Here is a 122,706-nt window from a genome sequence, read left to right on the forward strand (position 1 = left end):
TATTTATTTTTCAGATATTCTTTGAAAACCTCCCATTTAGAAACAAATTCCTGTTTTGATTTATTCTTTATTTTTTCTGATAAACCATCTAATTCAGCATATTCTGTCAGCTTTTCGATCCAATCTTGTATAGAGGGGATTTCATTACTCTTCCATTTTGCTGCGATCAAAACTCTTGCTGCCACCGTCGCATATAAAAAGATACCCTTCCTCTTTTGTGGAATATCCAAATCTGTTATTCCCAGGAGGTAGGCCTCTGGTTTTTTATTGAAAGAGATCTTTAGCATTTTTTGCAGTTCTGCATGTATAGTAAAGGTAAAGGTACCCCTGCCCGTACGGGCCAGTCTTGACAGACTCTGGGGTTGGTGCGCCCATCTCACTCTATAGGCCGGGGGCCAGCGCTGTCCGGAGACACTTCCGGGTCACGTGGCCAGCGTGACAAAGCTGCATCTGGCGAGCCAGAGCCGCACACGGAAACGCCGTTTACCTTCCCGCTAGAAGGCGGTCCCTATTTATCTACTTGCACCCGGGGGTGCTTTCGAACTGCTAGGTTGGCAGGCGCTGGGAGCGAACGACGGGAGCGCACCCCGCCGCGGGGATTCGAACCGCCGACCTTTCGATCGGCAAGCCCTAGGAGCTGAGGCTTTTACCCACAGCGCCACCCGCGTCCCTTCTGCATGTATACTCTCCTAGAATACCTGTATTTTCCTACATGTCCACCACATATGGTAGAATGTTCCTGAGTCTCTGCATCTCCAACAATTACTTGACACATTTTTATACATTTTTGAAAGTTTCCATGGTGTTAGATACCATCGATGTTGCATTTTTTGAAAGTTCTCTCTAATCGTGTAACAGTTTGTGAATTTCCAATTGATCTTCCATAAATGTTCCCATTGGGCCATGGTTATTGAATGGCCAAAATCCTGGGACCACCTCACCATTGCCACTGTTACCTCCTCCTCCTTGACTGTCCAGTCAAGGAGGAGTCGGTAAGTTTTGGAAAGAGTTTTTCTTTTAGAATTTACAAGATCAGATTCGAATCGGGAAATTTCTACTGAGAACCCCTTTTGTTTGTCAAATTTAAATCTTTCAAATAACTGATGGTATTGGAACCAGTCTGAAATGTGTTCTCTTATTTCCTCAAATTTTTTAAATTTTATTTGGTTATCTTCATTTTTTAGAAGTTTTATATGTTGGCCAGCTTTCCTGGGTATTTTTCCATTTTACTGCTATGGCTTCTACTGGGGAAGTCCACCACGGGACTTTAGGCTCCATCAGGTCTTTATATTTTTCCCATACAGCAAAGAGTGACTTTCTTGTTATATGGTTAGTAAAATTTTTATGAATTTTCGCTTTTCCATATATTAGGTAGGCGTGCCATCCCCAACGGTTGTCAAAACCTTTCAGGTCCAGGAGGTCCGGATCCTGCAACGTGCACCAATCTTTTAGCCAGGTGAAACAGGCTGCCTCGTAGTAAAGTTTTAGGTCGAGTAGGGAAAAGCCTCCTCTCTCTTTTATGTCTATTAAGATCAGGTGTTTAATCCTAGGTTAATTTCCCTTCCCACAGAAATTTAGAAATTTCTCTTTGCCATATCTTGAGACAACCTGCTTCACCCAGTATAGGAATCATTTGAAATAAAAATATTAATTTTGGAAGCACATTCATCTTTATAATGGAAATCCTACCCAGAAATGTTAATTTTAGTTTACTCCAGGTTACCAAGTTTTTTCTAATCTCTAGCCAAGTTTTGGTGTAATTATCCTGAAATAAGTTTATGTTCTTGGGGGTGATCCAAATACCCAAGTATTTCACTTTTGAAGAGATTTTCAGGCCCAATATTTTTTTCTAAGTCGTCCTTTTCTTCTGTGGATACATTTTTAACAAGCATTTTTGTTTTTGTTATATTCAGCTTAAAGCCTGCCACTTCTCCAAATTCTTTAATCAATTCCAGCACTCTTTTCAGACTTTCTTTAGGGTTTTCAGTCATAACAAGTAGATCGTCCGCGAAAGCTTTAATTTTATATGTTTTGTTTCCCAGAGTGATGCCTTTAACAAGCTGATCCCTTCTTATCTGATTGTTCAAGACTTCCATCACCAAGATAAATATCAGTGGTGACAGTGGGCAGCCCTGTCTGGTTCCCTTGTTTATTTTGCACTCCTCAGTAATTCTTCCATTGATGATCAATTTTGCATATTGTTCCGAATAGATGGCATTTATTCCTTTACAAATATTTTCTCCCAGTCCGATTTCTTCCATTAATTTTTTCATAAACTTCCAGGACACGTTATCAAAAGCTTTTTCAGCGTCTACCAACATAATAGCTGCTGGTTTATCAATTTTAATATCCAAATATTCTAATACATTAATCACACATCTAATATTGGATTGCATAAATCGTTCGGGAAGAAATCCGGTTTGATCTTTATGAATTATCTCTTTAAGCACCATTTTTAATCTATTTGCAAGAATGTCTGCAAATATCTTGTAATCGTTATTTAGCAGTGCAATGGGTCTGTAATTGGCCATGTTTGAGGCATCTGTTCCCTGTTTATGGATAAGAGTAATAAAGCTCTCCTTCCAAGTTTTCGGAAGTTTTCCATTTGCCAGAATATTATTCATTAGGTCTTTCATGGGAAGAAATAATGCTTGTTCTAACTTTTTATAATAATAATAAGAATAATAAGAATAATAAGAATAATAAGAATAATAAGAATAGAGGATTATAAAAGGTTGCTGATGAATTACTATCATTAGACATGGGTAGGACATGGGAGAATGTAGGAGATGTTGAAATAGGAGAAGGTGCTAATGGCGGTTGATGTGTCCTTTTTTTCCTGTGTTCTCTTTCTTGAAACCCAAACAGGATTTCCTTTCTGCCCACTCTGAAAACGGTGATGGAGAAGACAGAATTGCAGGGGACAGGACACCTTTCGTTTCATTAGGAATAGCCATTAAAATGTGTGAAATGTGGAATATGCTTCACTGAATGAGCACACATAGTTCACATCAACAAACACAAAAAGGAAAGAACCCATTTAAAGGTATGGAGTGCGGAAAGAGCTTCTCTTTCAATGCAAAACTTAGAACACACCAGAGGACTCACACAGAGAGAAAATCTTTTAAGTGCAGGGAGTGTGGGAAGAATTTCAGTCAGAGTGGAAACCTTAAATTGCACAAAGGGACTCACACAGGGGGAAAACCATATAAATGCATTGAGTGTGGAAAGAGCTTCAGTGATAATGGAAATCTTAGACGACATCAACGGACTCACACAGGAGAGAAACCATTTAAATGCATGGAGTGTGGAAAGAGCTTCAGTCAGAGTGGAGACCTTAGATCACATCAACGGACTCACACAGGGGAGAAACCATTTAAATGCATGGAGTGTGGAAAAGACTTTAGTACGAGTTCACAACTTAGATCACATCAACGGACTCACACAGGGGAGAAACCATTTAAATGTATGGAGTGTGCAAAGAGTTTTAGTGATCGTGGAAGCCTTAGGAAACATCAACGGACTCACACAGGGGAGAAACCATTTGAATGCTTGGAGTGTGGAAAGGACTTCAGTCAGAGTGCACACCTTAGAAATCATCAACGGACTCACACAGGGGAGAAACCATATAAATGTATCGAGTGTGGAAAGAGTTTTAGTGATCGTGGAAGCCTTAGATCACATCAACAAATTCACAGAGGGGAGAAACCATTTGAATGCATGGAGTGTGGAAAGGACTTCAGTCAGAGTGCACACCTTAGAAATCATCAACGGACTCACACAGGGGAGAAACCATATAAATGTTTCGAGTGTGGAAAGAGTTTCCTTTTTAATACAAGCCTTAAATCACATCAATGGACTCACACAGGCGAGAAACCATTTACATGTCTGGAGTGTGGAAAGAGATTCCGTCAGAGTACACACCATAGAAGACATCAACAGACACACACAGGGGAGAAACCATTTAAATGTATTGAGTGTGGAAAGAGTTTTCGTTGTAATACAAGCCTTAGATCACATCAACAGACTCATACAGGGGAGAAACCCTATGAATGTATGGAGTGTGGAAAGAGCTTCACTCAGAGTGCAAAACTTAGATCACATCAACGGACTCACACAGGGGAGAAACCATTTAAATGCATGGAGTGTGGAAAGGACGTCAGTCAGAGTGGAACACTTAAAAAACATCAACAGACTCACACAGGGGAGAAACCATTTAAATGTATCGAGTGTGGAAAGAGCTTCATTCAGAATGGAGACCTTAGAAGACATCAACGGACTCATACAGGAGAGAAACCATTTAAATGCATGGAGTGTGGAAAGAGCTTCAGTTATAGTGGAAACCTGAGAATACATCAACAGACTCACATAGGTAAGAAACTATTTAAATGTATGTAGTGCGGAAAGACCTTTGGTGATAATGGGAAGCTTAGAACACATCAACGGACACACACACAGGAGAAACCACTTCAATGTATGGAGTGTGAAAAGAGTTTTAGTAATAGTGGATGTCTTAGGAAACATCAACAGACTCACACAGGGGAGAAACCATTTTAATGTATGGAGTACAGTAAATACTTCACTCAGAGTGGAAATCTTAGAAAACATCAGCAGATACACAGGGGAGAAACCATTTAATGGTATGGACTGTGGAAGGAGCTTCAGTCAGAGTGGAACCCTTGATTTATGTCAACAAACTCACACAAAAGACAAACCGTAGAAATATCAGGAAAGTAGATAGAGGTTCACTCTTAGTGGAAGTTCAAAATCAACAGACTCATGGACAGGAAGAACTTTAAGAGTTGAAACCCTTCAAACCATCAACAAACTCAGAGGGGAGAAGCAGTTTAAATGAAAAGACTGCAAAAAGTGCTTTATTTATAATAGAGTGATCAAGGAACATCTAGGGACTCTCACATGGGAGAACCCATTTAGATGTATGGAGTGTGGGACGTCTTCCTCTCAGAGTCCACTCTGAGCAATGAACTCAGCAGGAAATCATTCCTAAAAGCATGAGGTATATGTGAAGTTCTGGTGTTTATATGTAAAACTGTATAATAATGAAAGAAGGAAGGCAACATCTCACAAAATGGTGAGTATAATTTTAGATGAAAGCACCTTTGGTTTTTGCACCAAACTCTGTCATTCTGCCACTGCATGATCTCCCAGCACTGCTTCTTCACCAGAACTTCATCACTGCCTCCTGCGCGTTCTGAAGAAAACTTGAAATACTTGGAATGGGAGATTTCCCCCAAGCCTAATTTCAAGAGGGGAAAAGAGGAGCTGCAGGTACCAGGGAAGTCTCCTGGGGGGTTCATCTTCACTCATGAACCTCATGGGGCAACCCCAGAGCTCCTCCTCATTCTGGGGTTTCAGGAAGATAGTACTTTTCCATAGTCCCAGAATTTTTGATCCAGTCATGTACTCAGGAGTTTTCCCACCAGAGTACCACAGTGCTGTAGCTGCTGCTGTTGTCATGGACTGGCTGGTGAGGGGGTGGGAGGCACCAGTTGGGGGACCCACAAGGGAAGAAGGCTCAGAGCCTGGGGACTGGTGGGGGGATGAGCCGAAAGAGGGAGAAAGGGGAGCAGACCGGAAGGGGAGATGTTGCAAGCTGAGGAGGAAACAGGGTTTGGTGAACTGGAAGAGTCTGTGGCAGAGAGCAGTTCAGGCTCAGAGGGAGGAGAGGAGGGGGCCAGGAGACCCAGAGGAGGCCGGCTGCTGAAGCATCCATAGAGATTCCCCCTCCTGCTGCGACCAGCTCCCCTCTCCCCTGGTCTAGAGCACACAGGGAAATCCAGTTCAGACCCCATGAGCCTGCACATATGTCAGGGGTTCAGGAGCAGAGGTGAGGGCAAGGGAGGAAACAGAGAGCGAGGGGGAGGAGTCCGAAGAAAAGATGAGTGATGACGACGACCCGAGATCTCTGAGTCTTTCCAGTGAATCAGAAGATTCACAGAAAGGAGCGCCAGTGACCAGAGCAAGGGGGGAGCTTAGGGGGACACCCCAGGAAGAAGGGACCAGAGGGGGTTCAGAGAGCAGCAGTTGGAAATCGGGGCCAGCGTCCCCAACAGAGCGCAGTGGAGAGGAAGGGCGCCAGGTATCGAGATCCGGCGGCTCGCCGCAGGGGGGAGGGTATGAGTCAGGAGTGGCCACACCTCCATCGGGGAGCGAAGAAACGGTCAAGCGGAAAGTGGAAGGTTGGGCGCGCGCGCCAAGTTCAAATGCACAGGAAGGCGGCGCAGTAAGCAGCCCGGAAAGGGAGCCAGGTCCTAAAGCCAGACGCAAGGAGACAGAAGGGTCCGGGGGGTCAGCGTCAGAAGAGTCCAGGAAGGAAGAGACCACGGGGGGCAGAGGGACCCAGAGAAGAACGGTCAGGCGGAAAAGGTGGAGTAAGGCGAGGGTATTAAGTTGGTGTACAGGAGGCGGAGACTCAGACGGAGCTTCGCCGGTCTAGCTTATAAGACGTAGAGCTGCACGCGGCAGCTTGGAAATGGAAACTGTAACTCAATAAAGACTTTTATAAAGTGAACGCTGGCTAGCGTGATCCTCTGTGAGCTAGGATCTGGAAGCAGCTCTGACAACATGATATTAACAGGTGTTTGGTTTTTTGTCCCAACATGCATCCGTTTAATCTTATTGATAATGAACTGTATTTTCTGCCCATTCACCCCGTATGGAGAAGTCCCTTTGGAGCTCCTTGCAATCTCTCTTTGCTTGAACAACCCTGGACAATTTGCTGCCATCAGCAAACTGCCCCCTCCCTGCTCCCTCCTAAGTCTAGATCATTTATGAACAAGTTGAAAAGCCACAGGTCCCAATACTGATCTTGAGGGGACTCTGCTTTCTGCTCCTCTCCATTCAGAGAACTGTCCGTTTACTCTCTTGGTGTTTCAGAAGGAGGGCTGCCTTCCTGGTGGTCGGATGGCGATGAGCAGAAAGAGGGAGAAAAGGGAGCAGACCGGAAGGGGAGATGTTGCAAGCTGACGCTGAAACAGGGTTTGGTGAGCCAGAAGAGTCTGGGGCAGAGAGCAGTTCAGGCTTGGAGGGAGGAGAGGAGGGGGGCAGGAGACCCAGAGGAGGCCGGATGCTGAAGCATCCAGGGAGACCCCCCCCTCCTGCTGCGACCAGCATATGCCTCTGAGTGTTGCAGTTATAACTCTTAGAATGTGGGGATCCCATTTTTCAACCAAAGCCAAAACCCGCTAGCCTTTTCCCAGGTCTTTCCTTACCTGACAGTCGTTCGTCTTCTCTACGAAGGATGCTACAAAGTCCTTCTCCCTCCCTTTATTTACCATGGGGTCCCAGCAACCTTTTCTGCCTCTAGGGAAAAGAGTCCCTTTCCATTGGACGCCTGGCAGCCCAGTGCCAAATCCGGCTGCTCCAGAGAGAACGGAAAGGAACTTTAAACGCCCTTGCGCTCTGACGCGCACCAGTCACTTCCTCCCGGATCTTGGTGCTGCCGGTGCAGCTGCATTTAGGAGAAAAAGAGAAATCGGAAACCGAGCCCAAGTCCCTTGCTATCCAAACTGGCCACTTGGACCAGCCTTGGGGCATCTTCCTTGGCAAAAAGTTTCAGATCTCAGGTTCCCCGACAGGGAATGAGAGTTTTGATTGGCATTCTCCCCTTGCAGTTCATTGCCTCTCTAATTGCAGAACCCCAATTCTCCTGTTCTCCCCTCCCCCTCCTATCTACCTCTTGCCAGGAAGGCTGGGAATGAAGACCGTCAGCAAAAGATACAGCAAAGGATGAGAATCTGGGTTGTGGGTGTTTCAGAGAATCCCGCCCACAATCTTCTCCATTCCTAGACTCACGTCCGCATGCGCTGCTCCTGGCCATCCCGGGGTCTTTGCTAGATTAATTTATGGCCGGCCTGGGGCTGAAAATAAACTTCCAAAAAACTAAATTACTGACAAAAGACCTCACAATGGAAGAAAAAAAAAAGAACTTCAAGAAAAAACAGGCCTGGAAATTTAAAATAAGGTTAAATACCTAGGGATCTGGATTTCAAATAAAAGTTTAAATGTATATGAGGATGATTCTAGTAAAGTATGGAAAGAATTTTAAAAAAAATATATATGGAAACCTAGACCAAACTCCATCTCTCACTCTGGGCAAGTGTCTTGGTTGTGAAAATGAATATCCTCCCCAAAATGATTTTCTTATTCCAAACAATACCCATTTTAGGAGAAATGAATTGTTTTAAGGAGTGGAAAAGGGAAATATCTAGATTTATATGGAGTGGAAAGAAACCAAGAATTAAACACCAGTCATTAACAGATCAAAAGGAGAGAGGAGGTTTTGCATTGCCAGATTTGCAATTCTACCATGCGGCGGCAGGATTGGTTTGGATAAAAGACTGAATTACACTAAAAGATACGGACCTATTAGACTTGGAAGGCCACGAGAATCGGTCTGGATGGCATGCTTCTTTAATGTATGGAAAAGTGAAGGTCCACAGGGGATTTTTGAGCCATGTGATAAGAAAATCGTGATATAAAATCTGGAATAAATGTAAAGGACTACTTGAGCCAAAAAACCCTTGTGGACATCACCAAGCGAAGCCATATACTCATGTTAGAATATTTACAACTAGCAAAACTGACAGGAAGAGTTAGAGGAGTACTGAACCAGAAAATACTTGGAGAAGGGAGAATAATTAAGGATTATAAAACAACATATTGTACCAACCACACCATATTAGCAGAACTTGAGCAATAGTTGTAAACACAACAAATACTAGATAGGTAGCCGTGTTGGTCTGCCATAGTCAAAATAAAAAAATTCCTTCCAGTAGCACCTTAAAGACCAACTAAGTTAGTTCTTGGTATGAGCTTTCGTGTGCATGCACATTTCTTCAGAAGAAGAAGTGTATCTGAAGAAGTGTGCATGCACACGAAAGCTCATACCAAGAACTAACTTAGTTGGTCTTTAAGGTGCTACTGGAAGGAATTTTTTTATTTTGACAACAAATACTGTTTGTGGAGTAGACCGGAACAATATTAAAGAATATAAAACTGGGGGGGGGGGACAACGACAGTATGAACAGTACAATGAGAATGAACGGAAGCCTCGTTTTGTCACAAGTCTTTTTTATTTAATTAGGAAGATTAAGTTTTTTTATGCACTTAAATCTGCTTTTTCTTCTTTGTTTTTCTGTATTTTCTTCTTTCCTTTTTTCTTCATTGTTTTTTCTTTAATTTTCTTTTTTTTGCAATATGAGATTCCAAATTCTTTGTATATGTGTGTAGTTTAAATCAATAAAGATTATTTTAAAAATAAATCATTTTGTGGCCGGCCTGATCAAGCGTTGCTTCCTCTGGTTAGCCCCGCTGGAACTCCAGTTCTTTCCAGACCCTGGGGTCACTAGAGGACTGGTGGCTCCTCCTGGCAAATGGCCTGGTGCGCGCTGGATCACCAGTCCTTCCTTGCCCCCCTTGAATCCTGGCAACCGAGGGTCCCATCTGGGGTGCCATCTGTTGTAAACAAAAGCTGCCCTTCTTCCCTTATGGGGGACACAAGAGCCCTTTACAGAGTCCCTTGTAGGTTCTCCATCGGTAGGAGAAAAGAACAGAGGCCAACCAGAGACTATTGAGAAGCAAAGCAGCTAGTAAGCCTGATCTTTATTGATCTGTTGCAACAGGGTGCTCCCCTGAGGAGGACCCCCAACCAAGGCGTGCCTGCCATTTTAAATTCCCTGCCCTGGAGCTCCAGACCACCCCTCCATACATCACAGAAGGGACATAACCCAAGACCACCTACTACAAACATCATATCTGCATCACAGAAAAGGTGGTCTACGACAGAAATTTGAATGTTGTTGTTTTTCCTGCCTGCCAGGTTATCTGATAATGCCTTATCTGATTCCCTTTCCTGGTAGTCTGGCCATTCCTTTGAGATGGTGATTTCCCAATTCCTGAGACAATGGGAAGGTTCCCTCACCCCCTCCCTCCTTGCAGAGAAAACATTTGGTCAGTTTGGGAGTCAAAATGGTTTCAGGACGGTCTTCCTGAGCTGCTCCAGACATGTGGTCGACATATCTATGTATGCGCTTGGTTGGTAAATTTATGAATATTTATTATATATACAAGACATTGTTACGGAAAATCTAGGTGCGAGGCTGCTCTGCCACCCAGCTCATCAGACTGAGTCCGTGGGTCCCTGCGGAACAAAAGGAGCGCAGCCAGAGACTGGAGCAAGTTGGAGAAGATCCACGTTTATTGCGCAACAGGTTCAAGGCAAGATTGAACCGCCAGGATGGGGTGACATGAACTTTTAAAACTTCCCACCATTACCCCAGATACAGTTAAAAAGCATCATCACTACATCATTGCTACATCACGATTACATCAGAACAGGGGAGGGTTCTACAGGATTAACATATGGAGGAGGGAGGGGGAAACATGCAGAGTTGGAACACGTATTGAAAGGCACGTTCTGAGTACCGGTGATAAGAGAACAATGGGGTCTTAGTCTGCACAGTCTGTCACCCGGCCGAGCCTGGAGGAAGGGCTAAACTGGGTGATTTGGCATCAATGAGGTCTTTCCTGGGTGTACGTGACCTCCCGCTTGAGGGATTATGGAAGGTACTGGGCAGTCTTGAAGTCCTGAGGAAATTGAGCAGTTTGGCATTGAAAGCAAGAGAATCGGTGGTACGGGTGATTTTCTATGAATTTTTATAATTTTTTAGCCCTTTGCAACAGTGGCAGCTCATTTGGGAAACGAATTGCTACATTGTATCAATTTTGATGGGCTTAGCAAGGATACGAGGTGTCAGTCCATTGTTCTCCCATCAGGGAGCTGTCAACAGCTTGTCAGAAGGTGAATGAGGCCTGCAGGAGCTGACACTGCAGACCAAATGCATTGTCTTGATTGGCTGGAGGCTGCGTTGGGTGCAGGCTGATTGGTCAGGAGGCTCCCGTAGGCAGATAGTCTGTTCATTCATAAAATAAGCTACTCGCTCCTCCGGTCTACCCAGGGAAAGGGAAAGGGCACTTTATTTTGGGGCTTGGGTTTCACGTGGTGCTTAGTGCAAAAGAGTGAGGGGGCTGAGGGGTCCTTGAAGGGCCGGGCGCCCTTGAGGTCATCGCCTCAAACCCTCTGAAGGCTTCTGGGAAGGGGGTTGACAAACATGCCCCCCTTCCGTATCAACCTTAATTTTTTTATTACAGGATTCATCCAGTCCAGCCTTTCGCATGATGAATTCTGCATCTACGTTAAATAAGCAGGGAGACAATATACAGCCTTGCCGTACTCCTTTCCCAATTTTGAACCAATCAGTTGTTCCATATCCAGTTCTAACTGTAGCTTCTTGTCCCACATAGAGATTTCTTGTCCCACATAGGGATAGACAGATGAGGTGATCAGGCACTCCCATTTCTTTAAGAACTTTCCATCGTTTGCTGTGGTCGACACAGTCAAAGGCTTTGGCATAGTCAATGAAGCAGAAGTAAATGTTTCCTAGCTTTCTCCGTAATCCAGCGCATGTTTGCAATTTGGTCTCTGCTTCCTCTGTCCCTTCGAAATCCAGCTTGCACTTCTGGGAGTTCTCGGTCCACATACTGCTTAAGCCTGCCTTGTAGCATTTTAAGCATAACCTTGCTTGCGTGTGAAATGAGTGCAATTGTACGGTAGTTGGAGCATTCTTTGGCACTGCCCTTCTTTGGGATTGGGATTCGTGTGTTGCAGGAAACACATGAACTCCTCTTTGTCCTCAGGAATATAATCATGGGGAGAGGAAAGGAGCAACCAGGCAGGTGACAAGAAGAAGAAGAGTTTGGATTTGATGTCCCGCTTTATCACTATCCGAAGGAGTCTCAAAGCGGCTAACATTCTCCTTTCCCTTCCTCCCCCACAACAAACACTCTGTGAAGTGAGTGGGGCTGAGAGACTTCAGAGAAGTGTGACTGGCCCAAGGTCACCCAGCAGCTGCATGTGGAGGAGCGAGGAAGCAAACCCGGTCCCCCAGATTATGAGACTACCGCTCTTAACCACTACACCCCACTGGCTCTCAACAAGACACTCAGGTTACCACCACAACTCCTCCCTCAACCCCTCCTCTTTGTGATGTGTCAATGATGTAGTCATGATGTAGTCTTGGGGGTGTAGCATGGGGGATTAGCAGCTAATAAAAGTCGGGGTCTTCTTTTGTTCGGGGCTTCCATCTTGTTCCACCTGGGGGCAGGTGGGAGTCCTGTGGCGACAGTCTTCAATCAAGACCTCCTGGCTGCTCTTTTGCTCTGCTATTTGTTAAGGAAAAATCTAGGTGTGAGGCTGCTCAGTCCCCCAGCTGGTCGGGCAGAGCCCACGGGTCCCTGCGGAATAAAGGGAGGAGTCCAGCCAACCAGAGCAAATAGCTGTAGACCAAAGTTTATTGCGCAATAGGTTCAAAAGCAAATTTGAACCCCGAGGTTGGGGTGACAAAGACTTTTAAAACTTTCCCACCACATCCCAGAATACAGTTCGAAGGGGAGGGGTTAACCTTCGCAAACATGTCCAGACAAGTCCTTGGTACAAGATTAGCATAAGCAGACATGGGAGGGAAGACTCAGGTATAAGATTAGCATAGACAAATATGTCTTAAGTACCCACCACCCAAAAGTACAATAGAACTTCCTTTGCATGTCTGGAGCCTGAGGCGAGTCAGGTGATGAGATTTGGCTTCCCTTGGCTAACAATGAGCCCAGCAATTGTCACCTCTGAGAACTTCCTGGAGTCCTTTTTCAAGGGGAAAATAGCTTTGGAATGGGGGGAACTGGGAAAGGAGATGATTTGATATTATTTTTAAAGCTAGGTGACTTCCCTGAGCTGTCAAGTTGGAAGGATATATTCAGGCATAATATTTGTAATATTTAACTTTAAAGATGTGCCCCCCCCCCGTAATTTCCGTAACATATTCCTGGCTGGTCTCCTTGTTTCTTGTCCAAGGGAGCCCTCAGATTTTGGAATCCGCTTCCAGCTACAATTGTATCGGCTGCTTTTCTGAGCCTCTTGAGAAGCGGAGAAGCGGGCCAGGGAAGGGTTAAGGGGTGCGGGAGGCGCCTGCATAGAGACCCCCCTGTCCCTCCCCGGCTCGTCTTGGGGGGCGCAGGGCGAGGGATGAGCCAAGGGGGCGTCTGGGTGAGGGGAGACCCCGGGATGGGAGGGGGGCCAGGGGCGGGGATAGGAGGGAGGGGAGCTACTTTGATGATGGACTACTTTGAACTGGCTGAAATGACTGGCAGAATCCGAGATTTGGGAGAAGAGACAATGTAAGAGGACTGGAAAAAATTTAAGGACTATTTGCAGAAACATTATAAATTGTATGAATGTTAAAAATATGCATGATTCGGAAATTATAGCTTCAGCAAACTGATTTAGTGAATTGGAAATTAAGTCATAAGAAAGACAAGGTGGAAACTTGAAACAATTTTATTATGTTTATTTTAAGGTACAAGTAATGGAAAAATAACATTTTGAACTTAGAAACATAATATTTGAAAGATACAGTAAGGTATGAAATAAGGTAACAAATTGCTGATGTTTTTATTGCAAAGAACGCTGGGTTCGGAGGATGTGGGGAAGTCCAGTTAGATTTACAAAAATCATTTGAAAAGTTGAATTTCTTTATTCTTTCTTTTTGATTTTTCTTTTTTTCTCTTCTGTATGTCTACAATGTTGAATATATATGTGAAAATCCAATAAAAATTTATTAAAAAAAAAAAAAGAGAAGCGGAGAAGCGGGCCAGGGAAGGGTTAAGGGGTGCGGGAGGCGCCTGCATAGAGACCCCCCTGTCCCTCCCCGGCTCGTCTTGGGGGGCGCAGGGCGAGGGGTGAGCCAAGGGGGCGTCTGGGTGAGGGGAGACCCCGGGATGGGAGGGGGGCCAGGGGCGGGGATAGGAGAGAGGGGAGCATCCCTGGGGCAAGGAAGGGCAGCATTGGTGGGGGGGGAGATAGGAAGACCAGTCTTTGGGGGGTCTCCATCGTGGCTAACCCCCCCTTCAAGGCGAGCAGAGAGGGATCCATGGAAAGTGGGGGTCCTGTCCCCCCACCCCTTCTTTCCTGCAAGCTCCATCCTCTTCCCACCCCATAAGCCCCTGCCCTGTCCAGACACAGCCATTCTGCCCAGTCCAACCATTGTTCCTCTGGAGAGGCGAGGAAATCCCGAGAGGAATGTTTGCAATTTGGTCTCTGGTTCCTCTGCCCCTTCGAAATCCAGCTTGCACTTCTGGGAGTTCTCGGTCCACATACTGCTCGTGTTGATACGGAAGGCGGGGCAGGTCTTCTTCACCTTCTTCTTAGCTACAATATATCCATTTATTTCCAATTGTCAATGTCAAAAGGGACTAAAATCTATAAAATTCATAGAAAATCAACGTGCCAATTTGCTCAATTTCTCTAGGACTCCATGACACCTCCCCTGTCCTCCATAATCCCTCAAGCAAGGTGTCAAGACCCTAATCCTGTCAAATCACTCTGCCAAGCCTTTCCTCCGGGCAATGCCAGGTGGCAGACCATGCATACATGGACCATTGTCTTCTCATCACCGGTACTCAGGAAGTGCTTATCTGCGCATATCTCCAGCTCTGCACATTCCCCCTCCCTCCTCCATATGTTAATCCTGTGTAACCCAACCTCTTCTTAATGTATTCATGATGTAACTGGGATGTATTTTGCACTGTATTCTGGGATATGGAGGGAAATTTCAAAAGTTCATGTCACCCCTTTCTCGGGGTTCAATCTCGCCTTGAACCTGTTGCGCAATAAACTTGGATCTTCTGCAGTTTTCTCCTGTATCTGGCTGAGCTCATTTTTCCTCCGCAGGGACCCGCGGACTTAATCTGACGAGCTGGGTGGCAGAGCAGCCTCGCACCCAGATTTTACCGTAACAGTGTGAAATGAGCGCAATTATGCGGTAGGTGGGGCATTCTTTGGCACTGCCCTTCTTTGGGATTCATGTGTTGCAGGAAACCCCCCCCCCCATCACTCAGTTTGTACAAACACAACACACACACACTCACAAACGACATAAGCGGCGCTTCTGTTATAAATTCATACAAAATCAGCCGTACATTGGATCTGCACCGTTCGACTTTTATTTTGCACCAGGAGGGAAAGACTATCAAAGGGGGGAGAGACTTGACACAAGGCAGCCAACCTGTCCGCAGTGAGCCCTACCCAGTTGGCATGCCAACCTTGTTGGTCCTAGACAGAAGATCATTCCACTCACAAAGGACCTGCATATGGAAGTGGATTCAGTATGGACTGAAACACAGGACAGCGACCAGCCCTTCCCTCTGGGGGAAGGAAACAGTGAACTCTTTGTCCTCAGGAATGTAATCCTGGGGAGGAGAAAGAAGGAACCGGACAGGTGACAAGACCCTCAGGTTACCACCATAACTCCTCCTCCTTCGGAGAAGTCACACTTCTCTGAGGTCTTTCAGCCCCACTCACCTCACAGAGTGTTTGTTGTGGGGGAGGAAGGGAAAGGAGAATGTTAGCCGCTTTGAGACTCCCTAGGGTAGTGATAAAGCGGGATACCAAATCCAAACTCTTCTTCTTCTTCTTGTCCCTGAACCCCTCCTCTTTGTGATGTCTCAATGGTGCAGACATGATGTAGTCATGATATAGTCTTGGGGGTGTAGCTTGGGGGATTAGCAGCTAATAAAAGTTGGGGTCTTCTTTTGTTGGGGGCTTCCATCTTGTTCCACCTGGGGGCAGGGGGGAGTCCTGTGGCGACAGTCTTCCATCAAGACCTACTGGCTGCTCTTTTGCTCTCCTCTTCCTGGCTGGTCTCCTTGTTTCTGGTCCAAGGGATCCCTCAGATTTTGGAATCCGCTTCTGGCTCCAATTGTATCGGCTGCTTTTCTGAGCCTCTTGGCTGTTGTGCAGGGACGGGGCCTGTGTCCACGGTCCTTGTCCTGGCCTGAGTCAGAGGCTGGGGTGGGGAGCTGGGATTTGGGGGGAGTCGTTTAGCTGCCCCCCATTCCTGGTTTGAACAGCACCAAGACCTAAAAAACGGAGGGATCTAAGCTCGTGGCTGGGGTGGGGGAGGGGAGGATGTTGCAATGCAAATCTTGTAGGAGGGACGGGACCCACTTTGCAGCCGGATCTCCGGGATCAGCTCCTCCCCCGCTCTGCTGATTCCAGAAGGAAGGGGGAGGGGAAAACATTCCTCTCCCCCCCTCAATTCTTTCCCTCCCCTCCCGGCACATCCTCCTCTCACCCCGCCCCACAACCACAGATCCCGCCCCCAAACATCCCACCCCTCCTTCCTCCTCCTCCAATCCGGCTTCTGTTCCAGGAATGGGGGGGGGGTGAGCCCCCCTCCCAACCTTTCTGCTTCTCCCGGAAGTGGAGCTTCCACTCCGGATTGCTGCTCTGCCCCAAAGCTGGGAGGGAGCGCTTTCTGAAAGGGGAGGGAGGAGGCAGGGGACCCCCCTCGTGGATGTTGCAGGAAAGGAGAATCGGGAGCGAGGAGAAAGAGGTAAAGGGGTCGCGGGGGGGGGGGGAGAGGGGAGAAGAGGACCCAGAGACCCCGCCAGCTCCCCAAAGCGCCTTCCGTGGGGCCTGGATCCCGGCACGCGTGCTGCGAAGGGGCGGAGATGGGGCGCCCACCCACGAGGACTCCCTGGCCCCGTTTCCCCCACGCAGGCATCCCTGGGGCGCGGAGAGAAGCGGGCTGGGAAAGGGTTAATGGGTGCGGGAGACGCCTGGATAGAGACCCCTCTGTCCCCTCCCCTGCTCCCGTTGGGGGGGGGCAATAGGGACGGAGAGATGGGGCGCCTGGCGAGGGGTGAGCCAAGGGGCCATCTGGGTGCAGAGGAAACTCCGGGATGGGAGGGGGAGGAGGGGGCACCCCCTGGGCAAGGAAGCTAAGAATAGGGGGGTGGGGAGGAGGAAGACCAGTCCTTGGGGGGGGGGACATCTCCATCGTGGCTTCCTTGGGGAATCTCCGGAGGGGCCGCCTAGGCTTCTCTCTCCCGCCCAGGAATCAACCCCCCCTTTCAAGACGACCAGAGAGGGATCCCTGGAAAGTGGGGGTCCTGTCCCCCCACCCCTTCCTTCCTGCAATCTCCATCCTCTTCCCACCCCATAAGTCCCTGCCCTGTCCAGACACAGCCATCCTGCCCAGTCCAACCATTGGTCCCCTGGAGAGGAGAGGAAATCCCGAGAGGAAGAGGGGAGGGGGGAGGCCTTCTCAGAAGCGGCTCTAGGTTTCCGCAATCCCATCCAGGAAGCAGCCAGAAACCTTTTCCTCTCTCTCAGGCTTCCATCTTTAATGTCTTTTCCGCTGAGGATGAGAATAATGTACACCTGTCATCAGAAACAGGGGTGCAGAGTCCATGGAATGGCTCTCAGGATTGATACAGAAGTTGCACCTCAAAAGCATTTCTGTTCCTCTCATTCTTTGTAGCCAATGTCAGAGTGACTGACAAGCTGAGATACAACCCATCATCATCCGATGACAGTGACTGCATGAATCTTCCCAGTCAAAGGACCCAATTTCATGATAGACAGTGCCTGGGGCTGGAGGCTCTACACACCGGGTTTGCCTGTGCAGGCCAAAGACTGCCAGTATTAGCACAGGTGAGGTGTGTGACCCCCCCCCCAAATTTACAGACTATATGTGAATGAGAGTTTGTGGGTGGGATTATAGTTTACGGCAACCCTGTGATTTTCTCCACCCATAACATTTCATAAGCAAATATTGCAGTACGAATTCCAAAATAACTACAAAAAATCACAAGATGATAATAATAGTACAGTGGTACCTCGGGTTAAGAACTGAATTCGTTCTACAGCTCCGTTCTTAATCTGAAAGTGTTCTTAACCTGAAGCACCACTTTAGCTAATGGGGCCTCCTGCTGCCACCGCGCCACCGGAACATGATTTCTGTCCTCATCCTGAAGCAAAGTAGTTAACAAAAGGTAGTATTTCTGAGTTATAAGAGTCTGTAACCTGAAGCGCCTGTAACCCGAGGCACCACTCTAGACGTTACAGTACATATAGGTAAAGGTAAAGGGACCCCTGACCATTAGGTCCAGTTGCGGCCAACTCTGGGGTTGCGGCGCTCATCTCGCTTTATTGGCCGAGGGAGCCGGTGTGCAGCTTCCGGGTCATGTGACCAGCATGACTAAGCTGCTTCTGGCGAACCAGAGCAGCGCACGGAAACGCCGTTTACCTTCCTGCCGGAGCCGTACCTATTTATCTACTTGCTCTTTGATCTGCTTTCGAACTGCTAGGTTGGCAGGAACAGGGACCGAGCAACGGGAGCTCACCCTGTCATTGCGGGGATTTGAACCGCCAACCTTCTGATCGGCAAGTCCTAGGCTGTGTCCCTACAGAACACCACCTGTGTCCCTACAGAACATATACAAGACTGTAAAACATCCAGAAATTAAAAACCTCCTGATACAGCTGTCTTCTAAATGACAGATGGTTGCCTACCTCCTTGCCCTCTGAAGGGAGGGCATTCCATGGGGCAGGAGGCCCTCTGCCTGGTTCCCTGAAACTTCACTTCTAACTGCAAGGGAACCAGCAGAAGACTCTCGGAGGTGGACCTCCCTGTCCAGACTGAGCAATGGGGATGAAGATGCTCCTTCAGGGCCGAGGCTGTTGAGGGCTTTAGGTTGCAGATCTTGCTCCTCCATAATGATCGATGTATAGTTAGCAGAGTAGGAGAAAACACTAAGAGGCAGGGAAAAAAATCAGCTGAGAAATTTATTACTGAAGAAAGATAAGCATGACAGGACCCAAAAATTAGCAAAAATGTAACTCGCAGTAAAACCCTGACTTAGCAAACCAAAACAGCACTCAAGTAAGAAACAGACAAGCAGAGTAGAGTAATAGCAGAATAGGAAGTGGGAGCAGGCACATTTCAATACTGTAATTCATATATAATTCAATGTCAGAGTAACCCTGGGACTAGATAACAAGCCTCCAGGTGGACGTGCCCCACCTGCCCTTCATTTTCCTCTTCATCACGGGCAGAGTCTGCCTTCTGGACTGTGGGATTCACGGTTGTTCTCCTCCACTCCATCCACCAGGGCTTGACTTCAGGTGCAGCAGAATTCCCCAGCCCCCCAAGGATTTGAGACCCATCAGCTTTCCTCACCTGGTTTAGCCGGCCGGTTGAAGCCGTTGCTTGAACCCATGTTGCATGCTGACAGCTTCTGGAAGCCACAGGTGAGAGCTGAGTGCAGGGTGGGGACCAAGGGTGGATAATTTACTGCAGAAGGTGCATGACAATGTCCCCCACTAAAGGAACTACTGCTCCCCAACACCCCATGACATCTCGATTCAGGTAGGTAGCCGTGTTGGTCTGACGCACTTGAAATAAAAAAATAAAAAAATAGCCCAGTAGGACCTTAGAGACCAAATAAGATTGTCCTGAGCATAAGCTTTCGTGTGCATGCACACTTCTTCAGATACACTGACACAGATGTCACCAGACCCATGTATGTCGTGGGAGGGTGGGGTGGGGTTTTTCTCAGAAGGGTACTCCTACTACCCTTCACTATATGAGGAAGTGTGCATGCACACGAAAGCTTATACCTAGAAGAAACTTAGTTGGTCCCTAAGGTGCTACTGGACTATTCTTTCTTACTTCAACTGTGTCAGACCAACACGGCTATCTACGATTAAGTACAGTTATGTCCTGCTTTTCAGTGTCACTTTAGGATAGTCAGAAGACGGGCTCGAGTTCAGGCAGCACATCATCATTATTAAGCACCATTGGGGTGGGTTCATGAAGATCTAGAGGTGGAAACGGGGGCAACCACTTGATTTGAAAGGCAGTCTTAGAGCAAAAATTCTTGCTAAATGTAGTTTTTATCACTCTCTTTATCTCTTCATAAATCATGTTCCAAAATCTTTGTATCTCTAGACAGGACCACCACATATGGTAGTATGTTCCTATCTGTTCCATACATCGCCAGCACTTGTTATTATTTGATTTATTTATTTTTGCAAGTTTTACAGGGGTCAGGTACCACCTATAGTAGATTTTCATAAGATTTTCCCTTATAAGGAAACAAGCCGTGAATTTTATATTTTTAGTCCATGATTCGTTCCAAATATTGGGTTTGATCGTATGTCCCAGGTCCCTCTCCCATTTTACTGTAATTTCTTGGATATCTTCCTCCTTTCTTTGCCAATTCAAAAGTACATATCCTTCTCCAGATAGGATATTTTTTTGTCAAATCTTTTGGTTCTTTTCTCCTTTTCAAGGGCGGCTTTTAATTGATAATACTCCAGCCAGGTTATTCCCTTCTGTTTCAATTCGTTTAGGCCCTTTATTTTCGGATCACTACTTGTTTCCTCTACTAAATCCTTATATGTTAGCCAATCGCTGTTCATATTGTTACGGTAAAGTCTGGGTGCGAGGCTGCTCAGCCACCCAGCTCGTCGGACTAAGTCCGCGGGTCCCTGCGGAGGAAAATGAGCTCAGCCGAAGACAGGAGCAACCTGCAGAAGATCCAAGTTTATTGCGCAACAGGTTCAAGGCGGTTTGATGTAAACAGCACTTCTTCTTTTCCTTGTTCCACATCAGAGAGACTTTGATACACAGGTCTGAGCTCATCTCTCTGCCTGAAACTGCTGTGTTAGCAGTACTGCCAGGCTGGACAGTGTGTTTGGGGGTCCTGGGCTGCCTAGACAACAAGACCCCCTTCTCAGCCTTGCTTATATGGTCCCAAGGAAAGCAGAGCAGTACGTTAGGCACCAGCTTGGCTGCAGGAGTGGCTGGAGGAGGTGTGCAGGACACCATCCAACCATCTTAGAGACTCCACTCTGGATTTGTGGAGGTTTTCCTCCATAGCCTTTTCTTCTCCTGAAGATAAGTCACGAGGCAGTGAAGGTTTAGGACCAGAGTTTTCCTTCTTGATGGGCTCCCTTCCCCGGTTGACGATCCCACCTGCCCTTCACTTTCCTCTGCAGAATGGGCAGAATCTGCCTTTTAGACTGTGGGATTCACTGTTCTTCTCCTCCTCTCCATCCACCAGGGCCTGCCATCACCGGCAGCAGAATTCCCCAACCCACCAAGGATTTGAGACCCGTCAACAATCCTCACCTGGTTTTGCCAGCCAGTTGAAGCCATTCCTGGGATCATGGCCCCTGACAGCTTCTGGAAGCCACAGGTGAGAGCTGAGTGCAGAGTGGGGACCAATGGTGGATAAATTACCCCATAAGGTGCATGACATGTCCCCCAGCAAAGGACCTACTGCTCCCCAACACCCCATGACATAATATAATTATGATATTTGAGACAGAACAGGAATAAATTCATGTCTCTGGAAATATCACAACTTCAGGCCATCAATAAATCAACACTACATATTCAAGGTTGAAGTTTTCACTAAGTACAGTTTTCCATTTGCCTTGAATATCCAGCTTTTTCAGTGTCATTTTAGGATAGTCAGAAGACAGGCACGAGATCAGGCAGCACATCATTATTATAAGGAACAATTGGGGTGGGTGTTTCCGTCTGGGATTCCCATTTGCCAGCTGCTTTCCTTCTGCTTCTCCTGCTCTCTCCATGCAATGCAAGGCATGAGGACAGAGGTCCATCTCCAAGAACAGGAGCTTCCCTGAGCACCCATTCAGCTGACCCCAAGCACCAAGCCTTGTCACTAGTTCTCTGACTGACCCAGACCACAGTCCCTGGAAAGGATGTAGACCTGGGTCTCACATAATGGTCCACATGGACCTCCTGAGGGCAGTGGGACTGTGCAGGTGATTCATGAAAATCTAGAGGTGGAAACAGGGCTGGATGAAGGATTATAATAATATAATCATAATAATTTATTATTTATACCCCGCCCATCTGACTGAGTTTCCCCAGCCACTCTGGGCAGCTCCCAATCAAATGTTTAAAACAGTACAGCATTAAATATTAAAAACCTCCCTTCAGATGTCTTTTAAAGATAAGATAGCTGCTTATTTCCTTCACATCTGAAGGGAGGGTGTTCCACAGGGCGGGCGCCACTACCGAGAAGGCCCTCTGTCTGGTTCCCTGTAACCTCATTTCTCACAATGAGGGAACCGCCAGAAGGCCCTCGGAGCTGGACCTCCGTGTCTTTATGATGCAGAGGATGGGGAATGTCCAAAGGAACGATGGACCAGAGAAAGAGAGGGCCTGTTCACGGACAGAGAGCAGCTGCCTTTCCTGTGAGGAAACAAGTGATTTGAAAAGGCTGTATTCCAAGATCATGCTGTGCTATTAATGATGTTTGAGGATTAGGAAAGGTTGCTGCTGCATTACTATCATTTGATGACATTGCTTTTTCATTTGCTGTGCGTAAGAGGAGTGGGGTGGTGTTTAGTTGGGTGCGGAAATTTATTTAATTTAATTATGGTGTGTTTGTAACATTCTCTTTTTTGTTTTTGTTTTATTGTTTTGTTAGTTTGTTTTTTGTATAGGTTTTAATTTGATTTTGAGGGGAGGGGTCAGGGCTGCCTGGGAGTGGGTCCCAACAAACAAAATGGCTGGGGCAGGTTCCACGGGGGGGATGTACTGGGACAACCAACCTCAGTGATCACGGGTAGGAGGAGGAGCTACGCTAAGACCAGACCACGTCATTACCGAGGAAGCGGGCTTAGTCATTGTTTGAGGACTATCCCTGCCTCCAGGTCTGGTCTTGACCAGACAGGATACTGGAATCAGCAAAGGGATACCCACACAACCTGAAGGTGCTGCTGTGCAATGCCAGGTCAATGATCCATAAAACCATTGTGATCCATGACTTGATCGTGGATGGAGGACTTGACCTGGCATGTGTAACAGAGGCTTGGTTGGATGAAGCAGATGGGCCTGTCCTTGCCGCTGCTTGTCCGCCAGGTTTCTCTTACACACAGCAACCCAGGTCATGTGGGCGGGGAGGGGGGGTTGCAGTGATTTTTAGGAAGTCATTAGTTTGCACCAGGCGTCCTATTGGGAAGACCCAGTTTTCTGAGTGCATGTTCTGGAAGTTGGGCAATAGGGGCAGTACAGGATTCCTTTTGGTGTACCAACCCCCCCCCCCCCTGCTTCACCAAGGATTCCCTGCCCGAGCTGCTTCAGGTCATGGCGGATGTTCTCCTGGAGACACCTAGTTTGGTTGTCCTAGGGGATTTTAACATCCATGCCGAGACGACCTTACAAGGGGCCGCTCGGGACTTTGTGGAAAGCATGGCCTCCATGCGGCTGTCCTTGAATAAGTCTGGCCCAACCCATAGCCGCGGACATGCCTTGGACCTGGTGCTTACCTCTATGGATGTTTGTGATCTGACACTAAGTAAAAGCAATACAAAAGAAGTGCCATGGTCAGATCACTTCCTGGTGCAACTGGACTTCTCCGCGATCCTTCCCCTCTGCAGGGAGGTGGGACCGATTTGGCTAGAGCACCGGTGGCGGATGACCCATTCTGAAGCTCACCGGACACGGGTTAGAGCCGAATGTTGAGCCTACCAAGTTGCGGTAGTGACGGCGAAAACTACTTTCTTCACCGCCTCTATTGCATCTGCAGAAAACAGCAGCAGGAGACTTTTTCAGGTGGTTCGCAATTTAGCAGAACCACCTGCTCCATCAGGGCTCAGTGCAGCCCACATGATCTCCTGCAATGATTTTGCAAAGTTTTTTTCAGATAAAGTCGCTCAGATTCACTCAGGTCACTCAAGTCGCTCAGGTAGACTCCACCGTGGCATCAGGGCCGGGGCGGGAGAGTGCTAGAGTCTGTCTAGTCAAGTTGTGTGGGATCAATTCCAACCTGTTACCCCCAATGATGTGGACAGACTGCTTGGACGAGTGAAACCAACCACTTGTCTCCTGGATCCTTGCCCATCCTGGCTTATAAAAGCTAGCCGGGAAGGGCTGGGCAATGGGCTTCATGGGGTGCTGAATGCTTCCCTCCGTGAGGGAGCCTTTCCAGACCCGCTGAAAGAGGCAGTTCTTAAACCGCTTCTTAAAAAACCATTTTTAGATGCGGCCACGATGCCCAACTATCGCTGAGTCTCAAATATTCCATTCTTGGGCAAGGTGATTGAGCGAGTAGTTGCTGAACAACTCCAGGCACGCCTGGAAGAAGCGGACCATTTGGATCCCTTCCAGTTGGGATTCAGGCCTCATCATGGGACTGAAACTGCCTTGGTCGCACTGGTTGATGATCTCTGGTGGGCTAGGGACAAAGGTTTCCTAGTTCTGCTGGATCTGTCAGCGGCCTTTGATACCATTGAGCATAACATCCTTCTGGACCGTCTTGAGGGGCTGGGAGCTGGGGGCACTGTCATACAGTGGTTCCGCTCCTTCCTCCTGGTCCGTGTTCAGAAAGTGGTGGTGGGGGATGAGTGTTCAGACCACTGGGCTCTCACTTGTGGGGTGCCTCAGGATTCTGTACTCTCCCCCATGCTTTTCAACATCTACATGAAGTCGCTGGGAGAGATCATCAGGGGGTTTGGGCTGGGTGTTCATCCATATGCGGGTGATACCCAGCTCTACCTCTCTTTCAAATCAGAACCAGTGAAGGCAGTGAAGGTCCTGTGTGAGTGTCTGGTGGCGGTTGGAGGATGGATGGTGGCTAACAGATTGAGGTTGAATCCTAACAAGATAGAAGTACTGCTTTTGGGGGACAGGAGGCGGGCAGGTGTGGAGGATTTCCTGGTCCTGAATGGGGTAACTGTGCCCCTGAAGGACCAGGTGTGCAGCCTGGGAGTCATTTTGGACTCACAGCTGTCCATGGAGGCGCAGGTCAATTCTGTGTCCAGGACAGCTGTCTACCAGCTCTATCTGGTACGCAGGCTGAGAGCCTATCTGCCTGTGGACTGCCTTGCCAGAGTGGTGCATGCTCTGGTTATCTCCCGCTTGGACTGCAATGCGCTATACGTGGGGCTACCTTTGAAGGTGACCCAGAAACTAAAACTAATCCAGAATGCAGCAGCTAGACTGGGGACTGGGAGCGGCCACCGAGACCACATAACACCGGTCTTGAAAGACCTACATTGGCTGCCAGTACGTTTCCGAGCACAATTCAAAGTGTTTGTGCTGACCTTTAAAGCCCTAAACGTCCTCGGTCCAGTATACCTGAAGGAGCGTCTCCACCCCTCATTGTTCTGCCTGGACACTGAGGTCCAGCTCTGAGGGCCTTCTGGCGGTTCCCTCACTGCGAGAAGCAAAGTTACAGGGAACCAGGCAGAGGGCCTTCTCGGTAGTGGCACCCTCCCTGTAGAACGCCCTCCCACCAGATGTCAAAGAGATAAACAACTACCAGACTTTTAGAAGACATCTGAAGGCAGCCCTTTTTAGGGAAGCTTTTAATGTTTGATGTATTACAGTATTTTAATGTTTTTCTGGAAGCTGCCCAGAGTGGCTGGGGAAGCCCAGCCAGATGGGCAGGGTATAAATAATAAATTATTATTATTATTATTATTATTATTATTATTATTATTATTATTATTATTATTTCATAAAAATTGGGAACATGGGTAGGAAGCGGGGGAATGTAGGAGATGTGTGAAATAAGAGAAGGGGCAAATGGTGTTTGATTTGTTCTTTTCCCTTTGTTCTCTTCCTTGGAATCCAAAAAGGACTTCCTCTCTGCCCACTCTGAAGAAGGTGTTACAGAAGAATGTCAGAATTCCAGGGGACGGGAATAGACATTGAAATGTGAGAAATGTGGAATATGCTTCACTGAATGAGCACACATAGCTCACATCAACAAACTCACAGGAGAGAAACCTTTTAAAGATTTGAAGTGTGGAAAGAGTTTCACTGATAGTGAAAAACCTAGAATACATCAGCGGACTGCCATGGGTAAGAAAGGATTCCAATGCAGGGAGTGTGGGAAGAGCTTCAGTCGGAGTGGAAACCTTAAATTACACCAAAGGACTCACACAGGGGAGAAACCATTTAAATGTATGGAGTGTGGAAAGAGCTTCAGTCAGAATGGAGACCTTAGAAATCATCAACGGACTCACACAGGGGAGAAACCATATAAGTGTATCGTGTGTGGAAAGAGCTTTAGGAACAGAGGATATCTTAGAAAACATCAACGGACTCACACAGGGGAGAAACCATATCAATGTATCGAGTGTGGAAAGAGCTTTAGTCATAGTGGAAGCCTTAGACTACATCAACGGACTCACACAGGGGAGAAACCATTTAAATGTATTGAATGTGGAAAGAGCTTTAGTAACAATGGAAGCCTTAGACTACATCAACGGATTCACACAGGGGAGAAACCATTTAAATGTATGGAGTGTGGAAAGAGCTTCAGTCAGAATGGAGACCTTAAAACACATCAACGGATTCACACAGGGGAGAAACCATTTAAATGTATGGAGTGTGGAAAGAGCTTCAGTCAGAATGGAACCCTTAGAAAACATCAACATTTTCACACAGGAGAGAAACCATTTAAATGTATGGAGTGTGGAAAGAGCTTCAGTTTCAGTTCAAACCTTAGACAACATCAACGGACTCACACTGGGGAGAAACCATTTAAATGCATGGAGTGTGGAAAGAGCTTTAGTCAAAATGCGCACCTAACTTTACACCATCAAACTCACACAGGTGAGAAACCATTTAGATGTATGGAGTGTGGAAAGAGCTTCATTCAGGTTGGAAACCTTAGAATGCATCAACGGACTCATACAGGGGAGAAACCATATACATGTATGGAGTGTGGAAAGAGCTTCAGTCAGAGTGGAGAGGTTAAATCACATCAACGGACTCACACAGGGGAGAAACCATTTAAATGCATGGAGTGTGGAAAGAGCTTTAGTTACGATGCAGGCCTTAGACAACATCAACGGACTCACACAGGAGAGAAACCATTTAAATGTATGGAGTGTGGAAAGAACTTCAGTCAGAGTGGACACCTTAGACAACATCAACGGACTCACACAGGAGAGAAACCATTTCATAGAATCATAGAATCATAGAGTTGGAAGAGACCACAAGGGACATCGAGTCCAACCCCCTGCCAAGCAGGAAACACCATCAGAGCACTCCTGACATATGGTTGGCAAGCCTCTGCTTAAAGACCTCCAAAGGAAGAGACTCCACCACACTCCTTGGCAGCAAATTCCACTGTTGAACAGCTCTTACTGTCAGGAAGTTCTTCCTAATGTTTAGGTGGAATCTTCTTTCTTGTAGTTTGGATCCATTGCTCCGTGTCCGCTTCTCTGGAGCAGCAGAAAACAACCTTTCTCCCTTCAACCTTTCTATGTGACATCCTTTTATATATTTGAACATGGCTATCATATCACCCCTTAACCTCCTCTTCTCCAGGCTAAACATGCCCAGCTCCCTTAGCCGTTCTTCATTTAAATTTAAATGTATTCATTTAAATGTATGGAGTGTGGAAAGAGCTTTAGTTACGATGCAGGCCTTAGACAACATCAACGGACTCACACAGGAGAGAAACCATTTAAATGTATGGAGTGTGGAAAGAGCTTTAGTTACGATGCAGGCCTTAGACAACATCAACGGACTCACACAGGGGAGAAACCATATAAATGTATGGAGTGTGGAAAGAGTTTTAGTGATAGTGGAAGCCTTAGAACACATCAACGAACTCACACAGGGATGAAACCGTTTCAGTGTATGGAGTGTGGAAAGAACTTCAGTCAGAGTGGACACCTTAGACAACATAAACGGACTCATACAGGGCATAAACCATATAAATGTGTCGATTGTGGAAAGAACTTCAGTCAGAGTGCATACCTTAGACAACATCAACGGACTCACACAGGAGAGAAACCTTTTAAATGTATGGAGTGTGGAAAGAGCTTCAGTTATAGTGGAAACCTGAGAGTACATCAACAGACTCACATCGGTAAGAAACGATTTAAATGTATGGAGTGTGGAAAGAGCTTCAGTCAGAATGGACACCTTAGAAGACATCAGCAGACACACAGGGCAGAAACTGTTTAAATGTATGGCCTGTGGAAGGAGCTTCAGTCAGAGTGGAAGCCTTGATTTATGTCAACAAACTCACACAAAAGACAAACCATATAAATATCAGGAAAGTATTTTGAGGCTCAGTCCTAGTGGAATCCTACATCTACAGACTCATGGACAGGAAGAACTTTAACAGTTGACACCCTACAAACCCATCAACCCTCAAAGAGGAGAAGCTGTTTAAAGGGAAAGATTGCAGAAAGTGCTTTAGTTATAATGGAGTGTTTAAGGAACATCTAAGAGCCAGTGTGGTGTAGTGGTTAAGAGTGGTTCGTAATCTGGGGAACCGTGTTTGCGTCTCCACTCCTCCACATGCAGCTGCTGGGTGACCTTGGGCCAGTCACACTTCTTTGAATTGTCTCAGCACCACTCACCTCACAGAGGAAGGGAAAGGAGAATGTTAGCCACTTTGAGACTCCTTCGAGTAGTGATAAAGCGGGATATCAAATCCAAACTCTTCTTCTTCTTCTCAGAGTGGAGAACCCATTAAAATGTATGGAGTGAGGAACGGGTTCCTTTCAGAGTTTACTCTTCTTCACAGCAATGAACTCAGCAGAAAATCCATCTTCAAAGCATGTCATGTATTTGTTCTGGTGTTTATATGTAAAACTGTATAGTAATGAAATAATGAAGGTAATATCCCACAATAATGAGTATAATTTTAGATGTAAGGTGCCTTTTGATAGTGAGGGGGAGAGGGTGAATCTGTATTTCTGGTGGTGAGTGAGGATTAGGGCTGGGCATATATTGATCTCATCCTATACCAGTTTCTGGACTACATTGTGATAACCTTTGGAAACCAATGGATATGGCAATACACCACGAATCACAGTGTGTGTTTCTGGGATGCACATTTGCCTCAAAGCAGCCGGCAGAAAGCTTTGCTTCATGAAGGGCTTCTGGTTGATCGCTCGCCATCACAGTTGGAGATCTCTTTATCGGAGGAGACCTCGGTATATCAAAGGCAGGGGAAACTGCTCCAGCGCAGCAGACCCCCGGGAAAACCTCAAATCGAGCATTTTGAGGACATGGAATCTGGCAGGTGTCAAAAGTGGGCTCCCCCCTCCCTGGAAAGTTCTGCTTTTGAGCTCCGAGAACGAGGGGATTGGAGCTGCAACACATCAGACAAAAAGCTTCCTGTGATTATACGAAGCTGCGAGACTGTGAGGCATTAGCGGTCAATTCTTCCAACATCAAAAGGACTGTATTGTGTGTACCTTTTACATTTGGATTATATATGGCTAATGTAGGGGTTGTGCTGACAAGCTAGCTGAGATAATGCTCCGGGCACACAGCCATCTCTGTACAAGAGATTTATTGCTAAGCTTCAAAGCAGTTACAAGAGTTCAAAGACACACTTCATCTCTCGGAGTCAGATGAATCGTCTGACTTTTTTTACGCCAGCCCCAGCAAGCCCATTTCCTGAGTCCACGCCTCTTGCTTCCTCTGCTCTGTGAGTGGCTGGTTCCCAGTACTGGCTCCCCCCTCCCAGCTTCCTCCTCTGACGTGGAAGAGAAACTGCTAATTACCGGTGTGGGCTCTCTGTACTTGCCTCTCTGCTTCCCCCTCAGCTCTTTCGCAGCCTCCAATTCCCTGACATCCACCCCCTCCTCAAAGGCCCCCTCCCCCTCGGGAGAATCGACCACCCCCAATTTACCCTTCTCCGGAGTGGCGGGGGTGAAGCCTGGAAAACTACCCTCCTCCTCATCCGTATCTTCAAAAACCGTCCTCCAGTCCTCCCTCAAACCCACAGTTCCTCGTGTTCCCCAGTAGACACTTTACTCCTCTTCTTCCTCTTCGTCAGATGGTGGGAATCCCTCGAAATCCTCTTCATCGTACGTCGGCCCAAACACCTCTTGGAAAAATCTACCCCGGGGTTTGGGTTTGTCGGGGAAGAAATTGTGGAACTCCTCCACTAGACCCTCGTCAGTGATACAACTCTCCGGGACCCAGGTATTCTCTGAACTAGGGGCCCCTTCCCACTCCACCAGATACTCTTGCCTCTCTGCTTCCCCCTCAGCTCTTTCGCAGCCTCCAATTCCCTGACAGCTAACTAAAGAGTCAAGAGTCACTAAATCAGAGATTTGCCCAAGGACTTGTTCTCATCGTAGTGCTGTGTTGACAGAGTTAAAATTGTCTCTACAGGGTACTTTTAGATGGCAGATGAATGGTGTTTTACTGAGAAATGAATTGATCGTAAATAAAGCTCAAAAGACCCTGGTAATGCCAGGCATTTTGATTCAACAGAATTCTATCAGAATGAGCAAAAGGAAAAAGTTCTGTCTCAAAGGAGAAAGAGAAAAAGCTAAGATGTAACCCAAAAAATCAACAGATTCAAAAGGAAATTAAAGCATTACAATCTTAGTCTTCACAAATAGTAAACCAAGAAATTGAATGGAAAATTATATTGATGAAACAAAAGACTTGCATCGGCAAATAAATGCAGAAAATTATTGGCTTGGGGACAGAAGGAGAGTACAATAATTAATATTATGGAGGATGGTAAGAATATTGAGAACCCAACAGAGATTAGAAAATGTTTTCAAAAGTACCATAAGCAGCTTTACAAAAAGGAAAAATGGATAAAATGGAACAGTTTTTGGACAAAAATGGATTGCAGAAAATTCCAGCGGACAAAACAAGCCTACTAAATGAACTGGTTACAAGACAAGAAGTTGAAGGGGCAATTAGAATCATAGAATCATAGAGTTGGAAGAGACCACAAGGGCCATCGAGTCCAACCCCCTGCCAAGCAGGAAACACCATCAGAGCACTCCTGACATATGGCTTTCAAGCCTCTGCTTAAAGACCTCCAAAGAAGGAGACTCCACCACACTCCTTGGCAGCAAATTCCACTGTCGAACAGCTCTTACTGTCAGGAAGTTCTTCCTAATGTTTAGGTGGAATCTTCTTTCTTGTAGTTTGGATCCATTGCTCCGTGTCCGCTTCTCTGGAGCAGCAGAAAACAACCTTTCTCCCTCCTCTATGTGACATCCTTTTATATATTTGAACATGGCTATCATATCACCCCTTAACCTCCTCTTCTCCAGGCTAAACATGCCCAGCTCCCTTAGCCGTTCCTCATAAGGCATCGTTTCCAGGCCTTGGACCATTTTGGTTGCCCTCCTCTGGACACGTTCGAGTTTGTCAGTGTCCTTCTTGAACTGTGGTGCCCAGAACTGGACACAGTACTCCAGGTGAGGTCTGACCAGAGCAGAAAACAGTGGCACTATTACTTCCCTTGATCTAGATGCTATACTCCTATTGCCCAAATGAAAATAGGCAAAGCACTGGGACCTGATGCTTTAACTTCCAAGTATTATAAAATATTTAAGGATTGGCTGATACAACCATTGATGGATGTTGTAACAAAATATTAAAGGGGGACAAAGCACCCGAGTCCTGGAAAGAGGCCTTCATCACTCTGATACCCAAACCAGATACAGATAGAGCTCAAGTAAGGAATCAGCGACCAATTTCCTTGTTGAATGTGGATTATAAAATATTTGCAAATATTTTGGCTACAAGATTGAAGAAGATTTTGAATAAGCACATATATAAAGATCAGTCAGGTTTTTTATCTGAGAGGCATATGAAAAATAATATTAGGAATGTGCTGGAAAGATTAGAGGCAAAAAAGAATCCTAAAGCAATGTTTATGTTTATTGATGCAGAGAAAGCCTTTGATAATGTTTCTTGGAGTTTTATGAAACAGAACTTGTGTAATATGGGGATCGGTCAAAAATTGTGGCATGGCATACGAGAGATGAACAAGTGAAATCTGTAATGATTGAATGGGCCAGGGATGTGGGGCACAATATCATGATGGTGGATTGGGAGAAATTGTGGAAAAAGGAATGGGAAGAAACAAGATTTACCAACTATCGAAGAATGGCAGATGAAGATGATGGACTATATGGAATTTGCCAAACTGACCGGGAGACTCTGAGACCAGAGAGAAGAGATGGTGGAAGAAGATTGGAAGAAGCTTAAGGAATATTTGAAAAAATATGTTAATATTTAAATCTTAGAATAGCTTTGGAAGTGGATATAGGCTGTAGGGTTAGAAGTAGAAGATAGTGTATTTTAAAATAATATTATTTGTAAGCGATAAAATGTGAAGTTAATTTAAGTGTGATAAAAAAAGATGGTTAGAAACTATGATATATGTAAACTGCTAAAGAAGTAAAATGAAAATCAGATAGGTGGGACTTGGGGAAGCCCACCTAACAATGTTTAGAAAAATAAGGATAAGAGAATAATCTGTTTGCATTGTTTGTTTTTCTGTTTGTGTTTTTTTTCTGTTTGTGTTTTTTTGGGGGGGAAAGAAGAAAGCTTTGCTTCGTGAAGCCCCTGCAGATGCCGAGTTCCTGACTTCCCTCCCAGGCGACAGGAAGCGAAAGTCGCACATCCATTGCCCTGTGTCCTTCCAGCCTCTTTCCTCCCTTGCTCCCTTCTGCCGGTTTGTGTGCCTGACTTAGATATCCTGTGTGCTCTATTTTTTTACTGCTGCATCTGGATTTGCTCTCAGGAGCAAAGTTTTGTGCCTCACTGGGGACCCAATGAGAACTGTATGCTTTGAAAGCTCCGTAAACTATTACTGAAGAAGTCCTGCTGCCCTGGAGTTGCTCTACTCAAGCATGCAAGACGGTTTTTGCACCAAACTCTGTCACCCCCACCACCGCACTGCTTCTTCACCAGAACTTCATCCCTGCCTCCTAAGCATTCTGAAAAAAACTTGAAATGCTGTAAGTTAATGGGAGATTTTCCCCCAAGCCGAATTGCAAGAGGGGAACGGAGGGGCTGCAGGGACCAGGGAAGTCTCCTGATGGGCCCATCTTCACTCTTGAACCCCATGGGGCAATCCCAGAGCTCCTGCTTATTCTGGGGTTTGGGGAAGATAGTACTTTCCCATAGTCCCAGAAGTTTTTATTCCGTCATGCTGCTAGGGAGTTTTCCTACCAGAGGCCCACAGTGCATATTACAATCATACTGATTGCACTGTTGTTGTTGTTGCTGCTGTTGTCATGGACTGGAGGGGTGCAGGAGGGGAGGCACCAGCTGGAGAACACAAAAGGGAAGAAGGCTCAGAGCCCAGGGACTGGTGGTGGGATGGCGATGAGCAGAAAGAGGGAGAAAAGGGAGCAGAATCGGAGGGGAGGTCTTGCATGCTGAGGAGGAAACAGTGTTTGGTGAGCAGGAAGAGGCTGGGACAGAGAACTGTTCAGACTCAGAGGGAGGAGAAGGGGGGCAGGAGACCATCAGAGGAGGCCATCAGCTGAAGCATCCAGGGAGACCCCCCTCCTGCTGTGACTAGCTCCCCTCTCCCCTGGTCTCCTAAAGCACACAGAGAGATCCATTTCAGACCCCATGATCCTGTATATGACATTAAGAGGTATTTTTTTGTCCCAACATACATCACTTTAATCTCATTGACAATGAACTGTATTTTCTGCCCATTCACCCCATTTGGAGAAGTCCTTTTCGAGCTCCTTGCAAATTCTCTTTCTTTGAACAACCCTGGGCAATTTACTGCCATCAGCAAACTTTGCCCCCTCCCTGCTCCCTCCTAAGTCTAGATCATTTGTGAACAAGTTGAAAAGCCGCAGGTCCCAATACTGATCTTGAGGGGACTCCGCTTTCTGCTCCTCTCCATTCAAAGAACTGTCCATTTACTCTCTTGGTGTTTCAGAAGGAGGGCAGCCTCCAACTGGGGAGGCACATTTCTTCTAGGGGCGCATTTCTGGGGTCCCCATGGTGCCCCCCAACCTGGCTCCACTCGGCCAGGGCAGCTGCATTTTGCTTCGCTGCAGGTGAACCTTCTCCCTGCAACTTGGGATCTTAAAGGAACTGTGACGGGGGGCAGAGGGGGCGCAGCATCCCCACACTTGTGAAGGTGCCATGGGAGGGGGAGGCAGGCGTAATTGGGGGGGGAGTAGTGTGCTTCTGGAGCTTCTGGAGCCTGTGCTGCCCCCTCCCTGCCTGCTCCCTGAAACTGGATGTGAATGAGATTTCCTGGGTGGGATTATAATTTACGGCAACCCTGTGATTTTCTCTGCCCATAACATTTCGTAAGCTAATATTGCAGTAAAAATTCCAAAATTAACTACAAAAAATCACAAGATAATAATAATAGTACAGTGGTACTTCGGGTTAAGAAGTGAATTCGTTCTGCAGGTCCATTCTTAATCTGAAACTGTTCTTAACCTGAAGCACCACTTTAGCTAATGGGGCCACCACGCTGCTAGAGCACGATTTCTGTCCTCATCCTGAAGCAAAGTTCTTAACTAAAGGTACTTGTCAGAGCTGCCCTAGGTCCCAGCTCACAAAGGACCAACGCCAGTTCGTTGTTATATAAAACAGTCTTTATTGAAGTTCAGTTTTGCTTTCACAGCCGCGGCGCGCAGCTCTACGTCTCAAACTCTAGACCGCCGAAGCTCCGTCTGAATCTCCTCCCCCCAGACACCAGTTTAAGACTCTAGCCTTGCTCCACCTCTTCCTTTGCTCTTTCCTCCTCTGGTTCCGCCTGTCCGCTGGGGTCTTGCCCTTCCTAGACTCTTCTGACGCTGAGTCCCCTGAGTCTTCCCCCTGCCTCCGGCGGGCTTTAGGACCTGGTTCCCAATCCGGGTTTTCTGCTGTCCCGCGCGCCTGTACATTCGAACTTGGCGCGCGCGCCCAGCCGGCCACCTTCCTCCTGACCGTTACACTGCTCCTGTCACTGCTTCCCCCTTCGGGGAGGCTAGCTGGACCTGACCTCCCCTCCATTCCCCCACTCTCCGATAGAGGCGTGGTCAGCCCTGACTCATCTTCTCTCCCTGCTGGAGGAGACGCTGACCCTGACACATAGGACTCTTCCCCCCCACTGTGCTCTGGTGGGGAAGCTGGTCCTGATCTCCCACTGCTGCTTTGGGAGTCCCCGCTGGCCCCTTGCTTCGGGTGCGTCCCCCCTGGGACCCCCATTGCCCTGACCATCGGCGCCCCCTTCTGGGAATCTTCTGATTCGCTGGAGAGGCTCATGGAATCTCTCGGGTCACTGTCATTCTCCCCTCCGCTGCCCTCAGATTCTTCCCCTTCGCTCTCCATTTCCCCTCTCCCCTGTGCCTCTGCTCCTGAGCCCCTGACAGTACTATTTCTGGGTTAGCAGAGTCTGTAACCTGAAGCTCCTGTAACCTGAGGTACCACTTATGTACACAGGCACAACTGGGGAAGAGACCACAATCAATGCTCCTATCATGCACTAAGGAAGAGGAAAATAAAAGTACCCAACTTTACACAGAAACCTTTTAGCAGATCTTGAAGCTAGTTTGAGTGAGAGTTTACTTCCTTAGACTAAAGAGTGCAAGTTCCTAGAGAAATGGTCTTAAAGGAAGAACAGTTTTCTTAAGATAAGATAGGAAGAGAATCTGGGAGAGAATGTTTTATAAGCATAGGGTTATTTCAGTTGATATAACCACTCACAAATAATAAAAACAGTCCTGGATTTGATTTAAAAGGGATACAAAAGTTAATAATGTTTCTGAATTTGCATAGGAATAGTACACCTAATTAAGATTTTTTAAATAACGATACATAGGAAAGTGAGATGTTGGGTACTTTTAGCAAAGAATGTGCCCCCCTCCCTTGTTAAAGGAAGCTTACTTGGGAGTGAAATTCACTTGGCACAGAAGTAAGAAGGGGGGGGACCTGAAAAAGACTGAAACGAGTGGGGGAGGCATTTTCCAATAAGAAGCCAGGAAACCCTGGCTGATCTTAGAGACAGATATCAGGACTGGACTCTATAGATAGACAATTGTTGTCTATCGAAGCTTCTACCTTTTATTAACAATTTTCTTAGAAGGAACACCTATTTTCATAGGCGTGTGCTTAATGAAATACAGACACTGCATTTTAGCTTGAGAGAACAGTTGTGCTCAACTACGCTTTTGCAGCAGAAACATTAGGTTATTGTCACATTCCAAAATAAGACTGTAGACTGACAAACTCAAAAGTTGCGGCAAAGCAAGAGGTGGGGTAAACATTTGCACACTTCATTCTCATTTTTGTCTTATTTTAGGATTGATAAGGTTCAGCATGGCTTCCTTAGATTTAAAATTTTGAAGCAAGCTTGTAGTTTAAACTATGCACACTTAAGAAACGCAGTCTGTCAGAGACAGAAGGAACAGACAACACACATAACAGACAACATGTAAACATACATATTCTCATATATGTATTAATAGACAACACACATAACAGACAACGTGTAAACATATATATTCTCTTTTTTTAAAAAATAAATTTTTATTAAGATTTTAAAGGTTACAGAAAAAAGAAAATATATAAGTAACAATCAGAAAAAACAACAACAGAACAATACATAAAAAACAAACATCATCAATAAAGAAAAAAGAAAACAAAAAACAAATCAAATCAAACCTTTACATAACTTACTTTCCTTTGCTTACTTCCTTGACCTCCTCACACCTCCCTTTTTTGTATTCTAATTCAGTTAGATATTTCAGCAAATCCTTTCCAGCTTTGTTTTTATCCTAATAATTTATCTTGGTATACTGTAATTTTACATTCTCTTCTTTCACCAATTCATTTTTACTTAATCCTTTATATCATTTCTGCTAAAACCACATAATTTTATTCCAACACTTTCTAACATTCCTTAATTTTACAATGTTTCTGAAGATAGACTTTAAATTTCTTCCAATCTTCTTCCACCATCTCTTCTCCTTGGTCTCGGATTCTGCCAGTCATTTCCGCCAGTTCCATATAATCCATCACCTTCATCTTCCATTCTTCCCAGGTGGGTAGATCTTGTGTCTTCTAGTACTTTGCGATGAGTATTCTTGCTGCTGTTGTGGCGTACATAAAGAAAGTTCTATCCTCCTTTAACACCAATTGGCCGACCATGCCCAGGAGAAAGGCCTCTGGTTTCTTCTGGAAGGTATATTTAAATACAGTGGTGCCCCACAAGACGAACGCCTCGCAAGACGGAAAACCCGCTAGACGAAAGGGTTTTCTGTTTTGGAGGCGCTTCGCAAAACGAATTTCCCTATGGGCTTCCTTCGCAAGACGAAAGCCCATAGGGAAATCTCCGGGACAGCGGGGAAGCGCAGCGCGTCTTCCCCATTGTCCTCGGACCTCCTCCGAAGGCTGGCGGCGGGGCGGAGAGACCTCCTCCCACCGCCAGCCTTCGTTTCTCCGCTATCCCGGATGGCTTTTGAAGGCAGGCGGGGGGGGGAGCAAAGACTTTCGCCCCCCGCCGGCCTTCAGAAGAGGTCCAGGACCTCTTCTGAAGGCCGGCAGGGGGCGAAAGTCTTTGCTCCCCCCTGCCTGCCTTCCCGGGGGCTTTTAAATCACCCCAGACAGCGGAGAAGTCTCCGCTGTCCTGGGGTTTTTTAAAATGCTGGGGGTGGGAAGAAAAGCCGGCCTTCAGAAGAGGTCCAGGACTGGCTTCATTACCTTCAGATAAACGAGGTATTTAAACAGGACAGGAAAATAGGCTTCCAGATGGAGAGATCAAAACTAGAAACAGAACTGTTAGAACCCAATACTAAGAATTCCCCACTGTCCCGGAGATTTCCCTATGGGCTTTCGTCTTGCGAAGGAAGCCCATAGGGAAATTCGTTTTGCGAAGCGCCTCCAAAACGGAAAACCCTTTCGTCTAGCGGGTTTTCTTTTTTTTTTAATAAATTTTTTATTAGTTTTCCAAACACATAATAAAAACAAACAATACACAATACACAAACATACAAACATATAAACATGTATAATTTCATAATTTTATTTTCATGCACCTTACTTCCCGGACTTCCCCATACCTCCCCTTTTCTGCATCCTTGTTTTACATTTCTTCAGCAACTCCTCCAATTAACTAATTATTCAATTCGCTTTCATTTAGGTTCTTTTTTAACTTGTTGATTACAGCTGCAATTCTCTATTTCTTAGTTCCTTAACATCTTAACACTCCTCAATTTTACAGCAATTTTTAAGATATACTTTAAATTTCTTCCAGTCCTCTTCCACTGTCTCTTTCCGCTGGTCACGGATTCTGCCAGTCATCTCCGCCAGTCCCATGTAGTCTATCACCTTCGTCTGCCATTCTTCCAAAGTGTGTAGTTCTTGTGTCTTCCAACACTTAGCTAAAAGAATCCTTGCTGCTGTTGTAGCATACATAAAAAACGTCCTATCCTTCCTTGACACCAGTTGGCCAACCATGCCCAGGAGAAAAGCCTCAGGTTTCTTAGGAAAGGTCCATTTAAGGACTTTCTTAATTTCATTATAGATCATTTCCCAAAAGGCTTTAATCTTCGGGCAGGTCCACCAAAGGTGATAAAAGGTACCTTCAGTCTCATTACATTTCCAACATTTGTTATTGGGCAAATGGTAAATTTTTGCAAGCTTGACTGGGGTCATGTACCACCTATAAATCATTTTCATAATGTTTTCTCTTAAGGCATTACATGCCGTAAACTTAACACCGGTGGTCCATAACTGTTCCCAGTCAGCAAACATAATGTTGTGTCCAACATCTTGTGCCCATTTAATCATAACAGATTTCACCGTTTCGTCCTGAGTATTCCATTTCAACAGCAAGTTATACATTCTTGACAAATTCTTAGTTTTAGGATCTAACAATTCTGTTTCCAATTTTGATTTTTCCACCTGAAAGCCAATTTTCTTATCCAAATTATAAGCCTCCATTATTTGGTAATAATGAAGCCAATCTCGTACTTCGTTTTTTAGTTTGTCAAAGCTCTGCAGTTTTAATCTGTCTCCTTCTTGTTCCAAAATTTCCCAATATTTCAGCCAATTTGCCTCCATATTGAGTTTTTTCTGAGCCTTTGCCTCCATTGGTGACACCCACCAATCTCAAATTCTTTCTGAGGCCCCTGTGCGTAAAGTTCTTTGAAATATCTGTGGAAACACTTCCTAATTTCTTCAGGTTTCTGAACCATTCTCCCTTCAATCTCTAGATTTGTAACTGTGTTTAACTTTTGTCTTTTTTTCAGCTGCCAAGCTAGCAGCTTTCCACATTTATTTGCTGATTCAAACGATCTTTGCTTCATCTGTTTAATTTTCCATTCGATTTCTTGATTTATCAATTTAGAATATTGTGCTTGATGGAATTTGATTTCTCTCAGCACTTCTTTTGACTTTGGGTTGGTTCTCAATTTTTTCTCTCCCTGATGTATCTTCTCCATTATTTTGTCCTTCTTTCCATTCCAGAGCTTTTTCTTGATTGTGTTTTGTTGTATGAGAAACCCTCTCATGACCGCTTTGCTAGCGTCCCAGATCACTCTTTTTTCTACTGTAGTGTTCAAATTTATCTCAAAGTAGTCCTTTAACGTTTTTTGGGCCTTTTTCACAATCTCTTGATCTCTTAAAAGGGTGTCATTCATCCTCCATCTGAAGGAACCGGTTTGAGTAAGTCTGAATTCTAATTTCAAAGCGTTGTGGTCGGAGCATGTTTTTGGGCAGATTTCCACCTTTCTGGTCTTGGGTGCCAGCCCTCTAGACGTCCAAATTTGGTCGATCCTTGTCCAGGACAGGTGGGCCTCAGAGAAGAAAGTTCCTTCTTTACCTAGGGGGTTCTTTGTCCTCCATATGTCAATCAGGACCAAATTGTCAATCAGTTCAAAAAAGGTTTTCGGCAGTCTGCCATCAGATGTTAGGTTTTGATTTTGAGACTTATCCATATGTGTAGACACCACTCCATTCATATCTCCCATCATTATGATGTTGTTGTAGTCCATATAGTCCAGCATAGTCTCATGCAGCTTCTTGAAAAACTCTGATTTCCCGTCGTTTGGCGCATATATTCCTAATATCAAAATTTTTTCTCCTTGTGTCTGAATTTCAATCGCCAGAATTCTTCCTTGTTCATCTTTAAATACAAATTTTGGTGCCAGGCTCTCCTTGGCATATATCACCACACCTCTTTTCTTAACCTTGTCTGATGAGATAAATTCTTGGCCTAGTCTTTTGTTGACTAAGACTTTCCTGTGGAGCCTGGTCACATGGGTTTCTTGTAAACAAATAATGTCCAATTGTTCTTTCTTCAATATATGAAATATTTTCCTTCTTTTTTCCGGGGAGTTTCCGCCGTTTATATTCCAACTAAGTAGCTGCAGAGACATCCTGTACTATTTTGTTGTGCCTAGAGTGGTGTATCTTCTTTATCCTCTGATCCCGAGGGTGTGGGGCCTGGTCCGCCTCCAGGCGGTATCCCAGATTGTGGTAGAGGCCAATGTGTTGCTGCTTCTTTTTGGAGATCTTCACCGTGGTCGTGCAGGAACTTTTGTAAGTCCTCTGGTGTTCTTATTTTTACCTTTTTCTGCTTATAAGTAAATGATAATCCTTGTGGGAACTCCCACCTGTAACGAATTGTGTTGAGTCTCAGCAGTCTTGCCAGTTCTGAGTAGGTGGCTCTCAAGTCCAGTAATTGTTTTGGTATATCTCTGTAAATTTCGACCCTTCTGTCCTGTATCTCCAGTGAGTTTGCAAAGTGTAGGCCTAATATTTTGTCTCTCTCTTCCCTTGATCTCAAAATTATCAAACAATCTCTGGATCTGTCCTTCCTTACCAATCTTCCCAGTCGAAAAGCTGAAACTATTTTAAAATCACTTTCTTCCTTTATGTCCCAGAATTTTGAAAATTCTGTTGTCAAAAATCCGATCAAATCTTCTTGTTCAATTTCTGGAACTGCCCTCAATCTGAGGTTATTCTGACGATTTTTCAGTTCCACCATAGAGAGATAGGCTTGCTGTTCACCAATTTGTTTGTGCAGAGGCTTGACTTCTCCTTTAACTTCCTCGACCTCTTTTTTAGCTGCCGTTGCTATTTGAATAGCTTCCCCAGCTAAATTACGGTTTTCTTCTGTTGCTCCTTGCAATTTTTCAATTGCTTGTGTATGCTGGGAAACCTGGTCAGTCAATTTCTGGATCGAAGATGTAGCTTGGTCAATTTTTAGTGATTGGTTGTCAGCCTTTTGATTTAAAGCTGCCAGTTGCTCCAAAATTTGTTTCAGAACTCCCTCAGATCCTCCTGCTGCCATATCTTCCTCTGCAGGATTTTTGGGCTTTTCGGCTTCTGCCTTTTGTACGCCCAGCACAGCTGGAACCGAAGATCTGCGTCCCTGAATCAAAGTTGTTTGTAGAAGCTGTGCCTGCTTTTTTTCTTTTTCCTTCTCCTTAGCTTCCTTTGCTTTGGCTACTCTTGTCTTTCCTGTACCACTCATCAGTCAATGTTCAAGGTCAAATTATTGTTGTTCCATGGGAAAGACAGATCCAGTTTAAAAACAATCCAATGAGAGAGAGTAAACATAAAGCAGTTCCCAGGCCTTTATATTTCCAAAATCCTCTAGGGGGAGTGCCACCAAAGTTCAGAAAGAAGAAGGTAACTTTTCCGCCATTAAAGTCCCTGTTATGTTAGAAAAAAAAACACAATAGTCCCAGAACAGTAATAAAAAAGTCCTGCAGAGTGTTTTTAACTTTTAACAAAGTTTCAGAAAGGTGCCTGTAACTTGTATCCAATCCGACTTGTTTAAGCTCAAAAGTATCACTTACATCTCTAAAAGTTTGTAACAGTTCCGCAGTTAAACAGTTTCCCCTCCGGCAGCCCGACGATTTGGAATTTAACTTTCAATAGCCCCCAACCGAGGGGGGTCACTCCAGTTTTTCTTTTAAAAGTTTACTCACAAGAAAGTCTGTCTTTGCTCTTTAGCAGTCACTTCTGAAAGTGCATGAAAGTCCCTCTTTAGCGCTTCCCTTTTCAGCTGCTTTCCGCTTCTCAGGTCCTTTGCTTTGATCTTATAAGCAGTACCGGAAGGCGGACTTCCTTTTTATCGTCTCCCGGTTTCAGCCAATTTAAAGAAAAATTTGTTCCCCGCATTTAGCGTCCTTACTCACGGGTTTGTTGTTTCAGCCAGATCTTTTAAGGAAGAAAGGTCGATGCTCATCTGTGACAGCCGCGCGGCTTCGCTTCCGCAGAAAGAGCGATGAACTCACAGCACCGCTACCCCTCCTTCACTCCGGAGCCCCTTACGGGGTTCCTTCCGTGATTTCGGGGTCGCTCCAGGTGCCCGCCGAGTCCCACGGCCACGGGCTCACTCTGCCCGTGGTTTTTCTTAGTGGGTCGTCGCTGTGCCGTAGCGAAACGACCCTTTCCTGCGGAGCCCCTCTTCAGAGATCGAAGAGGACCGCCGTCACAGTTTCGCGCCGCCTCCGGAAGTCCCAACCTGACCAAATTCTTGAATCAATTCCAATACTCTTTTAGTACTAGATTCTGGCTCCTGTAGTGTCAAAACTAAATCATCAGCGAATGCTTTCAGTTTATACTGTTTGGCTCCGACTTGTATTCCTTTAACCAATTGGTCCCTTCTAATCATATTGAGCAAAACCTCCAGGACAGATATAAAAAACAATGGAGAGATTGGGCAACCCTGTCGTGTTCCTTTCTCAATCTTAAACTCTTCTCTAACTACATTGTTCACGATTAATTTAGCTTTTCGTTCTGAATAAATTGCACCTATACCGTTTTCAAAACCTTGGCCTACCCCCATTCCCTGTAAATTTTTCTTCATAAAACTCCAAGAAATATTGTCAAAGGCTTTCTCCGTGTCCACAAATATCAAAACTGCTTTGGTATTAATATTCACTTGTAATTTTTCTAAAATATTAATTATATTCCTCGTATTATCTGACCAGTGTCTCCCCGGGAGAAAGCCCGCCTGATCTTTATGGATTTCTTCTACCAATACCTTTTAAAATCTTTTAGCCATAATTTCAGCAAAAATTTTGTAATCCACATTGAGCAAAGATATGGGGCGGTAGTTCTTAAGCTGTGTCTTCTCAGACTCTGTTTTTGGTATAAGTGTAATATAAGCTTCCTTCCACGACTCTGGTGCCTTTTTCCCCTCCAAAATTTCGTTACAAACTTCCTTCAAAGGCTGTACTAGCCATTCTTTCAAAGATCTATAATATCTTGAGGTCAAGCCATCTGGCCCTGGGGATTTGCCCAATTTCATATTCTGAATAGCTCCTTCCACCTCCTGGTCTGTTATTTTATAATTCAACATTGACTTATTCTCTTGAGAGATTTTTTGTAGTCCATTTATTTTCAAAAATCGGTCAATGTCCATTTCTTTCTGAGTCTCCTGTGTATATAACTGTTTAAAATACCTCTGAAAACACTTCCTAATCTCCACAGGATTCTGTATATTCTTTCCCTCCACTTCCAAGTTAGTAATAGTATTAAGTTTTTGTCTTTTTTTAATTTGCCAAGCCAGCAGTTTCCCACATTTCTTAGCCAATTCAAATGTCTTTTGTCTCATCTGTTTGATATTCCATTCTATTTCCTGATTCATCAGTTTCATATATTGTACTTGATATAACTTTATCTCTTTCAGGATCTCCTGTGATTTTGGTTTTGCTCTCAGTCTCTTTTCTCCTTCCTTTATTTTCTCCAAAATTTTATCCTTTTTTTCATTTTGAGTTCTCTTCTTAATTGCATTCTGTTGTATCAAAAACCCTCTCATGACTGCTTTGCTTGCATCCCAGATTACTCTTTTTTCAACAGTGGTATTCATATTTATCTCAAAATAGTCTTTCAAGGTTTTTTGTGCCTTTTTAGTCACTCCTTCATTCCTAAGCACGGTGTCATTCATCCTCCATCTAAAGGAACCAATTGGTGTTAGTTTCATTTCCATCTTCACCGCATTATGGTCGGAGCAAGTTTTAGGGCAAATTTCCGCTTTTTTAATCTTCGGGGCCAGCCCCCTAGTTACCCAAATTTGGTCAATTCTTGTCCATGTCATTTTGGCTTCAGAGAAGAAAGTTCCTTCCCTTCCCAAGGGGTTCTTAATTCTCCAAATATCAACTAAGTCCATATTGTCAGCCATATCAAAAAACATCTTTGGTAGTCTGCCATCTTTGGTAACTACCTGTCTCTGTGCCTTGTCCATATTTGTAGACACCACTCCATTCATATCTCCCATCAAGATCATGTTATAATCCAAATAGTCCATCAGAGTCTCATGCAGCTTCTTGAAAAATTCCGATTTCCCTTCATTTGGTGCATAAATGCCTACTATCAAGAATTTCTCTCCTTGTGATTGAATTTCAATTGCAACAAATCTTCCTTGGTCATCTTTAAATAAGAATTTCGGTGACAGGCTCTCCTTTGCATAAAGTACTACTCCTCTTTTCTTAACTTTATCTGATGAAATAAATTCATGTCCTAATCTTTTATTACTCAAAATCTGTTTCTTGTAGACAAATCAAATCCAATTGTACTTTTTTTAGTAAAGAAAAGACTCTCCGTCTCTTCTCCGCGGAGTTCAGTCCATTAACATTCCAGCTTAATACTTGCAGTGCAATGATGTAATTACTCTGCTTCTCCTCCAACAGCACCCAGTGCCTGTTCTAATTCCTTCAGTGGCGTTGTTTTCCCTCTTTTTGGTGAACTTTTGTCCAATTCTGGCTCTTTTCCCAATTCTTTCTGCAGGTCTTCGCCGTGATTTCCCAAGAACTTGTCTTTTTCCTCAACTGATCTTATTTTTATCTTTCTTCCTTTGTAACTAAAGGATAGGCCTTGGGGGAATTCCCACCTGAAGATGATTTTATTCCTTCTCAGAAGGGCAACCAAATCTCCAAAATTGGACCTAAGATCCAAAAGATGTTTTGGTATGTCTTTAAAAATTTCCACTCTTGACTGCAGAATTGTCAAAGGATTCTGAAAATGCAAACCCAAAATTTTGTCTCTCTCTTCTTTAGATCAGAGGGTAATCAGACAGTCCCTTATTTTGATCTTCTTTCCTCCTCTTCCTAGTCTGAAGGCCTTCACAATGTTAAATCCTTCTTGTTTCAAATCCAACTTCCAAAACTGCAAATTCCTGTGTCAAAAAGTCTGTCAAGGTGCCCTTCTCCAATTCAGGTACAGCTCTAATCCTTAAGTTCATCTGTTTTTCCTTAAGTTCAATCATAGACAGCGTCAGTTTATGGTCTTCAATTTGTTTCTGTAGATCTGGGACCTTCTCTGTTTCCAATTGTGTTATCTTGAATTCCGCAGCAGCAGCTTTTTCCTTAGCTTCATCTGCAGTCTGTCGGATCAAAGTAGATTCCTGCAACAGTTTCTGAATAGAACACTCTGTCACAAGAGACTAGGACCCTGCAGGACCTGACATCCTTCCGCAGGGCCTGCAAGACAGAGCTGTTCCACCAGGCCTTTGGTCAGGGCGCAGCCTGACCCCCTCCTCTGGCAATCGGCAATCTGCACAGAATTTGGCTTGATGGTTGCCATTAATTTGATTTTAATTTGATTTAATTAATTTTATAATGAATGTTTTAGAATGTCGGATTATTTTGATTGTTGTTAGCCGCCCTGAGCCCAGCTTCGGCTGGGGAGGGCGGGATATAAATAAAATTTATTATTATTATTATTATTATTATTATTATTATTATTATTATTCTGTATTAGTGTTGACCTTTTGTCCCAAGCTGTTAAACTTTCTGTATTTAAGTCAGTTTTAGTGGTTGCAGTGTCAACCTTCACTTTTGTCTCATCCACTGTCGTTTTTGTCTCTTCAACCCTCTTATTTGTCTCTTCAACCCTCCTATTAAGTTGCTCCAAAGATTCGTTAATCTTGGCCAGTGCAATCGCTAAAACATCTTTTGAAGACATTCCACTAGACTTATGTTGTATTGGTGCAGTCACAGACGAAGTAGTGAGACCAGCAGCTGATTGCCTTCGCGGCCAAATCTTCCCAGACCTTGTTATTTTGTCTGGGAATGACGGGTCTACTTTTTCTTTCCCATCTGCCATAACACTTAAACAATAGAAGAACCAAGGTCAATCCCAGTTACACAGTTTCTGTTTACAAGTGGAAAATTCCCCTTGTAACAATTTCTGAAGCTCCCTCTAGGGGGAAACAGTTGCAATAGTCCAAAAAAGAAAACACCTTTTAAAACTCCAACCAAGAAAAATTAACAGTTCCACTTTTTTGTTACTTTCCAATTACTTTCTCTCCTTTTTGCGAGCAGAAGAGGATAACTGATCACAATGGATCTCTCTTGCTGAGCTAACTGTCAGCAAGCCATCTATTGACAGTTAGAACGCAGTTCAAAGCACGGCAGTCTTTGTCTGTTGGCAGCCCGTTCCCAAGTTTGAGCGGTGGATTTTAAGTTCTTTCCCTCTCTCTTGCAGGTATAAACAGTCCAAAACTCCCCCCTCCTTCCCTGCTTCCTAGGAAGGGGGTTCGAAACTTTATCGTGTTAGAAATTCAGTCCTTTCCAAACGAATGCCCAAAGCTTTAACTTGTAGTCTCTTTGCTTTGATCTATTTACAAAAGCGGAAGGCGGACTTCCTGTTTGGACCTCCCCGCTTCGGTATCAAATTAAGTCCTCTTTCTCCTTTTTAAATATCTCCAATTTCCCCTACTCACGGGTAGACGCTTTTAAATCCGAATTTGTCACAGGAAGAAGTCAGCGCTCTTCGGTAACGGCTGTGCGGCTTCACTCTGAGGAAGAAGCAGACGATTCACAGCACCGCGCCACTCACCCTGCTTCGCTCCGGAACCCGTAGAAAGGATTCCCCGTGAATTGGGGGGCGCAAAAGGTGCCCGCCGAATCCCACGCTCACAGGCTTCACCCGCCTGTGATTTTTGGAGGGTCTCCGCTTTCGCCGCAGCGGTATGACCCGATTTCCTTGCAGCAAATCCCTCCAGATCAGAAGGATTCCGCCATTACTGATGGCGCTAACCCGGAAGTCCGTAAACATATATATTCTCATCCTTTAGTTATTGCAAGGAGTTAGACCGCTTCCTTTGGCTTCATTAAGTGAAATTAGTAGGAAGGTCCCACATGGTTTTATGAGCCTCCTTGCCTCTTCAAACACACCACCAGTTAATCAAACTGGCAGCGCTCACAACGCTTGGTTGACTGGGTACCCCTTTATATATGCATGCGTTGCTGTTGTTGCTTTTTTGTTGTTTTTTTCTTTTTGGGGTGTCTGGGATAGAGAAGGGAGAAAGAGAGGGGTTGATTAGGATTTGGGTAACTTGTACAGGGGGCTATTTAGGGTTTTCCTTTTCCTTGTTGCTTGGCAACTTCCTAGTGGTTTATTGAGCTCTAGCTATCTAGTTACCTCTCGTTCCTTTCCTTATTTACTATTCCAAATCTTGGGGTTCCTTTCCACTCTGCCAAATCCTGCCCAATTCCTCATGGGCTATGCCTCCTGGCAACCTCCTACCTATCGTCACAATCTCAGGAAAAGGGGCCCTACTGGACGCCCGTGCCGTGCGGTGCCAGATCGAGTGATCCCTGGATAGAGTTTTGAACCGAAAATCCCCCTTGCTTTTGGAAGCGGGCTCATGCACGAGACACGTGTTACGTGGCACCGACCAGTGCAGCTGGGATTGAGACAGAAAGCCAGACCCCTTCCTGCCCCCTTGCTGGGCGCTAGGGAAGTTCGGAAAGAGAACTCCAACCCCTTGCTTTCAAATGAGATGCCTGTTGCGGTGAGTCGGCTCTTTTTCAAGCCGGTTCTCTGTCTTACTTTTGGGCTCTCAGTTGGGGTGGCTGGCTGGAGATATTGAGATAAAGAGATAGAGCTCAGAACCCCCCTTTGGGTTGAGCAGCAGTCCATGGTCTCTCTCACTAACCGGACCAAGAGAAAGGTAAGAATGAGTGATAGAGAGGAGGGCAGAGAATTCAGTTGCCAGGAGACTACCACCCCCTTCCCACCAGTGCACTGGAATTTTCCTTATACTCACGCATCTTCAATTATGATCCCGGGATCGATGAATAAGCTGGCTGGATCCCTCTTTGCTCCCCGGCTGAACTCCTGGGGCTTTTCGATTACCACCCGGAAGATGGCCGGGGGTCCAAAGGATCTTCCCAGGCAAAATGGCCTGGTGCCGGCTGAAGATTTCAGGGCCCCCGGTCAGCAACACAGGAGAACCGCAAAGTCCCTGTTCGGGCGCCATCTGTTATGGTAAAATCTGGGTGCGAGGCTGCTCTGCCACCCAGCTCGTCAGACTAAGTCCGCGGGTCCCTGCGGAGGAAAATGAGCTCAGCCGGAGACAGGAGCAAGCTGCAGAAGATCCAAGTTTATTGCGCAACAGGTTCAAGGCGAGATTGAACAGCGAGAAAGGGGTGACATGAACTTTTGAAACTTCCCTCCATGTCCCAGAATACAGTGCAAAATACATCCCAGTTACATCATGAATACATTAAGAAGAGGTTGGGTTACACAGGATTAACATATGGAAGAGATTAACATATGGAGGAGGGAGGGGGAATATGCAGAGCTGGAGATATGCGCAGATAAGCACATCCTGAGTACCGGTGATGAGAAGACAATGGTCCATGTACTGGCATTGCCTGGAGGAAAGGCTTGGCAGAGTGATTTGACAGGATTAGGGTCTTGACACCTTGCTTGAGGGATTATGGAGGACAGGGGAGGTGTCATTGAGTCCTAGAGAAATTGAGCAAATTGGCACCGAAAGCAAGAAAATCGGTGTTACAGTTGATTTTCTATGAATTTCATAGATTTTATTCCCTTTTGACATTGACACTTGGACTCGGAAATAAATGGATATATTGTAGCGAAGAAGAAGGTGAAGAAGACATCCTCCCTCCATATCATACCCCCTTCCCCATAATAAATTTTCCATCAACTTCATCGATACATGACATGGGGTTTCCCCCCCTTTTCCCACAATACATTTTTCAACAGCATCATAGATGCATCACAAATATGTCACAAAGTAGGAGTCTTTGGCATTTAGAAACATGAGCCCGTCACCCACCCCGTCAATAACCCCAGTTTCCAAAACCTCTTCCCCAAAGAACGTAATAGTATTTACCCATCCCCCAGCTGCAAGGCTTTCCTGCCCTTCTCCCTTCAAAGTATCAGGATTCAACCCGCCATCCCGATGGATTTCTGCCTGGGGCATGTGCTGCCCTTGATCGCCTCCTGCCTGCTAAGGGATTATGGAGTCAGGGGGAGCCCTGGATCCCCTAATTGGAGAGGAGTCATTAGACTTTGGAAGCAAGGAAACCGGTCAAACCGTAGAATTTTGGCGATTATTTGACGTTTCTTCAGCTTTCTATAATGGATAGTCGAGGAAACAGTCCCGATTCATGGAATCCGCTTCTGGCTCCAATTCGATAGGCTGCTTTTCTGAGCCTCTTGGCTGTTGTGCCTGGACGGTGTCCATTGTCCTTGTCCTGGCCTGAGTCAGAGGCTGGGGTGGGGAGCTGGGGTTTGGGGGGAGTCGTTTAGCTGCCCCCCTCCATTCCTGGTTTGAACAGCGCCAAGACCTAAAACACGGAGGGATCTAAGCTCGTGGGGTGGGGTGGGGGAGGATGTTGCACTTGTGGGGGGGGGGACCCCTCTTTGCAGCTGGATCTCCGGGATCAGCCCCTTCCCCGCTCTCCTGATCCAGAAGGAAGACGGTAGAGGGGAAACCTTCCTGCCCCCCCTCAATTCTTTCCCCCCCTCCCGGCACCTCCTCCTCTCACCCCGCCCCCACAAGCCCGGATCCCGCCCCCAAACATCCCACCCCTTCCTCCTCCTCCTCCAATCCGGCTCTTCTGTCCCAGGAATGGGGGGGGGGGTGAGCCCCCTCCCACCCTGCCTTCTTCTCCAGGACGTGGAGCTTCCACTCCGGATTGCTGCTCTGTCCCGTATATCTAGGGGGGGGGGCGGCGGCTTTCGATGCTGCAGGAAAGGAAAGGAGAATCGGGAGCGAGGACAAAGAGGTAAAGGGGTCGCGGGGGGAGGGAGAGGGGAGAAAAGGACCTAGAGACCCCTCCAGCTCCCCCAAGCGCCTTCCGTGGGGCCTGGATCCCGGCACGCGTGCTGCGAAGGGGCGGAGATGGGGCGCCCACCCACGAGGACTCCCTGGCCCCGTTCCCCCCACGCAGGCATCCCTGGGGCGCGGAGAGAAGCCAGGATAGAGACCCCCTGTCTTTCCCCGGCTCGTCTTGGGGGGGGCAATAGAGGCGGAGAGATGGGTCGCGCCTGGCAAGGGGTGAGCCAAGGGGGCGTCTGGGTGCAGGGGAGTCTCCGGGAGAAAGGGAGGGGGTCGGGGAAGCAGGGAGAGAAGGGAGGGGCATCCTCGAGTCAGAGAAGCGCAGCATTGGTGGTGTGGGGGGGAGATAGGAAGACCAGTCTTTGGGGAGAAGTCTCCCTCGTGGCTTCCTTGGGGACTCTCCGGAGGGGCCGCCTTGGCTTCTCCCTCCCGCCCAGGGCGACCAGAGAGGGATCCCTGGAAAGTGGGGGGTCCAGTCCCCGTCCCTCGCCTTCCTGCAAGTTCCATCCTCTTCCCACCCCATAAGCCCTGCCCTGTCCGGACGCAGTGCTTCTGCCCAGTCCAACCATTGGTCCCCTGGAGAGGAGAGGAAATCCCCAGAGGAAGAGGGGAGGGGGGAGGCCTTCTCAGAAGCGGCTCTTGGTTTCCACAATCCCAGCCAGGAAGCAGCCAGAAACCTTTTCCTCTCTCTCAGGCTTCCATCTTTAAGTGTCCTTTCTTGAGGATGAGGATAATGTACACCTGTCCTCAGAAACGGGTGCAGAGTCCATGAAATGGAAGTTGCACCTCAAAAGCATTTCTGTTCCTCTTATTCTTTGTAGCCAATGTCAGAGTGACTGACAAGCTGAGATACAATCCATCATCATCCGATGACAGCGACTTCATGAATCTTCCCAGTCAAAGGACCCATTTTCATGATAGACAGTGCCTGGGGCTGGAGGCTCTACACAACGGGTGTGCCTGTGCAGGCCAAAGACTGCCAGTATTAGCACAGGTGAGGTGTATGACTTCCCCAAATTTACAGACTGTGTGTGAATGAGAGTTTGTGGGTGGGATTATAGTTTACGGGAACCCTGTGATTTTCTCCACCCATAACATTTCTTGAGCTAATATTGCAGTACAAATTCCAAAATAACTACAAAAAATCACACGATAATAAGAATAATAGTACAGTGGTACCTCAGGTTAAGAACTGAATTTGTTCTGCAGGTCCGTTCTTAACCTGAAACTGTTCTTAACCTGTGGTACCACTTTAGCTAATGGGGCCTCCTGCTGCCACCACACGATTTCTGTTCTCATCCTGAATCAAAGTTCTTAACCCAAGGTTCTATTTCTGGGTTAGCAGCATCTGTAACCTGAAGCATCTGTAACCTGAGGTACCACTCTAGAAGTTCTAGTATTAGTATTTCCCCCCCAGCCACTCTGGGCAGCTTACAGTACATATTAGTAAAGGTAAAGGGACCCCTGAGCATTAGGTCCAGTCGTGGCCGACTCTGGGGTTGCAGCACTCATCTCACTTTATTGGCTGAGGGAGCTGGCGTACAGCTTCCAGGTCATGTGGCCAGCATGACTAAGCCGCTTCTGGCGAACCAGAGCAGCGCACGGAAACGCCATTTACCTTCCCACCGGAGCAGTACCTATTTATCTACTTGCACTTTGATGTGCTTTCGAACTGCTAGGTTGGCAGGAGCAGGGACCAAGCAACGGGAGCCCACCCCATCATAGGGATTCGAACCCCCGACCTTCTGATCAGGAAGTCCTAGGCTCTATGGGTTTAACCCACAACGACACCCGCGTCCCTACAGTACATATACAAGACAGTAAAACATCAAACATTAAAAACCTCCTGATACAGCTGTCTTCTAAATGTCAGGTAGTTGCCTGTTTCCTTGCCCTCTGAAGGGAGGGCATTCCATGGGGCAGGAGGCCCTCTGCCTGGTTCCCTGGAACTTCACTTCTAACTGCAAGGGAACCAGCAGAAGACCCTCGGAGGAGGACCTCCCTGTCCTGACTGAGCGATGGGGATGAAGATGCTCCGTCAGGTTCACAGGGCCGAGGCTGAGGAGGGCTTTAGGTTGCAGATCTTGCTCCTCCATAATGATCGATGTAAAGATAGCAGAGTAGGAGAAAACACTCAGAGGCAGGGGGGGAAATCAGCTGAGAAATTTATTACTGAAGACAGAGAAGCATGACAGGACCCAAAAAATAGCAAAAATGTAACTCACAGTAAAACCCTGACTTAGCAAACCAAAACAGCACTCAAGTAAGAAACAGCCAAGCAGAGTAGAGTAATATCAGACTATGAAGTGGGAGCAGGCGCATTTCAATACTGTAATTTATATATAATTCAAAGTCAGAGTAATCCTGGGACTATAGATAACAAGCCTCCAGGTGGACGTGCCCCATCTGCCCTTCACGTTCCTCTTCCACACGGGCAGAATCTGCCTTCAGGACTGTGGGATTCACGGTTGTTCTCCTCCTCTCCATCCACCAGGGCTTGACTTCAGGTGCAGCAGAATTCCCCAGCCCCACAAGGATTTGAGACCCATCAGCTTTTCTTTTTTTTTAAAGATATTTATTAAGATTTTTAAGAATTAAAACAGACATCCCCAACCATACACAAGAAATAAGAAAAAACAGTGTCCCATTCAAACAAACACATAAAAATACAGTGCACATCTAAAGAGAAAAAAAGAAGAAGAAGAAAGACATATAAAACATACAAATCCAATTTCTTACTAAAGTTTTTTCATATCCCTCTTTCCAGACTCCCTCACATCTCCCTTTTCTGTGTTCCTTTTTACACGATCATATTCAGCAGTACCTTTCCTCTTTCAAATCTTATTCTATATTATACATTTCAATTATTATGTCTCCATTCCCCCCCCCCTTGTTTCCACTTATTTATATTTGACATAATATTATTCTAGCTTTTTTCACCCTTATTCTTATGGAACATTCCTTGCCTACTCCTTTCGACTAAGTCACTAATGCCATATTATCTCTATATCTTGCATCATTTTAACATTCATACAGTTTACAATGCTTTTGCAGGTAGTCTTTAAATTTCTTCCAGTCCTCTTCCACTAACTCTTCTCCCAGGTCTCGGATTCTGCCAGTCATTTCTGCCAATTCCATATAGTCTATCAGTTGCATCTGCCATTCTTCCAAAGTGGGCAAATCTTGTGTCTTTTGCGATGAGTATTCTTGCTGCTGTTGTTGCGTACATAAAGAAAGTTCTGTCCTTCTTTAACACCATTTGGCCGACAATGCCCAAGAGGAAGGCCTCTGGTTTCTTAGGGAAGGTATATTTAAATACCTTTTTCAATTCATTATAGATCATTTCCCAGAAAGCCTTGACCCTTGGGCACGTCCACCAAAGGTGAAAGAATGTTCCCTCAGCTTCTTTACATTTCCAACACTTATTATCCGGCAAATGGTATATTTTTGCAAGCTTGACTGGGGTCATGTACCACCTATAAATCATTTTCATAATATTTTCTTTTCAGACATTACATGCCGTGAATTTCACACCAGTGGTCCACAACCGTTCCCAGTCAGCAAAAATAATGTTATAACCAATATCTTGCGCCCACTTTATCATAGCTGATTTAACCGTTTCATCCTGAGTGTTCCATTTTAACAGCAAGTTATACATTCTTGAAAGTACCTTAGGTTTAGGTTCTAACAGTTCTGTTTCTAATTTCGATTTTTCCACCTGGAAACCTGTTTTTTTGTCCATATTAAAGACCTCTCTGATTTGACGGTAATGTAACCAATCTCACACTTCTCAAAACTCTGCAATCTCCATATGTCTCCAACTTTTTCTAATATCTCCCAATATTTTGGCCACTTGGCCTCCATATTGAGTCTTTTCAGAGCCTTAGCTTCCATGGGTGATAGCCACCTTGGGGTCTTATTTTCTAATAAGTCTTTGTATCTTGTCCAGACATTAAACACTGCTTTCCTGACAATATGGTTCTTAAATGCTTTGTGAGCTTTAACCTTGTCGTACCACAGATATGCATGCCATCCAAACGCATTGTTGAACCCTTCCAAATCCAAAATGTCAGTGTTCTCCAGAAGTAGCCAGTCTTTCAACCAGCAGAATGCTGCTGATTCATAGTACAACTTCATGTCTGGCAGGGCAAATCCCCCCCTTTCTTTAGCATCAGTTAATATCTTTTTTTTTTTTTATTCTTCATTTCCAGATTTTATTTGATCTAGCACACTTGCTCAACCCAGTCCACACTGATACTAAAAAAGAAGTTTATACATAATTCAAAAAGAATCTGCGCACATGTGACCACAGGCACGCTAAACTATTTTATCTCTTTAGAAAATGGATGTGTGCTTTACAGCCCCTTGTCTACTTAATTTTTTTTTTTTTTTTTAATATTTTATTAAGGATTTTCTTGTTTTACAGAAGTGTAGTGCCTCATATATATTTTTCCCCATGTAACATTTTTACAAATCCGTTTCATTTGTTGAGGCATTAGGGGGAGAAGAAAATAAAAATAAAAATAAAAAAAGGAGAGAAAAGAGAAAGGGGGGTGGAGAGAGGGAAGATGGATAAGGGTGGGATTGGGTGGCGGTGTTTCTATTATGTTTAATGTGTGTAGAGTTTGGTGTCAGCGTTGCTTGTGTTGTTCACTTGTGTTCCTTTGGTGGTGAGAGAGGTTGGGGTTGGCCTAGGGTGTGATTGTTTGCTTGTGATTGGCTGTGGTGATCTTTGTTTTCGTGTGTGAGTGAGGTGGGTGGGTGTTTTGGATCAGGTTAGCCATATTGATTTGTATGCTGTTGGTGGATTATTGTCATTGTCCTGTTGGGCTGTGTGTGTGATAAAGGGGAGCCATACCGGGGTGAAGGCATCTTCTTCTGTTTGTCCCCGTGTCAGTTTCAGTTTATTAGTTAATTTTTCTAGTAGGGCTGTTTCCCATACTATTTGATACCATTGGTCCATGCTTACTCCTGACAGGTCTCTCCAGTGTCTGGTTATGGTGTTTCTGGCTGCTGAGAGCAGGTGGGTTATGAGTTCTTTGTGGTGTAAATGGGCATTGTTGTCTTGGAAGATGTTTAGTAGGGCCAATTCTGGGGTGGTGTCTATTACTTGCTTAGTTATTTTACAAATTTCTTGTATGGCTGTTGTCCAGAATAGTTGGATTTTGGGACACTCCCACCACATGTGGAAGTATGTGCCTGTGGAGGTGCACCCTCTCCAGCATTTTGGTGAGGTTCCTGGGTGTATTAGCGCTAGTTTCCTTGGTGTTAGGTACCACCTGTAGGTGAGTTTCAGTGTGAGTTCTTTTCTTTTCGTTGATATGGATTTAAAGGGGGGTTTAGACCACATTCTGGTCCATTGAGTGGGGTTTATCTCATAGCCTATGTCATTCTCCCATTGATTTTTGATTGCGTCTAGGGGATTTGCGAGATTTTGGAGTAGTATTTTGTATATTGCGGATACCGTCCCTTTACCGTTTCCCTTTGTTGTTAGGAGGAGGTTTTCGAAGGTTGTCAGGGGCCTAGTTGCTGCTGATTTTACTGTTGGGTTGTTTAAGAGGGCATGTAGTTGGTGTTGTGTTAACCAGGGCATTTGGGTGTCTTCTAGTTTGTCTTGTATTTCTTGTGTTGACAAGGGTTTGTTATTTTTATAAAAGTCTATTAGGCGATACAAGCCTTTGGTTCGCCAGGTTTTTATCTTGAGGTTTTGTGCTGCATGGTGGAATAATGGGTGGTATGCCAGGGGTATTAGTGGGGATGGGGTTGGGGATAGTTTGCCTATTTGTGTTTTCCATGCTTTGAGCATGGTCTGTGTGTACCTGTTAAGTGTTGTGGGAATTTTCTTTAGTTTGTTTGGGAGGAGTGGGTATGTTGTGGTGCAGGTGTTTTCAATTGTGTCCTTCTCTAGGTGTACCCATTGTTTTGTCTCATCTTCTAGTATATATGGGATTATATGGCGTATTTGGTTGGCGTTGTAATATGCTTCTATGTTGGGGATTCCCCATCCTCCTTCTGAGGTGGGGAGGTGCAGGTATTTGGGGCTTATTCTTGGTTTTTTATGTGAGAAGATGAAAGAGTGTAGTTTTCTCTGCCAACTGTGAAGTTGGGTTGAGGGGATCCAGATTGGGAGGGTTTGGAATAGGTAGGTTAGTTTTGGGAGTGTGATCATTTTGATCATGGCTATTTTGTCTGAGAGAGTGAGGTTCATGTTATTCCATCTCTTTAGGTCTTTGTTAATTTGTCGCCACAGGGGCTTGTAGTTGTGGAGGTATAATTTATTGAGGTTTCTGGTTATTTGTACCCCTAGGTATCTGAACTTGGTGTGGCAAAGTTTTATTTTGGTGACCTTCGTGAGTTCTTTTTGGGTGTGAGGAGGGGTGTTGAAGCACATAGCTTCTGACTTTGTGAAATTTACCTGTAGGCCCGACACCATTGCAAATGTGTTGAGTTCTCTGATTAGGGAGGTTGCTGTGCTTATGGGGTCTGGTGTTGTGACCATTAGGTCATCTGCAAAGAGCCCTAATTTATAGGTCCTGCCTTTTATTTCCACTCCCTTGATGTCTGTGGCTGCTCGGATGCGGATTGCTAGGGGTTCCAGAGCCAGGATAAATAAGAAGGGAGACAGTGGGCATCCTTGCTTCGTGCCTCTTTGGATAGCTATAGTGTTAGAATCCATATTGTTAGTTCTGCATTTTGCTGAGGCTTGGGAGTATATTTGTTTGAGGATTTGTAGGAAGTTGGGGCCAAATTTCATGTTAGTTAGTACTGCTAATATGTATTTCCACTCCAAGCAATCAAAGGCTTTGAGTATGTCTAGGGACATAATTGTCAATGGGAGTTTGGTTGCCTTGCTGTGTTCGATCAGGTTCAGTAGTTTCCTGATGGGGTCTGTTATATTGCGGCCAGGGACAAAGCCAGTCTGGTCTGGGGCTATTAACTTGTGTAGGAAGATTTTTAGGCGGTTGGCCAAGATTGATGTGAATATCTTGTAGTCTTGGTTTATTAATGAGATTGGGCGGTATGATTCTACTTTGAGGCTGTCTTTTAGTGGTTTTGGGATGGAGACTATTTTGGAGTGGGTCCAGGTTTTGGGGATGGGGCCTCCTTTTATGATGTCGTTGAATAGGCGGGTCATGTAGGGCATCAAGGGTTCTTTGAATTTCTTATAGAATTCTGCTGTGAAGCCGTCTGGGCCTGGGGCTTTGTGTGGTTTCAAGTTTTTGAGGACCGCATCTATTTCCTCTGGGGTGATAGGGCTGTCCATGAATTCCCGCTCCTCATCAGTTAGGGTAGGCATGGTCAGTCCTGCTAGAAATTTTTTGATTTCCCTCTCTGGTGGGTTATGGGAGGTGTATAGGTTGGAGTAAAATTCTGCAAATTCTGAAATTATTTCTTTGGGGGAGAATGTTATGATGCCGTCTTTTTTGGTGATGCAGTGTATTCTTGTTTTGAGTGCTTTTTTCCTACATCTATTTGCTAGTATTCTGGAGTTTTTCCCTCCATATTCATAGAAACGTTGTTTAGAGTATAGAATGTTGATCATTGTTTTGTTGATTTCTAAGGAGTCTAGTTCTCTCCTTTTCTGTTCTATAAGTTTGAGGAGTTTTTTAGATCCTGTTTGTTTGTAGCGTGATGAGAGGGCTGTGATGTCTTGTTCTATTTTGCTAATTTTTGAGGAGGTTTGTTTTTTAAGGAATGTTTTCTCTTTTATGCAAGCTCCTCTGGTGACCGCTTTCATTGCGTCCCATAGGAGGGGGGTTGTTGTATTGTTTACATCGTTTTCTTTGAAGTAGTTTTGGAGGGTTTTTGTGAGACTCTCTCTAATTTGTTTGTTTATAGTTAGGATGGGACTGAAGGACCAGGATGGGGTGGTTTGTGTTCCTTCTCCTATTTTAACAGTGACTTCTACTGGGGCGTGATCTGTGATTTTAATGTTACCTATGTTTGTTGATTCTACTGAGGGAATCAGACCCTGTGTGAGTAGAATGCTGTCCAGTCTGGACACTGTATCATGGCGTCCCGATTGGAATGTATGGCTGATGTCTCCCGGGTTTTGCTCACCCCAAATGTCATAGAGACCCCTGTTTTTTAGCATTTTTAGTAACTTGTAAGAGTTCCTGGTTGTTGGGGGTTTCCTTCGGAGGAAGGTTGCCCATGGGGTTGTGGGGTGGATATCTTTCAGGGATATACCTTTCATATTTAGATTGAGGTCCCCTCCTAGGATTGCTTCCCCTTCAGAGAAGGAGAGGAATTTGTTTAGTGTTTTCTGGAAGAATTCTAGTTGTTTCGTGTTTGGGGCATATATGGAGCCGATTGTCAGTTTGATTTTGCCATCTAGTGTCCCTTTAGCGAAAATGAATCTGCCTTTTTTGTCCTTGAGGACTGTTGTGGCAGTGAAGTTCAGGTCCCTACTGAGTATTATGGCTACACCACGGGCTTTCCCTGAGCCTTGTGCGACCCACTGTTGACTAAAGCGGGGGTCGCTCAGGAGTTTGCTGCCTTTGGGTGGATTGTGTATTTCTTGTAGGAAGGTGATGTGTGGTTTCATGGTGTTTATGTATGAGGTGATGCGTTTTCTTTTGATGGGGTTTCCCAGCCCCCTCACGTTTAATGTAATTGCTTTTAGGTTAGCCATTTTGTTTATCTATTATGTGGGGCGATTCCATGCCAACCCGTTCGGGTTGTCTTGTGTCTCTCTCTTCGTGTTGTTTAAAGAACCAGTGGGGTTGCGCTGACCTAGGGTGTGGTGGATGGGGGGCTAGTAGGATTAGAGTGAGATTTGGGTTAAAGAGTAGGGGGTAAGTTGTAGGGAGTTTCCTATATGTAGTCATATAGGTGTTTGTTTGGGGTATTTTGGGCCATCTGGCATTTAGCCAGTTGGTCCTAGGTCTCAGCTGGTGTGGAAGGCCGTGTTCAAGGACAGGCCGTCCCCCCTGTTGTCTGCGATAGGGGGTGATCAGCGAGACAGTGTGAAGTGACTTTGTAACGTCGCTGTCAGGTATAAGGTTTGTAAGCAGTGTTGCCAGTATTATGAGCAACATTGTTGGTGTGTTGGGGTGGGGATGTGGGTGCTGGTACGCTCTGGTGCCACCATAGTGCTGGTTGGGTATCAGATTTTAGCCTGATTGTGGGTTGTGTTATTAAGGTTGGAGTTGTTTTTCCTTAGTATGGAGTATGAGGATGTTGAAGGTGTGGGTGATGGGGAATGTGGTTGAGGTCGTATGGACTGGTGTTGGGGTGGGGATTTCTGTGGGGGTGCGGGGCTGGGGGGGGTGTTGATGGTGTTAACTAAATCTATGTTTTGGGGGGGGAGGGGAAAAAAAGGGGGGGGGAATCACCAGTCCTTCAGTTTGTGGTTTTTTCCTGGTTGCTTCTTTCAGCCGGGGTTGTTGTTGTTGTAGGGTTGTCCATCTGCGATGAGTTGGTTTGGTTGATCTTGGTCTGGTTTCTTGTGTCGTATGGCCGGCGGGACGGTTCTGAGCATGATGCTTGCCTGTATTGGTTTGCGTTGTTGCGCCGCTTCTGTTGTATCTTTTTCTTCTGTACCATTGTCCAGTTGTTTGCTGTTGTTTCCTCGTGGTTGGGGCTGTCGCTTGGTGGGTTTGTCGGTTTCCATTCCGGCGGGAGGTCGAGTTCAAGGTTCTTTAGTAGTTGCAGGGCCTCGGGTATGTTGGTAGCCATGTGTTGTGTTGTGTTCGTTGTTACAATGAGGCGGAAGGGGAAGCCCCATCGGTATTTGATCCCTGCTTGTTGGAGACGCTGGGTGCATGGGCGCAGGCTTTTCCTCCGGTTTAGGGTATCCTGCGATAGGTCCTGTAAGGCCAGAATGGGGGTTTCTCCATATCGAAGGTTGCTTGAGTTTCTGAGTTGGTGCCATATTTCTTCCTTCTTTCGGTAGCGTGTGAAACATACAATGATGTCTCTTGGGGGGGCGCTGGGTTTTGGCATAGGTTTTAGGGCTCTGTGAGCCCTCTCCAAGTCCTCTGCCTCAAGTTTCAGGCTTGGGATTGTGTTTTTCAGCCAGCGTATAATTAGGTCCGCTGGGCTTTTCTCCTCTGTTTTTTCAGGAAAGTTGCGGAAGCGGATGTTACAACGTCTATTGCGGTCTTCAAGGTCGGCTTGCTTAATTTTCATCTCGTTGTGTTCTGCTTCCATTTGGTTTACCAGTTCGTCCAGTTTCTTGTTCACACGTGCGTTCTCCTCCCGGTATTGTTCTATTATTCTTTCTTGCATTTGGTTCTTGTTCTCTAGAGCTTCCACTTTGGAGGTTAGATTGTTGATTAGTACCTGCATGGGAGCCATTGTGGCCTTCAGTGCTTCTTCTAATCGTGCTTCCATTTCCCTCAGATCTCGTTTCGTTATTGGGTGGTCATCATCTTGAAGGGGAGCTACCATCTTAGCATTGTTTGCCATCTCCCTGGTTGGTGTCATCTCGGTCTCCCTGATGGTTTTGGTTTGAGGTTGGCTTGGCGTCCTCTTGGGGTTGGGCGTGTGATGGTTAGGAGTTGTGGCAGTGGTGATTCCTGGGTATTGTTGGGTTGCTGAGCTGATCAGGCTTTGTTGGCTGGTGGCTTTTACAGAGCGTTTCGATTAGGTGGTCATTTGTGTCACTTCTAGCCTGTGTTTTAAGAACTTCTCTAGGGCTTCTGTAGATGCCTCAGCGGTGCCGCCGAGGCGGGGGGGGGGCAGGTAAGCAGAGATGGGTAGACTAATGGACAGACAGTTCATATAAAGGGGAGGGGGTTAGCAGGTAGAGATGCAAGAGATTAGAGGGTATATGTTTAATTTTCCTCCATTTTTAATTACTTTCCCACAAGCAAAAAATAACAACAATAACCAGGGGGAAATATTATTCTTAAGAAAAACAAATCAAACAAAACCATGCAGTTATTTTTTGTTCTCCAAATGGGTATATGGAGGAAATTTTTGTTTTAAAAGAGAGTGGTGGTCGTAGCTGGGGGCGATAGATTCCCCCCTCAGGAGCAGGCGAACAAGAGCTTTAAAAAGAGAAAGAAAAGAAGAATAATTGTATGGCTCTGCTCTGTCTTTTAAAAAATAATAATAATATGTCCCCCCAACCACCGCCACCACTCTCCGTCTGCAGAAAAGCAACCAAAAATGTACGGGTAAAAGATAAAAATGAGAATTAAAGGTAAAAAAAAAAAAAAAGGGGGGGGGGTGTCTTTAAATAGAGCTTTTTATTTATTTTTTATTTTTTTTAATGAGTAAAGTATAGGTAAAAGAGGGTAGGTAAAAGAGAGTGGAAAGTCTGGGGCGGAGTGGCAGTCCCAGGAAATGGCCTGTGATGGTTCAGGGCTGTTTTCTGGGTACTGCCATTTTAAATCTTAAGAGGGGGGTTTGAGGTGGAAATAAAATGAGGTTTAAATTGAGGATGTGTGTGTGGAAAAGTGTGTCTTTAAATAGTGAGTAGAAAAGATAGAAATAAAAGTAAAGATTCAAATAAAGGGTGGCTGCAGCAGCAGTGGCCCCTCTTTTAAAAAGAAAAGTGGTAAAAGTAGGTATATGGGGGGGGAGGGATAAGAAAGATGTATATATATATTTTCTTTAAAGGGAGGGAGGGAGGGGGAGGAAGGGGTTAAAAAAAGGGGGGTGTTAAAAAAAAAAAAGGGGGGGGGGAGGTTGTTTTTTCTTTTCTGTGGTCTCCTTTGTTATGCAGCTTCTCTGTGTTCTCCTTGCCGCTGGAGCTCCCGGTAGGGCTCAGCCACGTGCGTTTTTGTTTTTTTTCCCTTCCTCCCCGAAGCCTATTTTGCCTTCACCGTGCTCACCTACCTCTCCTCTGCTTTCCCGTCGGCAGAGATGGGGGCAGCAACGGTAAATTTGGGGCTCCTTTTTCTTTCTTTCTTCTTCTTCCTCTCTCCCTTTCTTTCTCCCTCTTTGCGTTAGTTCCACTGTCCTCCGGGTTTTGGAGCTCCTCTTGGCTGTTGGGGGGGGGGGGTCGGGTGCCTTTCCGGCTCAATCAAGGTCGTGGGGGGGTGTTTTGGCTCCTTTGATAGATGCCCGGGCACCCCCAATTCCTCTCCGTTGGCAGTGCTGGCAGCAGCAGTTCTGGGGGGTCCGGGAATCGGTCACCAGAGCCTTTTACTCTGGCTGGCTTCAGGAGCTCTTTTCTTCTGCTGCTGCCGCCATGCTGCCTCGCCGGAAGTCCGCATCAGTTAATATCTTAAATTTTATTCTGGGCTTTTTGCCCTGCCAGACAAATTTAGAAATGTCTCTCTGCCACCTCTTGAAACAATCCATCCTGTCCACAATCTGCAAAGTCTGAAACAAAAACAGCATTTTTGGCAATACATTCATCTTTATAGCAGCAATTCGACCCAACAAGGAAAGCTTCAATTTGGACCAAATTTCTAAGTCTTTTTTAACCTCTGACCAGCATTTTTCATAATTATCTTTAAATAAATTCAAGTTTTTAGCCGTCATGTTAATCCCTAGGTATTTCACTTTTTTAACCACATTTAACTCTGTCTCCTTCTGAAACCTTTCTTTTCCCATAGTAGTTAAGTTTCCCCCCAAAACCTTAGTTTTTTGCTTATTTAGTTTAAATCCCGCTATCCGACCAAATTCTTGAATCAGTTCTAAAACTCTTTTAGTACTAGATTCTGGCTCCTGTAATGTCAAAACCAGGTCATCTGCAAAGGCCTTCAGTTTATATTGTTTAGCTCCGACCTGGATTCCTTTAATCAACCGGTCCCTCCTAATCATGTTCAAGAGCACCTCCAGGACCGAAATAAATAACAATGGAGAGATAGGGCAGCCCTGTCATGTTCCTTTCTCTATCTTAAACTCTTCTGACACCACATTATTAACTATCAATTTTGCTTTTTGTTCTGAATAGATTGCGTCTATACCATCTTCAAAACCCCGTCCCACTCCCATTCCCTTAAGATTCTTCTTCATAAAATTCCATGAAATATTGTCAAAGGCCTTCTCCGCATCAATAAAAATCAACACTGTTTTTGTATTTGTGTTCATTTGCAATAGCTCCAAAATGTCAATAATGTTTCTTGTGTTGTCGGACAGATGTCTACCTGGGAGAAAGCCTGCCTGGTCTTTATGAATCACTTCATTTAGCACTCTTTTTAATCTATTGGCTAGAATGTCTGCAAAAATTTTGTAATCCACATTTAAAAGGGAAATGGGACGGTAGTTCTTAAGTTGTGTCTTTTCAGATTCAGATTTGGGTATAAGTGTGATGAAAGCTTCTTTCCACGACTCCGGTGCCTTCTTCCCCTCCATAATCTCGTTACATACCTCCTTCAGTGGTTGAATTAAATAGTCTTTCAGAGTCTTATAATACTTGGAGGTTAGCCCATCCGGCCCTGGAGACTTGCCCAATTGCATGTTCTGAATGGCACCTTCAATCTCCTGTTCGGTTATTTTATAGTTCAATATTGTTTTATTTTCTTGAGATAGTTTTGGTAATCCGTTGGTTCTTAAAAATTGGTCTATGTCAATCTCTTTTTGCGGCCCTTGGGTATATAGTTGTTTAAAGTATCTCTGGAAGCATTTTCTAATCTCCACAGGGTTCTGAATGTTTCTTCCTTCAATCTCTAAGTTAGTAACCGTGTTCAACTTCTGTCTCTTTTTCAACTGCCATGCTAGCAGTTTTCCGCATTTATTAGCCGATTCAAAGGTCCTTTGTCTCATTTGTTTGATTTTCCACTCGACTTCCTGATTTATCAATTTCGTATATTGTGCTTGATAAAGTTTAATTTCTCTCAGAATCTCCTGTGACTTTGGTTTCGATCTTAGTTTTTTCTCTCCTTCTTTTATTTATTTTCTCCAAGATCTTATCCTTTTTCTCATTTTGAACTCTTTTTCTTATTGCATTCTGTTGTATCAGAAACCCCCTCATCACCGCTTTACTTGCGTCCCAGATTACTCTTTTTTCCACCGTTGTTTTCAAATTTACTTCAAAATAATCACTCAAGTTCTTTTGGGCCTTCTTGACTATCTCTTGATCTCTTAGTAAGGTGTCATTCATCTTCCATCTGAAGGAACCAGTTGAGGTTGATTTCATTTCCATCTTTACTGCATTATGGTCGGAGCAGGTTTTTGGGCAGATTTCCACCTTTTTGATCTTGGGTGCCAGTCCTCTAGTTATCCATATTTGGTCGTTTCTTGTCCATGTCATTTTGGCTTCAGAGAAGAATGTCCCTTCTCTTCCTAAGGGGTTCTTTGTTCTCCAAATGTCAATCAGATCCATATTGTCGGTTAATTCAAAGAAGGTTTTGGTAGCCTGCCCTCTTTTGTCACACTTTGACTTTGCGCTTTGTCCATATTCGTAGATACCACCCCATTCATGTCTCCCATCAAAATGATGTTATTATAGTCCATATAGTCCAACATTGTCTCCTGCAGCTTCTTGAAGAATTCCGATTTCCCCTCATTTGGTGCATAAATTCCCACAATCAAAAATTTTTCTCCTTGTATTTGAATTTCAATTGCCAAGATTCTTCCTTGCTCATCTTTGAAAAGAAATTTTGGTGATAGGCTTTCTTTTGCATAAATAACAACTCCTCTCTTCTTCACTTTAAAGTCTTTATCTTCTTCCAAAAGCCAAAATTCTGTAAATTCTTTTGTCAAATATCCAGTTAAGTCTCCTTTTTCAAGTTCTGGGACTGCCCTCAATCTCAAATTATTTTCCTTACTTCTTAATTCTATCATAGACAGGTATTCCTGATGTTCATCAATCTGCGCATAGGTTTGATTTCCTCTTGCACCGCCTCTGCTTTCTGTTTGGCCTCATCAGCTACTTTACGATTTTCTGTAGTGGCTTCCAATAGTTTCCCAATTGATTGTGCATTTAAGCTAACTTGTTGAGTCAAGTTATTAACACTAGCTGTGTTTTGGTCAATTTTAGATGATTGTTCAGTCACTTGTTTACTCAGGCCTTCTAATTTTTCAAAGATTTTTTTTTAATACCGAAGTAGAGTCCCCTCCTGTGGCCATTCCTTCCGGCCTAGCTTGCTCTGATTCTTCCTCTTGTGTTACAGAAACAATGGGAACGGATGATCTATGCAGCTGTGAGATTATATTAGGTTGTTGTGTCTTGGCTTTGGCTGATCTTGTTCTCCCAGTCCCACTCATTCCACTTCTGTCTATGCGTCAAGGTCAGTCTCACACTTTGCAATTCCCATGGGAATCCACAAGTTCACAGATGGGGAAAAACCACCCCCAGTAGTTGCAAATTTTCAAAGTTCCTCTAGAGGGAGATAGGTATATCCTAAGGGGGAAAACGGGACGCGGGTGGCGCTGTGGGTAAAAGCCTCAGCACCTAGGGCTTGCCGATCGAAAGGTTGGCGGTTCGAATCCCCGCGGCAGGGTGCGATTCCGGTGCTTGGTCCCAGCGCCTGCCAACCTAGCAGTTCGAAAGCACCCCCGGGTGCAAGTAGATAAATAGGGACCGCTTTCTAGCGGGAAGGTAAACGGCGTTTCCGTGTGCGGCTCTGGCTCGCCAGAGCAGCGATGTCATGCTGGCCACGTGACCCAGAAGTGTCTCCAGACAGCGCTGGCCCCCGGCCTCTTGAGTGAGATGGGCGCACAACCCTAGAGTCTGTCAAGACTGGCCCGTACGGGCAGGGGTACCTTTTTAAGGGGGAAAAAGTTGTTGTTCACACATTCCAGGTTGCTCCAAATCCCTTAAAATTTGATGGTAATATCAAACAGCATCAAAGTCTCAAAAGTCCTCCAGATCCTTTATCCTTAGCAGAGTTAACCTTAAAGTACTTACAATGTCTCTAAAAAGTGCCAGCTTCAATGTAGCAATTCAGTGTAATGATCCAATGTATCAGTCCAATGTAACAAATCACACAGTCCCACAGTCCCGCAGCTCTAAAGATCTGGCAGCCCGACTACCGGGATTTCAGTAGTTTTGTAAATCCACAAAAGAAGAGGTAAAAAAAATTGTCCAATAATAAGAAGGTAAAGTTGATAAAATAACGGGGTAAAATTGCAGCTTTCTCCCTGCGCCTCAGTTCAATTGATGCTCAGATTAATTCCTTTTTAAGTCACAATTCCAAAGGCATTAGAAAGTTTAAATCCTTGCTTTTGATCTTTAAACAGTGCCGGGAGACGGACTTCCTGGTTGCATCTCCCGCTTGAGTGCCGAATTTTAAATAAATTTAGTCCCGAATATCAAACTTCACCTGCTCACGGGAAGTTGTTTTGTAGCCGAATAGTCCCAGGAAAAGGGTCAGCGCTCACCGACAGCAGCTTTGCGGCTTCACTCCACAGAAAGAGTGATCGACTCACAGCACCGCGTCAGCCCTTCCACGCTCCGGAGCCCCTTACGGGGTCCCTTCAACGTTTCAGGGGGCGCTCAGGATGCCCGCCGAGTCCCACGGCCACAGGCTATCACTGCCTGTGGTTTTCCGGTCTGGGTCTCCGCTTCGCCGTAGCGGACGACCCGTTTCTGCGGAGCTCCCCCTTCACAGACAGAAGGAGACCGCCATTGCCGTTCGTGCCGCCCCCGGAAGTCGAGACCCATCAGCTTTTCTCACCTGGTTTAGCCGGCCGGTGGAAGCCGTTGCTTGAACCCCTGTTGCAGGGTGGAGACCAAGGGTGGAAAAATAGCCCCAGAAGGTGCAGGACATGTCCCCCACCAAAGGAACTACTGCTCCCCAACACCCCATGACATCTAGATGCAGGTAGGTAGCCGTGTTGGTCTGACGCAGTTGAAATAAAAAAATTAAAAATAGTCCAGTAGCACCTTAGAGACCAACTAAGATTGTTCTAGGTATAAGCTTTGGTGTGCATGCGCACTTCTTCAGATACACTGACACAGATGTCACCAGAGCCTTGTATATCGTGGGAGGGTGGGGGTGGGGTTTTTCTCAGAAGGGTTCTCCTATTACCATCTTCTACTATCCTTCACTATATGAAGAAGTGTGCATGCACACGAAAGCTTATACCTAGAACAAACTTACCGTATTTTTCGCACCATTGGACGCACCGGAGCAAAGGACGCACCTAGTTTTTAGAGGAGGAAAACAAGTAAAAAATATTCTGAATCAAATGTTGTATAAACTACTGTATTTAATAAATAACCAGTATATCAGAATCATATTACAGCCATGTAAAGTGAACAGCAGTCAACAATGGCATTAAGAACCATCATCACTGTCATTAACAAATGAAGGGAGACTTTAAAGTTTGAGTACTCTTCTAGTCTTCTGTGAACCCCAAGAACTCATCACTGCTAGAGTCAGAATTTGTGGAGTTCAGTTGCTCACAATCACTGACATCACTTTCTTCGCTAGTTTCATGTAAAATACCATCTTCGTTACCATCCAAAGCATTGCTAATGCCACATTTTTTGAATGACCGGACAACGATTTCCTCCTTCACCGAGTGCCATGATGTTTTCACCCATTCACAAACTTGAGTGATAGTGGGCCTCTTCATTCGTCCAGTGGGTGTTAGATCATGATTACCAGCAGCCATCCATTTGTTCCACTCTTCTCGCATAAAGATTTTAAATGGCTTGTTGATGGAAACATCGAGAGGTTGCAACTGGCTGGTAAGACCTCCAGGAATTACAGCTAAATGAGTCTTCACTTCTTTAAAGCGCTTTTTTGTAGTTTCGCTAATATGTGCTCTAAACTGGTCCAGTACTAATAAGGCAGGTTTTTTCAAAAGCCCTCCAGGACGTTTGGACCACACTTTTTCAACCCATACTCTCATTCCATTTTCGTCCATCCACCCTTTCTCATGAACATGTACAACAACTCCTCGTGGAATCACTTCTTTTGGAAATGTTTTCCTTTTGAAAATTAACATGGGTGGCAATTTGGTGCCATCTGCACAGCAAGACAACACAACAGTGTAATGGGTTTTCTCATGCCCAGAGGTTTTCACGGCGATGGTTTTGGCACCTTTCAGATCAACAGTCCTATTAGATGGCACATCAAAGGTTAGCGGGACTTCATCCATATTCCCAATCTGGCCAATTTCAAATCCATTTCTCTTCCTAGCATCAATTACAAATTTATGAAAAGACAGAATCTTAGATTCATATTCTTCTGGCATTTTTTGTGCAGTTCTAGTTTTAGTGCGCATAGCAAGGCCACATCGCTTCATAAATCTGTAGCACCATGATGGTGAGCCAGTAAAATCGTGAATGCCTTTCTCTAAAGCAATGCGTTTGGCTTCATATATTATCATTTTTGTAGAGACTGCGAAGCCTTTATTCCGCTGTTTTGTGATCCATTCTTTCATGGCAATGTCCATCTGTGGCCACTTTGCAGCATGTCCACGAAAAGTGTGCTTGCTTTTATCTGCTTTTTGCAGCTGATCCTCCTGTTTCCTCCACTGTCTTATCATTTTTTCAGTTGGAGGTGGTCCAAAATGTCTCTCTGCTGCTCTGTTTCCATGCTCCTTAGCATATTTTACTACCTCTAGTTTAAAAGGAATCTTATATGCTAGTCTTTTCTGGCTTATCATCCTTATCAGAATGGGGGAGGTTTTCTGCAAGAAAATACAGTGGTAAGGAACTGTCAGTAATGTACAGTACAGTATCTCCAATGTTTACTATTGGGCACTTAACTGCCCCCCCCCCAATATTTTTAAGTTGGAAGAGGGAGGGAGGGAGGGAGGGAAGGAGGGAAGGAAGGAAGGAAGGAAGGAAGGGAGAGGGAGAGGGAGAGCTCAGCCTGTGGGTCCCCAGATGTTGTTGGACTACAACTCCTATCATCCTCCAACTCCCATCTTCCCTGAGCGCTGGCCTTGCTACCTAGAGGTGTTCACATCTGGGGACCCACAGGTTGAGAAGGGCTGAATTGTTGTATGCGAGGTGGGGCTTTACTGCCCCCCCCCCCAATATTTTATTTAAGGTGGAAGAGGGAGGGAGAGAGGGAAAGAAGGAAGAGAGAGGGAGATCTCACATTTCTGGATGTCTGTGGAGTGCAGCTGCCTTGCCTCGTGGAACCGGAGCAAAAGGAGGAAATGCTGGGAATTACCGGCACAATAACCTGGGAGGAGGGGCGGAAGGGTATGTCCAAATCTTCCGGCTCATTGTAAAGGGCTTCCCCAGCCAGCCCCCTAGAGCGGCTCACGTTGGACTCCATGTAGAAGCCAAGGGCTTCTGCACCCAGCTCCCTAGAGCGGCTCCCGTTGGACTCAATGGAGAAGCCGAGGGCTTCTCCAGCCAGCCCCCTAGAGCGGCTCAGGGATGGAGGGCAAGTTACAGGCAGCGTCTCCGCTGAGCGCCCTGAGCTCCTCCGACTCAATGAGGAAACCCAGGGCTTCTCCAGCCAGCCCCCTAGAGCGGCTCAGGGACAGAGGGCAAGTTGCAAGCAGCGTCTCCACTGCGCGCTAAGCGCCCTGAGCTGGTAGCACTGAATGGGGAATCCCAGGGCTTCCCCCAGCCGCCCACACAGCCTCTCAGCTGCTTGTTGGTCTGAATGGGGAAATTACAGGCAGCGTCTCCGCTGCCTGCTGAGCGCCCTGAGCTCCTCCGACTCAATGAGGAAACCCAGGGCTTCCCCAGCCAGCCTCCTAGAGCGGCTCAGGGATGGAGGGCAAGTTACAGGCAGCGTCTCCGCTGAGCGCTGAGCGCCCTGAGCTCCTCCGACTCAATGAGGAAACCCAGGGCTTCTCCAGCCAGCCCCCTAGAGCGGCTCAGGGACAGAGGGCAAGTTGCAAGCAGCGTCTCCGCTGAGCGCTGAGCGCCCTGAGCTGGTAGCACTGAATGGGGAATCCCAGGGCTTCCCCCAGCCGCCCACACAGCCTCTCAGCTGCTTGTTGGTCTGAATGGGGAAATTACAGGCAGCGTCTCCGCTGCCTGCTGAGCGCCCTGAGCTCCTCCGACTCAATGAGGAAACCCAGGGCTTCTCCAGCCAGCCCCCTAGAGCGGCTCAGGGACAGAGGGCAAGTTGCAAGCAGCATCTCCACTGCGCACTAAGCGCCCTGAGCTGGTAGCACTGAATGGGGAATCCCAGGGCTTCCCCCAGCCGCCCACGCAGCCTCTCAGCTGCTTGTCGGTCTGAATGGGGAAGCCCGGGGTTTCCCCAGCCGCCCACGCAGCCTCTCCGCTGCAACCTGAGCTTGGAGTGGCTGGAGGGGGAAGTCCCAGGACCACACATTCGCTCCATAGGACGCACAGACTTTTCCCCTTAGTTTTTAAAGGAAAAAATGTGCGTCCAATGGTGCGAAAAATACGGTAGTTGGTCCCTAATGGGCTACTGGACTATTTTTAATAATAATAATAATAAATTTTATCTATATCCCGCCCTCCCCAGCCGAAGCCAGGCTCAGGGCGGCTAACAACAATCAAATAATCAAACGGTCAAATAATCACACATTCTAAAAATATTTCATTATAAAAATTAATTAAAGTCAAATTGATGGCAACCGATTAAGCAAAATTCTGCGTAGGTTGCCAGAGGAGGGAGTCAGGCTGCGCCCTGACCAAAGGCCTGGTCTGGTTTTTTACTTTTATACTTCAACTGTGTCAGACCAACACGGCTACCTATGATTAAGTACAGTTGTCAGAGCTGGCTCCAGGTCCCAGCTCACAGAGGACCAACGCTAGCCGGTAGTAATGTACAAAAGTCTTTATTGAAGTACAGTTTCCATTTTCAAGCCGCAGCGCCCCAGCTCTACGTCTTAGAGGCTAGACCGGCGAAGCTCCATCTGAGTCTCCACCCCCTGTACACCAGCTTAAGACTCTAACCTTACTCCACCTCTTACGTCTCTCCTTTCTCCTCTGGGTCCTTCTGCCCCCCGGGGTCTCCTGCTTTCTGGACTCTTCTGACGCTGACCCCCCTGACTCCTCCCCCTCCTTTCGGCGGGCTTTGGGACCTGGCTCCCTATCCGGGCTGCCAACTGCGCCACCCTCCTGTACATTTGAACTTGGCGCGCGCGCCCAGCCTCCAACCTTCCTCTTGACCGTTTCCTCGCTCTCCGATGGAGGCGTGGCCAATCCTGACTCCTCTCCTCCCGCTGGTGGTGAGCTTCCTGATCCCGATACCTGGGACTCCTCCCCCCTACTGCGCTCTGGTGGGGAAGCTGGTCCTGATTTCCAACTGCTGCTCTCTGAGTCCCCTCTGGCCTCTTCTTCCTGGGGTGTCCCCCTAGGCACCCCCCTTGCTCTGACCATGGGAGCCCCTTTCTGTGAATCTTCCGATTCGCTGGAAAGACTCAGAGACCTCGGACCGCTGTCATCGCTAACATTTCCTTCGGATTCCTCCCCCTCGCTCTCTATTTCCTCCCTTTCCTGTGCCTCTGCTCCTGAGCCCCTGACAACAGTTATCTCCTCGCCTTGAACATCCTGCTTTTCAGTGCCAGATTAGGATAGTCCTGTGTCAGAAGACAAGCACAGGATCAGGCAGCACATCATCATTATAAAGAACCATTGGGATGGAGTGTTTCCCATTTGCCATTTTCTTTCCTTCTGCTTTTCCTGCTCTCTCCATGCAATGTGAGGCATGTAGACAGAGATCCATCTCCAAGAACAGGAGCTTCCCTGAGCACCCATTCAGCTGACCCCAAGCACCAAGCCTTGGTCACTAGTTCTGACCCAGACCACAGTCCCTGGAAAAGATGTAGATCTGGGTCTCCCAAAATAGTCCATATGGACCTCCTGAGGTCAGCGGAAATGTGAAGGTGATTCATGAAGATCTAGAGGTAGAAACGGGGGCAACCACTTGATTTGAAAGGAAGTCCCACAGGACAACGGTATTCCAAGATCATGCTGTGTTATTAAAGCTGATTGAGGATTATGAAAGTTTGCTGATGCATTACTACCATTAGACATCATAGGCACCTTACCATTTTCATTTCCTAAAAATTGGGAACATGGGGAGGACATGGGAGAATATAGGAGATGTTGAAATAAGAGAAGGAGCTAATGGCAGTTGATGAGTCCTTTTTTTCTGTGTTCTCTTTCCTGAAACCCAAACAGGATTTGCTTTTTGCCCACTCTGGAAAAGGTGATGGAGAAAACAGAATTGCGGGGGACAGGGCACCTTTCGTTTCATTAGGAATAGCCATTAAAATGTGTGAAATGTGGAATATGCTTCACTGAACGAGCACACATAGTTCACATCAACGAACACAAAAAGGAAAGAACCCATTTAAAGGTATGGAGTGCGGAAAAAGCTTCTGTTTCAATGCAAAACTTAGAACACACCAGCGGACTCACACAGAGAGAAAACGTTTTAAGTGCAGGGAGTGTGGGAAGAACTTCAGTCAGAGTGGAAACCTTAAATTGCATCAACGGACTCACACAGGGGAGAAACCATTTAAATGTATCGAGTGTGGAAAGAGCTTTAGTGATAATGGAAAACTTAGAAGACATCAACGGATTCACACAGGGGAGAAACCATTTCAGTGTATGGAGTGTGAAAAGAGTTTTAGTGATAATGGAATACTTAGAAGACATCAACAGACTCACACAGGGGAGAAACCATTTAAATGCATTGATTGTGGAAAGAGCTTCAGGGATAATGCAACACTTAGAAGACATCAACGGATTCACACAGGGGAGAAACCATATAAATGCATTGATTGCGGAAAGAGCTTTAGTGATAATGGTCAACTTAGAAATCATCAATGGACTCACACAGGGGAGAAACCATTTAAATGCATTGATTGTGGAAAGAGCTTTAGTGATAATGGTCAACTTAGAAATCATCAACGGACTCACACAGGGGAGAAGCCATATAAATGTATCGAGTGTGGAAAGAGATTCAGTCAGAGTGGACACCTTAGACAACATCAACGGACTCACACAGGGGAGAAACCGTTTCAGTGTATGGAGTGTGAAAAGAGTTTTAGTGATAATGGAAAACTTAGAACACATCAACGGACTCACACAGGGGAGAAACCATTTAAATGCATGGAGTGTGGAAACAGATTCAGTCAGAGTAGACACCTTAGACAACATCAATGGACTCACACAGGGGAGAAACCGTTTCAGTGTATGGAGTGTGAAAGGAGTTTTAGTGATAATGGAAACCTTAGAACACATCAACGGACTCACACAGGGGAGAAGCCATATAACTGTATCGAGTGTGGAAAGAGCTTTAGTGATAGTGGATGCCTTAGAAGACATCAATGGACTCACACAGGGGAGAACCCATTTGAATGCATAGAGTGTGGAAAGAGCTTTAATAATAGTGGATGCCTTAGAAGACATCAATGGACTCACACAGGGGAGAAACCATTTGAATGCATAGAGTGTGGAAAGAGCTTCAGTCAGAGTGGAGACCTTAGAAATCATCAACGGACTCACACAGGGGAGAAACCATTTCAATGTATGGAGTGTGGAAAGAGCTTCGGTCAGAGTGCACACCTTAGACAACATCAACGGACTCACACAGGGATGAAACCCTTTAAATGCATTGAGTGTGGAAAGAGCTTTAATAATAGTGGATGCCTTAGAAGACATCAACGGACTCACACAGGGGAGAAACCATTTGAATGCATAGAGTGTGGAAAGAGCTTCAGTCAGAGTGGAGACCTTAGAAATCATCAACGGACTCACACAGGGATGAAACCCTTTAAATGTATGGATTGTGGAAAGAGCTTCAGTCAGAGTGGAAGCCTTAGAAAACATCAACAGACTCACAGGGGAGAAACCATTTAAAGGTATGGAGTACAGTAAATGCTTTGCTCAGAGTGGAAATCTTAGAAAACATCAGCAGATACGTGGGGCAGAAACCATTTAAAGGTATGGACTGTAGAAGGAGCTTCAGTCAGAGTGGAAGCCTTGATTTATGTCAAAAAACTCACACAATGGAGAAACCATATAAATATCAGGAAAGTAGAAAGAGGTTCACTCTTAGTGGAAGTTCAGAATCAACAGACTCATGGACAGGAAGAACTTTAAAAGAGTTGAAACCCTTCAAACCATCAACAAACTCAGAGAGGAGAAGCAGTTTAAATGAAAAGACTGCAAAAAGTGCTTTCTTTATAATGGAGTATTTAAGGAACAGGGACGCGGGTGGCGCTGCGGGTTAAACCACAGAGCCTAGGACTTTGCCGATCCGAAGTTCGGCGGTTTGACTCCCCGCAATGGGGTAAGCTCCCGTTGCTTGGTCCCTGCTCCTGCCAACCTAGCAGTTCAAAGCACGTCCAAGTGCAAGTAGATAAATAGGTACCGCTCTGGGGGGAAGGTAAAAGGCGTTTCCGTGCGCTGCTCTGGTTTGCCAGAAGCGGCTTAGTCATGCTTGCCACACGACCCGGAAGCTGTACGCTGGCTCCCTCGGCCAATAAAGCGAGATGAGCGCCGCAACCCCAGAGTCAGTCACGACTGGACCTAATGGTCAGGGGTCCCTTTAACTTTACCTTTATTTAAGGAACTTATTTAAGGAAGGCAGCATCTCACAATGGTGAGAATAATTTTAGATGAAAGTAACTTTAGTTTTTGCACCACACCCTGTCACCCCCCCACCGCATGATCCAAGCACTGCTTCTTCACCAGAACTTCATCGCTGCCTCCTGCACGTTCTGAGGAAAACTTGAAATACTGAAATTGAATGGGGGATTCCCCCCATCCTAATTTCAAGAGGGGGAAGGAGGGGCTGCAGGTACCAGGGAAGTCTCCTGGGGGGTGCATCTTCCCTCACGAACCCCATGGGGCAACCCCAGAGCTCCTGCTCATTCTAGTGTTTGGGAAAGAGAGTATTTTTCCATAGTCCCAGAATTGTTGATTCAGTCATGTACTCAGGAGTTTTCCCACCAGAGGACCACAGTGCTGTAGCTGCTGCTGTTGTCATGGACTGGCTGATGAGGGGGGGGAGGCACCAGTTGGGGGACCCACAAGGGAAGAAGGCTCAGAGCCCAGGGACGGGTGGGGGGATGAGCCGAAAGAGGGAGAAAGGGGAGCAGACCGGAAGGGGAGATATTGCAAGCTGAGGAGGAAACAGGGTTAGGTGAGTGAGAAGAGTCTGGGGCAGAGAGCAGTTCAGGCTCAGAGGGAGGAGAGGAGGGGGCCAGGAGAGCCAGAGGAGGCCGGCTGCTGAAGCATCCAGGGAGACTCCCCCTCCTGCTGCGACCAGCACATGCCTCTGAGTGTGGCGGTTAGAACTCTTAGAATGTGGGGATCCCATTTTTCAACCAAAGCAAAAACCCGCTAGCCTTTTCCCAGGTCTTTCCTGATTTGACAGTCATTCGTCTCCTCTACGAAGCACTCTACAAAGTCCTTCTCCCTCCCTTTACTTACCATGGGGTCCCAGCAACCTTTTCTGCCTCTTACACTCTAGGGAAAAGAGCCCCTTTCCATTGGACGCCTGGCAGCCCAGTGCCAAATCCGGCTGCTCCAGAGAGAACGGAAAGGAACTGGAAACGCCCTTGCGCTCTGACGCGCACCAGTCACTTCCTCCCGGATCTTGGTGCTGCTGGTGCAGCTGCATTTAGGAGAAAAAGAGAAATTGGAAACCGAGCCCAAGTCCCTTGCTATCCAAACTGGCCATTGGACCAGCCTTGGGGCGTCTTCCTTGGGAAAAAGGAGAAGTTTCAGATCTCAGGTTCCCCGACAGGGAATGAGAGCTTTGATTGGCGTTCTCCCCTTGCAGTTAATTGCCTCTCTAATTGCAGAACCCCAATTCTCCCCTTCTCCCCTCCCCCTCCTCGCTACCTCTTGCCAGGAAGGCTGGGAGTGAAGACCGTCAGCAAAAGAGACAGCCAAGGATGAGAATCTGGGTTGCTGGGTGTTTCAGAGAATCCCGCCCACAATCTTCTCCATTCCTAGACTCATGTCCGCATGCGCTGCTCCTGGCCATCCCGGGGTCTTTTGCTAGGTTAATTTATGGCCGGCCTGGGGCTGAAAATAAACCACCTAAAAACTAAATTACTGACAAAAAGCCTCACAATGGAAGAAAAAAAAAAAAGAAAGGTCTGGAAATTAAAAATAAGGTTAAATACCTAGGGATCTGGATTTCAAATAAAAGTTTAAATGTATATGAGGATAATTATAGGAAGTATGGAAAGAATTTTTTTAAAAAATATGGAAACCTGAGCCAAACTCCATCTCTCACTCTGGGGAAGAGTCTCGGTTGTGAAAATGAATATCCTCCCCAGAATGATTTTCTTATTCCAAACAATGCCCATTTTAGGAGGAATGAATTGTTTTAAGGAGTGGAAAAGGGAAATATCTCGATTTATATGGAGTGGAAAGAAACCGAGAATTAAACACCAGTTATTAACAGATCAAAAGGAGAGAGGAGGTTTTGCATTGCCAGATTTGGAATTCTACCATGCGGCAGCAGGATTGGTTTGGATAAAAGACTGAATTACACTAAAAGATACGGACCTCTTAGACTTGGAAGGCCACGAGAATCGGTCTGGATGGCACGCTTCTTTAATGTATGAAAAAGTGAAGGTCCACAGGGGATTTTTGAGCCATGTGAAATAAAATCTGGAATAAATATAAAGGACTACTTGAGCCAAAAATACCCTTGTGGACATCACCAAGAGAAGCCATATACTTATGTTAGAATATTTACAACTAGCAAAACTGACGGGAAGACTTAGAGGAGTATTGAACCAGAAAATATTTGGAGAAGGGAGAATATTTGAGGATTATAGAAGATCATAATGAGTGTTAGAAAAAATGTTGGAATGAAACTATTTGGCTTTAGTAGAAATGCTATAAGGAATTGTGTACAAATTATGTACAAATAAGTTTTAAGCTTTAGGGCTTTTTTTGGTAAGATAAGGTTAAAATAAATTAAGGTAATTTAATGACAGAATATAGTGAAAGATGGAAAGGATTTGCTGAGATAATTAATAACTAGAATAAAAAAAAGAGGTGTGAGGAGGTCGATGAAACAAGTTAAAGATTTGGGAATATTGGATTTGTTTTTAAATTTTGTGTTTGCTTTCGTTTTTGGTTTTGATGTGTTGAGTGTTTTGTTTTTTCTTTCTTTTTTCTTCTTCTCTTTTTATTGACTTGTATAGTTTAAATTTTTTTGTCTTTTTTCCTTTTCCTTTTTTTCTTTGTAATTCTAAATTCTCAATAAATATCATATTTTTTTAAAAAAGAGGATTCTAGAAGATCATATTGTACCAACCACACCATATTAGCAGAACTTTTATCCATGGAACTTTGAAGTGTCAGGCATAGCCCTATTGGCTTTCGCCCAAACGTAGCAGAGTTTTCCTGCACAGCGAAGAAGCTAGTTCCGGCGGTAATGACTAGTCAGCTAGACTCAGAAGAACTATTTACAGGATTTATTAAAAGGAAAAATAAAACCAGCAGAGTTTCTGCATACAAGTAAAAGCAAAATAAATCCTTTCTCTCTCTCTCAAAACCATACACAGCACTTCTACTCCTAACACACCTCACATCAAACTGAGCTAGCAATCCCTTTATAACAGAGTTGAGTGCTGGTCGTTAACCAATCAGAGTGAGTAGTTTCTAGGTCAAGCAGACCTGGGCTTTCTGCCAAGAGTAAATTGACACTGCCTTGAGTTAATTGTGTGAAGCCAGAATCTGCAAGTTTTCCATGAGAATCAATTAACAGAAACTGAACACCCCCTCACAGATTCTGCTGAACAATTAACATCAAATACACCTATGTAGGAGATCATTTTTCCAGCAAACCTAAACCTTCGCTTGTTCTTTACCTTTGCCAATGGTTTAGTTAATACATCTGCTACATTTTCTTCACTTGATACATAAGTACAGGTGATTACATTGTCTTGTACACAGCAACGTACATTTTGGTATTTTACAGATATGTTTAGAACGCGATTTGAAACCCTCTGTTTTACTTAAGGTTATACAAGCTTGATTATCAATGTAAACTTGTACTGGTTCTACACAATTTACATTGAAATCTGTTAACAAATGCTTGAAATAAATCACCTCGTTGCACAATTCACTCAATGCGGCATACTCTGATTCCGTTGATGACACACTTACGTCTTGCTTACGTGACCGCCAGCTGATTAAAGCTCCACCGACCATTATGACTAGTCCTGTGACAGATTTTCTATCCGGCAAATTTCCCCAGTCACTATCACAGTAGCAACTCAACATTTCATCCTCTGAAGAATTTAATTGTAACATATAGCCAATTTTCTGTTTGAGATACCTCAGAACTTGTTTTACCCCTTTCCAGGCATTTAGTGTGGGTTTTGAGACCAATCTACTTAATATGCCTACTGCATAGCTAATATCAGGTCTGGACCACTGTGCTAGATACAATAAACTTCCAATTACAGAGTGATATACATCAGGATGTTCAAATTCATGACCCTCATCTATATGAAGTGTTTTTATGAAACCTGGATCCATAGGCACCACTGCCCCTTTGCAATCCTGCATTCTGTATGTAGTCAGTAGTTGTTTAATTTTGTTCTGCTGACTAATTAGACAGCTGCCATCTAGGGCCCAGCACACTTCAAACCCTAGATACCGTATTTTTCGCACGATTGGACGCACCGGACCATAGGACGCGCCTAGTTTTTTTGGGGGGAAATAAAGGAAAAAAAATTTCCCTTTATTTCCCCCCCAAAAGCAGGTCAGGGAAACCGAACCAGGTCGAGGAACAGCGGGATAGTGGCGCTGCGCCTCCCTGCTGTCCCCCGAGCTTGTGGGGCTGGCTGATGTCTGCCTGGTGCGAGGGGCGCTCTGCTTCAGGGCGCCCTACCCGCCGGGCGGCAGGCTGCTATCCGCAGCTTGGGGAGCCTTGCGGGGAACTGCTGCAGGGCTCCCCACGCTGCGGATGTATGCCTGGCGCAAGGGGCGCTCTGCTTCAGGGCGCCCTACCCGCCGGGCGGCAGGCTGCTATCCGCAGCGTGGGGAGCCTTGCGGGGAACTGCTGCAGGGCTCCCCACGCTGCGGATGTATGCCTGGCGTGAGGGGCGCTCTGCTTCAGGGCGCCCTACCCGCCGGGCAGCAGGCTGCTATCCGCAGCGTGGGGAGCCTTGCGGGGAACTCCTGCAAGGCTCTCCACGCAGTGGATGTGTTCCCGAAGTGCCGGGCGCTCTGCTTTCAGGGCGCCCGACGCTCCGGGAAGCAGGCTGCTATCCGCAGCGTGGGGAGCCCTGTGGGGAACTGCTGCAGGGCTCCCCACGCTGCGGATGTATGCCTGACGCGAGGGGCGCTCTGCTTCAGGGCGCCCCACCCGCCGGGCGGCAGGCTGCTATCCGCAGCGTGGGGAGCCTTGCGGGGAGCTCCTGCAAGGGTCCCCACGCTGCGGATGTGTTCCCAAAGCGCCGGGAGCTCTGCTTTCAGGGTGCCAGACGCTCCGGGAAGCAGGCTGCTATCCGCAGCCTAGACACGGCTAGCGGAGCGCTAATCCCGAAGCTTGGGGCGTGTGGAGCTCAGCGCGCCCCAAGCTTCTGGGCGCCGGCAAGGTCTCCGCTAGCCCTGGGAGAGCCGCGCGACGTCGCGGGGCTCTCCCAGGGCTAGCGGAGACCTTGCCGGCACCCAGAAGCTTGGGGCGCGCTGAGCTCCGCACGCCCCAAGCTTCGGGATTAGCGCAGTGGTCCGCTAGCCCTGGGAGAGCCATGCGACGTTGCGGGGCTCTCCCAGGGCTAGCGGAGACCTTGCCGGCACCCAGAAGCTTGGGGCGTGCTGAGCTCCGCACGCCCCAAGCTTCGGGATTAATGCAGCACTCCGCTAGCGGTGGGAGAGCTGGGTCTCCCACTGCTAGCGGATAGCTTCCTGAAGCCTGGAGAGCGAGAGGGGTCGGTGCGCACCGACCCCTCTCACTCTCCAGGCTTCAGCGAAAGCCTGCATTCGCTCCATAGGACGCACACACATTTTCCCTTGCTTTTTAGGAGGGAAAAAGTGCGTCCTATGGTGCAAAAAATACGGTATGTCCTAACCGGGCCTAAGTCTTTCACTCTGAACTTACTGGACAATTGCTTGGCAAACCTTTTAGTTTGTTTATCTGTTTTGCAGGCATACAATACATCATCTACATAAATCAGACAAAACTCTTGATCATTGCCTGTACCACATACATAAACACAATTGTCAGCTGTACTCTGCTTGAAACCAAATGACACTAAGGCCTCATGGAAACATTTGTTCCAAGATCTTGCAGCCTGTTTGAGACCATATAGAGCTTTGTTTAATTTCAACACTCTATTGGAACCTCTCTCATAACCAGGCGGTTCAGCTAGATACAGGTCTTCTGATATTGATGCATGTAAATATGCAGTCTGGATATCAAAATGGTTTAACAGGAGTTTTCTCTTTGCTCCAAGCGTTAAAATCAGCCTTACACTGTCTCCCTTAGCAGTAGGGGAAAAAGTCTCGTCATAATCTTTTCCAGGCCTCTGAGAGTATCCTTGAGCCGCTAAACGAGCTTTGTATTTGTACTCTCCTGTCACCAAAGGTTTAAGTTTGTACACCCACCTGCAGCCTACAATCTTTGCCCCCTCAGGCGCTGCTACTGGTGTAAAAACCTTGTGCTCATTCAGAGAGGACATCTGTTCCTCCATTGCCTGTTTCCAGCGCTCTGCCTCCTCTTTTGGTAACTTTAACACTTCCTGAAAACTCTTGGGTTCTGCAATCACACTAAAAACATTTGCAGTATCAGGAGAAAAACGCACCGGAGGCACTCCTTTGTTTTGTCTTTTAGATCTTCTGGGAGAAAATTTTTCTTCTGACCCACTTTCCTCCTCAGAACTTCGACCTCTCTTTTGTTGCTTAGCAACTGGTCTTTGGCTAACTCCACTTTCCTGAGAGCTCTTATCTGAACTTTCCTCCCCCTCAGACTCTGACTCCCTGTGTCTACCTTCAGAGTCATGAAGCTCCTGGGAAGGTTCAAACCAAACCTCAGTATTGGCATGTAGTCTCTCCCAGCCACTATGTTCACAAAAACTGGCATTCCTGGAGATCACAATGCCATTTGTCCCTTCAGCAAAACGGAAACCTTTTCCCAGCTCCTGGTAACCCACAAACACTAACTGTTTGGTCTTAGGATCTCCCTTCTTCCTCATTTGTTTCGGAATTAATACGCAGGCTTTTGATCCAAAAACAGGCAAATGGTCAATTTTGGGGTTTTTCTGAAACAATTTAAAGTACGGAGTTGTACCTACTGTTTGATGAAAGAGCCTATTTTGGAGATAACACGCGGTGAGCATGCTCTCCCCCCAATAAGACATGGGCAAATCAGCATCGTCAAGCATGGCAAACATCATATCTTGTAAAGATCTGTTTTTTCGCTCTGCAACGCCATTCTCCTCTGGGGAAAAAACGTTCGTTTTTCTATGCCCAATGCCACGCTTTTGTAACCAATCTTTAAAGGCATTTGACATAAATTCGCCACCTCTGTCCGTCTGAATCCTTTTAAGTTTAATGGACAGAAATCTTTCCACAGATGGCTCCCAGCCTTTAAACTTAGTGAACACGTCACCCTTATTCTTCATGGGGAAAACCCAAGAGTAACGCATGGCGTCATCCACAATTGTTAATGAAAAACACGATCCACCCCTGCTTACAGCAAATGGACCAATTACGTCTATGTGAACCAGCTGTAGCGGTGCCTCACTAACTCTGTCACTTCTGGGGTAAGAGACTCTGTGGGTTTTGACCTTTTTACACACATTACAATCAAGGTACTTGTTGCAACTCTTTAAATTACCCCCATCAGCCAATTCAGACTTTTTTAGTACACTTTTCCAGCAAGCATGCCCCATTTTCCTATGCAATAAGTGCACACAGTTGTCATGTATAGCTTTGTTATTCACTGCAGGCTGAGATTTACTGACTACTGCTGCAACTTGAGATCCTGCTTTAAGCCAAAACAAGCCTCCCTCTGACTTAGCAGTGCCTAAAATCTCACCAGCCTTCTTAATAATGCAACTGTCTCCTTCAAAATGCACTTTAAACCCAGCTTTTAGCAAACAATCTACAGACATCAGATTGCTCCTTAATGACGGCACACAAAGTACATTTTGCAGACTTTCACGAAGACAAGGAACAAAAACTGCACCCCCCGAAATCACTTCGGAAGTACTTCCGTCTGCTAGAGCCACCTGGCTGCGCTGTGCTGAGTTCTTGGAAACAAACAAGTCATCTGAATTTACGATGTGGCGAGATGCTCCCGAATCGATCACCCAGACCGCTTGTTTCTCATCAGCAATCTTGACCTCGCCGGTCACCAGCTGAGCTGACTGTTTTTGTTTGAAGAATTTCTTTTTACGCTGCTGCTGCTGCTGCTGATCTCGTCTCTGCTCCTGCACCGGCAACTGAGACTTGACCAACTCCGGACATTGTCGTTTTAGATGCGCTGAAGACCCACATCAGAAACAACGCCTAACAGCAAACGCTGACTCCTCACCGGTACGCTGCTTTTGCGTCACCTCTGGCACGGCATGAGAACTCCTTCCAAACCGCCCGCCTGTAGAAGCCTCTGCAGCCAACGACCTTTCTTGCCTCTTCTGCCATTCTTCAATCAAACGCCCAGTAACGTAACTGACGGATAAATCACGCTCCGGTATGCCTTCTAGAGACAAAACTAAATTATCCCAGCTTTCCGGGAGAGAACTCAAAATAATAGTCACCTTCTCCTGCTGGTCTAACGGACAGTCTCTTTCCTGTAGCGCAGTAAACTTTAACTGTAAACTGTGTTGGTGTTCCTGCATTGTAACCCCAGGCTGTAACACTGCCTTGTACAATGCCTTGCGAATGAACAGCTTGGAAACCGCTGTCTCACGCACATGGAGTTCTTTAAGTGCTTGCCACACACCTCTAGCTGTCTTGATTCCCCTCACATACGGCAACTGGGAATCTTCCAGCCCCAAGACAATTGTGGCCCTTGCTCTTTGGTCTTTATCGAGGTCTTCATCATCAGGCTTCGCAGGAAACTTACTCACCACTTGCCAGAGACGATCCCTCTGCAGCACTGCCTGCATGCGTTCCGACCACAGCAAGTAATTGGAGTCATTCAGACGCTCAAAAGCCATCTGAACTGGTTGTGAGGCCATCTTGAGAGCGATGTCCCTGGAACCCGGAACCAGCTACTCACGACCACCGAGAGAGAAAACAGGAACCACAGCACCCAGCACTAGCACGCTGCAGCTGTTGTCCTTGAGTCCACTGTGTCACCTGCTCACCACGGTCAGGAACCAGCCAGGAACAACAACCTCTGGACCTACTGGAACCAACGCCGTTGATGCTGACACCACCGCAACTCAGGCTGGCAGCACAATGCCCATAACCTCATGGAACTTTGAAGTGTCAGGCATAGCCCTATTGGCTTTAGCCCAAACGTAGCAGAGTTTTCCTGCACAGCAAAGAAGCTAGTTGAGGTGGAAATGACTAGTCAGCTAGACTCAGAATAACTATTTACAGGATTTATTAAAAGGAGAAAATAAAACCAGCAGAGTTTCTGCATACAAATAAAAGCAAAATAAATCCTCTCTTTCTCTCTCTCTCAAAACCATACACAGCACTTCTACTCCAACTCCTAGCACACCTCACATCAAACTGAGCTAGCAATCCCTAGATAACAGAGTTGAGTGCTGGCCGTTAACCAATCAGAGTAAGCAGTTTCTAGGTCAAGCTGACCTGGGCTTTCTGCCAAGAGTAAATTGACACTGCCTTGAGTTAATTGTGTGACGCCAGAATCTGCAAGTTTCCCATGAGAATCAATTAACAGAAACTGAACAATACTTGTAAACACAACAAATGCTGTTTGTGGAGTAGACCGGAACAATATTAAAGAATATAAAACTGGGGGGGGGGGGGGGGCAACGGCAGTATAAACAGTACCATGAGAATGATTGAAAGACTCATTTTGTCAGAAGTCTTTTTTATTTAATTAGGAAGATTAAGTTTTTTTCTGCACATAAATCTGCTTTTTCTTCTTTCCTTTTTTCTTAATTGTTTTTTCTTAATTGTCTTTTTTGCAGTATGAGATTGTAAATTCTTTGTATATGTGTGTAGTTTAAATCAATAAAGATTATGTTAAAAATGAATCCATTTGTGGCCGGCCTGATCAAGCGTTGCTTCCTCTGGTTAGCCCCGCTGGAACTCCAGTTCTTTCCAGACCCTGGGGTCACTAGAGGACTGGTGGCTCCTCCTGGCAAATGGCCTGGTGCGCGCTCGATCACCAGTCCTTCCTTGCCCCCCTTGAATCCGGCCAACCGAAGGTCCCATCTGGGGTGCCATCTGTTGTAAACAAAAGCTGCCCTTCTTCCCTTATGGGGGACACAAGAGCCCTTTATAGAGTCCCTTGTAGGTTCTCCATCAGTAGGAGGAAAGAGCAGAGGCAACCAGAGAATATTGAAAAGCAAAGTAGCTAGTAAGCCTGATCTTGATTGATCTGTTGCAACAGGGTGCTCCCCTCACTCGCAGGAAAGGAGGAGGACCCAGAACAAAGGTGTGCCTGCCTTTATATAGACATTTTAAATTCCCTGCCCTGGAGCTCAAGACCACCCCTCCATACATCATACATACATCACAGAAGGGGCGTAACCCAAGACCACCCCCCACATACATCATACCTACATCACAGAAAAGGCGGTCTACAACAGAAATTTGAATGTTGTCATTTTTCCTGTCTGCCAGGTTCTCTGATAATGCCTTATCTGATTCCCTTTACTGGTAGTCTGGCCATTCCTTTGAGATGGTGATTTCCCAATTCCTGAGACAATGGGAAGGTTCCCTCACCCGTTCCCTCCTTGCAGAGTAAACATTTGGTCAGTTTGGGAGTCAAAATGGTTTCAGGACAGTCTTCCTGGGCTACTCCAGACATGTGGTTGACATATCTATGTATGTGCTTGCTTGGTACATTTATGAGCATTTATTATATATATAAGACCTTAAATTTTTTATTACATGATTCATCCAGTCCAGCCTTTCACATGATGAATTCTGCATTTACTTTAAATAAGCAGGGAGACAATATACCGTCCTCCTTTCCCAATTTTGTTGTTCCATATCCAGTTCAAACTGTAGCTTCTTGTCCAACATGGAGATTTCTCAGGAGACAGATGAGGTGATCAGGCACTCCCATTTCTTTAAGAACTCACCATAGGTTGCTGTGGTCGACACAGTCAAAGGATTTTGTATAGTCAATGAAGCAGAAGTAAATGTTTTCTAGCTTTCTCTATAATCCAGCGCATGTTTCCAATTTGGTCTCTGCTTCCTCTGTCCCTTCGAAATCCAGCTTGCACTTCTGGAAGTTCTCGGTCCACATACTGCTTAAGCCTGCCTTGTAGCATTTTAAGCATAACCTTGCTAGCGTGTGAAATGAGCGCAATTGTGTGGTACGTGGTGTGGGATGTGAAACACAAGAGCAGTCAATTACAACATTCCTAGAGTGTACATGTTTAGACATGGGGAGGGATGTTTGTCTAGCCAGCAGGTAAACTTCCTGTTTCCCTCTGGGCTGGGACAGACTTCCTCTGCATGTGACTAGAGGTGGGTGTGGCCTCACCTGTGCAGGTCATCTCTCTCTTGCCTCTCTTCCTTCGAAGAAGCAACATCTACTAAGCTAAAGATGCCCTCTTGGCTCCCAGCCAAGAGAGGAGACAGGGACTGTCTTATTATAAGATAGACTCCAAATGTATATTACTTCATTAAGCCTAAGTCTGCCTTCTGGGATCTGATTGGGAACAGAATGTGAGTAAACTCTTTTTATACTTTTGTAAAAGGCTGTGTCGTCTCTTCTATTTTATGAGGGAATAAGGGGAAATTACCAGAATAGTTATTATAGAGGCTTAAGCGAGCCTGAGCAAACGCTGCCGTTGCAAACTTAAAATAAAGGGGAATGTTTTACTCTGCTGATATTGGAAACTTGTTAACACAAGTTGGATAAGGATATAATCAGATAATATATACTCTCCTGCATCCCTGAACATTCCCACAGGTGGAGCATTCTTGGGCACTGCCCTTCTTTGGGATGGGGATTCATGTGTGGCAGGAAACACCCCCCCCAATCATTCAGTTTGTACAAACACGACACACACACACACACACACACTGATACGGAAGGGGGGTGCCTTCCTTCACCCTTCCGCCAGTCACCAGAGGGTCCGAGGCGATGACCTCACAGGGCACCCAGCCCTACACTCACCCCTTAGCCCCCACACCGTTGCACAAGCACCACACCCTACCCAAGCCCCAAAATTAAAGTGCCTTTCCCCTTTTCCACACGGGCAAAATAAGCCCAAACTCTTAAGCCTCTTTCTCTTAAGCCTCTCTCTCGCTCCATCTTTATCGTGGGTAGACCGTATCAAACTGTATCCCCCATTCGTTTCAATGGGTGCGTTCTACCCAATCAGAACCATGCATTCGCCTTGCAGAGCTAGCTCAGCGAGCCCCTGCACGCCTCATTTAACCTCTTGACAAGCTGCTGACGGCTCCCCGCTGGGAGAACAAGGGAACCGAAACTCGTGAACCCATAAAAGTGTCAAATCTTGCAACAATGTATCTATTTTGTTTCCGACTTCAATTATCAATATAAGAATGGACTGAAACGGACTAAAAACTTCTAAAATTCGTATAAAATCAACCGCAGCTCCGATTTCCTTGGTTTTGGTGTCGATCGACTCAGTTTCTTCAGGACTCCATGACACTTCCTCTGCCTCCATAATCCCTCAAGCGAGGAGTCACGTACTCAGGAAGACCCTAATCCAGTCAAATCACTCTGCCAAGGCTTTCCTCCGGGCAATGCCAGGTGGCAGACTTTACATACTTGGACTATTGTCTTCTCATCACCGGTACTCAGGAAGCGCTTATCTGCGCATATCTCCAGCTCTGCATATTCCCCCTCCCTCCTCCATATGTTAATGTGTGTAACCCAACCTCTCCTTAAAATATTCATGATGTAATCTGTGCAATCCAACCTCTCTCTAATGTATTCATGATGTAACTATGATGTATTTTGCACTGTATTCTGGGACATGGAGGGAAGTTTCAAAAACTCATGTCGCCCCTTTCTCGGGGTTCAATCTCGTCTTGAACCTGTTGCGCAATAAACTTGGATCTTCTGCCGTTTGCTCCAGTCTCCAGCTGAGCTCATTTTCTTCTGCAGGGACCCGCGGACTTAGTCCGACGAGCTGGGTGGCAGAATAGCCCCGCACCCAGATTTTACCGTAACACACACAGGACATACATGACACTTCTGTTATAAATTCATACAAAATCAGCCGTACATTGGATCTGCACTGTTCCACTTTTATTTTACACCATGAGGGAAGGACTATCAAAGGGGGGAGACTTGACACAAGGCAGCCAACATGTCCGCAGTGAGCCCTACCCAGTTGGCATGCCAACCTTGATGGTCCCAGACTCACAAAGGACCTGCAAATGGAAGTGGATTCAGTACAGACTGAAACACAGGACAGTGACCAGCCCTTCCCTCTGGGGACAGGAAACAGTGAACTCCCCTTTGTCCTCAGGAATGTAATCATGGGGAGGGGAAAGGAGGAACCGGACAGGTGAGAAGACCCTCAGGTTACCACCACAACTCCTCCTCCTTCAGAGAAGTCACACTTCCCCGAGGTCTCTCAGCCCCACTCACCTCACAGAGTGTTTGTTGTGGGGGAGGAGGGGAAAGGAGAATGTTAGCCGCTTTGAGACTCCTTTGGGTAGTGATAAAGCCAGATATCAAATCCAAACTCTTCTTCTTCTTATCCCTGAACCCCTCCTCTTTGTAATGTGTCAATGATGTAGTCATGATGTAGTCTAGGGGGTGTAGCATGGGGGATTAGCAGCTAATAAAAGTTGGGGTCTTCTTTTGTTGGGGGCTTCCATCTTGTTCCACCTGGGGGCAGGTGGGAGTCCTGTGGCGACAGTCTTCAATCAAGACCAAGCGGACTGGCTCCTCTTTTGCTCTGCTCTTCCTGGCTGGTCTCCTTGTTTCTGGTCCAAGGGATCCCTCAGATTTTGGAATCCGCTTCTGGCTCCAATTGTATCGGCTGCTTTTCTGAGCCTCTTGGCTGTTGTGCAGGGACGGGGCCTGTGTCCACGGTCCTTGTCCTGGCCTGAGTCAGAGGCTGGGGTGGGGAGCTGGGATTTGGGGGGAGTCGTTTAGCTGCCCCCCTCCATTCCTGCTTTGAACAGCACCAAGACCTAAAACACGGAGGGATCTAAGCTCGTGGGGTGGGGTGAGGGAGGATGTTGCACTTGGGGGGGGGACCCCTCTTTGCAGCTGGATCTTCGGGATCAGCCCCTCCCCCGCTCTCCTGATCTAGAAGGAAGACGGTAGAGGGGAAACCTTCTTCTCACCCCCTCAATCCTTTCCCTCCCTTCCCGGCACCTCCTTCTCTCACCCCGCCCCCACAACCCCAGATCCCGCCCCCATAAGTCCCACCCCTCCTTCCTCCTCCTCCAATCCGGCTTCTGCTGAAGGAATGGGGGTGTGAGCCCCCCCACCTCCCTTCTTCTCCTGGAAGTGGAGCTTCCACTTCGGATTTCTTCTCTGCTCCTTAGCTCTGGGGCGGCGCGCTTTCGGAAAGGGGAGGAGGGGCGGCAGGTAAATCCCCACCCCACCCACGTGGATGTTGCAGGAAAGGAAGGGAGGATCGGGAGCGAGGACAAAGAGGTAAAGGAGTCACGGGGGGCGGGGGGAGGCTGGAGAAAAGGACCGAGAGTCCCCGCCAGCTCCCCCAAGCACCTTCCGTGGGGCCTGGATCCCTGCGTGCGTGCTGCCAAGGTTGCTTTCCTCGCAGGGGTGGACGTGGGGCGCCCACCCACGAGGACTCCCTGGCCCCGTTTCCCCCGCGCAGGCATCCCTGGGGCGCGGAGAGAAGCCAGGATTGCTCGTCTTGGGGGGGCAATAGGGACGGAGAGACGGGGGCGCCTGGCGAGGGGTGAGCCAAGGGGGCCTCTGGGTGCAGGGGAGACTCAGGGATGGGGGGGCAAGGGCGGGGGGAGGAGGGGGGAGGAGACGAGGACCCAGAGACCCCGCAAGCTCCCCCAAGCGCCTCCCGTGGGGCCTGGATCCCAGCGCGCGTGCTGCCAAGGGGGCTTTCCACGCAGGGCGGACCCCTCGCCCCGTTTCCCAGGCTCCGCGCGTCCCATGAAAGGGTTAAGGGGCGCGAGAGACGCCTTGATAGAGACCCCCCAGTCCCTCCCTTGCTCCTGTTCGGGGGGGCCCTAGGATGGAGAGATGGGGCGCGCAGGGCGACGCGCTAGAGTGCAGGGGAAACTGCGGGAGAGAGGGAGGGGGAAGGGAGGAGGAGCACTGGGGGGGGGAGAGATAGGAAGACCAGTTTTTTGGGGGGGGCGTCTCAATCGTGGCTTCCTTGGGCAATCTTCGAAGGGGCCGCCTTGGCTTCTCCCTCAAGCCCAGGAATGCCCCCCCATTCAAGGCGACCAGAGAGGGATCCCTGAAAAGTGGGGGGTCCTGTCCACCCACCTCTTCCTTCCTGCAACCTCCATCCTCCTTCCACCCCATAAGTCCCTGCCATGTCTGGACGCAGCGCTTCTGCCCAGTCCAACCACTGGTCCCCTGGAGAGGAGAGGAAATCCCGAGAGAAAGAGGGGAGGGGGGAGGCCTTCTCAGAAGCGGCTCTTGGTTTCCGAAATCCCACCCAGGAAGGAGCCAGAAACCTTTTCCTCTCTCTCAGGCTTCCATCTTTATTGTCTTTTCCACTGAGAATGAGGATAATGTACACCTGTCATCAGAAACAGGGGTGCAGAGTCCATGGAATGGCGCTCAGGATTGATACAGAAGTTGCACCTCAAAAGCATTTTTTTTTTTAAAAAAAAGATATTTATTAAGATTTTCAGAATATTACAGAATAAAGAAAAAGAAAAAAGAAAAATACAAAATAAAAATGGTTAAAAACAATTCATTCTTTCCATTACTTATCTTTCATTTGCTTGTTTCCTGGACCTCCTCACGCCTCCCTTTTTTGTATTCCGGTTCAAATTATTAGTTCAGCAAATCCCTCCCCTCTTTGTATATCCTAGTCTTTAATCATAAAGTATTGTAACATTAAATTTTTACCTATTAATAATCCATTTTTTCATATTCCCTTATAACATTACAGCTAAAGACCACTTAGTTTCTATCCAACATCATTCTAGCATTCATTAATTTTGCAATATTTCTGTAGATAGTCTTTAAACTTTTTCCAATCTTCTTCCATCAACTCTTCCCCCTGGTCTCGGATTCTGCCAGTCATTTCCGTAAAAAGCATTTCTGTTCCTCTTATTCTTTGTAGGCAATGTCAGAGTGACTGACAAGCTGAGATACAATCCTTCAGCATCCGCTGACAGCGACTGCATGAATCTTCCCAGTCAAAGGACCCATTTTCATGATAGACAGTGCCTGCGGCTGGAGGCTCTACACACCGGGTGTGCCTGTGGAGGCCAAAGACTGCCAGTATTAGCACAGGTGAGGTGTGTGACCTCCCCAAATTTACAGACTGTATGTGAATGAGCGTTCGTGGGTGGGATTATAGTTTACGGCAACCCTGTGATTTTCTCCACCCATAACATTTCATGAGCTGATATTGCAGTACGAATTCCAAATTAACTACAAAAAAAATCACATGATGATAATAATAATAGTACAGTGGTCCTTCAGGTTAAGAACTGAATTTGTTCTGCAGGTCCGTTCTTAACCTGAAACTGTTCTTAACCTGAAGCACCACTTTAGCTAATGGGGCCTCCTCCTGCCGCCGTGCGATTTCTGTTCGCATCCTGAAGCAAAGTTCTTAAGAGAAGGTACTATTTCTGGGTTAGCAGAGTCTGTAACCTGAAGCGTCTGTAACACGAAGTACCACTGTAAAAGTTATAGTATTTGTCTTTTCCCCCAGCCACTCTGGGCAGCTTACAGTACATATAGGTAAAGGTAAATGGACCCCTGACCATTAGGTCCAGTCGTAGCCGACTTTGGGGTTGTGGTGCTCATCTCGCTTTATTGGCTGAGGGAACCAGTGTACAGCTTCCGGGTCATGTGACCAGCATGACTAAGCCGCTTCTGGCGAACCAGAGCAGCGCACGGAAACCCTGTTTACCTTCCCACCGGAGCAGTACCTATAAATCTACTTGCACTTTGATGTGCTTTCGAACTGCTAGATTGGTAGAAGCAGGGACCGAGCAACGGGAGCTCACCCCGTCATTGCGGGGATTTGAACTGCCAACCTTCTGATCAGGAAGTCCTAGGCTCTATGGTTTAACCCAGAATGCCACCCGCGTCCCTACAGTAAACAAGACAGTATATACAAGACAGTAAAACATCCAACATTAAAAACCTCCTGATACAGCTGTCTTCTAAATGTCAGATGGTTGCCTACTTCCTTGCCCTCTGAAGGGAGGGCATTCAATGGGGCAGGAGGCCCTCTGCCTGGTTCCCTGGAACTTCACTTCTATCAGCAAGGGAACCAGCAGAAGACACTCGGAGGAGGACCTCCCTGTCCGGACTGAGCGAAGGGGGGTGAAGATCCTCCTTCAGGTCCACAGGGCCGAGGCTGTTGAGGGCTTGAAGTTGCAGATCTTGCTCCTCCATAATGATCGATGTATAGTTAGCAGAGTAGGAGAAAACACAGAGGCAGCAAAAAAACAATTCAGCTGAGAAATTTGTTACCGAAGACAGAGAAGCATAACAGGATCCAAAAAATAGCAAAAATGTAACTCGCAGTAAAACCCTGACTTAGCATTCCAAAACAGCACTCAAGAAAGAAACAGACAAACAGAGTAGAGTAATATCAGAATAGGAAGTGGGAGCAGGCGCATTTCAATACTGTAATTTATATATAATTCAAAGTCAGAGTAACCCTGGGACTAGATAACAAGCCTCCAGGTGGATGTGCCCCCTCTGCCCTTCACGTTCCTCTTCCACACGGGCAGAATCTGCCTTCTGGACTGTGGGATTGACTGTTGTTCTCCTCCTCTCCATCCACCAGGGCTTGACTTCAGGTGCAGCAGAATTCCCCAGCCCCCCAAGGATTTGGGACCCATCAGCTTTCCTCACCTGGTTTAGCCGGCTGGTAGAAGCCGTTGCTTGAACCCCTGTTGCATGCTGACAGCTTCTGGAAGCCACAGGTGAGAGCTGAGTGCAGGGTGGGCACCAAGGGTGGAAAAATGATCCCAGGAGGTGCAGGACATGTTCCCCACCAAAGGAACTACTGCTCCCCAACACCCCATGACATCTAGATGCAGGTAGGTAGCCGTGTTGGTCTGACGCACTTGAAATAAAAAAAATAAAAAAATAGCCCAGTAGGACCTTAGAGACCAAATAAGATTGTCCTGAGTGTAAGCTTTTGTGTGCATGCACACTTCTTCAGATACACTGACACAGATGTCACCAGACCCATGTATATCGTGGGAGGGTGGGGTGGGGTTTTTCTCAGAAGGTACTCCTACTACCATCTCCTACTACCCTCCACTATATGAAGAAGTGTGCAAGTACACGAAAGCTTATACCTAGAAGAAACTTAGTTGGTCCCTAAGGTGCTACTGGACTATTCTTTTTCACTTCAACTGTGTCAGACCAACACGGCTATCTACGATTAAGTACAGTTATGTCCTGCTTTTCAGTGTCACTTTAGGATATTCAGAAGACGGGCTCGAGATCAGGCAGCACATCATCATTATAAAGCACCATTGGGGTGGGTGTTTCCGCCTGGGATTCCCATCTGCCAGCTGCTTTCCTTCTGCTTCTCCTGCTCTCTCCATGCAATGCGAGGCATGAGGACAGAGGTCCATCTCCAAGAACAGGAGATTCCCTGAGCACCCATTCAGCTGACCCCAAGCACCAAGCCTTGGTCACTAGTTCTCTGACTGACCCAGACCACAGTCCCTGGAAAAGATGTAGATCTGGGTCTCCCAAAATAGTCCATATGGACCTCCTGAGGTCAGCGGGAATGTGATGGTGATTCATGAAGATCTAGAGGTGGAAACGGGGGCAACCACTTGATTTGAAATGCAGTCCCACAGGACAACGGTATTCCAAGATCATGCTGTGTTATTAAGGATGATTGAGGATTATGAAAGTTTGCTGATGCATTTCTACCATTAGACATCATACCATTTTCATTTCCTAAAAATTGGGAACATGGGGAGGACATGGGAGAATGTAGGAGATGTTGAAATAGGAGAAGGTGCTAATGGTGGTTGTTGTGTCCTTTTTTCCCTGTGTTCTCTTTCCTGAAGCCCAAACAGGATTTGCATTTTGCTCACTCTGAAAAAGGTGATGGAGAAGACAGAATTGCAGGGGACAATTGCATTTCATTAGGAATAGCCATTAAAATGTGTGAAATGTGGAATATGCTTCACTGAATGAGCACACAGTTCACATCAACGAACACAAAAAGGAAAGTACCCACTTAAAGGTATGGAGTGCGGAAAGAGCTTCTCTTTCAATGCAAAAGTTAGAACATACCAGAGGACTCACACAGAGAGAAAATCTTTTAAGTGCAGGGAGTGTGGGAAGAATTTCAGTCAGAGTGGAAACCTTAAATTGCACAAACAGACTCACACAGGGGAGAAACCATATAAATGCATTGAGTGTGGAAAGAGCTTCAGTGATAATGGAAATCTTAGACGACATCAACGGACTCACACAGGGGAAAAACCATTTAAATGCATGGAGTGTGGAAAGAGCTTCAGTCAGAGTGGAGACCTTAGATCACATCAACGGACTCACACAGGGGAGAAACCATTTAAATGCATGGAGTGTGGAAAGAGCTTTAGTGATAATGGAAAACTTAGAAGACATCAATGGACTCACACAGGGGAGAAACCATTTAAATGCATTGATTGTGGAAAGAGCTTTAGTGATAATGGAAAACTTAGAAATCATCAGCGGACTCACACAGGCGAGAAACCATTTCAATGTATGGAGTGTGGAAAGAGTTTTAGTGATAGTGGATGCCTTAGAATACATCAGCGGACTCACACAGGGGAGAAACCATTTAAATGCATGGAGTGTGGAAAGAGCTTTAATAATAGTGGATGCCTTAGAATACATCAACGGACTCACACAGGGGATAAACCGTTTCAGTGTATGGAGTGTGAAAAGGGTTTTAGTGATAATGGAAAACTTAGAACACATCAATGGACTCACACAGGGGAGAAACCATTTAAATGCATTGATTGTGGAAAGAGCTTTAGTGATAATGGAAAACTTAGAAATCATCAACGGACTCACACAGGGGAGAAACCATTTCAATGTATGGAGTGTGGAAAGAGATTCAGTCAGAGTGGACACCTTAGACAACATCAACGGACTCACACAGGGGAGAAACCGTTTCAGTGTATGGAGTGTGAAAAGCGTTTTAATAATAGTGGATGCCTTAGAAGACATCAACGGACTCACACAGGGGATAAACCATTTAAATGCATTGAGTGTGGAAAGAGCTTTCATAATAGTGGATGCCTTAGAATACACCAATGGACTCACACAGGGGATAAGCCATTTAAATGCATGGAGTGTGGAAAGAGCTTTAGTGATAGTGGAAGCCTTAGGAAACATCAACGGACTCACACAGGTATGAAACCGTTTCAGTGTATGGAGTGTGAAAAGAACTTCAGTCAGAGTGGACACCTTAGACGACATCAACGGACTCACACAGGGGATAAACCATTTAAATGCATTGAGTGTGAAAAGAGCTTTAGTGATAGTGGAAGCCTTAGGAAACATCAATGGACTCACACAGGGGATAAACCATTTAAATGCATGGAGTGTGGAAAGAGCTTTAGTGATAGTGGAAACCTTAGAATACATCAACGGACTCACACAGGGATGAAACCCTTTAAATGCATTGAGTGTGGAAAGAACTTCAGTCAGAGTGGACACCTTAGAAGACATCAATGGACTCACACAGGGGAGAAACCATTTAAATGTATGCAGTGTGGAAAGAGCTTCAGTCAGAGTGGATACCTTAGAAATCATCAACGGACTCACACAGGGGAGAAACCATTTGAATGCATGGAGTGTGGAAAGAGCTTCAGTCAGAGTGGATACCTTAGAAATCATCAACAGACTCACACAGGGGAGAAACCATTTAAAGGTATGGAGTACAGTAAATGCTTTGCTCAGAGTGGAAATCTTAGAAAACATCAGCAGATACGTGGGGCAGAAACCATTTAAAGGTATGGACTGTAGAAGGAGCTTCAATCAGAGTGGAAGCCTTGATTTATGTCAAAAAACTCACACAATGGAGAAACCATATAAATATCAGGAAAGTAGAAAGAGGTTCACTCTTAGTGGAAGTTCAGAATCAACAGACTCATGGACAGGAAGAACTTTAAGAGTTGAAACCCTTCAAACCATCAACAAACTCAGAGAGGAGAAGCAGTTTAAATGAAAAGACTGCAAAAAGTGCTTTCTTTATAATGGAGTATTTAAGGAACAGGGACGCGGGTGGCGCTGCGGGTTAAACCACAGAGCCTAGGACTTTGCCGATCCGAAGTTCGGCGGTTTGACTCCCCGCAATGGGGTAAGCTCCCGTTGCTTGGTCCCTGCTCCTGCCAACCTAGCAGTTTGAAAGCACGTCCAAGTGCAAGTAGATAAATAGGTACCGCTCTGGGGGGAAGGTAAAAGGCGTTTCCATGCGCTGCTCTGGTTCGCCAGAAGCGGCTTAGTCATGCTGGCCACACGACCCGGAAGCTGTACGCTGGCTCCCTCGGCCAACAAAGCAAGATGAATGCCACAACCCCAGAGTCGGCCACGACTGGACCTAATGGTCAGGGGTCCCTTTAACTTTACCTTTATTTAAGGAACTTATTTAAGGAAGGCAGCATCTCACAATGGTGAGAATAATTTTAGATGAAAGTAACTTTAGTTTTTGCACCACACCCTGTCACCCCCCACCGCATGATCCAAGCACTGCTTCTTCACCAGAACTTCATCGCTGCCTCCTGCACGTTCTGAAGAAAACTTGAATTCCCCCCCATCCTAATTTCAAGAGGGGGAAGGAGGGGCTGCAGGTACCAGGGAAATCTCCTGGGGGGGGCATCTTCCCTCACGAACCCCGTGGGGCAACCCCAGAGCTCCTGCCCATTCTAGTGTTTGGGAAAGAGAGTATTTTTCCATAGTCCCAGAATTTTTGATTCCCACCAGAGGACCACAGTGTTGTAGCTGCTGCTGTTGTCATGGACTGGCTGGTGATGGGGGGGAGGCACAAGCTGGGGGACCCACAAGGGAAGAAGGCTCAGAGCACAGAGACTGGTGGGGGGATGAACAGAAAGAGGGAGAAAGGGGAACAGACCAGAAAGGGAGATGTTGCAAGCTGAGGAGGAAACAGGGTTAGGTGAGCGGGAAGAGTCTGGGGCAGAGAGCAGTTCAGGCTCAGAGGGAGGAGAGGAGGGGGCCAGGAGACCCAGAGGAGGCCGGCTGCTGAAGCAACCAGAGAGACTCCCCCTCCTGCTGCGACCAGCACATGCCTTTGCGTCTGGCGGTTAGAACTCTTAGAATGTGGGGATCCCATTTTTCAACCAAAGCAAAAACCCGCTAGCCTTTTCCCAGGTCTTTCCTGATTTGACAGTCATTCGTCTTTTCTACGAAGGACTCTACAAAGTCCTTCTCCCTCCCTTTACTTACCATGGGGTCCCAGCAACCATTTCTGCCTCTTACACGCTAGGAAAAAGAGTCCTTTTCCATTGGACGCCTGGCAGCCCAGTGCCAAATCTGGCTGCTCCAGAGAGAACGGAAAGGAGCTGGAAACGCCCTTGCGCTCTGACGCGCACCAGTCACGTCCTCCCGGATCTTGGTGCTGCCGGTGCAGCTGCATTTAGGAGAAAAAGAGAAATTGGAAACCGAGCCGAAGTCCCTTGCTATCCAAAGTGGCCACTTGGACCAGCCTTGGGGCATCTTCCTTGGGAAAAAGGAAAAGTTTCAGATCTCAGGTTCCCCGACAGGGAATGAGAGCTTTGATTGGCGTTCTCCCCTTGCAGTTAATTGCCCCTCTAATTGCAGAACCCCAAGTCTCCCGTTCTCCCCTCCCCCTCCTAGCTACCTCTTGCCAGGAAGGCTGGGAATGAAGACCGTCAGCAAAAGATACAGCAAAGGATGAGAATCTGGGTTGTGGGTGTTTCAGAGAATCCCGTCCACAATCTTCTCCATTCCTAGACTCACGTCCGCATGCGCTGCTCCTGGCCACCCCGGGGTCTTTTGCTAGATTAATTTATGGCCGGCCTGGGGCTGAAAATAAACTTCCAAAAAACTAAATTACTGACAAAAAAACCTCACAATGGAAGAAAAAAAAGAACTTCAAGAAAAAACAGACCTGGAAATTAAAAATAAGGTTAAATACCTATGGATCTTGATTTTTTAAAAAAGTTTAAATGTATATGAGGATGATTATAGTAAAGTATGGAAATAAATTTTAAAAAACTATATGGAAACCTGGACCAAACTCCATCTCTCACTCTGGGGAAGAGTCTCAGTTGTGAAAATGAATATCCTCCCCAAAATGATTTTCTTATTCCAAACAAGGCCCATTTTAGGAGAAATGAATTGTTTTAAGCAGTGGAAAAGGGAAATATCTAGATTTATATGGAGTGGAAAGAAACCGAGAATTAAACACCAGTTATTAACAGATCAAAAGGAGAGAGGAGGTTTTGCATTGCCAGATTTGGAATTCTACCATGTGGCGGCAGGATTGGTTTGGATAAAAGACTGGATTACACTAAAAGATATGGACCTGTTAGACTTGGAAGGCCACGAGAATCGGTCTGGATGGCACGCTTCTTTAATGTATGAAAAAGTGAAGCTCCACAGGGGATTTTTGAGCCATGTGATAAGGAAATTGTGGTATAAAATCTGGAATAAATATAAAGGAATATTTGAGCCAAAAATACCCTTGTGGACATCACCAAGAGAAGCCATATACAGTGGTACCCCGCAAGACAAACGCCTCGCGAGACGAAAAACTCACAAAACGAAAGGTTTTTTCATTTTCGAGTTGCCTCGCAAGACGAATTTCCCTATGGGCTTGCTTCGCAAAACGAAGCTTGCCCCGGGGACAGCAGGTCTTCTCTTTTGAAGCAAGGGGCGGCGGGGAGAAGCGATCTTCTCCCCGCAGCCCCAGGTCCGGGGACAGCGGGAAGCGCTTCCCGCTGCCCCCGACCTCTTTTGAAGCAAGGGGCTGCAGGGAGATCGCTTCTCCCGGTGCTCCGAAGCTGGGCGGGGGGGAGGGAACACCTTCTGAAGGCAGGCGGGGGGCGAAAGTCTTTGCTCCCCTCTGCCTGCCTGTCCTGGAGGGCTTTTGAAGGCAGGCGGGGGGGAGCAAAGTCTTTTGCCCCCCGCCCGCCTTCAGAAGAGGTCCAGGACCTCTTCTGAAGGCTGGCGGGGGGCAAAAGTCTTTGTCCCCCCTGCCTGCCTTCCCAGGGGCTTTTAAATCGCCCCAGACAGCGGAGAAGTCCTCCGCTGTCCTGGGGCGATTTTAAAATGCAGCCCGCCAGCATTTTAAGATCGCCCGGACAGCGGAGAAGTTTTTTAAAATGCTGGGGGTGGGAAGAAAAGCCCTTGTCCCCCCCCCCCCCGCCTTCAGAAGAGGTCCGGGGACAGACTGTCCCCGGACCTGGTCTGAAGGCGGTTTCCCTAGGAACGCATTAATTGATTTTCAATGCATTCCTATGGGAAACCTTGCATCGCAAGATGAAAAAACCGCAAGACGAAGAGACTTGCGGAACGAATTAATTTCGTCTTGCGAGGCACCACTGTACTTATGTTAGAATAGTTACAACTAGCAAAACTGACGGGAAGAGTTAGAGGAGTACTGAACCAGAAAATATTTGGAGAATGGAGAATATTTGAGGATTATAGAAGATCATATTGTACCAACCACACCATATTAGCAGAACTTGAGTGATACTTGTAAACACAACAAATACTGTTGGTGGAGTAGATGGGAACAATATTAAAGAATATAAAACTGTGCGAAAAAAAGGCAGTATAAACAGTACAATGAGAATGATTGGAAGACTCGTTTTGTCAGAAGTCTTTTTTATTTAATTAGGAAGATTACATTTTTATGCACATAAATCTGCTTCTTTCTTTTTTCTGTATTTTCTTCTTTTTTCTTCATTGTTTTTTCTTTAATTTTCTTTTTTTGCAGTATGAGATTCCAAATTCTTTGTATATGTGTGTAATTTAAATCAATAACGATTATTTTTAAAAATAAATCAATTTGTGGCCGGCCTGATCAAGCGTTGCTTCCTCTGGTTAGCCCCGCTGGAACTCCAGTTCTTTCCAGACCCTGGGGTCACTAGAGGACTGGTGGCTCCTCCTGGCAAATGGCCTGGTGCGCGCTGGATCACCGGTCCTTCCTTCCCCCCTTGAATTGGGGCAACCAAAGGTCCCATCTGGGGTGCCATCTGTTGTAAACAAAAGCTGCCCTTCTTCCCTTATGGGGGACACAAGAGCCCTTTATAGAGTCCCTTGTATGTTCTCCATCGGTAGGAGAAAAGAGCAGAGGCAACCAGAGACTATTGAGAAGCAAAGCAGCTAGTAAGCCTGATCTTGATTGATCTGCTGCAACAGGGTGTTGCAGGAAACCCCCCCCCCCCAATCATTCAGTTTGTACAAACACGACACACACACACAATGCTTCTGTTATAAATTCATAAAAAATCAGCCATACATCGGATATGCACCGTTCAACTTTTATTTTACACCATGAGGGAAGGACTACCAAAGGAGAGAGACTTGACACAAGGCAGCCAACATGTCCGCAGTGAGCCCTACCCAGTTGGCATGCCAACCTTGATGGTCCTAGACAGAAGATGATTCCACTCACAAAGGACCTGCATATGGAAGTGGATTCAGTATGGACTGAAACACAGGACAGTGACCAGCCCTTCCCTCTGGGGCAGGAAACAGTGAACTCCTCTTTGTCCTCAGGAATGTAATCATGGGGAGGGGAAAGGAGGAACCGGACAGGTGAGAAGACCATCAGGTTACCACCACAACTCCTCCTCCTTCTCTGAGGTCTCTCAGCCCCACTCACCTCACAGAGTGTTTGTTGTGGGGGAGGAAAGGGAAAGGAGAATGTTAGCCGCTTTGAGACTCCTTTGGGAAGTGATAAAGCGGGATATCAAATCCAAACTCTTCTTCTTCTCCCTGAACCCCTCCTCTTTGTAATGTGTCAATTGTCAATGATGTAGTCATGATGTAGTCTTGGGGGTGTTGTATGGGGGATTAGCAGCTAATAAAAGTTGGGGTCTTCTTTTGTTGGGGGCTTCCATCTTGTTCCACCTGGGGGCAGGTGGGAGTCCTGTGGCGACAGTCTTCCATCAAGACCTACTGGCTGCTCTTTTGCTCTCCTCTTCCTGGCTGGTCTCCTTGTTTCTGGTCCAAGGGATCCCTCAGATTTTGGAATCCGCTTCTGGCTCCAATTCTATAGGCTGCTTTTCTGAGCCTCTTGGCTGTTGTGCAGGGACGGGGCCTGTGTCCACGGTCCTTGTCCTGGCCTGAGTCCGAGGCTGGGGTGGGGAGCTGGGATTTGGGGGGAGTCGTTTAGCTGCCCCCCTCCATTCCTGGTTTCAACAGCACCAAGACCTAAAACACGGAGGGATCTAAGCTCGTGGGGTGGGGGAGGGGAGGATGTTGCACTTGTGGGGGGGACCCCACTTGGCAACTGGATCTCCGGGATCAGCCCCTCCCCCGCTCTCCTGATCCAGAAGGAAGACGGTAGAGGGGAAACCTTCCTCTCCCCCCCTAATTCTTTCCCTCCCCTCCCGGCACCTCCTCCTCTCACCCCGCCCCACAAGCCCAGATCCCGCCCCCAAACGTCTCACCCCTTCCTCCTCCAATCCGGCTCTTCTGTCCCAGGAATTGGGGGGGGGGTGCTGCTCTGCGCGTAGCTCTAGGGGGGGCGCTTTCGGAAAGGGGAGGGAGGAGGCAGGGATGTTGCAGGAAAGGAGAATCGGGAGCGAGGACAAAGAGGTAAAGGGGGGGCGCCCCCCCACGAGGACTCCCGGGCCCCGTTTCCCCCGCACAGGCATCCCTGGGGCGCGGAGAGAAGCGGGCCAGGAAAGGGTTAAGGGGTGAGGGAGGCGCCTGGATAGAGACCCCCCTGTCCCTCCCCATGTCGTCTTGGGGGGCAATAGGGACGGAGAGATGGGACGCCTGGCGAGGGGTGAGCCAAGGGGGCCTCTGGGTGCAGGGGAGACTCCGGGAGAAATAGAGAGGGTCATGGAAGTGGGGGGAGAAGGGAGGGGGCATCCCCGAGTCAGGGAAGCGCACCAATGGGGGGGGGAGAGAGGAAGACCCGTCTTGGGGGGAGACATCTCTATCATGACGCCCACGATGAATCTCCAGATGGGCCGCCTTGGCTTCTCCCTCCCACCCACGAATGGGCCCCCCCTTCAAGGCGACCAGAGAGGGATCCCTGGAAAGTGGGGGTCCTGTCCCCCCATCTTTCCATCCTGCAACCTCCATCCTCTTCCCACCCCATAAGCCCCTGACCTGTCCGGACGCAGCGCTTCTGCCCAGTCCAACCATTGGTCCCCTGGAGAGGAGAGGAAATCCCAAGAGGAAGAGGGGAGGGGGGAGGCCTTCTCAGAAGCGGCTCTTGGTTTCCGCAACCCCACCCAGGAAGCAGCCAGAAACCTTTTCCTCTCTCTCAGGCTTCCATCTTTATTGTCTTTTCTGCTGAGGATGAGGATAATGTACACCTGTCATCAGAAACAGGGGTGCAGAGTCCATGGAATGGATCTCAGGATTGATACAGAAGTTGCACCTCAAAAGCATTTCTGTTCCCCCTATTCTTTGAAGGCAATGTCAGAGTGACTGACAAGCTGAGATACAATCCAACATCATCCGATGACAGTGACTGCATGAATCTTCCCAGTCAAAGGACCCATTTTCATGATAGACAGTGCCTGCGGCTGGAGGCTCTACACACCGGGTTTGCCTGTGGAGGCCAAAGTCTGCCAGTGAGGTGTGTGACCTCCCCAAATTTACAGACTGTATGTGAATGAGAGTTTGTGGGTGGGATTATAGTTTACGGCAACCCTGTGATTTTCTCCACCCATAACATTTCGTGAGCTGATATGGCAGGACAAATTCCAAAAATCTACAAAAACTAAAAAATAAATAAATCACATGATAATAATAATAATAATAATAGTACAGTGGTACCTTGGATTAAGAACTGAATTCGTTCTGGAGGTCCGTTCTTAACCTGAAACTGTTCTTCTTCTTTTTTAAATAGTTTTTATTGCATTTTTTCAGACATAGACAGAGAAAAGAAGAAAAGAAAAAAGATAAGAAAGAGAAGATACAAAGAATCATAACCTTTCAACAACTTATTTCAACTTTCTATCGAACTTCCCCGCATCTCCCGCACAATGCATTCTTAACAATAAATTTATCAGCAAATTATAACCTTGTTTCATGTGTTTCTTTTGTACTTTCAATTGCAGTTTAAGTTTAAATCCCTTGTTGTCCATTTACTCTGAAAACAAAGCATATTATCATTTTTAACATTTAAACTTTGATTCTTTCAATCATGTTATCCAATTTCATAAATGTTGCACTCTCATTGCTGGGGCTAGCATTTCAAATTATGCGTCATTTTATAGTTCATATAACTTATAAAATTTTTGCAAATAGTTCTTAAATTTTTTCCAGTCCTCCTCCATTGCTTCTTCTCCCAGGTCTCGGATTCTAGCAGTCATTTCGGCCAACTCCATGTAGTCAATCAATTGCGCTTGCCACTCTTCCAGCGTGGGCAAATCTTGAGTAACCTGAAACTGTTCTTAACCTGAAGCACCACTTTAGCTAATGGGGCCTCCTGCTGCTGTCGTGCGATTTCTGTTCTCATCCTGAAGCAAAGTTCTTAACCCAAGGTACTATTTCTGGGTTAGTGGAGTCTGTAACCTGAAACATCTGTAACACGAAGTACCACTGTAAAAGTTATACTATTAGTATTTCCCCCGCAGCCACTCTGGGCAGCTTACAGTACATATAGGTAAAGGTAAAGGGACCCCTGACCGTTAGGTCCAGTCATGGCCGACTCTGGGGTTGCGGCACTCATCTCGCTTTATTGGCCGAGGGAGCCGGCGTACAGCTTCCGGGTCATGTGGCCAGCATGACTAAGCCACTTCTGGCGAACCAGAGCAGCGCACGGAAACGCCGTTTACCTTCCCGCAGGAGCGGTACCTATTTATCTACTTGCACCTTGACGTGCTTTCAAACTGCTAGGTTGGCAGGAGCAGGGACCGAGCAACGGGAGCCCACCCCGTCATAGGGATTCGAACGCCCGACCTTCTGATCAGGAAGTCCTAGGCTCTATGGTTTAACCCACAACACTACCCGCGTCCCTACAGTACATATACAAGACAGTAAAACATCCAACATTAAAAACCTCCTGAAACTGCTGTCTTCTAAATGTCAGATGGTTGCCTACCTCCTTGCCCTCTGAAGGGAGGGCATTCCATGGGGCAGGAAGCCCTCTGCCTGGTTCCCTGGAACTTCACTTCTATCAGCAAGGGAACCAGCAGAAGACCCTCGGAGGCGGACCTCCCTGTCCGGACGGAGCGATGGGGGTGAAGATGCTCCGTCAGGTCCACAGGGCTAAGGCTGATGAGGGCTTGAGGTTGCAGATCTTGCTCCTCCATAATGATCGATGTATAGTTAGCAGAGTAGGAGAAAACACAGAGGCAGCAAAAAAACAATTCAGCTGAGAAATTTATTACTGAAGACAGATAAGCATGACAGGACCCAAAAAATAGCAAAAATGTAACTCACAGTAAAACCCTGACTTAGCAAACCAAAACAGCACTCAAGAAAGAAACAGACAAGCAGAGTAGAGTAATATCAGAATATGAAGTGGGAGAAGGCGCATTTCAATACTGTAATTTATATATACCGTACTTTTCGCACCATAACACGCAGTTTTCCCCCCTTAAAAAGTAAAGGGAAATGTGTGTGCGTGTTATGGAGCGAATGCAGGCAGGAGGAGCCGCTCTTGCTGGCTGTTCGGCAGCCTCTTTTCCTCCGCTTGGCTCCCTGAGAAGCCGGCAACAGCTGAGCAACAGCTGAGTGTCGGGAGACAGCCTCTCTCCCTCCTGTCTGCCTGCTCTATGGCTTTTTAGCGAGGTGGGAGAAGGGAGGCAGCTTGGAAGCCGGCAAGAGCTGCCTGCAGTGTGTAAAAGCCAAGGTGGGAGAAGGGAGACAGCCTCTCTCCCTCCTGTCTGCCTGCTCTATGGCTTTTTAGCGAGGTGGGAGAAGGGAGGCAGCTTGGAAGCCGGCAAGAGCTGCCTGCAGCCTGTAAAAGCCAAGGTGGGAGAAGGGAGACAGCCTCTCTCCCTCCTGTCTGCCTGCTCTATGGCTTTTTAGCGAGGTGGGAGAAGGGAGGCAGCTTGGAAGCCGGCAAGAGCTGCCTGCAGCCTGTAAAAGCCAAGGTGGGAGAAGGGAGACAGCCTCTCTCCCTCCTGTCTGCCTGCTCTATGGCTTTTTGGGGAGGTGGGAGAAGGGAGGCAGCTTGGAAGCGGGCAAGAGCTGCCTGCAGCTGTAAAAGCCAAGGTGGGAGAAGGGAGACAGCCTCTTTTTCTCAGTGTCTGCCTGCTCTATGGCTCTCCCTTACACACATGTAAGTGGCTCTTACTCTGCTTTCTTTACAATGAGCTGGAAGGAGGGACAAAGAGGGCATCCCCTTCCGTCCCTCCCCCAGCACCTCACCGGTAAATTCAAACAAAGCAGCTTACAAGGCTCGTGTCCCTGCATCTCCTCCTCTTTTTGCTTCAGTTCGAGGCAAGGCAGCTGCACAAATGTGAGTTCCCCCTCTCTCTTCCTTCCCTCCCTCCCTCCCTCCCTCTTCCAGCTTCAAAAAATATTGGGGAGACAGCCAGGTAAGCCCCACTCACATACCACAATGGGGGATGGGGGATGACTCCCTCAAATATTTAATGGGGGGGTGAAGGCACCTAGGCCCATAGGAGTTAGCTGCTTTGCCTAGGACAAATGTGAGCTCTCCATCTCTCTTCCCTCCCTCCCTCCCTCCCTCCCTCCCTCCCTCTTCCAATTTCAATAAAATATTGGGGGGTGGGCAGGTACAGGTAAGCCCCATCTCACAGACTGCAATGATCTCAAGACAAAGTGCATGCACACTGGTACCTTATATGAATGGCAATGCCCATCAGCATGGGGGGAGGATGACTCCCTCAAATATTTAATGGAGGGGGTGAAGGCACCTAGGCCTATAGGAGTTGGCTGCTTTGCTTAGGACAAGTGCGAGCTCCCCCCCTCTTCCTTCATCACTGTATTGGAGATACCATACATTACTGACAGTTCCTTCATTCACGTGGTTACAAAGCACGGATCCACATGGATCCTCAGGATTTTTGCATTGGGCTACCCCAAACTCAAGGGACGCGGGTGGCGCTGTGGGTAAAAGCCTCAGTGTCTAGGGCTTGCCGATCGAAAGGTCGGCGGTTCGAATCCCCGTGGCGGGGTGCGCTCCCGTCGTTCGGTCCCAGCGCCTGCCAACCTAGCAGTTCGAAAGCACCCCCGGGTGCAAGTAGATAAATAGGGACCGCTTACTGGCGGGAAGGTAAACGGCGTTCCGTGTGCTGCGCTGGCTCGCCAGATGCAGCTTTGTCACGCTGGCCACGTGACCCGGAAGTGTCTCCGGACAGCGCTGGCCCCCGGCCTCTTGAGTGAGATGGGCGCACAACCCTAGAGTCTGTCAAGACTGGCCCGTACGGGCAGGGGTACCTTTACCTTTACCTTTACCCCAAACTCATCGTTAGATCACATGTCTGTGGCCACAGCATGAACCACAAAAATCATACATCCACTGTTTTGTTTAGAATATTTTTTTTCTTGTTTTCCTCCTCTAAAAACTATGTGCGTGTTATGGTTAGGAGCGTGTTATAGAGCGAAAAATACGGTAATTCAATGTCAGAGTAATCCTGGGACTAGATAACAAGCCTCCAGGTGGACGTGCCCCACCTGCCCTTCACGTTCCTCTTCCACACGGGCAGAATCTGCCTTCTGGACTGTGGGATTCACGGTTGTTCTCCTCCTCTCCATCCATGAGGGCTTGACTTCAGGTGCAGCAGAATTCCCCAGCCCCCCAAGGATTTGAGACCCATCAGCTTTCCTCACCTGGTTTAGCCGGCTGGTAGAAGCCTTTGCTTGAACCCCTGTTGCATGCTGACAGCTTCTGGAAGCCACAGGTGAGAGCTGAGTGCAGGGTGGGCACCAAGGGTGGAAAAATGACCCCAGAAGGTGCAGGACATGTTCCCCACCAAAGGAACTACTGCTCCCCAACACCCCATGACATCTAGATTCAGGTAGGTAGCCGTGTTGGTCTGACGCAGTTGAAATAAAAAATAAAAAAATAGTCCAGTAGCACCTATGATTGTTCTAGGTATAAGCTTTCGTGTGCATGCACAATTTTTCAGATACACTGAGACAGATGTCACCAGACCCTTGTATATCGTGGGAGGGTGGGGTGGGGTTTTTCTCAGAAGGGTACTCCTACTACCATCTCCTACTACCCTTCACTATATGAAGAAGTGTGCATGCACACGAAAACTTATACCTAGAACAAACTTAGTTGGTCCCTAAGGTGCTGCTGCTGCTGCTGTTGTTGTTTATTCGTTTAGCCGTGTGTGGGCAGCAGCAGGGCAGCAGCTGAAGAAGGAGCAAAAGAGTTTTTTTGTGTGTGCGTTTCTTTGTGGCTGATTAGCTGCTCTCCCTGTGCAAAGATCAAAGGGGGCAGGGTTTCTGTTGAGGCAGGGGATCAGCTGTGGGAGGAGCTTATCAGAGCTTGCAGGGCAGCGGCGCGCGCCTAGTGGTGCGCGCAGTTTGATCAATCTTTTAGATTTAGGGGAGCTTGTCTCAAACCTTTGTTGGGGGAGACCTAGGTTTTTTTCTTCACACTTTTTATGATGGAGGACCGCTGTAGCCACCCCCAAGGACACATTCTCAGGATGGAGGGGGAGGGAACAGCTGCAGTCGCCTGCGGTTCCTGCGCAATGTTTGCCATCTTGCCAAAGGTTGCAGGCAGCTTTACCTGCAGCAATTGCATGTTGATTGCCCTCTTAAAAGACAAAGTCCAGCAACTGGAGGAACGTGTAGCTACGCTCCAAAGAATTAGAGAGCTGGAGCTCTTCTTGGAAGCAACAGAGCACACCATCTCCACCAAGGAGGAGACAGGGGACTCCCCTGAGAAGGAGGCTAGTTCTCCAACACAGGAGCCAGATATATGGAGAAACGTGACTCAAAGAAGTAGGAGGCCCAGGGTTCGCTCTGATTGTTTAGAAATGCACAATCGCTTTGAGGTCCTCTCCCCTAGCATGGAAGACGAAGAGCAGACTCCATTTGAGGATCTCTCCCTCATTACAGTCGATCAGGTATATGAAGACGAGCAGCAAAGTCAGTCCTCAGGGAATGTGCAGGCGATCTTGGAACGGACAGCTCACGGAAGAACCCCGACCAAACCTAAGAGGAGGCGTGTAGTGGTGATAGGGGATTCCCTACTGAGGGGAACAGAAGCAGTGATCTGTGGGCCTGACAAGGAGATACTACAAGAATACTAACTAAGGAGATAGTACAAGAATACTTGGCTAGTTTAGATGTATTCAAGTCTCCAGGGCCAGATGAACTGCATCCAAGAGTATTAAAAGAACTGGCAGATGTGATCTCAGAACCACTGGCAGTCATCTTTGAGAAATCCTGGAGAACAGGCGAAATCCCGGCAGACTGGAGGAGGGCAAATGTTGTCCCTATTTTCAAAAAGGGGGAAAGAAAGGACCCAAATAATTACCGCCCAGTCAATAGTCCAATAGTCAGCATGGATTTCTGAAAAATAAGTCATGTCAGACTAACCTGATCTCGTTTTTTGGCAGAATTACAAGCCTGGTAGATGAAGGGAATGCAGTGGATGTAGCCTACCTTGATTTCAGCAAGGCATTTGGCAAGGTGCCCCATGATATTCTTGTAAAGAAGCTTTTAAAATGCGGTCTTGACTATGCTACCACTCAGTGGATTTGTAACTGGCTGACTGACCGAACCCAAAGGGTGCTCATCAATGGTCCCTCTTCATCCTGGAGAAGAGTGACTAGTGGGGTGCCACAGGGTTCTCTCTTGGGCCCAGTCTTATTCAACATCTTTATCAACGACTTGGATGATGGACTCAAGGGCATCCTGATCAAATTTGCAGATGACACCAAACTGGGAGGGGTGGCTAACACCCCAGAGGACAGGATCACACTTCAAAACGACCTTGACAGATTGGAGAACTGGGCAAAAACAAGCAAGATGAATTTTAACAGGGAGAAATGTAAAGTATTGCACTTGGGCAAAAAAAATGAGAGGCACAAATACCAGATGGGTGACACCTGGCTTGAGAGCAGTACATGTGAAAAGGATCTAGGAGTCTTGGTTGACCACAAACTTGACATGAGCCAACAGTGTGACGCGGCAGCTAAAAAAGCCAATGCAATGCTGGGCTGCATCAATAGGAGTAGAGCATCTAGATCAAGGGAAGTAATAGTGCCACTGTATTCTGCTCTGGTCAGACCTCACCTGGAGTACTGTGTCCAGTTCTGGGCGCCACAGTTCAAGAAGGACACTGACAAACTGGAACATGTCCAGAGGAGGGCAACCAAAATGGTCAAAGGCTGGAAACGATGCCTTATGAGGAACGGCTAAGGGAGCTGGGCATGTTTAGCCTGGAGAAGAGGAGGTTAAGGGGTGATATGATAGCCATGTTCAAATATATAAAAGGATGTCACATAGAGGAGGGAGAAAGGTTGTTTTCTGCTGCTCCAGAGAAGCGGACACGGAGCAATGGATCCAAACTACAAGAAAGAAGATTCCACCTAAACATTAGGAAGAACTTCCTGACAGTAAGAGCTGTTGGACAGTGGAATTTGCTGCCAAGGAGTGTGGTGGAGTCTCCTTCTTTGGAGGTCTTTAAGCAGAGGCTTGACAACCATATGTCAGGAGTGCTCTGATGGTGTTTCCTGCTTGGCAGGGGGTTGGACTCGATGGCCCTTGTGGTCTCTTCCAACTCTATGATTCTAAGATTCTATGAACTGTGTCGGACCAATATGGCTACCTACCATTAACTACAGTTACCTCCTTGCCTTGAATATCCTGCTTTTCAGTACCAGATTAGGATAGTCCTCTGTCAGAAGACAAGCAGAGGATCAGGCAGCACACCATAATTATAAAGAACCATTGGGGTGGGTGTTTCCGCCTGGGATTCCCATGTGCCAGCTGCTTTCTTTCCGCTTTTCCTGCTCTCTCCATACAATGTGAGGCATGTAGACAGAGGTCCATCTCCAAGAACAGGCGGTTCCCTGAGCACCCATTCAGCTGACCCCTAGTACCAAGCCTTGTCACTAGTTCTTTGACTGACCCAGACCACAGTCCCTGGAAGAGATGTAGGCCTGAGCCTTCCAAAATGGTCCATATGGACCTCCTGAGGTCAGTGGGACTGTGCAGGTGATTCATGAAGATCTAGAGGTGTAAACGGGGGCAACCACTTGATTTGAAAGGCAGTCCCACAGGACAACAGTATTCCAAGATCATGCTGTGTTATTAAACATGATTGAGGATTATATATATATATATATATATATATATATATATATATATTTATACAACGAAAAAAACCCACAAAAAAACACAAATACCAAATTACACACAAATTACAAAAATAACCATAGACACATAGTTTTCTTGGCAAACAATAAAACATCTATTGGTCTTAACACTAAAGACCCAACTTCCCGTCTATTCCATATTTCAAATTCATATTACTTATTGCCAATACACATTTTTCATAATTAAACTTATTCTCAATAAATCTAATTTCTTCTATCTACCTAGCAACTATTACTGAAGTTCCTCGAATGCTGCAACAGAATTTAAACTACTATATTTATTTTTCAGATATTCTTTGAAAACCTCCCATTTAGAAACAAATTCCTGTTTTGATTTATTCTTTATTTTTTCTGATAAACCATCTAATTCAGCATATTCTGTCAGCTTTTCGATCCAATCTTGTATAGAGGGGATTTCATTACTCTTCCATTTTGCTGCGATCAAAACTCTTGCTGCCACCGTCGCATATAAAAAGATACCCTTCCTCTTTTGTGGAATATCCAAATCTGTTATTCCCAGGAGGTAGGCCTCTGGTTTTTTATTGAAAGAGATCTTTAGCATTTTTTGCAGTTCTGCATGTATAGTAAAGGTAAAGGTACCCCTGCCCGTACGGGCCAGTCTTGACAGACTCTGGGGTTGGTGCGCCCATCTCACTCTATAGGCCGGGGGCCAGCGCTGTCCGGAGACACTTCCGGGTCACGTGGCCAGCGTGACAAAGCTGCATCTGGCGAGCCAGAGCCGCACACGGAAACGCCGTTTACCTTCCCGCTAGAAGGCGGTCCCTATTTATCTACTTGCACCCGGGGGTGCTTTCGAACTGCTAGGTTGGCAGGCGCTGGGAGCGAACGACGGGAGCGCACCCCGCCGCGGGGATTCGAACCGCCGACCTTTCGATCGGCAAGCCCTAGGAGCTGAGGCTTTTACCCACAGCGCCACCCGCGTCCCTTCTGCATGTATACTCTCCTAGAATACCTGTATTTTCCTACATGTCCACCACATATGGTAGAATGTTCCTGAGTCTCTGCATCTCCAACAATTACTTGACACATTTTTATACATTTTTGAAAGTTTCCATGGTGTTAGATACCATCGATGTTGCATTTTTTGAAAGTTCTCTCTAATCGTGTAACAGTTTGTGAATTTCCAATTGATCTTCCATAAATGTTCCCATTGGGCCATGGTTATTGAATGGCCAAAATCCTGGGACCACCTCACCATTGCCACTGTTACCTCCTCCTCCTTGACTGTCCAGTCAAGGAGGAGTCGGTAAGTTTTGGAAAGAGTTTTTCTTTTAGAATTTACAAGATCAGATTCGAATCGGGAAATTTCTACTGAGAACCCCTTTTGTTTGTCAAATTTAAATCTTTCAAATAACTGATGGTATTGGAACCAGTCTGAAATGTGTTCTCTTATTTCCTCAAATTTTTTAAATTTTATTTGGTTATCTTCATTTTTTAGAAGTTTTATATGTTGGCCAGCTTTCCTGGGTATTTTTCCATTTTACTGCTATGGCTTCTACTGGGGAAGTCCACCACGGGACTTTAGGCTCCATCAGGTCTTTATATTTTTCCCATACAGCAAAGAGTGACTTTCTTGTTATATGGTTAGTAAAATTTTTATGAATTTTCGCTTTTCCATATATTAGGTAGGCGTGCCATCCCCAACGGTTGTCAAAACCTTTCAGGTCCAGGAGGTCCGGATCCTGCAACGTGCACCAATCTTTTAGCCAGGTGAAACAGGCTGCCTCGTAGTAAAGTTTTAGGTCGAGTAGGGAAAAGCCTCCTCTCTCTTTTATGTCTATTAAGATCAGGTGTTTAATCCTAGGTTAATTTCCCTTCCCACAGAAATTTAGAAATTTCTCTTTGCCATATCTTGAGACAACCTGCTTCACCCAGTATAGGAATCATTTGAAATAAAAATATTAATTTTGGAAGCACATTCATCTTTATAATGGAAATCCTACCCAGAAATGTTAATTTTAGTTTACTCCAGGTTACCAAGTTTTTTCTAATCTCTAGCCAAGTTTTGGTGTAATTATCCTGAAATAAGTTTATGTTCTTGGGGGTGATCCAAATACCCAAGTATTTCACTTTTGAAGAGATTTTCAGGCCCAATATTTTTTTCTAAGTCGTCCTTTTCTTCTGTGGATACATTTTTAACAAGCATTTTTGTTTTTGTTATATTCAGCTTAAAGCCTGCCACTTCTCCAAATTCTTTAATCAATTCCAGCACTCTTTTCAGACTTTCTTTAGGGTTTTCAGTCATAACAAGTAGATCGTCCGCGAAAGCTTTAATTTTATATGTTTTGTTTCCCAGAGTGATGCCTTTAACAAGCTGATCCCTTCTTATCTGATTGTTCAAGACTTCCATCACCAAGATAAATATCAGTGGTGACAGTGGGCAGCCCTGTCTGGTTCCCTTGTTTATTTTGCACTCCTCAGTAATTCTTCCATTGATGATCAATTTTGCATATTGTTCCGAATAGATGGCATTTATTCCTTTACAAATATTTTCTCCCAGTCCGATTTCTTCCATTAATTTTTTCATAAACTTCCAGGACACGTTATCAAAAGCTTTTTCAGCGTCTACCAACATAATAGCTGCTGGTTTATCAATTTTAATATCCAAATATTCTAATACATTAATCACACATCTAATATTGGATTGCATAAATCGTTCGGGAAGAAATCCGGTTTGATCTTTATGAATTATCTCTTTAAGCACCATTTTTAATCTATTTGCAAGAATGTCTGCAAATATCTTGTAATCGTTATTTAGCAGTGCAATGGGTCTGTAATTGGCCATGTTTGAGGCATCTGTTCCCTGTTTATGGATAAGAGTAATAAAGCTCTCCTTCCAAGTTTTCGGAAGTTTTCCATTTGCCAGAATATTATTCATTAGGTCTTTCATGGGAAGAAATAATGCTTGTTCTAACTTTTTATAATAATAATAAGAATAATAAGAATAATAAGAATAATAAGAATAATAAGAATAGAGGATTATAAAAGGTTGCTGATGAATTACTATCATTAGACATGGGTAGGACATGGGAGAATGTAGGAGATGTTGAAATAGGAGAAGGTGCTAATGGCGGTTGATGTGTCCTTTTTTTCCTGTGTTCTCTTTCTTGAAACCCAAACAGGATTTCCTTTCTGCCCACTCTGAAAACGGTGATGGAGAAGACAGAATTGCAGGGGACAGGACACCTTTCGTTTCATTAGGAATAGCCATTAAAATGTGTGAAATGTGGAATATGCTTCACTGAATGAGCACACATAGTTCACATCAACAAACACAAAAAGGAAAGAACCCATTTAAAGGTATGGAGTGCGGAAAGAGCTTCTCTTTCAATGCAAAACTTAGAACACACCAGAGGACTCACACAGAGAGAAAATCTTTTAAGTGCAGGGAGTGTGGGAAGAATTTCAGTCAGAGTGGAAACCTTAAATTGCACAAAGGGACTCACACAGGGGGAAAACCATATAAATGCATTGAGTGTGGAAAGAGCTTCAGTGATAATGGAAATCTTAGACGACATCAACGGACTCACACAGGAGAGAAACCATTTAAATGCATGGAGTGTGGAAAGAGCTTCAGTCAGAGTGGAGACCTTAGATCACATCAACGGACTCACACAGGGGAGAAACCATTTAAATGCATGGAGTGTGGAAAAGACTTTAGTACGAGTTCACAACTTAGATCACATCAACGGACTCACACAGGGGAGAAACCATTTAAATGTATGGAGTGTGCAAAGAGTTTTAGTGATCGTGGAAGCCTTAGGAAACATCAACGGACTCACACAGGGGAGAAACCATTTGAATGCTTGGAGTGTGGAAAGGACTTCAGTCAGAGTGCACACCTTAGAAATCATCAACGGACTCACACAGGGGAGAAACCATATAAATGTATCGAGTGTGGAAAGAGTTTTAGTGATCGTGGAAGCCTTAGATCACATCAACAAATTCACAGAGGGGAGAAACCATTTGAATGCATGGAGTGTGGAAAGGACTTCAGTCAGAGTGCACACCTTAGAAATCATCAACGGACTCACACAGGGGAGAAACCATATAAATGTTTCGAGTGTGGAAAGAGTTTCCTTTTTAATACAAGCCTTAAATCACATCAATGGACTCACACAGGCGAGAAACCATTTACATGTCTGGAGTGTGGAAAGAGATTCCGTCAGAGTACACACCATAGAAGACATCAACAGACACACACAGGGGAGAAACCATTTAAATGTATTGAGTGTGGAAAGAGTTTTCGTTGTAATACAAGCCTTAGATCACATCAACAGACTCATACAGGGGAGAAACCCTATGAATGTATGGAGTGTGGAAAGAGCTTCACTCAGAGTGCAAAACTTAGATCACATCAACGGACTCACACAGGGGAGAAACCATTTAAATGCATGGAGTGTGGAAAGGACGTCAGTCAGAGTGGAACACTTAAAAAACATCAACAGACTCACACAGGGGAGAAACCATTTAAATGTATCGAGTGTGGAAAGAGCTTCATTCAGAATGGAGACCTTAGAAGACATCAACGGACTCATACAGGAGAGAAACCATTTAAATGCATGGAGTGTGGAAAGAGCTTCAGTTATAGTGGAAACCTGAGAATACATCAACAGACTCACATAGGTAAGAAACTATTTAAATGTATGTAGTGCGGAAAGACCTTTGGTGATAATGGGAAGCTTAGAACACATCAACGGACACACACACAGGAGAAACCACTTCAATGTATGGAGTGTGAAAAGAGTTTTAGTAATAGTGGATGTCTTAGGAAACATCAACAGACTCACACAGGGGAGAAACCATTTTAATGTATGGAGTACAGTAAATACTTCACTCAGAGTGGAAATCTTAGAAAACATCAGCAGATACACAGGGGAGAAACCATTTAATGGTATGGACTGTGGAAGGAGCTTCAGTCAGAGTGGAACCCTTGATTTATGTCAACAAACTCACACAAAAGACAAACCGTAGAAATATCAGGAAAGTAGATAGAGGTTCACTCTTAGTGGAAGTTCAAAATCAACAGACTCATGGACAGGAAGAACTTTAAGAGTTGAAACCCTTCAAACCATCAACAAACTCAGAGGGGAGAAGCAGTTTAAATGAAAAGACTGCAAAAAGTGCTTTATTTATAATAGAGTGATCAAGGAACATCTAGGGACTCTCACATGGGAGAACCCATTTAGATGTATGGAGTGTGGGACGTCTTCCTCTCAGAGTCCACTCTGAGCAATGAACTCAGCAGGAAATCATTCCTAAAAGCATGAGGTATATGTGAAGTTCTGGTGTTTATATGTAAAACTGTATAATAATGAAAGAAGGAAGGCAACATCTCACAAAATGGTGAGTATAATTTTAGATGAAAGCACCTTTGGTTTTTGCACCAAACTCTGTCATTCTGCCACTGCATGATCTCCCAGCACTGCTTCTTCACCAGAACTTCATCACTGCCTCCTGCGCGTTCTGAAGAAAACTTGAAATACTTGGAATGGGAGATTTCCCCCAAGCCTAATTTCAAGAGGGGAAAAGAGGAGCTGCAGGTACCAGGGAAGTCTCCTGGGGGGTTCATCTTCACTCATGAACCTCATGGGGCAACCCCAGAGCTCCTCCTCATTCTGGGGTTTCAGGAAGATAGTACTTTTCCATAGTCCCAGAATTTTTGATCCAGTCATGTACTCAGGAGTTTTCCCACCAGAGTACCACAGTGCTGTAGCTGCTGCTGTTGTCATGGACTGGCTGGTGAGGGGGTGGGAGGCACCAGTTGGGGGACCCACAAGGGAAGAAGGCTCAGAGCCTGGGGACTGGTGGGGGGATGAGCCGAAAGAGGGAGAAAGGGGAGCAGACCGGAAGGGGAGATGTTGCAAGCTGAGGAGGAAACAGGGTTTGGTGAACTGGAAGAGTCTGTGGCAGAGAGCAGTTCAGGCTCAGAGGGAGGAGAGGAGGGGGCCAGGAGACCCAGAGGAGGCCGGCTGCTGAAGCATCCATAGAGATTCCCCCTCCTGCTGCGACCAGCTCCCCTCTCCCCTGGTCTAGAGCACACAGGGAAATCCAGTTCAGACCCCATGAGCCTGCACATATGTCAGGGGTTCAGGAGCAGAGGTGAGGGCAAGGGAGGAAACAGAGAGCGAGGGGGAGGAGTCCGAAGAAAAGATGAGTGATGACGACGACCCGAGATCTCTGAGTCTTTCCAGTGAATCAGAAGATTCACAGAAAGGAGCGCCAGTGACCAGAGCAAGGGGGGAGCTTAGGGGGACACCCCAGGAAGAAGGGACCAGAGGGGGTTCAGAGAGCAGCAGTTGGAAATCGGGGCCAGCGTCCCCAACAGAGCGCAGTGGAGAGGAAGGGCGCCAGGTATCGAGATCCGGCGGCTCGCCGCAGGGGGGAGGGTATGAGTCAGGAGTGGCCACACCTCCATCGGGGAGCGAAGAAACGGTCAAGCGGAAAGTGGAAGGTTGGGCGCGCGCGCCAAGTTCAAATGCACAGGAAGGCGGCGCAGTAAGCAGCCCGGAAAGGGAGCCAGGTCCTAAAGCCAGACGCAAGGAGACAGAAGGGTCCGGGGGGTCAGCGTCAGAAGAGTCCAGGAAGGAAGAGACCACGGGGGGCAGAGGGACCCAGAGAAGAACGGTCAGGCGGAAAAGGTGGAGTAAGGCGAGGGTATTAAGTTGGTGTACAGGAGGCGGAGACTCAGACGGAGCTTCGCCGGTCTAGCTTATAAGACGTAGAGCTGCACGCGGCAGCTTGGAAATGGAAACTGTAACTCAATAAAGACTTTTATAAAGTGAACGCTGGCTAGCGTGATCCTCTGTGAGCTAGGATCTGGAAGCAGCTCTGACAACATGATATTAACAGGTGTTTGGTTTTTTGTCCCAACATGCATCCGTTTAATCTTATTGATAATGAACTGTATTTTCTGCCCATTCACCCCGTATGGAGAAGTCCCTTTGGAGCTCCTTGCAATCTCTCTTTGCTTGAACAACCCTGGACAATTTGCTGCCATCAGCAAACTGCCCCCTCCCTGCTCCCTCCTAAGTCTAGATCATTTATGAACAAGTTGAAAAGCCACAGGTCCCAATACTGATCTTGAGGGGACTCTGCTTTCTGCTCCTCTCCATTCAGAGAACTGTCCGTTTACTCTCTTGGTGTTTCAGAAGGAGGGCTGCCTTCCTGGTGGTCGGATGGCGATGAGCAGAAAGAGGGAGAAAAGGGAGCAGACCGGAAGGGGAGATGTTGCAAGCTGACGCTGAAACAGGGTTTGGTGAGCCAGAAGAGTCTGGGGCAGAGAGCAGTTCAGGCTTGGAGGGAGGAGAGGAGGGGGGCAGGAGACCCAGAGGAGGCCGGATGCTGAAGCATCCAGGGAGACCCCCCCCTCCTGCTGCGACCAGCATATGCCTCTGAGTGTTGCAGTTATAACTCTTAGAATGTGGGGATCCCATTTTTCAACCAAAGCCAAAACCCGCTAGCCTTTTCCCAGGTCTTTCCTTACCTGACAGTCGTTCGTCTTCTCTACGAAGGATGCTACAAAGTCCTTCTCCCTCCCTTTATTTACCATGGGGTCCCAGCAACCTTTTCTGCCTCTAGGGAAAAGAGTCCCTTTCCATTGGACGCCTGGCAGCCCAGTGCCAAATCCGGCTGCTCCAGAGAGAACGGAAAGGAACTTTAAACGCCCTTGCGCTCTGACGCGCACCAGTCACTTCCTCCCGGATCTTGGTGCTGCCGGTGCAGCTGCATTTAGGAGAAAAAGAGAAATCGGAAACCGAGCCCAAGTCCCTTGCTATCCAAACTGGCCACTTGGACCAGCCTTGGGGCATCTTCCTTGGCAAAAAGTTTCAGATCTCAGGTTCCCCGACAGGGAATGAGAGTTTTGATTGGCATTCTCCCCTTGCAGTTCATTGCCTCTCTAATTGCAGAACCCCAATTCTCCTGTTCTCCCCTCCCCCTCCTATCTACCTCTTGCCAGGAAGGCTGGGAATGAAGACCGTCAGCAAAAGATACAGCAAAGGATGAGAATCTGGGTTGTGGGTGTTTCAGAGAATCCCGCCCACAATCTTCTCCATTCCTAGACTCACGTCCGCATGCGCTGCTCCTGGCCATCCCGGGGTCTTTGCTAGATTAATTTATGGCCGGCCTGGGGCTGAAAATAAACTTCCAAAAAACTAAATTACTGACAAAAGACCTCACAATGGAAGAAAAAAAAAAGAACTTCAAGAAAAAACAGGCCTGGAAATTTAAAATAAGGTTAAATACCTAGGGATCTGGATTTCAAATAAAAGTTTAAATGTATATGAGGATGATTCTAGTAAAGTATGGAAAGAATTTTAAAAAAAATATATATGGAAACCTAGACCAAACTCCATCTCTCACTCTGGGCAAGTGTCTTGGTTGTGAAAATGAATATCCTCCCCAAAATGATTTTCTTATTCCAAACAATACCCATTTTAGGAGAAATGAATTGTTTTAAGGAGTGGAAAAGGGAAATATCTAGATTTATATGGAGTGGAAAGAAACCAAGAATTAAACACCAGTCATTAACAGATCAAAAGGAGAGAGGAGGTTTTGCATTGCCAGATTTGCAATTCTACCATGCGGCGGCAGGATTGGTTTGGATAAAAGACTGAATTACACTAAAAGATACGGACCTATTAGACTTGGAAGGCCACGAGAATCGGTCTGGATGGCATGCTTCTTTAATGTATGGAAAAGTGAAGGTCCACAGGGGATTTTTGAGCCATGTGATAAGAAAATCGTGATATAAAATCTGGAATAAATGTAAAGGACTACTTGAGCCAAAAAACCCTTGTGGACATCACCAAGCGAAGCCATATACTCATGTTAGAATATTTACAACTAGCAAAACTGACAGGAAGAGTTAGAGGAGTACTGAACCAGAAAATACTTGGAGAAGGGAGAATAATTAAGGATTATAAAACAACATATTGTACCAACCACACCATATTAGCAGAACTTGAGCAATAGTTGTAAACACAACAAATACTAGATAGGTAGCCGTGTTGGTCTGCCATAGTCAAAATAAAAAAATTCCTTCCAGTAGCACCTTAAAGACCAACTAAGTTAGTTCTTGGTATGAGCTTTCGTGTGCATGCACATTTCTTCAGAAGAAGAAGTGTATCTGAAGAAGTGTGCATGCACACGAAAGCTCATACCAAGAACTAACTTAGTTGGTCTTTAAGGTGCTACTGGAAGGAATTTTTTTATTTTGACAACAAATACTGTTTGTGGAGTAGACCGGAACAATATTAAAGAATATAAAACTGGGGGGGGGGGGGACAACGACAGTATGAACAGTACAATGAGAATGAACGGAAGCCTCGTTTTGTCACAAGTCTTTTTTATTTAATTAGGAAGATTAAGTTTTTTTATGCACTTAAATCTGCTTTTTCTTCTTTGTTTTTCTGTATTTTCTTCTTTCCTTTTTTCTTCATTGTTTTTTCTTTAATTTTCTTTTTTGTGCAATATGAGATTCCAAATTCTTTGTATATGTGTGTAGTTTAAATCAATAAAGATTATTTTAAAAATAAATCATTTTGTGGCCGGCCTGATCAAGCGTTGCTTCCTCTGGTTAGCCCCGCTGGAACTCCAGTTCTTTCCAGACCCTGGGGTCACTAGAGGACTGGTGGCTCCTCCTGGCAAATGGCCTGGTGCGCGCTGGATCACCAGTCCTTCCTTGCCCCCCTTGAATCCTGGCAACCGAGGGTCCCATCTGGGGTGCCATCTGTTGTAAACAAAAGCTGCCCTTCTTCCCTTATGGGGGACACAAGAGCCCTTTACAGAGTCCCTTGTAGGTTCTCCATCGGTAGGAGAAAAGAACAGAGGCCAACCAGAGACTATTGAGAAGCAAAGCAGCTAGTAAGCCTGATCTTTATTGATCTGTTGCAACAGGGTGCTCCCCTGAGGAGGACCCCCAACCAAGGCGTGCCTGCCATTTTAAATTCCCTGCCCTGGAGCTCCAGACCACCCCTCCATACATCACAGAAGGGACATAACCCAAGACCACCTACTACAAACATCATATCTGCATCACAGAAAAGGTGGTCTACGACAGAAATTTGAATGTTGTTGTTTTTCCTGCCTGCCAGGTTATCTGATAATGCCTTATCTGATTCCCTTTCCTGGTAGTCTGGCCATTCCTTTGAGATGGTGATTTCCCAATTCCTGAGACAATGGGAAGGTTCCCTCACCCCCTCCCTCCTTGCAGAGAAAACATTTGGTCAGTTTGGGAGTCAAAATGGTTTCAGGACGGTCTTCCTGAGCTGCTCCAGACATGTGGTCGACATATCTATGTATGCGCTTGGTTGGTAAATTTATGAATATTTATTATATATACAAGACATTGTTACGGAAAATCTAGGTGCGAGGCTGCTCTGCCACCCAGCTCATCAGACTGAGTCCGTGGGTCCCTGCGGAACAAAAGGAGCGCAGCCAGAGACTGGAGCAAGTTGGAGAAGATCCACGTTTATTGCGCAACAGGTTCAAGGCAAGATTGAACCGCCAGGATGGGGTGACATGAACTTTTAAAACTTCCCACCATTACCCCAGATACAGTTAAAAAGCATCATCACTACATCATTGCTACATCACGATTACATCAGAACAGGGGAGGGTTCTACAGGATTAACATATGGAGGAGGGAGGGGGAAACATGCAGAGTTGGAACACGTATTGAAAGGCACGTTCTGAGTACCGGTGATAAGAGAACAATGGGGTCTTAGTCTGCACAGTCTGTCACCCGGCCGAGCCTGGAGGAAGGGCTAAACTGGGTGATTTGGCATCAATGAGGTCTTTCCTGGGTGTACGTGACCTCCCGCTTGAGGGATTATGGAAGGTACTGGGCAGTCTTGAAGTCCTGAGGAAATTGAGCAGTTTGGCATTGAAAGCAAGAGAATCGGTGGTACGGGTGATTTTCTATGAATTTTTATAATTTTTTAGCCCTTTGCAACAGTGGCAGCTCATTTGGGAAACGAATTGCTACATTGTATCAATTTTGATGGGCTTAGCAAGGATACGAGGTGTCAGTCCATTGTTCTCCCATCAGGGAGCTGTCAACAGCTTGTCAGAAGGTGAATGAGGCCTGCAGGAGCTGACACTGCAGACCAAATGCATTGTCTTGATTGGCTGGAGGCTGCGTTGGGTGCAGGCTGATTGGTCAGGAGGCTCCCGTAGGCAGATAGTCTGTTCATTCATAAAATAAGCTACTCGCTCCTCCGGTCTACCCAGGGAAAGGGAAAAGGCACTTTATTTTGGGGCTTGGGTTTCACGTGGTGCTTAGTGCAAAAGAGTGAGGGGGCTGAGGGGTCCTTGAAGGGCCGGGCGCCCTTGAGGTCATCGCCTCAAACCCTCTGAAGGCTTCTGGGAAGGGGGTTGACAAGCATGCCCCCCTTCCGTATCAACCTTAATTTTTTTATTACAGGATTCATCCAGTCCAGCCTTTCGCATGATGAATTCTGCATCTACGTTAAATAAGCAGGGAGACAATATACAGCCTTGCCGTACTCCTTTCCCAATTTTGAACCAATCAGTTGTTCCATATCCAGTTCTAACTGTAGCTTCTTGTCCCACATAGAGATTTCTTGTCCCACATAGGGATAGACAGATGAGGTGATCAGGCACTCCCATTTCTTTAAGAACTTTCCATCGTTTGCTGTGGTCGACACAGTCAAAGGCTTTGGCATAGTCAATGAAGCAGAAGTAAATGTTTCCTAGCTTTCTCCGTAATCCAGCGCATGTTTGCAATTTGGTCTCTGCTTCCTCTGTCCCTTCGAAATCCAGCTTGCACTTCTGGGAGTTCTCGGTCCACATACTGCTTAAGCCTGCCTTGTAGCATTTTAAGCATAACCTTGCTTGCGTGTGAAATGAGTGCAATTGTACGGTAGTTGGAGCATTCTTTGGCACTGCCCTTCTTTGGGATTGGGATTCGTGTGTTGCAGGAAACACATGAACTCCTCTTTGTCCTCAGGAATATAATCATGGGGAGAGGAAAGGAGCAACCAGGCAGGTGACAAGAAGAAGAAGAGTTTGGATTTGATGTCCCGCTTTATCACTATCCGAAGGAGTCTCAAAGCGGCTAACATTCTCCTTTCCCTTCCTCCCCCACAACAAACACTCTGTGAAGTGAGTGGGGCTGAGAGACTTCAGAGAAGTGTGACTGGCCCAAGGTCACCCAGCAGCTGCATGTGGAGGAGCGAGGAAGCAAACCCGGTCCCCCAGATTATGAGACTACCGCTCTTAACCACTACACCCCACTGGCTCTCAACAAGACACTCAGGTTACCACCACAACTCCTCCCTCAACCCCTCCTCTTTGTGATGTGTCAATGATGTAGTCATGATGTAGTCTTGGGGGTGTAGCATGGGGGATTAGCAGCTAATAAAAGTCGGGGTCTTCTTTTGTTCGGGGCTTCCATCTTGTTCCACCTGGTGGCAGGTGGGAGTCCTGTGGCGACAGTCTTCAATCAAGACCTCCTGGCTGCTCTTTTGCTCTGCTATTTGTTAAGGAAAAATCTAGGTGTGAGGCTGCTCAGTCCCCCAGCTGGTCAGGCAGAGCCCACGGGTCCCTGCGGAATAAAGGGAGGAGTCCAGCCAACCAGAGCAAATAGCTGTAGACCAAAGTTTATTGCGCAATAGGTTCAAAAGCAAATTTGAACCCCGAGGTTGGGGTGACAAAGACTTTTAAAACTTTCCCACCACATCCCAGAATACAGTTCGAAGGGGAGGGGTTAACCTTCGCAAACATGTCCAGACAAGTCCTTGGTACAAGATTAGCATAAGCAGACATGGGAGGGAAGACTCAGGTATAAGATTAGCATAGACAAATATGTCTTAAGTACCCACCACCCAAAAGTACAATAGAACTTCCTTTGCATGTCTGGAGCCTGAGGCGAGTCAGGTGATGAGATTTGGCTTCCCTTGGCTAACAATGAGCCCAGCAATTGTCACCTCTGAGAACTTCCTGGAGTCCTTTTTCAAGGGGAAAATAGCTTTGGAATGGGGGGAACTGGGAAAGGAGATGATTTTATATTATTTTTAAAGCTAGGTGACTTCCCTGAGCTGTCAAGTTGGAAGGATATATTCAGGCATAATATTTGTAATATTTAACTTTAAAGATGTGCCCCCCCCCCGTAATTTCCGTAACATATTCCTGGCTGGTCTCCTTGTTTCTTGTCCAAGGGAGCCCTCAGATTTTGGAATCCGCTTCCAGCTACATTTGTATCGGCTGCTTTTCTGAGCCTCTTGAGAAGCGGAGAAGCGGGCCAGGGAAGGGTTAAGGGGTGCGGGAGGCGCCTGCATAGAGACCCCCCTGTCCCTCCCCGGCTCGTCTTGGGGGGCGCAGGGCGAGGGATGAGCCAAGGGGGCGTCTGGGTGAGGGGAGACCCCGGGATGGGAGGGGGGCCAGGGGCGGGGATAGGAGGGAGGGGAGCTACTTTGATGATGGACTACTTTGAACTGGCTGAAATGACTGGCAGAATCCGAGATTTGGGAGAA

The 122,706-nt window shown here is 46.3% G+C and overlaps 3 protein-coding genes across 3 annotated transcripts; 2 read left to right on the forward strand and 1 right to left on the reverse strand.

The window, feature by feature from the left end:
- Window positions 1–559: 559 nt before the first annotated feature.
- LOC144329063 (uncharacterized) lies at window positions 560–32,176 on the forward strand. The gene is given in 4 exon segments (XM_077935580.1): window positions 560–4,372; window positions 25,851–26,867; window positions 27,295–27,868; window positions 27,870–32,176. Coding segments are annotated over 4 exon segments (3,150 nt in total). The 5' UTR covers window positions 560–2,991; the 3' UTR covers window positions 28,048–32,176.
- A 17,046-nt stretch (window positions 32,177–49,222) lies between these two features.
- On the forward strand, window positions 49,223–117,511 carry LOC144329059 (uncharacterized). The gene is given in 5 exon segments (XM_077935570.1): window positions 49,223–49,669; window positions 50,544–50,716; window positions 71,648–73,121; window positions 93,067–94,587; window positions 112,721–117,511. Coding segments are annotated over 3 exon segments (4,113 nt in total). The 5' UTR covers window positions 49,223–49,669; window positions 50,544–50,716; window positions 71,648–71,827; the 3' UTR covers window positions 114,019–117,511.
- Window positions 57,819–61,882, reverse strand: LOC144329056 (uncharacterized). The gene is made up of 2 exons (XM_077935554.1): window positions 61,513–61,882; window positions 57,819–60,430 (listed from the first exon to the last, which is right to left on the reverse strand). Exon 2 carries the CDS (start codon window positions 60,151–60,153, stop codon window positions 59,068–59,070), a length of 1,086 nt encoding a protein of 361 aa, XP_077791680.1. The 5' UTR covers window positions 60,154–60,430; window positions 61,513–61,882; the 3' UTR covers window positions 57,819–59,067.
- Window positions 117,512–122,706: the final 5,195 nt, after the last annotated feature.

This window comes from Podarcis muralis, chromosome 10 (assembly GCF_964188315.1).
Source record: "Podarcis muralis chromosome 10, rPodMur119.hap1.1, whole genome shotgun sequence".
NCBI classification, from domain to species: domain Eukaryota; kingdom Metazoa; phylum Chordata; class Lepidosauria; order Squamata; family Lacertidae; genus Podarcis; species Podarcis muralis.

Excerpts from the sequence above, each read along its gene's own strand:
- LOC144329056 (XM_077935554.1), bottom strand. The coding sequence starts at position 60,153 with ATGACACCAACCAGGGAGATGGCAAACAATGCTAAGATGGTAGCTCCC.